Source organism: Onychomys torridus, chromosome 5 (assembly GCF_903995425.1).
Source record: "Onychomys torridus chromosome 5, mOncTor1.1, whole genome shotgun sequence".
Classification (NCBI taxonomy): Eukaryota; Metazoa; Chordata; class Mammalia; order Rodentia; family Cricetidae; genus Onychomys; species Onychomys torridus.
Window position 1 is genome coordinate 129,012,298 of NC_050447.1, and position 143,792 is coordinate 129,156,089.

Consider the following 143,792-nt stretch of genomic DNA (forward strand, 5'->3'; position numbering starts at 1 on the left):
TCTGCTGCAGTATCCTGTCTCTCTCCACTCAGGAGACTCAGAGCATGCAGACGATGGTGCTTATTCACTCGCTCTGCAGCCTCAGGCATGGTACTGAGAGCTCGCCTTCTCCTTGCGTGTCCTCATCTGTAAAATGGGATCCCAGCTTTCCAAGGCCAATGGAACGTATTATCCCAGAACAAATAAGAGCTAATTCAGAATTTGTCTTTCCTGCATTGAATCCTGGTTAGACCAGGTCTCTGCTCTATGGCCTACACCAATTGTTTTACCTCTCTGATCCGAATGCGTTACCCAGAAGACAGAGCAACAAGGAATGGCATGCAGACTTGTTAGGGGTTGTGGTGTTGTCTGAGGGCTCCTCTGTCTATACTGTGTTCACACAGGGCATCGTCATGTCCCTGTGCTGGTGATGTTGTTTCCAACCTAGGAATAGAGGTGGCAACTGAGTCCTATGGTAGGCTCTCAAAGGCCCTGCTGCCATGGTGACAGTGCTCAGTGGTGTGATGGTCAGGGAGGCAGAGGTGGGACACACTTCCTGCCAAGAGCACATGGAGACCTACCTGGGCAATCTTGCTATACTGAGGGCCACGGGTCCCTCTTTTGGATAAGAAAAGAAAGAGAGAAACAAACGAAACAAAAATATGAGGAGCCAGATACTGTGAAGCCAGCTGCAGGACCCGACCCTCCTGTCACATCGAGACCTCTGAAGAGCCTCCTGACACAAACATGTATACAATCACCAGGACAGGCTGCAAGTGGCCCAGCAAGGACAGTTCTCTGAGGCCAGGGCCCTGTCTTGTAAAATGGATCTACCCAGCTCATTGGCACATGAGCCAAGGCTCTCTACTGCCACAGTGCACGGTCCTTTCTGCAAGCATTCCCCGTCATCTCCCTGTTAGGGCTGTGCTCAAATCCTTTCCAAATCTGAGGCCAGATCAAGCAGAGGCACCAGAGGCTGGGAGATCCAGGCTGTAGCATGCAGTATGGCCAGAGGGGCTAGCCTCCACCACCAGACTGTGCTAAAGCTCGAGTGTCAGAACTGGGCTGGAGTGTCAGGAATGTCCTTAGGTATAAGCCTGAGGGAGTCCACATTCACCCAAGCTACCCTGGCATTCTCTGAGGCAGGCTCTATGCTCACTGCTTGGCCTTTGCATACTGACAGTGATTTATATAGCCCCATCATGCTCAGGCCCTTTGGACAAGGCATGGAGGATGTGTCATGTGCAGGGCCGTGTCTTTGTGGAGGGCAGAGTCTCCTTGCTTACTCAGTATTGTGTCCTCAGAGCCTACTACCAGGCATGGCCCACAGAAGTCAGGGACCGTGTGCACAGACATAGTTGAGAGTCCAGTGGAGCAGGCAGCTGCACAGGAAAGGGCCAGCTGTCTGGCAATCAGGTTGCTGCGGCCAGGGGGCATGTAGAGTGGACTGAGAAAAGACATCCTTCCAGAAGGGCAGCATTCCTGGAGGATGTAGGGCATGTCCAAGGAGTGAAGACACTCAGGGTTGAGCAGGACTATAAATAAGCAAAGGTTGTGGTATCCCTTGAAGAGTTGGTGCATGCAACAGGCTGGAGGAGCAAGACATGTGGCCCCTCTGGAGTCAGGTCAAGCACAGAGTGGTATGTCTGGAGAGATTTGGAGAGATATGGGGAAAGATCCAGCCCTTTTCCTTGGCAGGCCTCAGGTGAAGGCAGCTCCCTAATTCTATGGTCTCAGTTTATACAATTATAAAACAGACACTGAACCTATGTCTTGGGACCCTGTGAGGACTTCAGTGGCAGTGTGTGTACATGTGTGCTGTGTGCTGGAAGGGGCCCAGTAAGCATGATGGTTTGTGCACTGGAGAGACACTAGGAAGCAGAAGAGAGTTCCAGAGTTGGCCTTTGGAAAGTGATATCCCTTGGATGTGACACTAACGGAATCATCCATTTGGACTGGCCCATCATTAACTCCCAGAGCACTCTTAGGGACAGTGGGCAAACAGTACAAACACTTGAACTGAGTGGAAGTCTTTAAGTTCATACGGCACTTGTCCCTGTGGTGTTTCCTTTAGTGTATGCAACCAGAGGACTTCAAGGTGAGAGACCTTATAGCCAAGACCTCTGTGGGGCCTAATGAGGAGCTGCCCGGTTTCAACTATGCGAAGGGCCTGTCTTGGACCGTTTGACTGACAGCTCATTACCCTGCGGCCGTTTGGGGGTAGTGGAATTTAATCTCCCAGCTGAGAAGCAAATCAATTTGCCCATCTGCCACAGCTGAGCCTACTTTAACTCAACTCTAATTTATTCTCCTAAGCTCAGGAAGCCTTGTTGTCTCGAAGTGCAGCAATATTAACTTTCCCGGGCAGCTTGGACAGGGGTGCACAGGCAAATGTTCCTGAGTGTCTCATCTGGGGTCTGGCTGGGCAAGCCATGGTGGCCAGCTGGGGATGTGCCACCAGCGAGGGTCGGAAGGAAATGCATCTCTTGCCCGTTAGGCCTTTCTGGTGTGTTGGGAGTGTGTGTGGGGACAACGTATCATCTGATGGTGCTGAGATAAAAGTCACCAGCCCAAGGGCTCAGGGGAAGAGAGGACTCCTTCCTGCCAGCAAGGCACACTGGCTTTCTGCGAGTTCTAAGCCGAGGTATTCTGTACTGTAGTTAGTACTGTGGTTTCACGTGCTAGACACAAGATTTGGAGAGCGTCGTTCTGGTACTGTATGCTTTTCCCCTCACAGCACAGATGTAAACCTGAAGACAAGTAATGACTTTGAACCTCTGACACTGGGGCAGCTTCCTCTTTGCTCAGGAAGGCAATCAGGGGACCTCTTGGCTAGGACACATGGGACCTCCCGTGTATACACTAGAACATAGCCAGGTTGACATCAAATGCATGGAAGTCATCATAACGCATGACCGCTGTGGGCTGGAGATCCCAGCCGACTCTGTTTAGTCTCAGGAGACTTGTCTGAAATTCAAGGGATTCTGATGGCAACTCTGCAGACAGTTGTGGCCATTCACAGAGCAAAACAGGTCCAGGAGGGCACCTCAGAAATCGGAGCTGTTTGGTGGGAGGTTGTTCCCACTGCTGCTCCTCTTGTTCTCAAGATGGTTATGTGTATGTCCCTCAATTCTGTCCTTGATCAACCAGAAGGCTCCGGAACCTCCCATGTATGTATGTACACAAGTATGTGTAGGCATGTGTGTGTGTGTGTGTGTGTGTGCGCGCGCGCGCACGCGCGCGCATGCACATGCACACACATGAGCACAGGATGGAGATACTGAGTGCAGCAGAGGAGCAATGTCTTCTCTGGAGGGAAGCAGTGTTTCTCAAACAGTTCCTGAGTCTGACTGTATAGCCCCTGCTCGGTTGCTTTCCAGGGGTCAGGGAGAGGCCAGTCTATTTACATGCCTTTGCCAGGAGTGCAAGGGGTGTCGGGGCCTGGGATTAATGAGCAGTGTATTGCCTCACCTGTTGGGAGGGTCATGTGATATGATTTTGATATGAGGGGCCTCCAGAAGCAAACATGGCAGGTCAAGTTATACACAGAAGAAAAGCCCAAGAAAAGGTGGTCCCACCCCTTGCCATTGAACTGTCCCTTTCTTCTCATTGAGGAGGGGGTGCCAGGCTCCCCCCTGCCCCAGCACCCTCAGGCAGATCGTACCCTCCCTGCAAAGTGGCCCCAAGGCCAGCTTCTAAGATAAGGTTAGCCAGGGAAAATTAAACATCATGGTTGCTAATGAGGATATAGGCCAGGCTTTGCCTCCAGGACCCCAGGGTGACTGCCAAGCAGCCTGAATGGCAAACAAGGAATGGAGAAGCTTGCTGGGCCCCACCTTCTGAGGAAGGCTGAACAGACAGCCTAGGAGCCCTGGGACCAGGAGGTGTAGGCTCTGGGTGAAGCAGGGAGATTGGTACCCATGGTGCTGCTCTCCCCTGCCTCCACCCCCCACCCTTTAGTGGATAAGCTGATTTGTCTGTCAGGGCTGGCTGCAGCTGTGACCCAGCAGTCACCTGACCCGGAATGGAAAGGAATTTGCCAAATAAACGGAGACTAGGGTGCAGAGGTTGGCGAGGTGTGGCTACCATGTTGGGAATGGGCACAGGCCTGGGTCTTCAGCAGAGGGGCCCAGGGCGCCTCCTGCCTGGAGCTGAGGGAGCTGCCCATGTCCCACTTTGCTCTTGGCCAAGAGATTCCAAACTTTCCTACCAAGTCTAGGGCTAGGTTACATGGTCCAAGAAACTCTTTTGTGCCTCCCATATCAGAAAGCAAAGCTCACTTTTTCAAATCCATTGCTGGACAGAGGCACTGCCAGACTTGCCTGTGTGACAGGCCACCCAGCAGAGGCCTCTATCATAGAAAGTATTCAGTAAATCCATGTCAAGCAATAGCTTGCTTAAATACACATTTTAAAAGTTTACATGCATGTGTCTGTGAACCGTGTGTGCCTGGTACCCAGAGGCCAGAAGGGTGTTGGTATCCCTAGAACTAGAGTTATGGACAGTGGTGAGCTGCCATGTGGATGCTGGGGATGAAACCTAGGTCCTCTAGAAGAGCATCCAGTGTTCTTGACCACTGGGCATCTCTCCAGCTCCTTCAGTATACATTTTGACTCATCTTCCATGTAACAGGCTATTTATGGCCCCAAGGCTGACCACCCAGTTCCTCCCAGTGAAGAGACAAGAAGCCATGCCTAAGTGCAGAGCAAAATAATGGGCCGATACCAAAAGGGAGTCCACCTGGAGAAGCTCTGGTACAGTCAGGCAGAGCTGGGTTCAAATCTGAGTTCCCTTCATAGCCATGTGGTCTTTGGGAATATGCTTCCCCTCTATTTCCCTGTGCCTGTAGAGACCCTTATCATGCTCACAGGCATATGAGAAGCAGGATGTGTATGGAGGGACGTCCACTGCTGCTGTGGTTAGTTCAGTCCCAGCTGGAGCAGTGGGATCTATTAGACCCCCAGGGCCATTTGAGGGCTCGTGTAAGAGGCTGCTGAGAAAACCATGGGTTTTTCAGGGTGGCCTCCCACCACCAAGGGCAAGTGAGGGGCAAATTTATTTTCTGGGGCCACTTTGGAATATGAGTATATGACCCTGAAGTCTGGATGGAGATGGGGACTCTGTTCTGTGGCATTCCTGTCACTTAACTGAAGCTCTTGGCAGAAGGATGGCCTGGGCTGCAGGGCACGTCTAGTACCTGCACGTGTCCACTCACAGTAATTTATATGCACATTGCACTAACCCAAGCTTGATCTTCTGAGTGGAGGCAGATGTGTGTTTTAAGAGGTTCCTTGGAGATACATTTCTTGTATTTGTGGTTGTGAGCCTAGCCTTTAACAGCTGAGCCATCTATCCAGCCCCAATAGATGCATTTCTTAAAAGCAGCGAGTCTCCTCCTACCCCCACCTTCAAACAAGAGGCTGGTGGCAGAGAAGACATTTTGACCCAGTTTTAGAAACCAACTAGCTGGTTTACAGCTGATGGGAATCTCGGGTGGCCAACTAGACCTTCCTCTTTTCCCTGAAGTTTCTTTAGTGCACACAATCCCAGGAATCATTGTACATCGGATATCCAAAGTTTAGAACCATTTAGGTGATTTTGTTAATTCAGGCAAACCCTGCTAAATGCAATGGATTCTTTTGGGCTGTTACCATAAAGAACAGAAACTGTCTGCCCTTTTCTCTGGTCCTTCCCAATCCTTTGGGCGACACCTAGTGGAGGGTCTTCAAAAACTACACATGGCTTCGTTGGTATTGCTCCAAAGGTTAAGAAACCTAAGTCTCAAAGAAGGCATTTAAACCTTTGCTCCTTCTGGACATTTCAATAAGTGCCTGCCAGGTTTCATTCTCTGAGTCAGAGCTGCCACCAAGGCCAGGTGGACTGTCAGAGTGATCAGTGTCAGGGCCTGTGCACAGGAGGCATCTTGTCACTCAGCAGTGGCCTCCCAGGCCAGTCACTTACCCTCAGCCTGTGTTCCCAGCTGGGAAGTGGCCCCGCCTTTTGATGTGATAGCAAGCAGCATGTGCAATGTTGCCTATGAAGGACTCACGACAGTGCCTGGCACACAGCAAATGCCCAAACTATCAGCAAACAGTGTGTCTACTTGTGCCCCTGCAGCAGCTACATGTAGGACTGACGCTCTTAAGGATGGAGCGGCTTCTGGAAAGTCCAAGCTCCTGTTTTAAGATACATCCCCTTGGAAAATCAGTGCAAACCTAAGTCCCATTCTAATCAACAGACGAGACCATCTAAAACCAGCAACGATCTGGTTTAAAAAAGATTCTGAAGAGTAGAGTTGGGAAAGTATTGTTCAGGTTTGAGTTAGAAGTGGATGTGTCTATTGCTCAGACTGTCTGTGAGACTCCCCTTTTCTTGAGACATAGTCTATACAGCCCTAGCTAGCCTCTTATTCACAGCACTCTGCCAGCCCTTGCCTCCACACTGTGATTAAAGGCATGTGCCACCACACCTGGCAGAAGAGATCTTTGATGTACATCCACGCTCTGTAAGGTGCTTCATATTTCTTCATGGTTCTACCTGCTCTTCTGGACGAACACTTCCAAAAGAAATGTGAGACAGCATCTGTGCTTTTAGGCAAATTAAGATTAAGTCACAAGTGCCCATGAAGCAGAAAGTGTCTTGTGTTTCGTGGCATTTTAGACCCTTGAGTGGTGGGACGTCCTGGGACCTTGGTAGTGGCAGAATGTCTTTGGGGACCCTCTTGCCAGGGACCCTCCTTCAGGTGTGAACAAATGCAAACCAGCAGAGGGCTTGAGACTTCAGTTCTAACCGCAGAGCCCAGGCATAAGTCAGACAGACGGGCCAGAAGGGTAGTAGGGAGTTTGGCAGAGTCCCGAGGCCATGGGCTCTGTACCTGCCACTTACCGTGTCTGTGTGGCTTTGAGGATCCCCCCCCCCCCCGCTTCCTTCTCTGTGAAATAAGGCTGACACCTTGACCACACTCAGAAGATGTGAAGCTTTCCACCTGAGTACTCTACTCATCCCTCGGGCCAGCAGATGTCCAACCTACTGGCCAAGGTACAGGGACTAGCGAGAGCCTTCTGAGCTGTAGGCTGCCTGGGGAGACCCACATCCTAGGGAGACTGCCCTGGGGCTCACAGGCACAGTAATGTAAAGCATGCCAGTCACAACAGTTTAACATTTTACTAAATCAATTCACACAAATTTCAAATTTCAAATATAATTAAGGACAACAGATTCAATTCTGTTTTTAACAGTTTTCATTTTCAAATCTATCATTAAGACAAAAAGTAAACAAAAGTTAGGTCTGTTGCAAATTTTATGATTTTTCTTGAGGGGAAAAAAATGATAGTAAAAAGAACGCCACTGGGTATACAGTAAAGCACCACAACACACGTTACAAACAGGGCTGCCTGCTGCTGTGACGCAGGAGAAGGGCCGTCCTCCCCACCGCTGTGTTGATCAGGATTCATGAAAGTAAAACTATAAAATCCCCCAGGTTAACTAAGTCAGACTGGTCTGGAACGCAGTGCTTAACAAGGACAATGCCGACTATCAGTGCTAACAGAGAACATTTTAGAAAGCCAAACACAATCAGACTGGAAACCAAAACCTTATTTTCCCTAGATGAGCGAAACAAAATGAAAGGAGCCCCACCTCCCAGTAGAGCAAAGGGGATTTTCCTTCCAGTTGGAGGCAGGGGACAGGGTCGGTGCTGGCTCTGGGGTTGCTGGCCTAGTTGGCGTCCAGCTTGGCCATTTCCTGCACATAGATGCCTATACTCTCACTGTCAAAAAGCACAAAGTACACGGTTTTGATGGAGGAGGACATAGTGGACACGAAGTAATTGGAGATGGCCTTCAGAATGAGCTGGGCCGCTGTCTGCTTCGGGAACCCATTCCTGTAGGCGAGAAGATAGTGGTCAGCACTCAGAGCATCCGCAATGAGCCCACCTCAGGCTTCCCCTGCATCCTCGCTCTGGGATGGTGTTTGCTGAGCCCTGAGGTGTTCGTGCAGGAGTGTTAGGAAGTCCCTGCGGGACACGTTGGTTAGGGAACTGTCACGCTGCACTTGGGAGTAAACTCTTGACCAGTGTGTGACCTCCCTCGTCTCAGAGCATGGTCATCTCAAGTGTCGCCCTAGAATTCCTGTCCTGAGGAAGACTGGCTCTGACTGACGTAAGGAGAAAGAGCAAACAGCCCAGTGACATTAAACACAGAGACCTTGAGTGCAACCAGAAGCCAAACCATTTCTACCCGAGGTTACTGTTATCCCGTTACAAAAATGCCCGTGGTGGGAGTGAGATATCAGAAGGTCACCCATGGACACTGCTCAGAACTCTGGACTCAATGGGGAGCACAGCTAGGCTGTTCTGGTGGGGCTCCTCAGCAGATCACTGTCGACTCCTGTGGTATCTGTGCTGCTTGCTATGACCTTGGTTACACTTGCTTGCTCTGTTAGGCTTCTAGAGTAGGTTTCTGCTGGGTGTTACAAGCGCCTGCTTTGATGTTTGCTCTCTACTGCTGGCTGCGTCTTCTACTCCTGCTGGCGGCTGCATGCTTATCAAGCAACTCATCCAAACCAAAAGTATGGCTATTGTAGCTCATCATCCAGACAGAACCATCCACTCACAAGATAACAGGCAACAGCCAGGCATCCGTGGGCACAGGAAGAATGTGATCTTCACAGGGAGGCATGACCCAGAGAACATTCTAGAAGGTGGCCAGTAAGAAGTAGGAAACTGAATGTGCATGAAGTGGTCGAGGTGCATAAGCTTGTTTCTTTTTTCCATTGTCCCTGGAACCAGCATTAGAGTCCCACTGCTGAGTATCAGTGTCAGCCCATCATGGCAAGGGGGTCTCTGAGTAGCTCTGGCTTCCAGTTGTATGGCACTCTTATGGGGTGTCATGGCACCAAGGGCTGTTGGTCCAGAGACCATCTCCAAACTATCAGCTAATGTCATAGCAAAGGGCATGGCAGTCACTATCGTGCAGAGCAGAACTCTGGGCCAAGTAGCCTCTTGACTTCAGGATATCACTTTAGTCTCCAAGTCAGTATCCTGCCACTGACGTGTGGTTCTACTGAAAACGTCATGCAGAGCTTGGAACTTAAATGACTATGAACTCAGGACTTGGAAGCTCAGCACTGATGAGTCCACATGTGCCCAAGGCTGTCCTGGTCAATACTGCAATATGCACCTGTGGGAGTTGCAGTGTGCACGGGGTGTATGTGTTGTGTGTGTGTGTGTGTGTGTGTGTCCGTTCTGACCTGGTGGAAATGACCTAAGGCTGTCCTGGTCAATACTGCATATGCACCTGTGGGAGTTACAGTGCATGGGGGGTGGTGTGGAGGGGTGGTATGTGGCCTGACCTGGTGGAAATGACCTAATATTTTAGAGCAGCTTTCACGTCCATGCCTGTTGGCTGCAGTCTACTGGTCCTCTCTGGGTGGGGTGCCCTGCACACTTGAGATGGATGTGTTCGCAGCACTCCTGTCCTCCTGCACTGTGTGCCCCTGACAGCAAACCACCTGGAGAGCTGTTTGTGCTCAAGGTGTCACGTGGCCACAGGAAAAAGCTCTCTTGTGACCTGCTATCACCTAGGAGACCAGGGCAGTCGCACATACTTCAGGAATGCAGCTCATTCTCAGAGGGCAAAGTGTCACCCCAGGGTATCTTCCCAGCCTCTGGGAAATAGTGAGGTGTGACAGGGCTCAGGGACCCTCTACACAGCACAGCTCAGAGCTCCAGAGACAGTCAGTCTGGTTTCCTCCCAGAGTGACCCTGGTGGTCTAGCTAGGCTAGAGAATGGCAGGGACAGGACAGAAATAAGGACTACAGTGAGGCACGCAAGGCGGCTGGCTGCCTCAGATCTGAAGGTCAGCTGGGCACAGAGGGCATGCTGGGTGGGACTGCTGGAGGAGGCAAGTTTGACCTTCAGTTGTGGAGAGCCCGTTCCAACAGTGCAGGCCACGATTGACTCTCTGTGTCCCTGTTGTAGCCCGCACTCAGGCCCAGTGAACAGTTTGCTGGAACAGGCAGACCGCAGTGCATGGGCATAACCTGGATGGATGGGAACTGAGAGCTGGGGGGAGCTGTTCTCTGCATGTGAAGGCTGCCTGCCTATGTCTGTATACCTGCTCAGGTGAGCAGTGCTGGAGGCCTCGGAACTCTCTGCAACAATTCCCTAGCTAGGTCACAAGCTGACCTCCTGTGTGCTCAGCCAGCTGAGCTGGGTGCTTGGCTTCCAGCTCTAACCTTAGCTCCAGCTGGTGCATACCCTGTGAAAGTGCTGTGATGCAGACAGATGCTGAGGCCCAGGCTCTACCTGATTGCAAGGTCAGTCTCCTAGGTGCACTGCTGGCCCCTCCTCGATGGTTCAGTGTTTACCGACAGACCCTCAAGTGCTTTCTAGTTCTCTCCTGTGGCCCTTGAAAGGGGTATATAACTACTGCTATAGGAAGGGCCCTTCCTGTTCCTGTGTCCTATGTCTGAACCTGTGGCTGCCTCTGGCATCATGGACACATTCTCATGTACTCCTGGCTGGGCTCCATCTGGAGCTTGCCCTCCCTCAGGTCTGCGGCCACTCTTTGGGAAGCATGCTCTACATGCAGGGAGCAGGGCAGGACTCGAAGAGGTTTACACCAGCAGCACCTACCCCAGCATACCCTTCTGCTGCTTGGTGCATGTGAACCTGTGGGTCCTAGGAAGCCACGCCCTAGAGTAGCGGCCCTGCTGAGGCCATGGACAGACAGCAGGAAGCAGTAGCAAGGTAGGCAGGCCCCTCCCCTGTGCTGCCAGCACAGATGACAAAGTGGGTGTGTGAGATGCTGACATTCCACACACCATCCCTGCAAAAGGTGAGGGTAGCCGTAGCCACACAGTGCCTTGGCTAGCGCCTCCAACAGCACACAGGTGATCTGACTATACGCCCTGACCTCAGGGCAGAGGCAGGGCAGCTGAGAGCTGCAGACTTCTTGGCTGCACAATGATCCCTGTGTCTGTGACTTGCCCAGCCCTATGAAGGCAGAGGGCAGGACAAGATAATGTGTTATGCATCAGGGTGTGGCCCAGGCTCCCACTAGAGGTAACTGGTCTCCCAGGATCAGCCTGAAGGTTCCTGTGGTGAAAGACTACCCCAGACCCTCAGACAGCTATGAGCGGATGACTGCTGTTGGTATCATAGTCATTGCAAACACTGTAGACAATGCTGGCCTCAGCTTGCCAGAGAGGTGCCAACTAGTGTATGGTGCCCAGTTGTACTGGAGGGCTGTGTCTAGCTGTTGGCACAAACAGCATGGGCTTCTTGGTCCAAGTACTGCCTGAGTTCCCATTGGAATGGCCACTCCAAGTCTTGCCAGGTCTCTTCCTCCTCCTTTAACTCAGGCGAGCTGCACAGACTTGAGAGGGTTCACAGCTTCTGCTCTGGAGATAGATTCAGGCTTCGACTGCTCTTGAGTAGCAGGATGGGGCACTGGTTTCCTCAGGTGTGATGAAGATGAGGAGATGCCACCTGTGGTCCCCTCCCAGAATTCCCTGAGCTCACCTGTAGCTTGTGTTCATAGCACCTCATGTTCCTCATGCAGGGCTGACCCGTTTTACCCATCTTGAGCCTTGTCTGGCATACACTAGAGTCATGTGAGCTCCCTTGGGTCACTACTGCTGTGTCTGAAGCACCCTTTCTCCACATCTGGCCTCAGTCTCCCCAGGCTAGTGCCAGGCAGACATGGGATGCTTGTCCCAACTGGGTCCATATGAAGCTGGGTTCAGAAGGGCCATATCTGGGGGTGAGTTCCAGCTCCCCAGTCTGCTGTGAGCCTCACTAAGCCTCATTACCTCCAAGGGTGTAAGGGCCATTGTGAGGAGCAGATCAGTTGGAGACCCCCCAAAAATATGCCATCAGCTACATCTCAAAGACAGAGGAGACCAGACAGGTATCTTGGAGGAGGGCGAAGTGGGGAGCTCTGGGTAATGTGGGGACATGGCCACTACCTACATGACCATTTCTGCTAGGATTAGGTTTCTTGTGCCATGCTGCTGTCTCCAGGGCTTTACCATTTTCCCACATTCTCTGTGGCTTTTGAGTGGCTGCCTGACTGTGAAGGTGCCCCAGGCTACTTCTTACAGAGAAGCCAAGACCACTGTAATCCAAGATGTTCAGAGGATGGTAGCAGCTCCTTTATCACAGCTAGAGGCCAGCAGGGGACTAGCCTCTCCCTCCCAGGCTTCCAAACAGCTTGTTTGTAATCCCTGCAAGGCCAGAGAACTTCAAGGTGGGCTCTGGTTTTTCTTTCTAAAGCCATGCCTGCGTATTGGACACTGCTGTGCCTTGGCAGCCCAGGCAATACTGAGGTATGCCACACGTCCCAGAAAAATCTATACACAGTGGGCATGTGGGCAGGGGTCCTGGGCATGCAGAAGACATCGGCACGCAAGGGGTCCAGCCTGGCTGACACAAACTCTAGCTGTGCCAAGGATGAGCTGTGTGACCTTGGGTGCATGCTTTGACCTCTAAGTTCGCTCTTTGACCTGTGCATGGATTTAACAGTAGAGATAAAGCAGCTAACAGCGCCTGGGGCTCTGTGAATACCCACAAATGGTGTTTGAAAGGCACGAGCTTTCCTTCTATGCTCATAAACCTAAGGGAGGGGTAGTGCAGCCCCACCCCCAACTAGTGTGCTGCCCCAAGAGGGGTCCCTTCCAGGTGTCTAACAGCGCAAGGGGTGACCAAGACCTGCGTTACAAGAATGGGATCTCCACTAGCCCCAGCCAAAGCCCAGAAGGCAGCAGGAGCAGGCCAGCACCTCTGGGGGCTGTCACCAGCCTCTCCGGGAAAAGTTCTCCCCAGCACCTCACTGTGTTTGCATCCCACCTTGACTTCCATGCCAGAGACACTGGATGCCACAGACAAGCCACTTTATTTCCCCTCTTAACCCCCGTGATTTACTGGCTGGCCTGATATAATCCCATTCTTCCCATGAAAGCAAGGGGAGCTGTGTGATGGCTGTGGCCGAGGTCTGCCTGACAGATGTGGCCAGGGAAGCCGGCACATGTGCTGCCCTTGGCATTCCGCCCTTTAAAAGCTTCCCATTGATTATTTTTAAAAACTTTTACTCCATGAAAAATGTAAATAAGTTTGTAATAACAGATGTTCTTTTATGAGAATTACTTTTATGCTTCAATTAAGAATTTCCCAATAGCCATATGAAAGAGCGTGAAATTATTACCTCCAATAAAGGCTGCTATTGCCTTGCTCTTCAGAAGCACCTTTCATCAGGGAAGATCAAAGCGCGTCCGAAGCATTAATTAACTGAGCCTCAGAGCCATCTGTGAAGAAGGGTAGACCCCGTGGCCTTGCTTATTAAGGAAGGCCCAGAACAGAGAGATTGATTCATTTACCAGAGGTCACACAGCACAGTAACATTATGCCAAAGAACAGATACTCTATGGGAGGCAGAAGCAATAGTGTATGGCTGTTTAAGCTCTGATCCAGAAACACTTAAAAAAAAAAAATCTGTGACAAGTTCTGTGATGTGACTAGACACTTGCACAGCAAATGGAGTGGCCATGGGAAGGTTCAGCTCACTTGTGTTCCTGAGGGTAGGGCTCACTCTACAGCCAGGCTGGCCATGAACCTGCAGCGACCCTCCCATTCTAGTCCTCCAAGAGTGGGTATTACAGGCCGGCCATCACACTCAGCTTTCTGGGGCTGACTTAAAATGACATCTACGTATGGTGTCGACAGAAATTGGGGTGGAAATGTGCAGTCAAGGGACCCAGCCACCCACCGCACTTCCCAGGGACTTCCAGCCCTGTTGGGCTGAGCTCCTCTTTGGCGTGGCACCTGCAGAAGGTGCTGGCAGGTGTGAGCATGCTGCAGACACAGGTGTGAGTTTTCATTCTCTTCTGCTCAGGGGTCCTCCAAGCTCATCTACACTGTAGGTGCCTAGTTTTGGTCCTTCATCCAGAGGTCCAAGAAAGACTACCTGTGTGGACAACACTGAGAACTGAGGGACCTCGGTCAACACTGTAGGCTGGGGAGACAGAGAATCTGCCACAGCTCCTGGCCTGGGAGGGATGGCTGGGACGGGCTCCGTCTGCTATCACAGTGGGAGCACCAAAGGCTCCAGAGAAACAGGGTCAGCAACAGCCAGAGACTGACCATGGTGGAGTTTAAGGTGTGAGATCGATCTCAGTGCTACCCAAAAAGGGGAGCAGGGCCCTCTGCCCTCCACAGTTCTTGTGAGGGTGGAAGGGAATGTTTAGCAAGAGCTGCGTTTAACCTGCAGGGCAGAGGCTGCCTGGAAGGATGGCACAATGTAGGGCCCCGCCAGTCACTGACCTTATCCCATCCTGCCTCGGGTAGAGGAGGGACAGGAGCCTCAAACTGGGATGGGCTTCCATCCGGACACACTACTGGCCAGTACAGACCCAGCTGGGGCTTCGTGAGGTCTCAGCTCCCGGCAGCTAGAGCCTCTGAAGTGCCTTCCTAAGCTGGTAGCAGAGAGGATTCAATGTCTGAGGTTCTGAGGCAGCCCTGCCCCTCTCCTCAAGTGGAGTCTTGAGACTTTCTATGCCTACTTTTCAGAGTGAGGGTTTGTTTCTATGCCATTAGTTAGCTGGTGCATGGTGGAGCCAAGACTTGACTTCAGTTGAGGAGCGGTGTATAGCTTAGTCCGACCTCTGCACTCAGCTGCAGAAGGCCTGGACTGTCCCAGTACTGGTCCTCTGGTTTTGAGAGTGGGACTCATAAGTTCACCTGGGGTACATGATGAGCAGGAGCTGGGGCAGGGCCTAGCCCCAACTGCTTGTCTTTTAATATTTTCATTCAGCCCCACCTTGTATCTGCCTCTTCCCACAGCTAAGAGGCCAGGCATGTGTCAGGGGTATCCATGAACGGAGGCCTAGAGAGGCCATTGTGTGAAGCTGTAAAGGTGAAGCCTGGACTGCCTTTAGAGACCCCAGTGTGTTGGAGATGTCAGAGTTGTAGGATACCTGTCCAGGACAGCGGCTAACAGGGAGTAGAACCAGCCCAAGAGAAAGAAGTGTGTTGTGGAAAGAAGGCTAAAACGAGCTGGAGATCCGAAGAGCGATTTGACATCAGACACGGAGATGCAGAGTTTGGAGTGTGCCCTGCTGGTTTTTGGTTTTGCAATGGTTTAGTATTTCCTCACTATGGTCCCTTTCCTCCCCTGGGATGGTAATGTATATCCTGTGCCGTTACATGTCAAAAGTATGTGACCTGCTTTTTGATTTTGATTTTACAGAGGATTACAGTTAAGAGATTGCCATGAGGCTCAGAAGAGACTTTGGACTTTTAAACAGGGTTGAGACTGAAAGACTACATGGACTTTTGAAGTTGAACTAAATGCATTTCTGCATTATGATATGGTTACAAGCCTCTGGGGGCCAGGGAGTGGAAGGTGGAAGTTTGAAAATGGCCCCCACAGGCTCATAAAGAATGGCACTATTAGGTGTGGCCTTGTTAGAGGAGGTGTGTCACTGGGGATGGGCTTTGAGGTTTCAGATGCATGCTCAGGCCAGGCCCAGTGCTGCGCTCTCTCTTCCTGCTGCCTGTTTAGTCAGATGTAGAACTCTCAGCTACCTCTCCAGCACCTTGTCTGCCTGTATGCCACCATGCTTCCTACAATGATCACAAGGACTGAACCTCTGAAGTGTAAGCCAGCCCCAATGAAATGTTTCCTTTATGAGTTGCCATGATCAAGGTGTGTCTTTGCAACAGCAGAACATTTACTAAGAAAGGGCTTTGCCCAAAAGTCTGTATGGCATCCAAAGCTGAACTATCATATAGTTACAGGTTTCTGCTGGAGAGCTCCTCCCCCGCCCCCCCCTCACCTGCCACCCCCCCACATTCCCACTCCTGATTGAATCCACTAGAGTCTTAGTTTTAGATCTTTCTAAGTTTCATCAGCACACCACATTTTTAATGATTTTTTAAAATGTATGTGTATGTATATCTGTATATGCTGCCTGCATATAGGGGCCTGCAGAGGCCAAAAGCAGGTTACTCTGAAGCTTGAGTTACAGGCAGCTGTAAGCCACTGCAGGTGGATGCTGGGAACTGGTACCCTGCAAGAGCAGGAAGTGCTATAACAGCCAAGCAGACTCTCTAGCGCCAGCACACCACTGTTTACCTTGGCATTCTTTTGACTGTGCTTCAGGAGGAAGCAAGGCCTGAAGGCAGCCTCAGCAGACCTTGCCTCAGGTGACAGCTCTATGCTCAGGAGCCGTGATGGCAGAAAACACCATGACTGACAGGGTTGCACTCCTGTGCCCATACCTGCCACTGCCAATGGAGGGGAAGGCGATGGATTTCAGCTTCCTGTCGTCAGCTAGGGCCAAGCAGTTTTTCACTGTCTTTTCCAGAAGTTCTTCACACTTGTCTGCACCCCAGACTGGACTATTACAGTGAATCACAAACTTGGCAGGCAGGCCATGGCCTGCACTAACAGCAGCTGAAAGGGACAAGAAGAAGCACATGTCACAAGAGGCCAAAGCCACACCTGCTCTAGTGATCCCCTCGCTGCCTCTGCGGGCCTGTGTCCCAGGAAGACTGCAGCCACTTCCATTCTACAAGTCCTGGGAACACCAGCCCGAGCTGGGAATCCCAGCCCGAGCTGGGAACCCTCCTCAGGCACCTCCCCACTCGGACAGTGGCACCTGACTCATTACAGGTGCTGCAGAGGAATGTCAGGGAGTCCCTCCACCTCAGAAGCAAGGTGTGAGCTTTACTCATCAGTTCCGCGGCATGTCAGTGAGTAACTGTGTCGGTCCTCTAACCTCCTACACACGGGTCACACAGCCTGGGGTTGGAGGCTTTGAAGAAGCAGCAGCCTGGTTGTGTGACTTGATCCTGGCCCCAATGACAGAACAACACTGGCTCTTTAGGATGCAACTCTTCCCTTTCTCAAGGAGGGGCCAGTTTCCAGACACACATCTCCATGACTGTCTCCTCCCCTTTGTGACATCTAAGGGCACAGCCTCAAGGTTTTGCACATGCATGAGCTGTAAACAGCCTGCCTGTCTCCTGGGGTAGAGCTGGAGCCAGCGCACTTCAGGAGCTGCTCCAGGAAGACACTTGAGTTCGTTTGCTTGAGTGTCAAAACCTGTTTTGTTGAATCATCAGCACTGTCCCAGGGGCACCATTAAGGCCACTCTGCAGGGTCTCGTGGCGCCATTAACAGTTGTAGGGCTGTGCTCACTAGGTGTACGTGCTCTGGGCTAAAGTGCTGCCATGAGTCCTATGGTTAGGAGCATTTGAAGTTGGCACTAAACTGGGCAGGGGTAGGTTTCGCTCTCCTGACACTTTCCTAAGCCAGGTATAATCCCAGCACTTGAAAGGAGGGATAAAAACATCACTTGAGTCCAAGTTTGAGACCAGCTTGGGTAACAACAACAAAATCCTAACAGCTTAGAATCAAGACCACAGTCATAGCCCTGGCTGTGCCAGGTTGCCTCCCATCAGACCCTATCAAGGGCCAAGAGTCACTGGTGGGCCTGCAATGGGAGTACAGGAGGAACGGCTGTAGTCACCTTCGTCTGTGTCCACCTTGTTCAAGGCTGGCCTGAGGTGGGGCTGCCTACAGGAGCTTTTCACTGATGCTCTGCCCATCGTGCCCCTTATGGGACAACGAAAGAGGCATGGCACAATCAAAGTTCCTACTTCATTGCTACAGGAGCATGGCACTAGTCCAGGATGCATGTGACAGCTCATCACTGGGCGAGGCCGGCTGCCTCTCCTGAGAGGACTTCTGCAGACATTACATATGATGTCCACATTTAGTCAAGATTTACTTTTAAAACAGAAGGCCTTGACAAAATGGACACCCAGGATTGCAGAGTAAGAAATGAGGAGGAGGAGTGTCTGTCTTCATGCAGAGTAGGTGCCCCTCCCCTTTGACGGACCTAGGAAGCCCTGTTCTTCAAACCTGCTAACGCTCTAAGATCCCCATCCCCCATGGATGTCCCCAGCCTTTTTCTTCCCTCTCCAACCAAGAATGGCGGTCATGGCACATGAGCAATAGGTGTTTATGTTTCCCATTAAAAGCACAGCTGGCCGAAGAGGATGGCTCACTAGCAGCCTTGCAGGTGGCTCAGTCTCACCCTCCATTTTTCCCAGCTCTCAGATCTGTCAAATGTGGCTGCTGCAATTCCTTTGCGTTTGAGATGGAGACACCAGACAGGAGCTACTGAACAATTTTTAAATATGAAGGTGGTTTCCATGAGCCTTCGGCTGCTGACTATGCGCAGGCTGCGTTCTGAGTGGCCAAGCTCTCAGGTCTTCCACCTTGTAGACACAGTGGCACTACTATATACCCTCAACTCTCGGTGCCTCCCTCGAACTGTCCAAGTCACACTGGAGGAGCAAAGGGCTCTTATCCTTACCTCCAGCTACTTCCAAGGGCCCGTTCTTTTTCCGAAGTTCCAGAACAGCTTCTACAAACTCCTTGCCACCCTTCTTCTCCAGTGTGTTTCCTAGGCAAGGGCAGGGCAGGGTCAGAGTACCACCCCCTGTCTGTGGCACACAGACACTCAACAGGACACTTGATTACATACTTTAAGTGGTCTGAGCAGCTACACTTTCACAAAGCTGCAAAACAGGACCTATGCTTTGGCTGGTCAGAGTGTGAAAACCATAGAAAGGATTTGTGCGTGGACAGTGGCCACTAGGCACTACAGTTCTCTCTGGCTTCTTTTGCTGCCCCTCTCTTGGGGTGACTGAGGTGGGGACACCAGAGATATGAAGGTGGCATCTGTACTTGGCAAACATGCCTGGCCTACATGATTTCCATTGGCATGAGAAACCAGGTGGCACTGACTTCCAATGGGTCCGCTGAGGGGCTTGTGCCCCAAATAAGGCGGTCTGTGAAACAGTAGCGCATGCTCCTCCTATCAAGCAGCCAGGACTCCTGGGAGGAGGCCAAGGAGAAAGTGTTCCCATTGGGCCACCTTTGGGTCAGCACTACATGCTTAGTTCCTGTTTTGCAGCTTTGGTGACATATGTGAATTAAATAAATCGAAAAAAGAAAGAAAAAAATGGTCTCAGACAATATTTTCTTAATTACATTAATGATTCAGAATTGCTTGAGGGAAAGGAGGAAAACATCAGAAGCAGAGCTTAAAGACGAACTGGTACTGCACAACGCTTGGGAAAGGATGACTTGGCTGCTTAGGACCCAACTTTAAAAAGGCCTTTCTGAACCAGAACACTTGTGAGAGCCACGATGACCAGCACCTGTGACAACTTAGGCTCCACAGCTCACGTGGGCCGCCAGCAGCAACCTCAGCTGTGGCAACAGCAGCTTGTCAGGTTCGTCCTGAACAGAGTCCATTCTTCCTTAAGCTCTGGTTCCTCAGTTTTGTGCATTTTTAAAGTCCTTTTCCTTGAAGAGGATGAAATACTCCCCTTAAGATTCACCATTTATCTTGGAAAGCCTAAGTGCATCTGGGCTGGAAAGTACCAGCCCAGAACAGAACTAACTGTCTTAACAAAACCTGTCTTGTGTACGTGCATGTTCCTCGGATGTGAACTAACCCTAGGAAGTGTCTGGAAGCACTGTTGCAGGTGAAACAGACCAGGGCTACTGGCAGGGACTGAACCATCACTGTACTGCAGAAGTCCAAAGTGCATGCGTGAGAGTGGTGGACAGTCCACAGCCTACGAGTCCTCAGCTAAGACAGGACAGGGCTTGAGATTCTCGTGGTGAGACCCTGTGTCTGTCCTCAACAGCTCAGAATGCTCTCCTGCCTTTTCCTCCCTGAAAGCACCCTGAACTTTATGTGTCTCAAAGTCATTCCAAAGACTTTCACGTTTATAGTAAACTTCAGCACCAGAGTGGCAACTGAATGTGCCATGTGTCTCAGGGGACCACTACGGGCTTCATGTCCCCACTCTACCACTCAAAAATACGGCCCAGATGGGAGACCCCGATAGAGGGTCAGTTGAAATATCCATGTGGCTGAGGAAAAGGAGTGTGGGGTCCAAACCCATTAGTTTATTAGTCTAGTCTTCCTTTTAACCTGAGTTAAAGTGTGAAGTTCGAGTGTGAAGAGGGGATGGATACTCTGTTGTTACTGTCTAAGGCTCACAGTCCCTCACGTCTCCTCTGAGGTGAGGACTGAGCAAGTTGGAAAATAAAGTCAGTACTTCACTTAGGAAAATCACTGATTCCCTTTAAGATACAAAACATTTCCTAAGAAAATAGGCTGCTGATAATTAAAGGTGTTTTATCTTAGGAAGAGTGTTTACTTTAAAACTTTTACTTATGATTAAATATTGCTTTAATTAGAAGTGCAACTGCAAGCTGGAAATACACTTAATGCATTTCTCAAACTTAAAAATTGAACCCTAGGTCACAGGCAATCGACCCAGTCAGGACTTGACTCCTACACACACATATGTATGCACATGTTCATGTAGACACACGTGTACTTTTTAACAAGAAACAGGCCCATTTTCAACCATATTGTCAACACTCTCAATGTGAGGCTCTTGTTTTTAGGATCCACTTCAGGGTTAATCATAAAGCAATCGCTGATTTGCCCCCAAGCATAAACATGTGTTACTCCCAGGAGAACAAGAACATTATTTCATGCTTAGAAAGCAGGCATAAGTATCAGTGTTCAAAACAGCCTAAGCAAAAATTTAGGCTTGGACAAATGTCAGGCTCAGCCTGTGGTCTATTTCACTGTTAGAAAGAACTTTCGATGGGTAAAGTTAATCACAGGGCTAAGCATTCCTGCACTCGAATCCCGTCTTCCAGCAGTCTCAGGGCTCAGGAATTCACACCCAAAGTGCCAAGCGCAGCCATGACCTCCCAGCGTCTTCCTCTCTTCCCTTCTCTCACATCAAGGTGGGAGCTGGAACCAATTGAGGCCATGCATGAATCTGGATTATTATTGTTTTGGGATTGTACAAGGTCTCTGAGGTCAGTACTAGTTTGGACTGGATCTCTAGGCAGAAAACAGAGGTGGGTAGGCTTTGGAAGACTGGATTCCCATCTGGTAGTCTTTCCTCCTGCTGAGGTTTTCCTAGCTGTGACATGATGGTTCCATGACCTTGTTCAGCTTTCTGACGAGCCACAGAAGACAGCAATCTCTGTGTATGTTGGGTGGAGTGTCGAAACTGTCACTACCCAACAAGACCAGTCCCAGATGGGGAGGCCACAGCTCGCTCTACATGTTACTCCCTGTGGGCTGCAACCCTGTCTCCAAACTTCTATCTCATCTCCTATGGCCAGTTCTGCTGACCAGGAGTCAGCCATCCCTTGGGTCTGAGTGAGACACTCTGCCTGGGGTCTTCATAGTCCCCACTGAATCCAATACCCTGGATGACAGGATGAGCAGGCTTTAGGCATTCCCAGCTAATAAGACCAGACCTGTGCCATTCATTTACTGACTTTTCTCCAAATAAGTACTTCCTTCCCATCAAGTTTTTATTGAGTTGAGAAAGGAAACATCTTTCTTTAAGCTGCCTTCTTAGGAGGGGATTTAACTGCCTGCAGCCTGGTTTCATTCTGGCATGGCACACTTGCCAACTGCTCACTTTTCCATCCATGTCTGAAATCCAAAATTCCCAGGAGAATCATCAGTGCAAATTGCAATGTCTGAATCAAGTGTGAGAGCAGACCGTGCTGGAGACACCGGGCCAAGCTGGGCAGTGCAGTCCTAACCTCTCTGTACCTAGTGCCCAAGGACTCCGCAACCCACCCTCCATCAGCACAGGACTTGCTGCTGACTGGGAATGTTATCATTATCTTCGGAAGCAGCTTGGGGTCCACACTCAGAACAGTGCTTAGGCCCTGCACATCTCTGTTAGATCATCGATGCACATAACAGTGAGGCTACCAGCAAGCACAGTCCAGGAGCAAGACACCACGTAAGGTGCTCTTCCTATTCTTCACACAATAATCCTCATTACCAAGTAGAGAAAATGAGGCATGGAGACCTACATGACTTGGCCAGGTCTTAAAACTGGTAGAGACTGAAGCTAAGTGTCAAGTTCCTCTCCTGGGTAGGGAATGCCTCCTCACGACGTACCCTCAGGGCAGAGCCGAGTCCTGACCCCACACAGTCAATCTGTATCCCTCTAGCTCTCTCCTCAGCCACACTGAGGAACAGCTGCCAGCTTAGGGGAGACTCAAGTGCTTTCTGTGTCTAGCACAGTGCTTCTCAAGTGCTAACCAAGAACGGCTTCTTAAATCCACCTCCGATCTGAAACCCTCCATGTGGGAACACACTCGAAAGGGTGACCCCTCTGTGTGTCTGAGCTGTGAGGCCATTCATAAGAATAAACATGCTTCTGACATAAGAAAGCAGGGTGGGCACAGAGCCCTGTGCACAGGAGTTTGCGTGTCTATTCTGATGAGGGCACAGGAGTGCCCTACCTGCCTGTAACTGAAACCTCTGGGAACCCAGTCTCCAACAAAGCTGTACCTCGTGAGGTGAGGAAAGAAACGCTGCTGCCAAGCCAGTTTCCAAACCAGAAGTGCCTATGGGGGCAGCTGCGTGATGCGCTGGCTGGAGGCCAGCTGTATTTCTCCAGTTCACAACCCAGGGACGAAGGCCCCAGGAAGGTCAGGACGGCTGGAAGTGTGAAATGAATGCAGCCTGCGTAGCTGTCAAAGGATCAAGCTGTCTGCGCGGCCGACTGACCATGCACACACACACTCGGCAGCACCCAGCTCGGCATTACCTACTTCACCACCGATGTAGAAGTCAGTGTTTGTCGGGTGAACGACAGCATCACTGTCGATCGAGGCAATGTCAGCCTGAACAACTTGCAACTATAACAGGTAAACAAATGTAGATCAACTGTGTTGGACCGAGACCCACGCACAGGCACATTTACTAATGCCCCAATGGCAGGGCTGGCCTACCTGGTCGATTCCAACATATGAGCCCAAGGGGCAATCAGTCCACGCAGTGTGCGCACATGTGGATGGGAGTGAGGACAGGAGGAGGAATATCAAATGTGACATGTTTAAATTAAACATTTGAATGACAAGTCAAAAAAAAGAGAAACACACATGAGATCATTTCCAAAGATTAAAAGAAATAAAACAACGGATGCCCCACTTCACCCTGCAGAAGCCTGTCCAATGCTGGCACCCCACTGAGAAGACTACAGAAACATGGCATCTGCTTTGAAAAAAGGTGGACTGTCAGGCCAACCACAACAATGAGTTTCTCCATTGCTCTGTAGCAGTCAACTCGGAGGCTTTGATTTCTCCTCTGGCATTTACCATTTTTGCCTCCCTTCAAGTAACAGCAAGAAACCAGCCCAGATCCATGTACAAGGTTGCCTGTCCGTCCGTCCCCCCCCCCCAATGGGTGGAAGTATTTTTCCAGGCTCTTCTCTTTTCCCAGCGAATCCTTCCAGCATACTTTGGACAGACCATTAGCATTTACAGCTTCTGCTCTTTTGTTTTGCAGATGGCATCTGGCTAAAGCAGGCGGAGAACTAATCCCAACCCGGGTAGGAGTGGCCCTTGATGAGAGACCTGCCAGGTTAGGACAAAAGCAGCTGCAGCTGGGAGCAGAAGGCACAGAGAACAGCCTGTGGTCAGTGTTGGAGGGCACTGACCCCGGAGGCATCCACAAGCCTGTGTGCCCTGGCAAGACTGTACCTAGAAGGGTGCTGATCATGCCTTGAGCTGACAGTTCCTCTCATGAGTGAAACCACAGAGGGGGTGGGCATCTGAGGGAACCTTTCAGCTTCTGCTGAATGTCCGCTCTCCGTGCATGGGGACAAACTCAGTCTGCCCTTCTGAGTCATCTCCTCCAGTCACAGCGAATGCACATGGCAGGGGAGCAAAGGCTGAGTGAGGACAAGAGCTGACAGATTTGCTTCTGAATGAAGGACAGCTCCACGACAGAAAATCTAGCTTGCTTTCCTTCACACACTCTGAATGCCATTCTAGCCAAGCTGAAATGGAGAAACTATTGTTTTGTAGTTACCTGAGATTTTTTAGCTTAAAAATAAAATAAAATAAAAAGGAAAGAAAATGAACAACAACAAAAACAAACCAAAAAACACGTTTTAAAATCCCTCCCAAGAAACCAGCAGCCAGTCTGATCATTATGGAAGAGAATTTAGATGGCAATGTATTCGCAATCCAGGGGAAGCAGCCAATCACAACAGATGAGACATGAGACCATCTCCATTTGGAGTGGCCTAGAGTCAGTATTTAAGATCGACAACCAAATGCTAATCAAGGATTGGGGATTTGCCTTGACCATGCTTAAGTCTAGGCAATCAAATTAAAAGCCTAAATTCTGGGTTCCATAAATTCTCATCTGACAGCTGGTGGTGCCAAACCCCATCCCCAATTACCTAGGTCATCTTTAAGGTCAATGTCAGCATTGGTAGGATTGATTATGGCCTCCACCTCAAAGCCGGCTAAATTACTGATTTCACTGTGAATAAGGTTCAGCTGAAAAGAAAAGCATGAGGTGGGAAATAACAGGAGAGCCGGCAAGTTGCAGAGCAGTGAACCTGGACATGGGTGAGGCGGTGATGCTCACAGTGCACTGGGCACAGAGAGAAACAGGAGCCGTTGGTAATGTGGATCTACTTCAAACAGAAGACTCCAGTGCCACAGGGTGCTAGAAGCAAGCTAGGCAGGGCACTCAGAACCTGCAGATGTTGCTTAGGGTGAAAGGGAAGCACAAGCCACGTGGGCCTGGGAAAAAGCTGGCAGCTTTCCTGTAGAGGACCCAGACCCAGGGTGCTCAATGTGGGAGGAGGAGGGTCCTGTCCTTGGGCACTAAGGCAGCAGAGAGACCCTACCTGGCTGTGTATATGCCCACAAAGTGCCATTGTCTTGCAAGTGTTTATAGGTCTTTAAGGCTATCTCCACCACTGTAGCTGCTGGCTGTCCCTCCCTCCTTCCATCTTGCTCAGGAATAGCAAAGAGCAAGAATGGTCTGTTGCTCGGGGACATTTAATTTTATGCGCCCATTAGTCACACAATGTTGGAGTTCTGGGGACACCTGGCAAGAAACCCAGTAGTTCTCCAGAAAGACAATGTGTCTTTTTAAAAATAATTTCACCACACTGGTGAGGTTGCACTGAGGCCGATGGCTGGCTTACAAATACCTTGCATTGTGTCTGCCCCATCAACTGGGTCTTTCTGAAGGGCCACTGACCTTTCTCCCACTGCTGCTCTGTTGCCATGACAACCCTTGGTCACTAACTGAGAGCAGTAGGTGCTGGATTCTGCTGTCCTGGCCCTGCTCCTGCTTTTCGGTAGGTTCAGGTGTGGCTAAGCTTGCATGTCCACAATCTCTGTCTTGTCATCAAGTTGCTCCTTCTTCAGTGACGTCAATTGTAGCGTCAGCAGCCCACAGACCTGCCAAGACCTAGGCTTCGGGAGTGCCTGAGCCTGCAGGGGCAGCAGGACTGAAGCCCTGTCCTAAAGTTCACTATGGAGGGTATAGGTGGGGTACAAGCCAGGGTGGCTCCTGGCTACTGAGCCCCAAGGTGTTCAACTTCTGGGGCCAAATATTTTGTTTTAAAGAAAAAAATGTCGGTAAACTATAATGCAAGAGAAATATACCTCCAAATTTCTGATCCTTAAAAGCTGCTAGATTCTCAAAGCCTAAAAGTCCTCTGGGAGAAAGCAATGGTAGAAATGAATGTGGTTGTTCGGCCACAGAAAGACACAAAGACAGAAGGAGGGCCCAGTTTCTACACTGGGGCTTTCTCTTTTGGCACTGTATGGTGATTTGGGGGCTAGTCGCATCCCTAAAGCAGCAGAGGAAGCCATCAGGGTTCCTTATCGAGTTGCCTTTTAGGGGCTCTTGGTCCTGGTGGCTGATGCACTGAACCCTATAGGCCCTGGCTGCTCCTTCTTAATGGGAGGAAGGTAGGGTGGGCACAGATTCCAAGGAAATGCTACTCATGAAAACAAACTAAGCCAATATTCCATGCCACCACCAAACAAACAAACCACACCGTGAAAAGGCAAGTTGGTAAAGGATAAAATGGGAAAGGAATCCTTTGCTCAGTGTGGCATGAAGGCGCACACATCTAAGTATCTACTGGAAGATATGTTGAAAAGTCATGTAGGTTTAACCCTTGAAACTTTCTTTTCTAATTGTATGGTTATATCTGGGGTTATGTTCAGTGGAGAAGCAACTGTTTTCACAGGCTCTGATTTGACTAGCCAGGAGGCATCATTGTGAGACCATCAGTGGCTATCCCTTGACTGTTCTGGGAGCAACACTTCTGTCCAGGGGAATGGGCTCTCTGGGGAAACCTTTGCTGAAGGGAGGAAGCAGCTGCAAACAGAACTCAGCCCCTTGGAGAATTCCTGGGCCTTTCTGGCCTCATCACTGATGGAAAGCGTTCCTGAAAGTAAGGACCAGTGCACCTTAGGAGGCCTGTTGCTTAGTGCTGGTAATTTCCAGCTAATAGAGGGCGGGCAGGTCTCACTCACATCTAAGCATGAGGCTAATGTTGAGACTGTCCATCTGTGCTTATGTGTCAGGGCACAGCATGGGTGTTCAGACCATGGCACTGGGCTATAAGACTCTGCTGCTGTTATAGAATATACACAAGCACGAAAAGATTAAAAATCCTCTGGTCTGCAGCATGTGGCCGAGACTGGTAGGGAAAGAAGAATTGGCTCACTCTTTGTAAAGAAGTCCAGGTAATCAACTTGGCTTGGGCAGGCTGAACCAGTGGCAAAGGTCATTAGTGAGATGACCATCAACAGAGAAAAGGACTCTAGACAAGAGAAGAAAACCCTGAAACACAGTGCATATGGGCTATGTGTGCATAAGTCCCGAAAGGACCCCACAGTCTAGTTATCCACACTTGAACCACCACGTCCTGGGCTGAAACAAGAAATCAGTCAGGGTAGGTCTCCTCTCAGTCAAAGAGCATGTGACCACAGATCATATGGCAGAGGAGAGGGACTTGTATTACACATCAGACTGCCAGAAAATTGTGAAAATTCCCAATAGTCTGGTTTCCCAGGAAGGAGAAAGATCATTAGTGGTTCAGTGTCTGTATAAAGTGAAGATTAAACACTTGGTTTTACACCGTGGCGTGGGAACTTCAGTGCGTCTGTGCATCCTCGTGGCTGCTGCAGAGACAGAGCACTGGCTGCTGTCAGTAAGAGAGCAGGAGTGTGTCCTGTTGGCTACAGCTGGAACAAAGGGACTTAGCCTAGGAAACTGCAAGGTCCCTTCCCCCACTGTTGACTGACCGTCCTGCTCTCAACCCTGTGGTACCTCTCCCTGACATCTATACCCAGGCCTCTCCTAGGGTGGTTCTGTCCCATTTAGCAATGAACATCAAACACCGTCATATGTAACTCTTGGGGTGAAATGAACATCTCCTCTCCTGTAAGGTAGGACTAACGGAAATGCAGGCTCAGAAACTGGGCCCTTGGCCAGGCTTGCGCTCCAGCAGCTGGAAGCCCGTCTGGCTTCCCCTACGTGAGGAGGTTGGGAGAGTGTTGGTCAATGCCGGAGAAAAGCAAGCAGCCTGTTCCATACCCTGACCTGACCTAGCTGGCTGAAGGAAATGGTACAATCCCTTTAAAACTCGGATTGGAAATTCAATTTTAAGATGCGGGTGATTAGTACAGATCTTTTGAATGGTGTGCTGGGCCTCCCTGTAACTGCCAAACTTTGGTGTCGTTCACAACAACAAAGAGGGACGCCTGGGCCAGCCTCACTTTTCCTAACTTACATCTAGTACAATTATTTTCCTGCCCTCAGAGCCCACTTCCTGTGAAGGGGAATGGGAGGAGTTGTCTTCAATAGAACATCTTTCCCAGAGGCCACAGCAGGCCACTGTCTTCACATCTGTGCTGTCCCTTATCACCCATGTTTCTAGCCTGAACCTTCCCAGGGCCTTGGGCCTAGGGGCACTGTGTGGTGGGCATCTGGCCAAGCAGTACTCCAGAAAGACATGGGCATCCAGAAAGTGCCAGAGGCCAGGGTGGGCCATGCTGCATGATGCCGTCAGCATTCCCTGCTCTACTTCAGAGGCCAGGCGGTAGTCTGAATGGAGGGATGGAGAGAGAGAACTCCCTCTCTTGTCAACTTCCTACCCTCAGAAGAAGCAGCAAGGGTCAAAGGGGATTCCGGGACCTGCCGCCAGGGCCTCCAGCACTGTTACCATGAGTCTGACTCAGTCACACTCACCAGCCTAATTCCCAGCTGCCTCGAATACAGCTTCTAGCACCAACACCACCGCTGACAGAGACAGGGATGCATGCACTGCAAGTGGGTTTTGTTGCTGCTGTTGTCTGAAATAAACCATGAGGTCCTTAAGGGGCTAAAGAAAAGCCAGGTCTCAATGGCGCCACAGGCAAAACATTTGTGGATTCGGGATCACAGCACTGCTTTCTTAAAAAAAGAAAAAAAATTCAACAATGTGTGTGAACACGGAAATCACAGTCACAAGGGGGATTCTCCTGAGACTTTAGTATGTGAAATGCATCATTAACAACAATTAGAGCCCAGGCTCCTAAGCCCTGGACTGGTTCCTCCTGTGAGCAGCTTAGCAACCAGGCTCACAGGGCTGGGGTGGCACAGTGTCCCCTTTCTCTCCTGCTTGCTGTATTCAAGTGCGGCTCTCAGTGTCACAGATGGGACATGAGGTGCACAGAGCAGGGTTTCACAACTATCCTTCTAAAGAACACTTTCAGAAACTTTCTATGAAACCCAAACTAATGGCCGAGCCCGGCCCCAGTGTGCTTTGTGTGACACAGACTCCCATCCCATAACAGTACACACTAGCCTGCTACCTGACAGTCAAAGCCAGTAAGTGGCCTGGAAGTGCTGCTTTGGAGCGTGTCCTGGATTGCATTTACAATGCCTCGGGCTACAGGGTAGAGGGTTCTTGAAAGGATAGAGCACCCTAATTTCTCATGTGGGTGCCCAGGCTGACCTGAGATGATGCAGGTTACTCAGCTTCTGTTTGCAGAGATTCTGGGGACGTCGTCTGGGGAGCGTGGGTGTCAGCACATCCTGCTGTACATACATTCAGCAAGAAAGGCAGTTTCATGATCTCCAAAAGATGGAAGTGTTTCAGTGGCCAGGAAAATGGGTCGGCATTCAGTGCCTTTTCTTAGGGCTGACCATTCTACTCTGGGTTCGTTCTTTCTCAGAAGTCCAGATCTCAAATGGGCACACTAGCTTCATGATCTAGCCTGATGTCTTCATTCTACTCATCAGACTCTCTGCAAATTACTGGAGCACCCCTGCCAGCTCTGAGAGGGCAGTTAGTGTTAAAGAGATTTACAGTGTTTACCCTGAGGTACTCATTCTGCAATCAGACCAGAAGGATCCCAGAGAGCAGAGCTGCGGAGAGCTGCTACATACTGCCCTGCAGACACAAGCAAGGTATCTTTAGCGAGGCTCCAGGCAACAGCCCAGATGTGGACGTGATCTCATCTCTTTCTGAATCAACAGAGCAACAGAAGGAAGGGCGTCTGGGTTGGCACATGGGACTTACACGGCTTGGTACTTTCATACTGTTTGCAAGTGTGTCTTTTGCAGTGAGGAGAGTGTGAGTTCTGGCTGAGGCTGCCTCTGGGATGGCAGCAGAGGGGAGCAGAACCAGGAGAGGCCGGGGTGGAGGTGACTGAGAGCAGGATGGGTGAGGAAAGAGGTGGCTGTCCCCAGGGATTAAGCCATGTTCCCTGCTCACTAGGCCTTCAGGCCCTGGCTAATCATTCCTCAGGGAAGGAGAAGATAAGCGACTAAAAACAGCAGAGGGATTTCACATGTCAGCGGCAACTGAGGCAATGTGATGGGACCTGTTAAAGGTGTGGAAGTAGACCCAGGTGTTTGCTTTAGTGCTGAGGAGACGGTAAACTTTCAAAGCCCCAGACCTTAAGATGACAACTAGAGCTGCTGCTTTAGAAAAATGCACACAAAAACCAGATAATGGTTACACAACGTAAACAGCGATGGTTAGATTCCGGAACAGTCACCGCAGGAATTGCATCATGAGAGCCTGAGTGCAATTAGTGACAGAAGAGGGAAGGGCTGGGGACAACTGGCAATGAGTGAGCAAGAAAATGGTGTCATTGTGATGCAAAATACAACTGACAGTGAGGACCTAAAAATGATGCAGCTTCTAAACCATTTACACCACCTTTAAGCAAATGGACCTGCAAGGTCAAATTCAGTCCTTAAAGATTTTTTTTAACATATTAAAAAAAAACTGAGATAATTCCCACCCCTCTTTTAATCAACTCTCATCTTCAGGTCTTAAAAGCCTTTGCATCATTTTTATTTTCAATAAAAGTGAATCAACTTTTACAAAACCATGGCGTCCTGGCAAAGCTGCATCACTGGGACAGCTGAAAATATATTTATTGCCCATGGTTAAAACAAACAACTGGCTTGAGGCGTCGCCTGGTGGGTCAGTGAAGAAGCCCCTGGTATGAACCACCCAGCCCCCGGACCAGATCCGTGCCCACCAGAGCCTGCTGGATATGATTTCTCCCCTTGCACAACCCATGCTACCTGATGACCAGCCTACTCCACAGGAGCACCTCCTTACCTAGGCTAAGCCCAAGGGTCCTGCTCCCCAGTGGGAGCTTCTTGTTCTCCTACACTATCATCTCCCCTTCCTGGAACCTGCCAGAATCCCCTGACCCAGCTTGGTGATTCTATCGGAATTCACCCCTCCCTGGGGCTACTTCCAGAGCCACTCCCCCGAAAGTTGGTCTGTCCACCCTCTGAGCTGAGTGGCACCCAGGAATCTCAGCCTGTGCCCTCTCCCAGGGCCCTGGAGCAGACTGAGTGGTGTCTGCCTACCTTCTGGCCAAGGAAGAGGCTCTTGGTGGAGAGGACGGTGAAGCCATCGGCAGGCGTGCCCTCCGTCGTACTGTCTGCGCTGGCCGCCTTGCTGACTTCTCCCTGTTTCTTCTTGTACAAATCGGAGAGTTAGAACATGGACCATTGGGCAGGGGCCACACAATTCTGTCATTCCTACTAAGGAGGCAGTCCCAGGCTTCACCCATTACCAATTCAGAGGGCACAGGAAACAAAACCCCTGGCATGTCCCACAGTAGAGGTTATGGCTTATTTTGAGAGCCCTGAGTTTTATGAAAACATTTTAAATTGTATTTTATTACTTCTAGTCTTGAAAATAATCTTAAAAGCAAACCTAAATTTCCAATTGTTTAGAATAGAATCATTTCATAAATTCAGAATATCTCTTCACTAACGGTTTTTAGGTATCTCCCCTTTTTAGACATGTGCATGTGACTTATTGCTAGAGGCTCACCCTTGTAATCCAGTGCTCAGAAAGCTGAGGCAGGAGGAGTGCCGTTAGTTTAAGGCAACCTGGGCTACATAGTTGAGTCTTAGCAAGCTTTAACTACAGTGTGAGATGGTGCCTTAAACCAAAAAGAAGGAAGCAAACTGTTTCAGGTGACAGCAGTGGAGGCCCTTTCCCATTCTCCTCCCTAGAACTTGCTGTGGAGAACACCATGGGGGCCGCTGTGTCCCCACCCCCACAGCGCCAAACTTTAACTCACTCCCCAGCATCGTGCAGACTAAACTATGTGTGCCTGGAGAGCCTGAGGAACTTCCAAGAGGTACAGGGCCTTCCATTCTCAGCTTTCTAACCTACTGCCCTTTACCCTTGGCCCCCCTTAAACCCTCTCCTTTCACTGCCCAGTAACTGGTAAAAAGGACACATGGCTCCAGGGACACATACTTTAAGGTGAAGACTAACAAAATGGATATTTAGCTTGTATGTGGATTGTCAACATTCAGATATTTTATAAGATGAGGACAGTGGGAATGATGGGGACTTCTAATTAGACAGTTCATCTTTTTTCTTTTCCCTCCCCCAGATTATCAGAGTACAATCATCTTGAGAAAGGTTCAGTGGGAGAAAATCAAGAAGGTGTGTCTGAGGCATAGCTCAGTGACAGACACCCGCCTAGATGATGGAGAAGGATGATCTTGGACAGTAATCTCAGGGCAAGGCCCACACTGGTTAGTAGCAGCCTCCTGTGCATTAGAAAAACCATCTAATTTTGCCGATTGCTTTAGCAGTACAGACTGCTTTGGCAATGATATAGCTGACTTTCCATAAACTAAATAAACTAAACCTACAGCTCCAGGGTTTTGAGACTAGACAAAAGCACTTATCAAGAAAGAGAGCCAGCAGAGTTATATTCAGATTCTCACTGGTTCATTTTCCTAATACTTGGAATTTAACTGACCTGACTCATGGAAGAGAGCCAGGTAATCAAGAACCGCACCGGAAGCCGCAGCCTCTGGGGATAGACTTTTGGAGAGTGAGGAAAGGCTGACAAAGCATCCACAGGTCTGTTCCCCATGGTTTCAGCAAAACTAAAAGAGACCACTGAACAGCACCTGCAGTTTGTCAATGGCAATGTCCCAGTGTCAGCTGCGACTCAGTAGTGAGTGTGGCAGGCTAACAGCAGCAGGGAAACCTGGTGAGAGAGGGTGCTTAAGAAGGCCATGCTGTCTTGTAACTCACTTGTAAATTTGATGGGAGACTGCTAACCTGACCATTTGTACCAGGAAAAGAGGACAGAGCGACGCTGCTGTAACAAACCTCTTTGTTCTCATTTTATCATTCTAGGGAGCAAGATTTTTCAGAGTCTTTACAACTTGTGCTACAGAACAGGATGCTGACCTTCATCTCATCTTAGCAATTCATACATCTTAGGATCCTTGAACCAGCTGGGGAGGAATCATTCATCCTACGAGATGCTTTTCCAATAAAATTTCATTTTTTTCTCTAAAACCTGGAGTGCATTTATTGGTTTGATTAAATCTATATTATTGTTATCTTGGAAAATGTACATCACTTAGTATAAGATCACAAAAACAATTTCAAATGAATTGAAATATACAGTGTTCTGCTGCAAACGTCACTAAAACACCAAGTGTAAAGATACATCACAGGAGGCCAGAGAAATGGCTCAGCAGAGACAGGCATGAAGCACATAAGCCTGGAGACCCGAGCTTGAACCCAAGAGGTTGTCTTCTGACTTCATACTCAAATGGTGCCGTGCGTGTGCGCGCGCACACACACACACACACACACACACACACACACACACACACACACACACACAGAGAGAGAGAGAGAGAGCGCACACATACCAAAAATAACCTTAAATTTCTTATGAAGACTCTGTCAGACTTTAAATGTAAATGTATACAAAGCTTTTAGAAAATTCTCTTAGGAGGTATGTAAACAAAAAGCTTGAACACCACTATTCTAGTCAGCACAGCGTCACTCACAGGGGGATTGCTCAGTCTGTGGCCAGGAATGGGATGCAGGTGTCTCCCTGAGGGGTAAGCAGATAGAGAGAAGCACACTGCCTTCTAAGTGGTGAGAAGGCCTCGTGGACAGGTGCCAGAGATCCACTGTCAGGGTGTGTTTCTGTGGACAGGTGCCAGACATCCACACAGAGTGTGTTTCTGTAGACAGGTGTCAGACATCCACTGTGAGGGTGTGTTTCTGTGGACAGGTGTCAGACATCCACACAGAGTGTGTTTCTGTAGACAGGTGCCAGACATCCACTGTCAGGGTGTGTTTCTGTGGACAGGTGTCTGTGGACAGGTGTCAGACATCTACTGTCAGGGTGTGTTTCTGTGGACAGGTGCCAGAGATCCACTGTCAGGGTGTGTTTCTGTGGACAGGTGCCAGAGATCCACTGTCAGGGTGTGTTTCTGTGGACAGGTGCCAGAGATCCACTGTCAGGGTGTGTTTCTGTGGACAGGTGTCTGTGGACAGGTGTCAGACATCCACACAGAGTGTGTTTCTGTGGAGAGGCTTCCTAGTTCCCATGTACCATGCAAGCAGCCACTGGTGTGACCAGATTGAGTTGTGATGGTGCTTGTAGCTTTCAGCAGTGATTTGTTAAGACTGTGGAGGCCCGACTCACCCTGCAGTGGGTGGCTTTGCAGTCCTCTGCCATGAGAACAACAGGATTCCTGCCAAGAGGCTGGCCCATGATCACAGGATGCACTAGTGATAGTATTTGAACTTGTAATTTCTGCACTTGAACCCTGGCTCCACTAGCTGTGTGACCTGGGCAAACTGAAAACTGCTTGCCTTCTCTTAAGACTTCTCACTTGGAAAATGGAACTGAGGCTGGTGAACTCCTGACTGAATGAGAGAACCAGTAAGTGCTGCACAGAGAAGCATCCACTCTGCAGAAAACTTAGGCCTTTGTGAAGTAGCAGAAGCCCCAGGTTAGCCCAGCAGTCTGCATGCAAGAAGCCACCACATTGAAATCATAACCATGTGTAATTAAAGCCCTTTGCCTGCAATTATAGAAGAAAAATGCCTCTTCTCTCATAAAGTGGGGTACAAGAGAGTAGATTCTTCTCTGATCGAAGCTTGGGAGAAAATCTAAGCAATCCCATGTAACTCAAATGACTGTAAGATTTTCAGACTCTTATTTTTATATAAATGCAAAAGTGCTGTGTATTGGTCATATAGAAGGCTGTTCTGAAAAAGAATAGCAGGTCAGAGTCAGTCTGGAGTCACATTGACACTGCTGAACTCAATATTAAATAAGATGGAGGGAGACCTGCCAGACAATTCACCTATGCCTCATCTACTCTCCATCAGTCAAAGGTCAGTGAACTGTCAGGGTGGCAATTCCTCATGAGAATCAACTCTTTTTTGTTGATATCCCTTAACACCGTGGTTCTCAACCTTCTTAATGCTGTGACCCTTTAACACAGTTCCTCACGTTGTGGTGACCTGTAACCATAAAATTATTTCATTGCTACTTTATAACTGCAATTTTGCTACTGTTATGAATTGTAAGGTAAATATCTGATATGTGACTCCCAAAGGGGTCACAACCCACATGTTGAGAACCACTGCTGTAACAGACCATCAATCACTTAATTTGCACTTTATTCCTCAGAAAAAAGGCACTCACCAAAATCAGCCTGGCCTTTTGCCAGGCAGTGAGCAGTAAGCACACCTTCATCACCTGGGGGTGGAGTCTTCACATAGGAAAAGGGTGGATTTGAGAACGCAACAGGCTGAGAGAACTGGCCAGGTCAGGGCAGCTACAGCTCCCGCCGTGACACAGACTGTTTCGAGTGCTCTGCATGAATTCTCTTTTGAGCCCCCCCAGTTCCCTCTGTTGTAGCTTCACTTCACAGATGGGGAAACTGAGCATCATAAGGAACTTGCCAAGAACACACAAATGGCATAATTAGAATATAGCCAGGTCACAGACCCTAGGCCTTCCACTTTTGACACCACATTACATTGTCAAAACAGTGACTTAATGTTTTAACATCTAGGCTAATAGGGTTTCCCATACATATATGTTTTTATACACACAGACTTTCTAAAAAGTAAGTTAATAATTCATTATAGACAGTGATGGGAGCAAGACCTTTTTTTTTTTTCTGCCTCCAAACTTACACACATTACCTATACAAAAATATATTATGCAAAATCCCCAGAGTCACTGGCTTGTAGGCTGGAACAGACCCTGTCGTTTTATGGGCTAGGGCAGACCAAGGCAGAAAAGGGAACAGCCTTTCCTGAGGCCACCCAAGTAGGAAGAGCCTAGGGCATAGCCAGAGCTCTGGACTTGAGTTGTAGGGTTTTCTGTACCCTCTTGACTGTTCCCACTGTGGCTGCCTCAACTGTCACACTGGAGATTTTCAAAACCTTCCAATTATATAGAATTGAGGGAGGACATTATGATTTGGATGTCAAGTGTTGACACTTGACAAACACCAACTCTCCTTCAGTGCAAGTGTTTTAGCATGTCTCTGAGGTGAGGTGGGCTGCGCATGCCCCTGGAAAGGTGATTTTCAGGATGTTCCACAGCAACATGGAGATGCCAGGTCCTCCATCGTTGCTGGGAGCTGACACAATTTACATTAAACAAATGTTTTGAAAATTAGCTGTTCATGGTTCCAATTTCAGCCTCCCCCAGGGTTTAATGTCAGCCAAATACTGGTACAGTAAGCAGACAATGTGTTTTATTGTGTGGAAGAAAAACAGACCACCATCACAGGCTCCCTGCTTTTGTAATCAAAGGAGAAGTTGAGTGTTCAAGTGATTATTGACATATGGTTATTAGGAACATAGCTACTAGAGACTGGAACCCCCCCCACACACACACACACACTCATATTCACACACACATATATACACTCATACACATGCCACACACATACAAATCCACTCATACACAACACACACACAAAGTATATTCGCACCACACACACTTGAAAATACACACATTTACACAAATATACTCACATCACATACACACAAAAATACACTCATACACACACCACACACACAAATACATTCACACATATACACACATCACAGACACACACAAATATATGCATCACACAAATATATGCATCACACAAATCATACACACACACCAGACACTCAACCTATGACAGAAGGAGAGAGAGCAAGGCTTGATCAGGTTCGCTGTAGGCCCTGGCATCTCAAGATCTGTTCAGATGGTACAACTTGAGTGCATGAAAGAGGGTAAGGACCAAACTCAACACATGGTCCACCCTGCTGTGCCAGCACCTAATTCCAGGGCCTTGCTGTGGGCATCCAGGCCCCAGGGTCCATTTTTAAGGGAGAGGAGGCTTAGCTTCTCTGTGCTTCTTCTGACATCCCAAAGGGCCACCCTGGCACTTGTCCTGCTTCCTCTGCCCTGCCCTTCCTCCTGACTGCAAGCAGAAAGAGGGAAGGGAACCTCCAACCTGCTCACTTTACAGTTAGCAGAAATGAACAAGGCATTCTGTGAAGTCCTGCCCTGCCTGCCCCACCTCTTCCAGAACTCCTGAGCAAGGCAGAATGCAAGTATCTAGAAATACTAGCTGCTCAGGTTAGGGTTATCTTTCCAGGAACGTGGAACAATTCTGGGCCTTGGAAAGGTATTTATTTAGATTTTGATTTCATAGCAGTGTTGTTTATACCCACAATTGTGTGTGAGGAGACAGACAGCACCTTCTCCCCAACTAACACAAACTCCAAAACAACGTGAACAGATGAGGATTTTTTTGCTCTTTCCCATCAAAGTAACCCTAAGTCATGCTACTGAGAGGGTTTTCCTCTCCACAGATCAGCGTCTAGGACATTACTTTCCAGTGAAGCTAGGTCTGTGAGGAACTGCCTGAAGACTGTCTTGACTGAAGCAAGTGTTCCGAACGACAGCTGGTCTGGAGTGCTCCTGCTACAGCACACCCAAAGGAGGACATATCGCCATGGCAACACAAAGAGATTGTACAACTCAGCATCAAAGCCTGCAGGCAGATGGCCACTCTGAGGACTGTATGGTGGCTGATCTCTGGCACAAGGAAACCTTTCCAAAGGCTCTTGCATCTACGTGGGAGACCAGGTATAGAAGGTGTAGGGCTGGGCTACCACCCACCTCTATCTGCTCCCTGGATACCCACTACCCATCATCCCCAAGTCCCAAGGGGTTCAGTCCTCCAACTGTGGCCAGGTTCCGTAAGACACTCCTGGCTAGCCAGTGAGTAGGGCTCCCACATGTTCCTGTCATCAGTTTCCTGATGGCGATCAGCTCTGAAAAGGGCTGAGAGGTCCCCATGACCTCACTTATCCCATCCCACACATCCTGCCAGGTCCCATACCTTAGACTTCCGGGCCCCTTTTTTGCCTCCTGTTTTCTTAGCCACTGGCTTCTTCTGGGATGGAGACTTGGCCTTTTTGGCTGGTGGAGGCGTGATGATGGCTTCCAACTTTCCCTTGGATCCTCGCTTCTTTGCTAGCAACTCAGGATGGATATTCGGCAACACACCCCCACTGGCTATGGTGACTCCTTTTAGCAGCTTGCAGGAAAACCAAAGTCACAGGTAGTGAGCCACACCACCCTGCTCCAGGAGTGTCCTGCCTCATTCAAGAAGTCAGCCCTGCTCACACATATCACTCTCTGAGATGGTTCAGCTCCTACGTCTGTGGCAGCTACAAGCATAGAGACAGGACTCAGACTATACAAGGATAGAGTCCTTGAGTCCTCACTTGGTTTCAATTTACACTGTCATTTCTCCCAGGAGAGCTAGCACCCTGGTCATCTCCCGACCCCACTCCCAGGGAAACCCCAACAGACAAAAAGCTGCTCAAGGTCTTGTCAGCCACCGAGGCCTCTAAGGGTAGTCCGAGTACATGCCAGCATGCTTAGGGGCGGGCTGGAGAATAAGGGTAGTCTGAGTGTGTGCCGGCTTGCTTGGGGGCAGGCTGGAGAGCCCCATACCTGGTTCAGCTCCTCATCGTTGGCCACAGCTAACAGGATGTGCCGGGGAGTGACCCGTCCCTTCTTGTTGTCTCTTGCTGCATTGCCAGCCAGCTCCAGGATCTCAGCTGTAGGGCAGAGAAGGGCATGTGGTCACTTCAGGGCATGTGGAAACTCACGAATGGCCCCATACTCCAATCATAGCGCAGGAATGGGCACCAAGAATTGGCTGGTTCAGGAAGCAGCTAACAGAGGTAAGAAGCTACAGGTATGTTTTGTAAGCAGTACTTCTGGGAAAACCAGGAAAAGATTTAATAGAAAGGGTGGGTAGGCTAAAGATTCCACCTTTTGTTTTGAAAATGGAGAGGTTGGGGGGATGGGGACCAATGGAAGGCCACTGAGAAAGTTCATGGTGGGACTATGATATAAACTAGCTCTGGCTCCCACTTCCCAGAATGTGAGGGTGCTTGGAGTGGGCATGGCCAGAAGCACGCAATACCTGCATGACAGGTAATGCATCATCCACTTGTAAAATTCAAGGGGAGGGGGCTTGATACAGACAGCGCTTGAGAAATCTTTGATGCCTGAATCAAGGAAGAACACCTGCACATTTGCATTTGAAATCAGGAAGCTGTGACTAGACTCAAAAGGTCAATGTCACAGTAATATAAAACAAAAGGGTAGGGATACTGCAAACTGAAAAGAGCAGAGGCAGAACCAACTGCAATGTATTCCTTTGATGGGATCCTCTAAAGTCGTCATTCTGGAGGCAAGTGAAGAGGTCTGAACATGGCAGTCAGACCCTAGGAATTAGCTTTCCTAAACTGGACAGTAGCATGGCCAATCTAGAGGGAACAGACTTGTTCTTAAGGAATTTACGCTGTGGCTAGAGACAGCTCAACAGCTAGGAGCACTGGCTAGTCTTCCAAAGGACCTAGGTTCAGTTCCCAGCACCACAGGGCAGCTCAAAACCACTTGTAACTCCAGTTCCTGGAATCTGACATCATCTTCTGGCCTCTGCTTGTACTGCATGCACAATACACACATGCAGGCAAACACTCATACACATAAAATGAAAATAAACAAAAATAAAGAAGGAAATTCATGCTGGTATTTAGGAATGGGGCATCTTGATGTTGTCTTGAGAGCACAGAGAACATGGCAAAGTGTGGCAGCTGCTGTTACATCTGCATGTGGTCAGAGTCCCTCTTTCCAAGGACTCCTGTCCTTTGTAACATGTAGGGACCTGAACTTTACAGACCTCAGGTGACATGTCTAAGTGAAATAAGCCAGGCACAAAAAAAAAAAATAAATAAATAAATACTGTAAGAGCTTACTAAGATACCAGATCTAAAGAAGTTTAATTTAGAAGTCAAGGCTGGAGTGGGGTGCAATGAAGGGGAAAGGATGGTCAGAGGGTACTGAGATTCAGTTATATTTTAGGGAAGTCTTAATGCATACCCAGAACGGTGACCACAGTTGATAATACCATGAATTCCCTAATCACTAACATATATTTTAAATGTTCTCCAAACCTAAACACAGGAACATGAAGGACAAGTATGTTAACCAGGTTAACTACCTAGTCTACTAAATAGGCACGTTCCAAAGCAGCACTGTACCCTGTAGTATATAGATTGTTATTTATCTAGTAAGAATAATACAATAGTTTGTCCAGCATTTGTGTGTCTACAATTTCTCTGAAGAAAAAGTCATGATGAGGAGTGAAACAAGACGGGGCTGATTATAACCTGTGTCTGATGCTTTAAAGTCTTTTCCTGCCCTTGGAGGTGATCTCACTGGGTAAAAGACAGATCTTCCACCATTATCAGTGGCACTGGGAAGTGCCCTCTGTCAAGAGACCCCTCCCAACTCCCTGCTCAGCAATCCAGTTCCCTTGGTAACTTGCCCATCTCCTCCTGACTCCTCACTGTCTTCATGAAATGTGCAGACTGTTCCTGAATGTATCAACTGTTCTGTGGGTCTGTCTGTGATGCCCTTCTGCTGGCACTAAACAAGGTCTAATATTCCAGATATGCTGTATGTTCTAGATCACCCTGACAAAGCCAGTGTTTGAGCACATCTTAGAATAAGCAGATAAACTGGTAGCTGTGTGGAACTGTGCCTGAAACTTAGAATACTCAGGGTTGTCTATTGTGCTTGCTTTGAGATAGTCTTACTTTGGTCTCAGACTTAGTACGGAGCCAGGCTAGACTCAAATCTGTGACTCTCCTGCCTCAGTCTCTTGAGAGCTAGATGAGTGCATGCACCATCACACTTGAGATGGTGTGTATGTTTTTGAGATTAACAACTAAGCCCCACGCAAAAACTTGCTACCTATGTGTAAAGATGAGTGTGCTTGGCCCCTCATGAACACTTTCATAATGACAATGGGGTGGAGAAAGGGAATCAGTTACACTTGGAGCTGCAGGTCACCTTCCCTAACTCCAGGAAATCATTTTGCTCAGTCATCACAGAGACAAATAGCTGTGTTTGAGAAGGGACGCAAAGGGACTGAGGAAGGAGATCAACTCGAGCTGCACAGGCCAGAGCTCTAGAGAGTACAGATGCTGGGCAGGGAGACTGGCCAGTACCTGCCGACACTACCTGGAGAAAGGCTTACCTTTCCCACCTTAGCCTCACAGGCTGTTCTCCAACCTCAGTGCAGCACAGTTTCTCAGGATTTCGAGAACCATTCTCCCAAAAGTTTCCTATAACTGTTCACAGGCCCTCTCTTTCAAACGAAGAGGTGACCTGTAGTGCATCAGACACAGGGGTCACGGATGCAGAAATGCCTGCTTGTGATTCAGTAGGGCCTCAGACTCCTGTTCGTGTGGTGTAGGTAGCACATCCTACCCACACACAACTCAACAGTTGGCAAAGTAGGTGCCTGAGGCCCACAAGAGTAGACTCTGGAAGTAAAGGGGTGAGAGAAGAGCCTACCAGAGCAGTCCCAGGGCTGGAACTCAGCACTTAGGAAGGCTTAAGAGTGGCCTCTGGCATCATGGAGCCATGGAGCCATTTTTAAAAGCTTCCTAGTGCTAGCACACTCCCCTTTTAAGCCCTTCCCCCTTCTATGGGGCTGTAGGGAGGAGGAGCCTTTAGTCTTGGGAGCCAGGGCGTGCAGACAGCGGCTGGGAGGTTACAGTCTGCTGACCCTGACGTGCTAATAAAAGCCTTACCTGCTCATTATTAAAAACAGGGAACATCAGGTGTCTACAATGGTGGGCTGTTTTCCTAAATCCTTAAGCCCACCTCATGACAAGCAAATCATGTGGGAATAGTTTCTGGAGAAGAAGCCTGTTTCCTCTTCTTGCAGGGGTCCCAACAGAAGGCTTCCCCAGGCAGAGGTAGGGAGAAGGAGAGGTGTGGTCTCTCTGGGTTTTTGACTTTTTTTGTATTTTGTTTCCAAAACTGTCCTCAATTCTCTGGGCAGGGAAATGATAGAAATGAAGATGAAACCCTGAGTGGTGTGGGCTGCTGGCTTAGGTGGAAAAGGCGGTATGTGAGGAATGGAAAGAAAGCAGCTGAGTGCTTCAGAAGCAAGCACCAGAGGTGGGGGGGGGCACGCTGACCCCACAGACCCGAGAACACCAGCTTCCATTAGCCTGCCCATGTCTGATGTGTGGCTCCAGTGTCAATGGCTTTAGTTTTCCCTTGGAAAAGCCTGGCACACTGCCAACTCAGCTGGACTCGGGGCTGCCAGCCTGGAGTCCTGTGGGGATGGCTATGAGAGGTGAGGTGGGCGGCAGATCTGGGAATGGGACCTCCTGGGAAAGAGCAGGGTAAGGGTGTCACTCTTTTGCCTTGTGTACCCATCAGCTGAAGTCCAAGGCTTCCTTTCTGCAAAACCCAGCAATGTGCATAGGTCGAGATGAATGTCCAGCCCAGGTTCCTACCACCAAGGAGTGGGCCCTGCACTCTGCAGGGAGGAAGCAGGCGCTGTACCCATTGCAACAGAAAGGTGGGGCTCAGGGAGACTCCAGCACACTGGTAAGTACTGTAGCTTGTTTACTCTCGTGTTTTTCCAGATGGATAGTAACCATAGGAACACTATCATCAGGGGACATACAAGACAGAGTACCTCCAAGACACACCTTTTACAAGAAACATGGTCCACACCCGGACCTGCCTCCACACTGCACTGGGCAGAGGGCCTGGGCGTTTTACAACAGTGAGAACAAGGACACGTCCTGACTGCTAAGGAAGCAGGAACCACACTGTGCCACTGTGCGTTTGTCTGGCCCTTGCTGAGCAGCAGGATTCCCTCTGTGCTTCAGCCTAGCCCAGTTTTAGAAACAGTGATAAAGTAAGAGAGGGCTGCCTGCTGCATGGAGGAAGAGAGATACAGACCGTCAGCCACTCAACAAGACAGAGCGGTCCCTGCCTGCTCTTCAGGGGACACTGGCCTTATACAAGGGGAGAGAATAGCTGTTCTGAGACTGTGACAGGGCATCAACACCACAGGGAGAAGGCCTGAGGTCTGTTCTTCAATGTGACCCTCTCCTTGGTAAGTTACATAGAGGGCAGGACCATGGAGGCCCTGAGCCGTAGGGCAACTCCTGTGACTGCATCCCCATGGTTTCTGGGGCTCAGTCCCTACACCCTTCCTCCGAGTGCTAATTAGGAGCTACATCCTAGAGGCTACAACCAACAAAATAAAAGGGAACCTCTGAGAAACCATGGGAGGTTTGCAATGGGAGCCTTGGGAGGGAAGAAACAGAAGCCCTCTCCAGGCCTTCACCCCTGGAACATTCTTCCTGGCCAGATACAAGCTAACATTTATGGCTAATGACCAACACTGGCCTGGTTTGGGGCCCAGAGTGCATGAGGTCAGGTCCAGAGAGGATTATAAATATGGTAAAAGTTCTCCAGGCAGAACCGCTGTGTGAGGCTCGCTGCTGGGTACTTTGGTAGCTGTTCTTTTAATATTGTTTTAAGATCTGACTTGAAAGACACCCGAGCACCCCACTCTCGGCCAGGTCTAGCATTAAGACAACCAGAGAGCAACTGGCTTGTAGTGGCCAGGACTGGTGATGTGGCCTTTTCTCCTCAGAGCCCAAAGCTCCCAAGCCTCAGTGAACACAATGGTTTTAGGGCAACATGACAAGATTCCCACTGCCTTCGACAAGGCCGTGACTTGTCAGCCATTTCATCTCTGGGACAGCTGGCTGAGCAGGAATGCTTCTGACAGCCCCACCTCTCAATTTTACCCCGAGCCCAAAGGTTGAGAATCTGACTCTCCCCCTCCCCACCACACAGCATCTCGACTGAACCGACTCTGCTATATGGAAGCGTTTCGTCTACCTTACTTCAGGGAGATGAAGTCATGGCTTGTGGAATTAGATTCTAACAGCTAACAGGTGATGTAGTGAGGCTGAGCCAAACTCTAAACACAAACCTTGCAATAGGAAAGAATCTGGGGCTTTTACGGAGCTGTTTGAAGCATCTCGTCTAACAAAAGAAAGATTGAAAGTAACAATCAGAAATCAAAGAAAGCAAATATGCACATAATCCCAAGGAGAATACCGTTACCTGCTACAGAGCCAAAAACATGACAAGGAATCTGCTTACTGTACTTCTTTTGAGTCCTCAGCCCTCCACTGACTTCACTAAGTTCAGAATTGGGACACCATTCCAGAAGGCCTTAACCCAGTCAACCCCAACTGGAGGGTGACTGCAATGAGCTTCCTGTGCTCTGACCACACCATGGCCCTCTCCAATTCCCTCAGTGACCTGGAGTGTCTGCTGCCATGTCCGCCACATGTCCACTGCTTTCCAGGTGCATCATGGCTGCTGTCCTTCGCTGCAGGCCAACTGCAATGGTGGAAGTCAAGCTTCCATCTGCAAAGGTGAAGGAGGGGTTCCTGCTATTGGAGCTACTCAAGCACTGGCCTTGACAGGCGGGTCTCTTCTGTTAATATGCATGTCTTTTTAAAACATGCTTGTGACTCTGACATATGAAGAATGAGTGTCCAGTGGAACATACTTCAGAGACTCCCAAAGTAGACTACAGTTCTGCCTTACTGGTAGTCTTTGTGGGACTGGACCAGATGCCACCTGGTTCACAGAGCCGACAGCAGGGATGAGCTTGAGTGGGCCTTGTGGGAAGCAGTAGGTAGTTCACCTTAAAAAGTCGTTGTATCAACACAATCTACAATGCCTGCATAGCCCTTATTTCGTGTAATACCCAGTTCCTCTGAGAGCCTGGGGCCAGCTGAGGGCGGGCTCTGGGACAGGCCAACAACAGGGAGCGAAGGACAGCAGCCATGATGCACGGTGGCTGGCCAGGTCTGCCGTCAGGTGTGGAGATTTGAATCTTAGCTCCTGTGACTGCTGTCAGCCATGGCAAGACAACACCCAGCCTCAGTTTCCCACTCTATAGAACAGGATTGGGGTTACCTCAGAGGTCTGTAAGGGCTGAGGTACTAAGTAAAATGCTTAGCAGATGCTGTAAATGTAAGCTCTGTATACTAAGGCTACAATCTCATGAAGAAGAGGGGAGGAGAGGGAGGGATAAAGGAAGGGTGGTGGGTGGAGCAGTAAGGAAGGAGCTAGCAGTAAGGCAGCCTTGATTTCAAGGGCAAGAAACTAGACTTCCTTCTCCTGGTTTCTCCCATCTAAGTAACTAGGTGGACAGCCGTGTATGAAAAGCAAAAGCAGGAGAAAAGCAACAGAAAGCCTGGTGTTTTCTCCCCAGCAGTTTTACCCTTTGCTGTTACACTTAACAGTTTACATATGTTTGAAAAATGCACTTGAACTCTATTAACCTCTGTCCTGCCAGACCTGCCTTGATAGAACACAGCACCCCCAGGCAGCCATGCAGGCCGGCTCTGCCTTGGAATGGGGTCTGGGACTTTCATCTGACCCCAGCAGGGGGCACCATGGCAGGGCAGAAGCAGGGCCAGCTGCTGGGGCTACAGAGCTCCTGGGAGGAGGAGGGAAAGAAGGCGGTCTAAGTAAACCTGTTCTACCCCAGCCTTCACAGCACCAATCACTTACTTTCAAGGTCTCTAAATTAATTTACAAGGAAATGGTTAACGTGTATGTTTGTTTTAATATGGAAAACCACAGCCATTTGTTCTTAATTCAGCCCAAAGGGGTGAACAATCAGATGTCTGCTGAAATGAAATGATTTAGAGCATAATGTAAAGAGGAAGTTCATTTAAAAAGCCCCTACTTGGTACCACTTTCCAGATGGACTTCTAAAGGGAAAACCAGGCACAGAGCAGCAAACTGCGTTGCTGTGGGGCAACAGCTTCGATACACACTCACACGGGCAGCCTGGCTAATGAGGAACCAGAAGCAGAGACAAGTCGGGGAACATAGGAATCAAAACAAGGGCCAGGCAGTGGTGGCACACGCCTTTAATCCCAGCACTCGGGAGGCAGAGCCAGGCGGATCTCTGTGAGTTGGAGGCCAGCCTGGACTCAAAAGCTAGTTCCAGGAAAGGCGCAAAGCTACATAGAAAAACCAAAAAGAAAGAAAGAAATCAAAAGAGGAGTGAGTGCAGAGTGCCACTGCCCCATGCTGTCTCAGCATCTCAGCACCTTAGACTCCGCCTCCAGGTCTGCCGCAGTCTTCTCACAGCAGGGCTGCTAGCACAGGGAACTTCGGGTTGTTCTCCATGGCAGAGTGTTTCTAGAAGGGTGGCAGAAGCAGCAGAGTGCCACAAAAGGAAGGACCCCAAGAGGGCCTGTCTGGGGCCACCCTCAACTAGCACCAACTTCGTCCTGCCAGTGGATTTCTGAGGCTGAGGGTCACTGTCTAGGCACATCTGCATATGCTCTACATACACCCAGCACTCCATTCTCCCCTCTTTGAGGAGCCAAAGAAAGGACATGGGTCCAGAAGTCTCTTGCCCTCCAATGTGTCCCCAGCACCCCTGAGCAACACAACCTTGCACACCGACTGCGCAGGCCTTCCATCTGAGGCCTATGGGGCTCCTCCTGAGGCTCTTGGCTGTGCAGAAGCTCCCTAGCAACCTGCTTCTTCTGCAGCTGCCAGCATGGGCCAGGTCCTTCCTGAAAGCCCAGCACAGGTCACTCCAAGGACTACCTCCTCCTTGCTCCTTCCTACCATCTCCCACTCATGCTCTGGACTCCTCTCACCCTTGGCCTTGTACCTGTCATCCTCCAGTCTCTTCTTGCTGCAGGACCTCTGTTTCCTTGCCCCACATCAGGCCACAGAAGTGTCTCCCTCCCCTGGAGGTCCTTATGCACACTCTGACAGTTACATGTGACTACTCTAGAGCCTGCTCCCTCAGGCTCAGCCTTCACTGACAACGAAGACTGGACATACACTAGTCCTCCTGAGGTGATCGGGCTACTTGAAACAAGGAAGTACCAAGTGGACTAGTGGTCCTGGTGCCCAGTTCTCTTCACTGCTGAGGCTCAGCCCCAGAAAAGCCTGGAGAGCTGCTCTCTGGGGAGATGACTTACTGTGCTGAGCAGCTCTGGAGGAGCTTGGGGTGGCTTGTAGAGTCAGTGTGCTGCCCTGTGTAAAACATTTCACCGGTGCCTGGCACACAGTTACGAGCTCCACAAACATCAAAAGCACTTGCCTGACAGTCAGCGAAGTATCATGACAAAGCAGTCTCTGAATCTAGACTAGAGACAAGTGGGAGCCTGAGGGAAGGACAAGGGTGTAAGGAAAATGGTGCTGCCTTGGGCAAGCTGTCCTCATTTTCTCAGCGAAGGCAGGCCCTGACGTTCAGCAGTCAGCACACAGGTTTATAAAGACAACAGATCTGTGTTCACCAAAGTCTACTTCAGCTCCTAGTCACTACAAGTAAAATCAATCACAACATAGGAAGGGCAATCATTAGCTATCTGCAGAGGGCCTGGGTTTCCAAATGGCTGCCAGCTGAAAGGGAGCCCTATGAGGAGTCAGGCTTCTATGAAGATCCAGAGCAGCCCCCTACAGACAGACAAGTGTAAGATCACACCGTGAGAGGACACTGGACACCCAGGAAGCTGCTGAAGGGGGCAGCTCTGGGGACCTGGGAACACACACTTTCCAGCATCTAAATGGATGATGCAATTGTCTAATAAGGAAGTGGCTGGGGTCGGAAGAGAAGGTAGAAAGGGAGGGATGGAAGGTAGGAACTAGGGCCAGAGCAGCAGGGGTGGAGTGCTGGCAAATCCAAGGAGGGTTATGTCATCTTCTTGGCAAGCAAACCTGGCAGGGGCTGTGGGAAGAGATAAGACAGAAAGGGGGAGGGGGCTCGGTGTGATTAACACCGTTCTGTTGGTCTTGCTGCAACTCATTATAGCTCTGAGAAATTCTCTTTTGTTTTTATGGTATTTAATTCTGGGTTGACTAGACATAAGAACCAAGAGAGCAAGAGCACTGTAAATTTCTCTCATTGGTCACTGTCATTTCAGTGGGAAATCTTGGAAGAGATAATACATAATCCTTCCTTCCTTCCTTCTCCCCTCTATAAGTTTCCAGAAGCATTCCTGGTGGTGATGTGCAGACAGATCCTGGGGCCCTTTAGGGACACCAACTTTTAACCCACTAGAAGGCTCCTAGCCAGCAGCTTCCTGGGCTGTCCAGTGTCCTCTCACAGTGTGATCTTACACCTGTCTGTCTGTAGGGGGCTCCTGTCTGCTGCTCGTGGTGCAGCTGACAGACATTGGTGGCTTTTAGGAGCAACAGGAAAAAGCAGTCTGTGTGAGCCTTCTGAATTCCTCCTGTTTGCTGGCAGAGCTGCCCTGTCAAGTGCACCTCCTCACACAGGTGTGGTCCGCTGCTCTCAAGTTCACCCTAATTCTGCTTCATTTAAAACTCTAGGGTCCAGAGTAGCTCCCAAATTTCCCGGCATCACGAACCATCAGCACCCCGCTCCCTCCCTCATGAAGCTCACCACCTGACGATTCGACTCCTTCAATAAAGAACTATTCCTGTAATGCTTGCCAGGCCCTGTGCTAGGAGCTAAGTGTATTACCCAAGAGATGGGAGAGGGAGGCACAGCCACTGCACTGAAGTCACAGTGATGGCCTCCGATATGGTTGACACATGGGGCACTCCATACAAATCCTCTGACTCCAACACTTAGCTTGTGCATGTGGTCAGGGCTCAGTGAATCTTTCACAAGTAGGTCATTCCAGATGAATTACTGAATGAAAGGCCTGATCACTGGTGTGGTCAGGAAGTGTGAGAGGCGAACCTGCGGGCTGTTCTCCAAGGCCCTGGCCTGGTTTCGTATATTAGAACACAGGCTCTGGATATATAGTGTGGACGAGGACAGTGGGAACACAATTGTCATCCCAGAGGAAAGGCGGCCAGAAGTAAAGACTGAGCTTGGGTAAGGGGTTGAGGGGGACAGGGGCTGATTAAAGACCCTCAGATCCTCCCCACTAAATTAGCCTGTGTCTGATTTATGTCCACTATCCTCTTGGTGCACTAATTTTTTTTTTTCATTTCATTTTCTAGATTTATTCTAGAATCCCAAAGGAAAAGACTATCTTCACAAAGTCCATATACAAAAAGCAAGGGGAAAACTGTAGACAAAGACTGAGGAGAGGTGCTAGGCCTTATTGAATGTCCTTTGTCAGGTGAGTTTTACCAGGGAACTCTTACTTCCTGAAGAAAATAAACTGGACAAAAGACAAGGCAATGCATACTACTAGGTAGGAGAAACCACTATGAGGGGAAAGTATGGAACAACACAGACTAATAAAGCAGAAAAGGGGGTCCAGAAGGAGTCTTCTTATCCTAGGAAGTCTGTGTGATCGAGGCAGTACCTCTGATCAGGGGAAATATGGGGTCTTCAATTACTTGTGCTGGGGTAACCAGCTTTACCAAATGAAACAAAACTAAGGTTGATCTTTGTCTTACACCATACATCAGGATAAATTCAAATGCTTCAAAATAAGAATATGAAAAATGAAACCAATAAAAACAGCATTTCCCAATGGTGTGAATAACTACTCCCCGCCCATTCTCACACAGGTGACCCTAAAGTCTGGTGTGTAAATGACCACTCCCCGCCCATTCTCACACAGGTGACCCTAAAGTCTGGTGTGTAAATGACCACTCCCCGCCCATTCTCACACAGGTGACCCTAAGTCTGGTGTGTAAATGACCACTCCCCGCCCATTCTCACACAGGTGACCCTAAAGTCTGGTGTGTAAATGACCACTCCCCGCCCATTCTCACACAGGTGACCCTAAAGTCTGGTGTGTAAATGACCACTCCCCGTCCATTCTCACACAGGTGACCCTGATTAAAGTCAGTGGTGTGCAAACACAAAAAGCTTCATTAGAATCGGGAGAGGAATGAGAAAGTGTAATAGAAGTGAAAATGCATTATGTATACGTACAAATTGTCAAACAATACATATGGCTGGGGTAATGACTTAGCAGCTAAAGGCTCTTGCCACTGGGCTTGATAAAACCTGAGTTCAATCTTAGGAACCTAACTACCAAAAGTTGTTTCTGACTTCCACACATGTGCCAGGGAAGCACGCTCATGTACACACACACATACAATATAATAAGTACAAAGTGTGTGTGTGTGTGTGTGTGTGTGTGTGTGTGTGTGTGTGTGTCCTTCTGAACAGTGACTCAAAGTCCAGCAGAAATGGACTAATGAAGACATCATATCAGGATCTGGAGATTAGCTCAGAAGTTAGGAGTACTGCCTACTCTTGTAGAGGACCTGGGTTCAGTTCCCAGCACATACATGGAGGCTCACAACTATCTGTAACTTCAGTTCTAAAGGACCTGACCTCCACTGTACACACATAGTATACTTACATACATACAGGCAAAACACCCACACACATAAAATAAAAAGAAATAAATTTTTTAAAGATGTTATACAACTATTTAAAGAAAAGAAAATAACTAAGGTTTCTTAATATAATAACTGAAAGTTAAGTAAAAGTAAGAAATGATATTAAAATCAATAAATAAAGACAAGCTAACATTTTTAAGAGCTCCAGCAGAATGAGAAATTGGAGTATCACTGGTGAAATGTAAATGCTGTGGCTTGGCCTGGGGATGACTCTGTGGCAACAGCATTTCCCAGACTGATAACCCATGTTCAATCACAAGGTGATGTGCAAGATGTGGGGCAGAGACCCGAGGATCACCCAGAAGCTTCCAGACCTAGAGTACACAGGAAACAGCAGAAAGGAGACCCAGCCTCAAGAAGAGACAGTGAGAACTGACTCCCAGAAACTGTCCTCTGACCTCCATGCGCCCTGCAGCACTTGCACAACAGTATGCGCCTGCACACATGCTCGTATACACACACACACACACACACACACACACACACACACACACACACACCTTTACAACATGAAACTTACTGACAGAACCACAGATTACGTATCGTTGACGAAGAGAACTCATAAGCTGGAAGACTCGGGGCACTTACCCAGATCAGAAGTGCTTATCTAGAACGTTCAGTAAGAGATGGGGAACAAAATAAGACTAACAGAGTGGGATAAACACTAAAACATGTTAAATCTGTAATCTAAAAGAGAGACTGAGATACTGTCAAGTTCACAAACAACCTGAAGAGTATCTACCATCAAGAGATGCACATTCAGGTTGTGCCATGCTTTGTGAAACCATACTATAAGCTCCTCTTGGCCAAAGAAAAAGAGACCTTTAATGTAAAACTTGTCTGTTCTTCTGCAGACAATGGTGGTATAAATAAAAACGTCAGACTGCCACTTTAAGAGACATCATGGGGGGTGGGGGAAAACTGAAAGAAATGCCTGGAAAGGGGTCATTTCAGGGTCAGGTAGAAACTCCCTGGAATCTACAAGGATGACCCCAGCTAAGACTCTTAGAAATAATGGATACATAAACTGAACTGGCCATCTTCTGTGACCAGGCAAGACTTCCAGTGGACACCGACCCAGCCATATAACCTTCGACCTACATCTGTCCTGCCTATGAGATAGGCTGGGTAAAGGTGGCACAGAGATTGTGGGAGTGGCCAACCAATGACTGGTCCAGCCTGAAATCCATGCCACGAGAGTGAGCCAACCCCTGATACATCTGGAGTGCCAGGACCCAGAGGCTGGATGGCCCAGAGACCTAGGATAGAACCAAACATGACTAGAAAAAACAATGTCAATGTAATGATGCCTAATGACATTCTGTTATTCCCACAGATTGGTGACTACCCCAACTGTCATCAGAGAGGCTTTATTTAGATGTAGAGACCCATAGTCAAATATTAGGCCTAGCTTGGGGAATCCTGCTGAAGAGAGGGAGAAGAATTGTAGGAACCAGAGGGGTCAAAGATATCCCAAGAAAACCCACAGAATCAACCAACCTGGGCTCCTAGAAGCTCAGACTGAACTGAGAACCAGGGAGCCTGCAATGGGACTCACCTAGGCCTTCTGCATATATATGACAGTTGTGTAGCTTAGTCTTCTTGTGGGACTCCTAACAGTGGAAGCAGGGGCTGTCTGACTCTTTTTGGGGGACCCTCATACTGGGTTGGATTCTTCATACTGGGTTGCCTAGCCCAGCCTTAATACAAGGCAAAGTGCTTAGTCTTACTACAACTTGGTATGCCATGTTTAGTTGATATCCATGGGAGACCTGCCCTTTTCTGAATAGAAATGGAGGAGGAGCGGATGGGGGGATGGAGACAGAGGGGAGCTGGAGGGGAGAGACTGGAAGGAGAAGAGGAAGGGGAAACTTTGGTCAAGATGTAAAATAAATATTTTAAAAAGAGAGAGACAGAGACAGAGAGGACACAGAGAGCCTTCATGCTCACTGAAGTTTTTAGGCACTGTGGTTTACCTTCAATAAGGCAGAGATTTTCAACAAGTATACAAATATGTGTGAACATCTATATAAACAATTCACCTCAACATAGACGTCACACTCTTGGCCAAAAACAAAACAAAACAAAAAACAACAACAGGAAAGAAAAAAAAAACCTCAAAATAGAACACAGATCTATTCTCTACAGAGAATAAAAACCATGAAATTCCTAGCAGGTAACAGGAGAAAACCTAGGTGTCTTTGGGTTTGAGGAACCCTCGACAGGCCATCTGTGAAAGAAAGAACATCTGATAGGTTAGCCTTTGTTGAAACTCACTAACACTTGTGTCAAGGACTGGCAATGAAGCACAATGGCAAGGCATTGCCCGGAACCTGTGAGGTCCCAGGGTCAATCCCCAGAACCACATGAACAAAGAAAAAAAGAAGAGATGCTGTCAGGAGGACCAGTGAGGTGAGTGTGGTGGTATTCGCCTACAATCTCAGCACTTGGGATGCTGAAGCAGGAGGATTCTGAGTTTAAGCTCACCCTAGCCCTTACTGACATAGATACATAGTGATTTCTAGGCCAGCCTGGACTACAGCCTTCAAACCTGGAGGGGAGTGAGGGGGGGGCAATGCAGAGTGTGGTGGCACATGCATGCCTTTAATCCCAGCACCTGAGAGGCAGATCTCTGCGAGTTCCAGGCCAACTCATTTACACAATGAGTTCCAGGCAAGCCAGGGCTGCACAATGAGACCCTATCTCAAAACAACAAAGTAAACATACAAATAAGCCTAAGCACTATGTTATAATATAAATAAAGTCTGATACACATGTGTGATCCAACCCTGGGCCCTGGAAGAGAATGGGGATCTGGGACAACTACTTCAGAGTGCCCACCCAGGTCCCATCTGCTCCTGGACAAGTTCACGGACTTTTTAGGAAAGCCTGATTAGCTGGTGTAATCCCTAACAACAACTATGTATGTCTTTATACCCACAGGTCAGTGTAATCTTCACCCCTCATCAAAGAAATTTCCCTTTGCAACAGAGAAACCACAGGCAATCAAAATGCAGAGCTGTGGAGTCCAGACTGAATGGATACATCTACAAAGCATTCTTGCACCTAAGGCTCTGGAAACACTGCAAAAAAGAGGACAAAAAAAACCAAACCAAAACAAAACAAAAAACTGTAGTAAGAGCCAAAGAATGGGGAACTCGTTTTGTCTCCTAGTAATGTCAGAAGCTACTCCCATAGTCTCACCATGACTGCCCAGACGAGAGCTGAGCAAGGATGGCACCAATGGACACACCAAGGTGGAGAGGGGAAAACCCACAAGGCTTGGGAGCAGGACAGGCAGTCTTCACCAGGGAAGAAGAGCACATCAACCATTGGTCCAGTACCAAATGGTCAGCTCTGAAAACATACATGCAAGTAACACATGAACTGAGCAGGTTATTATTGGTGAAATTATTAAGGCCACTCCACGTAGTTAAAAGGGAGGTTTATTTTGTGGGGTAACTTACAAATGAAGGGAAAGGTTGCAGGGTCTGGGAAAGGTATGGCGCAGTCTGGCGGTGTTGTCTGGAGAACTCTGTTCTGTCTACCTCCAGTGTCCAGGGTCCCAGAACCAAGAGAGACCTCTCCTCTCACTCCTGGGTCTTCAGCTTCCTCCCTCAGCCCTGCCTTGTGGGCGTGACCATTACTGAAGCCTCAGTGGGGGTTGGAACTTCCAGGCCAATGCTGGGATGGCTACCCACTACATCTCCCCCTTTTGTCTAAATAAGAAGGTTCTAACCTAATACAAGACTATATACAAAGAAATGGTTATCAAATATTGTCCAGGAGTAATGAGGGATAATGACCTAGATAAGTTGGAATTACAATAAATGCAAACAATATCAAGCAAAAAACACATACTAAAATCCAGGGAAGTCTAGAGCGTGGGTAGGTGGCATGTTACAAAGATCATTCCAAAAGGTGTCCTATCCTAAGGAACCTGAGTCTAATACTTAATATATTCTATCTAAGATATTATAAATGTATATATACTAAGTTGTAACTATAACTGCTAGTCTTCAACCTCATCAAAGACCTGAGAAGGAATATAATAATACCTGAGAAATGGGAGAAGGACGCAAGCAACTTTCAGGAGTCATGCAAGAGTAGACAGAGCTGGCAGCCTGGACAGTCACCTAATGTTTCTCAGCATCGTTGGTGCATTCAAATTGGCTACAGGCCTAGAGTGTCTGACAGACTATTTTCAGAAGCAGGAATTCTAAAAGACCAACTTACCCTGTCTTGGCAAAGTATAGTGGTCACTTTCCTTGTGTCCTGCTTGTCCACAAAGGACAGCATTTGTACTGTCAGCAGTTGAGGCAAGGGCAAGTATTTGCCCAGTAGGCCATTTTGTGCCAAGAAGACAAACTTCCAAATAGAAATGTCTTAGAAGCCCAACATTCTCTCAGGATCAAATTGGTGCTGCCAGGAGCAATTGTGTCTCCCAGTCAGGGAACCATCCCGGCTAGCTCAGTCGGTAGAGCATGAGACTCTTAATCTCAGGGTCGTGGGTTCATGCCCCATGTTGGGCGCCAGATATTGGTGAAATTATTAAGGCCACTCCACATAGTTAAAAGGGAGGTTTATTTTGTGGGGTAACTTACAAATGAAGGGATAGATTGTAGGGTCTGGCAAAAGTATGGCGCAGTCCAGCGGTGTTGTCTGGAGAACTCTGCTCTGTCCAGTGTCCAGGGTCCCAGAACCAAGAGAGACCTCTCCTCTCACTCCTGGGTCTTCAGCTTCCTCCCTCAGCCCTGCCTTGTGGGCGTGACCGTTACTGAAGCCTCAATGGGGGTTGGAACTTCCAGGCCAATGCTGGGATGGCTATCCACTACAGGTTATAGTTAGGAATATATATGTAAATAACATATATGTATTTGCATGCAGTAACAATGAAAGAAGAGGCCATGGATTTGAAGGAGTGTGGGGAAGGTTTGGGGGGGTAGAAGGGAAGGGAAAAGTAATTGTATTATCTCAAAAATCAAAAGTAAAAGGAAGGAAGGAAGAAGGAAGAAACAAACTAAAGCAGTATGGAGGGCTCTAAGAACTCAGTCTGGGAGCTCTACAGAGCATATGCAATGGAGGAAGCCCTGCTGCACCTCCACATCTTGGGCAGGCCTACCCTTGGCTCCCAGGCTGTTCCCTCTAGCCTAAAGCATACCCCAAGGGAATCCGTTAACTGCTGACAGCACTCAGTTAAGGAAACAGTGCTGAACCATTCTTGTCCAAGGGTCCCCTGGAGCCATCCATCCCCTCAGGAGATGAAGGGCTGAGGTGGCAGGTGGCATAGCTCCTTCATTTCCTTAGTCACTTGACAGTCCACTTTGTAAGACTGTGCACCAATTCTGTAATTTGTTAGCAAAAAAGAACACTGATAGTTCATGTTAGTGACAACCAGACTAAAACTGTTCACTCCTGCTCAGAAGCTGCAGCGCCAGCTGCTCCCTCTGGTTGCTGGGATTACAGGTGCGTTTCAGTTTCCTAAACTTTCAAACACAAAATACTCACAAAGCCAGACAAGGAAACAGATCTGAATGCCCTCTGCACAGCGACCTTTAAATTTCAGTAGCCACCTTTCTTTTTGTTGCAACCCTGACTTCTTAAAAATGTTGGCTTCTCATTTCCGTTTTGTTTTAATTTAAAGACAATGAGGTTAGTATTGGCCTTTCAGGAATAGTGTCATGCACACAAAGGATGCAGGCATTCCAAGGGCTGCGGAGCACCACAGAGCTCAGCCTGAATAGATTCCTCTTTCACTGTATTTTTAGCTGTGTTAGTTCAGGACACACTGGGGTGTCCCAGAAAGGAAAGCATAAAAGAGATTTGGGCCTCATTTTAAGGAAAGTGACAGATGAACTAACCGCAGGCCATGCCTAAGGCAACCTTCAGTCTGTACGACCTTTTCTTTTTCTCCTCAGAAGTGGCAAGTGTGACAGTTGCTAGTTGCAAGGCACATCTGTGTAACAAGGTATGTTGCTGCTAGAGAGATTCCCTCTCCCCTTTCCCTAAGAGATGGGGTAGGAATGAGCTGTGGCATATGCGACATTTAGCTGGAGTTAGAGACCAGAAGTCACATGGTGCATGGGTAAGGACCACCATTTTGTTGGCAGACCACGGGTTGGCAAGAAAACATCTTGCAGTCCTGCCTTGTTCGTGGGTTGTAGTACAGGCAGGCCCAAGACCCGAACCTCATTCAGGCTGAATAGTGGCCATCAGATCACCCGGTGGGGGGACTGCTTTCCAAGTTAGGAGCTAGTCCTGAAACTTCACAACCATTAGTTAGTGCTGACCTGCAGCATTGACCATGAGAGGACATGGGAAGGCTCTGGCCAGGGATGAGATGGGAGAAGGAAGACCAAAATTAGAAACATGGAGGGTGGGGCTTGGGAAATGGAATGAAAAAGTAGGGATGAGCAATATGCAAATGCTGTCTTCATTATTCTATTCTATACATTTATAGATTTGACAGAAAAGCCACAGGCCACCACCTTGTCCTCCTACAAGATGCAAATAACATGACACTAGGTTTTTAAACAGCCCGGCTTTGACTCCCATCAATGGTCCTGAGGGATGGTCTATTTTGGTAGCTGGTAGTCAGTATTTCCCAGTCTGCTTAACTACGTGACACCCTTTGCTAGTGGACTTCCTTTTGGTACACAGGCTTAAGTCTCTAGAAAGTTAAATACAGAATAAGGTGTGTGATGAGATCACCTAACAGGGTGTCTGGACAAAACAGTAAAGTGGTCTGATCACCAAGAACAAGGCCTGTTCTCTCTCAGGACTTGGGCTGAGAGCCACAAAGGTTCTTCCTTCCAGGGCAAGCTTCTTGAAGGCAGAGCTCTTATCTCTAGTCCCAGGGCAACGGTGACTCACATAGCATGAGCACACTGCTTCCCAAGGAAACTAACTTAGATAGTTCAGCACTATCTACATTACGGGTTCTCTGTGGAGGAGACCTAGGTGTTCCTAGGTCCAGCTTGGAGAGTCAATGCCAAGCCAGAACAAATAAGGTGACACTCTGTGTCTCCTAACTTAGCTCTCCTCAGATGCCACCTTTTCTGGGCTTGGTGTCCCTGACTGTGTCATAGCAAAGCTTTCCTATAGGTATTTCTTATTTTACTCTCTTTCTTTCTTTCTTTTTTTTTTTTCTTTTCTTTTTTTTTTTTTTTTTTTTTTTTTTTTTGCTAGAGCTGAGGACCAAACCCAGGGCCTTGCGCTTGCTAGGCAAGTGCTCTACCACTGAGCTAAATCCCCAACCCCTTATTTTACTTACTTACTTACTTACTTTCTTTTCTTCTCTCTCTCTCTCTCTCTCTCTCTCTCTCTCTCTCTCTCTCTCTTTCTCTCTCAAGGAAATATGGATCTGGTCATCCCCTGATTTTAGCCACAGACACTATAACATCACTTAAATGTCATCCCACACCAAGGAACTCCCAGGGGAGCAAGAGTAATGTCCCATGTCTTTTCTAATTTTTTTTTTAGATTTATTTATTTTATATGTATGAGTGTTTTGCCTGTATATATGAGCACCACCTTGAAGACACCAGATTCCTGACACTGGAGTTACAGACAGTTCAGTTGTGAGCTGCCACGTGGGTGCTGAGAATTGAACTCAGGTCCTCTGGAAAAGCAGTCTGTGCTCTTAACCTCTGAGCCATCTCTCCAGCCCCCAAGTCCCATTTCTTACACCATACTTCCCACTGTCGACACTGTGCTGAGCTCAGGGAGAGGCTCTATGGTTTTCTGGGACTGCAGCAAGAGCCAAATTTCCTTCAAATAAAGTTCATCATAAAGTCCCTCGGGGAGCTGCAAAGGCAGTGCAGTTAAGAGTGGTTGCTGCCCTTGCAGAGGACCAGTTCGGTTCCCAGCATCTATGTCAAGCAGCTCACAATTGCCCATGACTCCAGTTCCAGGGGATCCTATGCCCCCTTGTGGCCTCCGCAGGCACCTGCACTCACATTCACATACTCTCCCCACACCCTACACACATACATATATACATGATTCAAAAGAAAATAAATCTTTTTTTAAGATCCCCAATACTATGAGATCAAACTTGATGGCTGGGTAGAATCTGCCCTTGACTGCCTCACAGTTCCCCATGTTAACACACCTGTCTTGTTCTGTTGCTGATTGTGTAATATGAAATACAAGCTATGTGTTTTAGAAGCCGCATCAGTATACACAGTACTCTCAAGAGGTAGGGCTGCTCTGATCTCTTGGCTGGGAGACCAAGAGCCAGGAGGCTATATAGCAAAGCTGAGGCATTCCAGGGACAAGCAGACAACTGGGTCTGGGAAAGGGTTGGGCCAGGCTTTGACCACAGTGCAGGGGTTTGGGAAAGAAGGCTGTTAGACCCAGGCTTCTTCCAGATGGTGCCGCTCACTCCTTTTAGCCTCAGCAGATATCTGACCGGGCTCCTCACCCAAGAGTCAGAATCAACGCCAGCTTCAAGTTTCAGAGCAATATGCACTACCACCTCCTCACATCCCTCCATCCTTAAGAGGAATAGGAAAGACAAGTTGCATGGCTGATCCTGAAAATACAATTTCCACAGGGTGTAACCATGCTCCTAGCCTCTGATTCAAAGGGCAACACCAGCTCAATACCTTCCCAGGCTTGTTTGGCCTCAGCTCTGGCATAATTGGCCAAGAGCTGGGCCCTCTCAGCTCCTCCATAGCCTGGAAAATCCTTCACATTTCCAAGAATGTTTCAGAACTCAAGACACAGGGGACCTTTAGCACCAGAAGAAAGAGTTTGCCAAGGATGTGTCTTGAAGTGTCCAATGATGGAGACTTTCAGAAGAGTCCAGCAACAGTTCTAAGACATCCTGTGGGTGCCTAGGGAGACCAGGTCCATGGATCAGTGGGAGAGATAAGTCACAGTGGGCAAGGACAGCTCCCCTTACCATCCTTTAAGTGTCAACCCAGACACCTCAGAATAGAACTTGTGGAGACTGCCTACCTCTCTATGTTTTCCTTTGGCACATGGAATACACCATCACGAGGACTCTGCAGCTGCTTCTTCCTCTGCCTTAGAGCTCACTGGGGCAGGGCTGGGTTGCTCATCTTACAAACAGTAAAGCAGCCCTAGGTCAGAGTGACAGTTAATACTGTCAGCTTGGCAGGACCTAGAATCACCCAGGAGACACACCAGGGCATGTATATAAGAGAGTTTCTAATTGGGTTAATTAAGGCAGGAAAGCCTACCCTAAATACAGGCAGTAGCATCCTATGTGCTGGTATCCTAGACAGAGTGAAGAGGAGATAGCAAGCTCAACCAGCATCCATGTTTCCTGACTGGCCAGTGTGAGCAGCCATCATCTCCTGCCACTGTCTCCTGCTATGGGCGACTCTACCTTCAAACTGTGAGCCAGAATCAAGTCATTAAGTCAGGGTTCTTGTCCCAGAAACAAGACTAACACAGCTGGTCACTGAGGGACTCTCCTGTGTCTCCAGCAGCCCTTCCAAAGGTAGGAGGCCAGCTCATCTTTCAAATGGACATCCCCAATGCCATGTCTGCCATGGTTTAACTTCTCCCAAGTCTGGGCCATGCAGAGAAGAAGGCAATCTCTCTGCAGGGTGCAGGGAACTAGACATACAGAGCAGTTTTAACAACATCCTCAGGAGATAGTTTCGGACACCTGCTCACTGTCCCACTTCTGCCACCCAGCACAGGTGGTCCTATCTCAGCATTGCCTGTCACTTTCCTGTACCTGTTCTGGAACGAAGTTCTCTGGGGTGGGATGGGCCTGGCGTCTGTAGCAAACGTATCACAGCCCACAGTGAGGATCTGCAGGTGAATGAGACTTCCCTGCAGCACCCGCCTTGTATCACAGCACAGTATCCAATGCTCATCTTGACTAGACTCCAAGATGATGGAAGGCTGATCTCTGCTTTCTTTGCATACCTTCCTAATGCCTGTGTGTGGGACTAGCACCCGGCAGGTGTGGAGCGCAGGAGAACTGACCATAGAAACCTCCCCAGCTCTTGCAGTACAGCCTGACACCAAGGCCCTCCCCAGGCCTATGGGGGCATCTCCTCCCGACCCCCTAAAGTTTTCCCTGACGGTGAATCTCCAGCCCAGGGTTGATCAGGCACCCCTTTGCTCTGCTCATGCCCACTCTGCACACAGCACTTACTCTGGATGGAGCTCCACAGGGCAGCGCTTGTTCTGCCCTGTCACTGTGTTCTCATGCAGGGCACAGCACAGTACCTGGCAAACAGTAGGTACTCAATAAGTGTGCAAGATGAGTGAGAAAGGGTCTTCAATAAAACGAAAGCAACGGCAGAACAGGAAGTGGAGTCAGTCCCCCTCTCCTTTCACTAAGGACCCCAAAGCAAGACTGAGAGCAGGGAGACACCTAGAACTTCCAGCTACCCCTGCCTGTCCCATTCTGACCCACAGACGGAGTGCTGGGACCCTCTGAGAGCAGTCCCAGTGCATGCAGCAGTGTTCTGAGGGCTCGCTGGACACAGCCTCTGTGCTCCCCTGATGCCTCTCCATCAAGACACAGGATACAGGGACCTCACAGGTGACAGTGCAGCGCTGACCACTCTGGGTATGTTCCTGAGTTACATGGGCCAGGCATGTGATGGGCAGTGTCGGGGATGTTCATGCCAAGGACTGAAGCCGTGTACAGGCAGATACAGTGTGTATTCCGTTAGCAACAGCCCTACTGGAAAAGCTTTACAGAATAAAACATCTCACACTTCACTGCGCTGCTTCCCCAGTCATGGGCTGCCCCTGCTGACCTTCTCCATTATGAGCACCACCACGCACGACCATAGCAGGAGGGACCAGGGTAGGTGCAACATGATCAAGGTCTCCAGAGCCATGCAAAAGGGTCTTTACCTCAGACTCCTCAGTAGTGGGCTCAGATCCGTAAGGAAATAGGCACAGACAAGACACTTGTACAGACACCCGTGGGGCAATAGGGAACAGCTGCCTGAGATGTGGGAGCAACGGTACTGTCCCCTCACACCTCACTAACCAAACAAAAGTAGCTCTGGGGAAGAAATGAAACTTATACTGCATTGAACCTACTAAGAGTGTCTGTGGCAGCAGGGGCATCATGGTGTGTGGAGGCCAAGACAATGGCTTTCCCATCTTGCTCTAAAAAAGCTGCAATGGTACCCAGAGAGCAAGGATATCTGTCTCCATCTGAGCTGTAAGCAAAGCGGGCCCAGAAAGGTGAAGTGACTTAGCTTGGCCACAATGTGTGCAGAACTACGGAGTCCTCTGCTTTCTCTCCAGTCACCCTCCCGTCCCTCTGGCTGTCGATGCTGCCCATCATGTCCCCACACAGTCAGCTTCAGTTATCAACCTGATACACCTGGGAAGAGGGAGCCTCAACCAAGGAACTGACTCCAACAGACTGGCCTGTGGGTATGTCTGTGGGGCATTTTCTTGATTGCTAATTGATGCAGGAGGACCCACCGACTGTGGGCAGTGCCATCGTGGGCAGGTGGGCCTGGGCTGTGTGAGAAAAGGAGCTGAGCACAAAGCTGGGAGCAGGCCAGTAGGCCGTACCCCATAGGCTCTCTTTTCAGTTCCCATCCCAAGTTTCTGACTTGGCTTCGCCTGATGAAGAATCGTAACCTGGAAGCTAAATAAACTCTCTCCTTCCACCAAATGACTCTTCATCATTGTTTTACCACAGGAACCAAGAAACAACCAGAACACTGGGTACTCCACCTCAATTCTAGGCTGTTTCCTCACCTACAGAGTGAGAACCATGCCCAGCCCACACTAACAGGTTTGTCACCTGTGAGCACATTTCCCAAGCAGAAAGTCAAAAGTCTCAAAATATGTGTAAATGCCTCATGACTCCAACAAAATGACTACTTTTCAAAGCTTCAGAATCACGAGAATGTCACCTTCCTCACGACTGTGTCTGCTCCAGGGAGGCCTGAGACTTGCTGTGGGGAGAGGTGTGGGCAATCCTGGAGCAGTCCAGCAACTCCGCTACTAGCTCTGCCAGTTTAGAAGAGGTGCCCCGTCTTGCTCAACCTCTTCTCTTAGAGGAGAGGCGGCCACAAGAACCAGGGAGCTACTTCCTAGTACCCAGGAAGCTCACCCCATTAATAAGTGCCATTACAAAAGACAGCAGCATCTGGGTCTTCTGGGCCCCTTAAAGGGTGTGTGCAGACTAGGCGAGTCCTCTTACACTCTGAGGCCTTGTTTTCTCTTCACTAAAACCAGGGACAAATCTGTCCTTGCCCGGCTGGTCTCCCACAATGGGGCCACAATGTGAGATCAGACCTGTGCGAACGAAGGACCACAGGCCTGAGAAAGACCAGGCAAGAAGAGTTCAAGGTGAGACTTAAGGCACCCCACTGAGCTCAAGAGCAAGAAAACCCACAGGAAGCAATGAGGATGTGGAACAGGAGCATAAGAACCAGCTTTTCTTCCACCCAGGGCCAGTTTGAGCACTAAGAAGGGAAGGGGAGGGGTGCAGAACGTCTGAAGGACAGAAGAAAGCCACCTAGGATGTACAGAAGGAGAGAAATGACAGAAAATCTCTATTTTATAACCACCATAGATTTCAAGGTCATCCTCAGCTCTGTAGAGTTGGCTGGGCTACATGAGACTTTGTCTCAATAAACACATAAATAATAGTCCAAACCCCAACTCTTATTCAACATACCCACCACAGTCTAAGGGCTCTTGAGGGTTAAGATCATCTTGGGAGACTAAAGACACTGGCTGAGGGATGGCTGCGGTAAGAGATGTGCAGAAAGCTGGTATCTGCCACTTCAGATGAATGAGGAATGGGACAAGCCCACACCAGGTGCAGAGAGTCAGAGTCAACACCACCCCTGCTTCGCCTGCAAAGCAAGGCCGAAATCTCCTATCACGAGAGCAGCCCAGACTGAAGAACATTCGACAAGATAAGTGGCATGGATGCTTTAAAATGTCAGTGCAGGGCTGGAGAGATGGCTCAGAGGTTAAGAGCACTGCTTACTCTTCCAAAGGTCCTGAGTTCAATTCCCGGAAACCACATGGTGGCTCACAACCATCTGTAATGAGATCTGGCACCCTCTTCTGGCCTGCAGGAATATGTGCACTGTATACATAATAAATAAATAAATTTTAAAAAAATGTCACTGCAACGAGAGACTAAGCCTGGAGCCCTTCAAAATGACACAGGACTAGGCAAACCTGATGGATACGTGCAATCCAAGATACTGAAATGGATCCTGAATCAAGAAAGAAATCCAAAGTCAAAGATGACAGTATTAGGGTAACTCTGAAAACATAAATATGAGGTACCTAACTGCCAAAAATAAATACAGAAGAGTCAGTGCACAAAAATGTGGGGGAGCCAAGTAATCGAGGTAAAATGTTAGCAACTTGTGGTGGTATTGTGTTCCCCAAAATATTGTGCACACTACTAAACTTACCTGGGGTCAGAGAACAGGACGGCCACAATATTAAACATAGAGGTTAGGCAGTAGTGGCGCACACCTTTAATCCCAGCACTCGGGAGGCAGAGCCAGGCAGATCCCTGTGAGTTCAAGGTCACACTGGAAATAGCCAGGCATGGTGACTCACACTTTTAATCCCAGAAAGTGAGCCTTTAATCCCAGGGAGTGATGGCAGAAAACAGATATATAAGGCGTGAAGACCAGAAACTAAAAAAACATTTGGCTGGTTAAGCTTTCAGGCTTTTGAGCAGTAGTTCAGCTGAGATCCATTCTGGATGAGGACTCAAAGCTTCCAGTCTGCGGAAACAGGATCAGCTGAGGAAGTGGCAGGTGAGGTAGCTGTGGCTTGTTCTGTCTCTCTGATCTTCCAGCAATTACCCCAATAACTGGCCTTGGGTTTGATTTTATTAATAAGAACTTTCAAGATTCCTGCTACAGCAACTGGCAGATCCAGGTAAAAATGATTCTTGTTCCTAGTCTGTGACTTTTTCAGGAATTTAAAGAAGCTTCTTTAAGTAGGAAAAGATCCTGTAAGTCCTTGGTAAGCTCACAGACCCACCACATCCACCCCACAGTGCCACAGCTGGCTTGGGAACTAACCTGTCAGGTATTCCAGGACGGCAGCCATGTATACAGGAGCCCCCACGCCGATCCGATATTTAGGGTGGCCTTTCTTGATGTACCGCAGCATCCGTCCCACAGGGAATATGACTCCTGCCTTGGCTGACCGGGAGGTCTTAGTCGATTTCTTCTTCCCTCCACGGCTCGACATGGCGGTGGCCCCAGAAGCAGATCAGCAAGTTCACTTCGAAGGTAAGAAGCACACAGTCAGGGACACTGGGGACAGCTCACTACCCATTTTCCAGGTACACTGTGGTCTCTTGATTGGAACAGAGGACAGACACAGCAGGCAGCTGCTGAGCCCACTTAGCCTGCCAAGTCATTTATGTGCTTGGAAAGAGTTGTCTGAGCCTCGCAAAGAGAATATACAGTTTTGTATATTTCATCCTGTGACTTCAATTTTATTGATCACTTCCATTTAAATGTTATATTGACAATGACTGCTCTTAAGTGTCTTGCCTTTATGCCTCATGGTGTAAAAACATAATAAAAATAATGGGATTTCCTATTATGTTCTACACCTCTTTAACAACTGTATTTTTATGTACTTGAGACTGGAATAATAAATCTGCAGTAAAAAGGAAAGAAAACCAGGGTCTTCACCTAGAACAAGGACATAAAACTAAGAGGCTGGAATCTGTAATGAAAATTGTGTTATCTCTCCTAGGACCCTGGCCTATGACAGGCAAGAGCAGTGAGGAAAAGCCAGATGCCACCACAGGTGGCAGTTGAAAGAGGCCTTCTGAGCACATGCAGTCCACTGGGCTGCCTTGGAGAAGAGGCGTCTCTGGCTTTGCTTCATCTACTCCCACCACACAGCCCTTGCCCAGAGGATGCTCTTCAGCACCTGCCATGACTGGACTTGACTCATCCAACGTTAACCAGGTGGTCACAGGGATCTGCAAAGTTCTTCCCTCCTCCTCCTCTCTACCCTGCAGGCCAGGCAATCTTGTCACACACACATCTGAATGTGTCCCAGCCCTGACCTAAAAGCTTACTAGGACCACCTCAAATCCCAAGATAAGAAAAATCATGATCTTTAGCCACCACTTGCAATGCCATAGAAATCCAGGCCCGCAACACAAATCTAACTTGGCTTCACATCACTGTGAGTTAAACTCCGACACAGAGATTCGTGGGGTACCCCACAAAGGTCCTCCTGCTTTTCAAAAACTCTTCACACATCTGCACTGACTCTCCCCCTCATCAGACCTTCTTTGGCCCCTTTCTCTATGCTGTCAGTCATCCCTGACCTGCTGCTGTCCAGAATCTCAGCTCCATGAGCTTCAGGCCACAGCAGTGATGGCCCTGATTCCAGCTTCTCCAACAGACTGCAAGTGGATGGCAGCCCAACCTGAATGCACTTGTAGGGTGGCAAAGGCTTACATGAAGTGTACACTACTGAAACTTCGCTGGGCAAAGGTGGTCCCTGCCCTCCCAAGGAGGCGGCAAGAGAAATGGTTAATAATAACTCAAGAGTCACTTAAATTATAAGTGAACAAATGTAAAACTGGAGTGTGAAGCCAGTGTGGGTGCTGAAGGATACCTGTGAGGGATACTGGGTGATTCTGGAGTCTCCCTGATGCAATCCTATTGCTCACTGAACCAAATGAACAGGTCTCCCAGATGCTAAGACTCTGAGGTCAGGCTCCATGATATGTGGGCCTTCCAGTTCTAAAGACTGTGCCTGTGAGCACAAAGGCTCCAGGGCTAGAAGTTCTTGTTATTCTGACATTCTTTATCTTGGGTGCTGCGGTCCACACCAACATCTGCCTGCTAGAGACACAGCTGTGAGGGCCACAGACAACAAAATTCCTGGGCATGCTGGGGCAGCCACATTGCAGCAGAGGTAAGGCAGCTCCAGCTACTGCCAGGAACCCTGCACTGTGCCAGATCCAAGGTCTTAAGGTCTTGGGACGATTAAAGCGGGTCAGAAGCAATGAGCTGACCTCTGTGGCCACACTGTTCCAGGACACACCATGCACAGGTACCTGGGCTCACTGAGCATGCAGTGTGGGTGGCACATATGTACCTGTTTGCAGAGAGTTGTCACTGATTCCTACAATCTTTGGCTTAGCAAATGCATATCACAGACCAACAACCCGAGATCTTCAGAGCTTTTATTGCCAGTGTCTCTCCCCTCTTTCTGCAGGAGCAGCCTGTGGTCAGGGATGATTGCCAGCAGCTCAGCACCTTTATGACATATGCACAGACCAGCTGTTCCCCCAGAAGACCTACAGGTCTGTCTGGGCTGCCTCTTGTGGACACCTGTGGTCACTGGAGGCTGTAAGTACCAGGATCTGCCAAGTCCTACACATGCTCACTCTTTAAGAGTGATATTCCTTTTGTTTCCTTCTCTGACAGTAGCCAAGAGTCTTTATACAAAAAAGCTAAGGATACTCTGTCCCTATGTCAGTGTATAGCTGGCTACCAGACTCCTATGGCAAAGGCCCACGTATCAGTCCTACAGGCACCTTAAGGTTCTCGGGGTCTCTAGGCCTCATCAGTGGCAATACTGTACACCATACAACCCAAGCAGGAGTAAGTGTGGCCCCTATTTCCTGCTAGCCTCCACAGCCCCCAAGTAATAACAAAGTTTTGCCCAAGCCATCTGCAGAACTTCCCCACCCCCTCACCTGCTTTACATTTTAACCTCTCATTGTAGTTAACAGCAGGCTTTCTCCAGACCAGAGCCACTTCTGCCTCCTCCCCATCTCCCTGAGGTCCAAGAAAGCATCTTTATCTATTTCTGCAGCACTGTTTCCTGGTATCCTTGCTGGCTCAGGAGCCCCGGGCCATCTCTGACATCCTGTGCCCATCATCACCCTGTTTCTCCCACATGGAATGGCCTCTGTTCACACACACCACCCTTCTCGACCCTGGCCATAGCCAGAAAGACCACTGTTCCACGTGTGCATAGCCTTGTATCAGCTTGTGTATGTGCCTGCACAATTCAACTGAAATGCCAGTGACTGCATGCCAACCACTGCAGCCTTGATCCCCAAAGCCACTGTGCTGGTAAGGAACATCCCCACATCTCATCATGGTGTCCGAGGCTTCACTAATGCAGTAGCCCATTGGTTCTGCCATGGCAGGTGGGTGGCTGTGGTTCTGTTACACTCGGGTGTTCTTTCTGGACTTCTATCTATAGTTCCCCAAGCTATGAAAGAATTCTATGGCCTGAGCCTCCTCACCTCCAGCAGCGCATGTGGGTTTTAAGCATCCTTTGCCCAATTACTTCCTACCTGCAGTCTCCAGAGAAGCCTGTGTGCGTGCCAGGTCCTGCCTGCTCTGAGGTCTCTGGTGTATGGGCAGCTCAGCTCTCCTGTATGGAAAGTGGCCATGGGAGAAGAGGCTATAGATCAGGCATCGTGATCTATAGTGAGTTCCACACCTGACCTGCTTTATGGCTCTACTAGTGGGCATGTGGCCTTGTTCAAGTGACTTAACCCCTCTGAATCTTTTGTCTTCATGTGTCAGTTAGAGATGATGGCAGAAAGGACCTTGAAGTATTGGTGGGAAAATTGGTTGAGTGTGTAAGGGGGCTGACACTCTGAGCCACAGCTCAACTGTTAACCAAGACACAGTACATGTAAGACAAGAAACAGCAACTCCTTGTATGGCAGGCCTTAGACACTTGTCCTGATCAGGGCACTATTGCTAAGCTGCCATTAAATAAGTCTCTACAACTTATTTCTCACTCATAAAAATCCCTGCTATGCTTTAGACATGATGACCCCCAAAGGAATCACGTGTTAGATTAGTCTCCATTTTGGGAGATAAGGAGTATTGACTTTAAGAAAGGGGGCTAGTGGGATTCTAGTACTGGCTCATCCAGACTCCTCTGCTTCTTATCATATAATCATGATATGATATGACATGACATGATATAGGATGATATAGGAAGATATATGATATGATATATATGATATGATCATGCTCACCCCACCCCAAAAGGCAGTGTAATGTGTGTCAGGAGGGTCTCATCTAAGTGAAGCTGAGGCTGGCACCACACCCACGAACCTGCAAAACTGTGCACTAAGCAAATTTCTTTGTAAAGTAACCTAGCCTCAGATAGTTCATGAGAGTATCAGAGAAGCAAATACAGGTCCAGAGAAGGTTTCAACGACTGGCAGTCACCTCTTTATGACTCCTAGATCCAGACCCCCATCTCTGACTCTGCCATCTTTAATGCCTCATTCCCAAGGCTGCACAGAAGGGGGGACATCATGGAGGGTAACACATGGATTTTTAGGGGTCAGGTCTCAAAATGGGTACACCACCACTAATCATGATCCACCAGTCAGAACTTGGTTACACATCTATATATAACTACAAGAGGGGTTGTGATAGGCATGACAAACCAGTTTGAAAGCTAACTTTGAAGCCATGGTCTGAGTAGCAAGTATAACCTGTGTCCTACATAGAGCCTGACCTGAGGGAAGGAAAGTCCTACACCATGGACAAGATGACTTTCCAAGCACTCAGCCTCTTCTTAGGACACCACTGCTCCTGGCCAGAGAAGTACCTCTCTCCTTGCTGTGCTCACCATCCAGGAGGGCACCCTATTCAGTCATCCAAAAGGACCCCTCCATTGAAGGTCCCAAACACTCTGAAGACACTAAGAATGCATCCAGTTACCACTACATAATAGCCACTCCTCTGCTGTCACCAGCCCAGGACATGAAGATCCTGCCACCCATCCTAGGAGACTCTGGTTTACATCCCTGTACTCTGGGTTATTTGTGGTTTCAGTAGCTCTGAGGTTTCCTATAGCTCTGGGTATTCAGAAAATAGAAATTTAATCTGGCAGTATGTTTAGGGGTGGTGCCTTTGGGAAATGATTAGGATTAGGCAAGGTCAATAGACAGAGTCCCCATGACTGAACCTTGGTGCCTTTAAAGGGGGAAAAGAGTTTAACACACACACACACACACACACACACACACACACACACACACCCCTTCAACACTTGCTACACTGCATCAATACCTGTTTTCTTAGCTGTCATGGGGCTCCAAACCAATTTCCTCTCCTCACCACTGTAGTCCTGCTTGCTATCTGGTCTGTGGCTGTTTACTTGACATTATAGTGAATGTTCTCCCATCAATAGAGAACAGGGCAGCATGTCCAAAGGCCAAGGACGCAGAGCCATGGCTAGTGGGACATCAGGAGCCTTCTCTGGGGGTTATTCCATATAAGCATTTGTCAAGTCACTGTGAAAGCTGAACCCTTCAAAAGTCAGGGAGTTTGCACCACCTTGGGAGTTCGTGGAAGGAATCATGCCTTGATAGCTGAGACACAAGACACAAAGGGTTATGACCATGGCAATCTTTAACCCTGTTTGCCTTTCTTCTCACACTATTCTGAATGCTTCTGGCCAGAGGAAACTGTTCCTCTTCCTCACAACTGTAAGACACTGACCCACTGATGCTATAGCAGAGGCAGCCTTTACCACGGGTGACCGACATCTTTACTAGTACAACATTAAGATGGTATCAACAAAGAGCCAGACCACACTCACGCTGCCCTAGGATGCATACAGCCTGCAGGATGTAGGCTGTATAAGTAACCAATCAACCAATCAGTGCACTCAACTCACGGGAATGATCAATTCTAAAGACAGTGACTCTGAATAAGTTATTGGTTAGAACTACTAGGGAGATGTGTCAGAGAACCTGAGTCCCAGTCCCAGGCCTGGAGGGGCTACAGGTGCTGAAGACACTATCAATGAGGCCGCCTGCTACAGTCCCCATTCGGGCCTGCATCCACATGCAGGTCACCTTCCTGCCAATGTTGGTCACGAAGGCAAAGCAGAGTCACTCCATTCTGAAGGGCAGGATGGCAAGCCTGTCTGTGGCACTCTCCTGTTTACTCCTTTCCTGCCAGAATATTAACAGTAGCACTGTTGTTCTGTCCCCAGAGACACGTGGCTGCTACACCACCCAAGTTGCACTGCGATTGGTTCAGAACAGAGACCAGTCTTTGTACTCATCAATCAGGAAAAATCTCTCTCCGTTCGCCAAACACTAAATGAACCATCGGCAACCAAAGGAGGGACTACAGACAGAAGAGGTCCCAGCACACGCATGCTGCTCATGTGTCCGGCTTCCAGTGGTGGAGGAAAGCAAACACAAGTGTCATTCACAAGCAGGAAGTGGCTTGTAGCTGGGACCTGAATCTTCACCTTTGAATGTACACCAAGGTGTGCCTCCTGCACTACATGGAGGGACCAGCCCCGCACTCTAAGGGCAACACTACCACTTGCGTTCTCTCCCCCATAAAGGTTGCACTAAATTCCAAGGCAGCTCCTCCAAAAAGCCATTAGAAGAAAACGTGACCTTAAGAAGGCAGGAACCCAGTCAGTCCAGTGTCTGGAAACTTCTGGGTATTTGCTAAGCAGGTGTCCTAGCTAAGAATGAGAGACTGACCACTGCTCTCCTCTCTTGCTCAGAGCCCTTGGAGGCTGCTGACTGCTCTTAGGCTCAACTATGGTTCTGATGAGGATTCCTTGTGATTCTGCCTGCCTGTCCCCTATCCTGAACCTTGGGCTGGACCTCACAGGTCCTCTGCACATGTGATTTCTCAGGCATAAACACTTGCCCCCATCTGTTCTCCCTTGTCTAGCAAACTTCCCCTTGATCTTTCCAGGAAAGATAGAGCTCAATCCCACTAACACAACTGCCCCTCACTCACCTGTTTGCATCTCCTACAGTCCGGTCTCCAGGGCAAGGTCTGGGCATTTCTTGCTCATGACTATATTCCCATTACCTAACCCAGAACAGATTCTTGGGACTAGTGAGTACAAGACACCAACCAGGCAGGGGTGCTGTCAGCAACAAGTCACTGCCTCAGCTCTTCTGAATGTGTGCACCTGAATGGATCAACTCTTAGGTCCAAAGAGGCCAATAAACATACAGATTGAGGGAGGGGCTCAGGATAGGTAAGGGTCCCACTCACCCTCACCCTTTCCCATTTCAAGAATGGGCTCTGAAAAACCCATCAAGAACAAAGGCTACTGCAAATCTCTGTACATCACACAGAGACTATCTCGGTTTTCTAGTTTATTTATTTAAATAAATCTTTAATCAACCTGGGGCGTCATCGGCTCCAAGCTTGTCACTGGGGAAGGAAGGAATGGCTCTTTCTAGGACTCAAGGAAATGGCAGACAGACCTGGACCACTCCCTGACATTGGCCCATTTGGTAAAAAGCCAGCGAGGTGACCACAAGTGAATTTCCAGACAATTCTCAGTGTATTATAATGTGAGCTCTCCCTGCCTCATCGTAAGTTAGCACCTGCTAAAAACAATGTCCTCCCCCTCCCCCACGCCTTACCTAGAGATCAACATTAACAGCAACAAGTGAAAACGAGGGCCCTCAGTTCCAGCAAACTGAGAAAGGGAGAAAAGTCTAAAGTCTCAGGAGTTTCATTATCCTTAAGGGAAAAACCCACAAACTAAAAAAGCTTATCTACTCAGAAGGGTGTGTGAGTCGAGTCGCTGCTGCTCACTTGCTGAATTGTGTTCAGGGTGTATTAGTCCCAGTAGCAGGCACCAAGTGTCCATTTCAGAGCTAATGGCAACTTTGACTGGACATCAGGAACCTAAAGGTGACGGGAGGGGTAGTAGAGTTAGCCCTAGTTTGTCTTCCGCTCCAGCATAAAACTGCTCCAAAGTGGGACTCCCTGCAGCAAAGTCTAGAAACAAAACACTTCCTCTCTTTTAACAGTAAAACCTCAAACCACAGAGGTGTCAGCAAGGAAGAAGGCAAACGGGAAAAACCCTCTAATTGTCTATTCTTCTAAGCTGTTTATTGGATCATTAAAACCTTACAAAGACTTCATAATGATTGTAATTGTAGGAGCCAAGGTCTGTCTTAACTGCTTGTTCAAAAGTCACTCACTTTCAAACTCAGAGAACATGTCCCCTACAATTCTTCTAAAAGACTCAAGCGATCTTCTGCGCAGCAATCAGAGTTATCAGCGGTCTCTACGGGCGTGGGGACAGGGCTCAACATCTTGCACACCTGTTGTCAGGTGACCCAGCCAGCAGCATCTCGTGCCTTCCATCTCCACTCACCCCACCCCCAGAGACTCTTCTCAGCTGTCCCTCTGCGCGCGGGGCGCCTACGGCCTTCCGGAGTCACCTTAAAATAACACCTCCCCACCACAAAGCAAACAAAAGGCGAGCGAAAGCAGCGGGGCTTCCATGGCTCCTCTCCAGCCTGCCCTGGCCTGGGATTCGGATCGCGAGTGGTCCCCAGGCCTCCCCTGCTCAAGACCTCGCGGTGGGCCCCCTCCAACCGGCCACACAACGGCCCAAGGCTCGCGCCCCACTTATTGTGCCCGGGAGGACACGCGCGGGCTGGCGGCGCGCGACCAAGTACAACTCCGAGCACAGACGCTCCGGGCCCGGGCGATTCGGCCGGTCAGGGCCGCGGGGCCTCGGTGTCCTCGGGCCGTATCACCTCTGGCTCTACCGCCGAAGGAGAGACTCGATCAGCCCCGTTCCCACAAAGCGCCCCGGCGGGGGCAGGGGTGCGTCTCCAAGAGAAGTTGGTTTCCGGGTTTGCTTTCCGAACAAAACCACCCGGACCCGCGCGCTGCCCGGGTAGGGCCTTGGCGGGCTCCGGGCAACCCGAGGACCCGGGGCAAGCACCCAAGCTCTCCCGGACGCCAGGCAGGGACGCTGCGCACGGCGGCGGGAGGGCGCGCGGGGCCCAGACGGTGCGGACCGGCAGCCTGCGATTCTGAGGCCCGCGCAGCACTTACCGGGCGGCTGCAAGGTGTGGGGCCCGAACCCTGTCGGCCGCTCGCGCCGCTCCGCTCCGCACTCCTGCCGGCCCGCCCACGCCTCCTCGCTTCCCGCCCGCGCGTCCCGCGCTCGCGCCCTCCGCCCGGCTCCGCTGGAACCAGTGAACTGGAACCACTCGCGGCGGCCCCGGGATTCCCACAATGCACAGCGCTCTGCTCGTCACATCCCTTCCCGGCCTCGCGCGTCCGGCCACCCCTCCCCGCGCTACCCGGCGCCCCGGCCTTGACCCCGGCCTGCGCCGGAGCCCTGGACGTCAACGACTCCAGCCTCGGGTGCACCCAAACCTGGCGGCACGCCCTATCCCCAGGCATCGGTCTGCGCGCGGGAGCTGCAGGAGTCAGGCCTCGGGAAGATGCTTGTCCAGAGCGCGTCTCAGCCCGTGTCTTCAGTGAGCACCTACTGTGTGACTTGCGCCTCCCCAAGCCCAGTAACGTCGTCCACAAAGACGGAGGATAGTACGATTGCTGTTATTAGGGAACTTCTCCCCAATCAGTGCTAACTCCCTAAAGCCTCAAGCCCGCCTGCTGTCTTTAAATACAAGCAGCATCTGCCTGCCCCAAGATCAGCGGCTGCATCTGGACTCCCTGGATCAGTGGGGTTCTTCATAGCTGGCCTCAAAGTCTGGGCTTGCTTTGTTCATGGAATCGGCTAGCTACCTCCACTAAGCAAACGTTTGTTGACTATTGGCTCTAAGTGGGGATTTGCTGGTGTAAGCAGTGACACTTTAATTACACTTTTATTAAGGAGGGGGAGCAGACAGCCAGAAAAAGGACAGCAAAATCCATCTACAGATCTAAAGACTGTCCCCCATCCCCACCCCCGGGCCCAGGCTGCACTAGAATAGCAGCAAGTATTTGGATTGTGACCCTTACTTTAACAGCTGAACCAGCTCTCCACCTTTACGCATTATTTTAAAGCCACACAAAGCACTAATACCTATCATCCACACATTCATTTCAAGTAAATACCCAGGATGTACTTTGCACCATGCATAAATTTGGGTGGTGGATATAAAATGGTGAACAAAACAAGCAAAAAACAAAAACAAAAACAAAAACAACTCTGCCTTCCTAGGGTTTGCAGTCTGATGGGGAAAGGAAGACAAGAGACAAAGAAATCATGTATTATAGGGTGTAAATTCTGGGAGGAAATGGGGTGGGAAATTAATAGCAAAGGTGAGACAGCGATGTGTTTAAGAGGCCGTCTTGGGGCTGGAGAGACGACAGTGTTTAACAGTACCTTATGCGCTTGCAGAGGACCAGGGTTCTGTTCCCAGCACTCATGCTGCCCCATAACTCCATTCAGGGGATCTGGTGCTCTCTTCTGACATCCATGGGTACCAGGCACCATGTGGTGCACATACACACATGCAGGCAAAACACTGAAACACATAGAATCCAATAAGTAAAGCAATAGCTCAGTAAGAAAGAAACTTTTAAGGAAAGGCCTGAAGGAATAGAGGGAGCAAGCAAAACATGTAGATCTTGGAGGAGCATGTTCCAAGCGTGAGGCTCTGAGGCAGGAACACGTCTGAAACTGTTATGGACCAGAGTGTGAAAATGGAGTTCAGAAAATGAAGGGGAAACATATTAGTTAGACTTTCTGTCACTGTAACAAATACTTGAAAGGAACAATTTAAAGAAGAAATTATTTATTAATTTTTAACTAAATTTCAGAGGTTTCAACCCATAGTCCATGGCTCTAATGATTAGGGCATATAGTGAAACAGGACATCAAAGTGGCAGAGTGCATGACAGAAGCCACTCATGGCAAACAGGAAGCAGAGAGGGGCCAGGACAAGATATACTGCGGTCCTGAGCCCCTTGTACCCTAATTCCTCTCACCAGAACTCAGATCCTAACGTTTCCTAAGCTTCCTCAAATAGTGTGACCAGCTAAAGACCGTGCTTTCAGCAGTGAACTTGTTGTAAGGATGGACATTTCATATTCGAGCCCGTAACATCTGTCCCTGGGTACTAAAGGTTCCGGGTCATCTCATAATGCAAAAGGCAAGAGTCTCCATGGTCTTAATATTCCAATGTTGTTCAAAAGTTCAAGCCTAAAATCTCAAGACTTGAGGCAAATTCTGAACTGTGAGCTGTATAGCAGTGGTTCTCAACCTTCTGAGTGCCCAGGCAGCTAAAACCAGTCCAACATGGTTCTAGGTGCCTTTGTGAACAGGGAACATCTGAGCACACTCCTGTCTAGGGGAAGTCTTCCAAATGAGTTTATAAACTTTATACCCTTGTGCCTACAAGCCTGGGGTCTGGCCAGTATCCGAGATGCCTTCAGGAAACTTTTCTGTTGTCCTAATACAAAGCTGTTGCTTCTCCTTACTAGACCTGGTTTATTCAGAAATTGTCTCTTTATCAATCTTTGTTTGACACTGACTTTTCTCAAACCTTTCTTGTTTGGTATTTTCTCCCAATCCTCACTGTAAACCTGGTTAAAGGCATTGAGTAAGACCCATGCCACACTTCAGTGCTGTCTTTCATCCTCCTCCATTAGATAATTTATTGTTTAAACTCAGTCTCCTATGTCTCAGGATACAGACAAAATGTAGACCCAGCTATTTGCCAAAATGCGATAAACATGGACCTCAGTTTCCAATGAAGTCCTTGTTGTCATCTGAAAGCTCACAAGCACCATTTTTATTGTCCACATTAATATCCATTCTGGTCTTCTGAGCTCCTACCAGGACCTTCTATTAAATTCTGCTTACAGAGGTCTAGGGTTGTCTAGCACACATCTTCAAACTGTATAATTCCTCCCACGATCCAGCTCTAAAGACATCTGAACCACATAGTTGGAATACTTCTCATCTATCACATTTCTGTGTTGGTCATACTGTGACCAAATACCTGCAAGAAGCAACTTAGGGAGGATTTATCCTGACTCACAATTTCAGAACGTCAAGGCAGAGAGTGTGTGATGGAGCAGCTCACATCACTGGACCCACGAAGCAGACAGAACTCCTGCTGGCATTGGCCCTCTCCTCCTTTCTTTATTCCATCTGCACTCCCAGTCTGGGGTAAGGTGCCACCCAGATTCATTAGTTATTACTAATTATTCCTTCCAAAGATATACTTTACTAATCTAGATGCTCCTTAATCTACTCCAGGGCATCAGGATATAGTCAAGACTGGCCATCGTGGAAAGTGATAGGAGAGAAGCTGAGGAAATGAAGAGGCATCAGATTCCAAACAAAACATTCAAGATGCCCAGGGAGCAGCCATAAGGGAAGCCAGAGGGCTACCCCCTTTCCTTGATTCCTCTCGGAATCCTTGGGCAGCCACCCTCAGTTCTGCAGAGGCCACCAGGTTGAGTTAGAGCCTGCACTTCTCAAGAGGCCATCTTGTGCCACCTGCACCCCTGTCCCCAGTGGGCTGTCTGTGCAGCAAGCCTTTCCTTCCACCTCTCCCTTCACCTTGGGCCCCACCCTCTATGTCAGTGATTTGCCCCTTCTCAGTCTGGCTCAGGGAGACACACAGCTGCCTCTCTTAATTTTTAAAGACTTTGGGGGTTTTTCCCAGTTGCAAGATAAATGTGTGTTCATCATGGAAACTAGAAAATAAAAGTGCTCAAAAGATAAATATCACTGTAAGCACACACTGGGAAAGAATGTTCCCCCTTTGAGCAAGGAGCAGTTTGCTGAGTTACATGGGTTTGCGAAATCTGCTTCATATTAAATGTGTACAGTTTTCCACTCCAGTGCTCAGCACCTGCTTTTAAACTTAATGGTCCTTCGTGAGCATTTTACCAGAGAGTTTTCCTATAACCACAGCTCTCAAGCTACTTGGATTCAGAACCCCTTGACACTCTTAAAAATTGCTGAAGACCCTGAAGAGTTCTTAGTTATGTGGAGATATATGCATACATACATACATACATACATACATGCATACATACATTCTCTACTAAGATCTAAGGATGTAGCCCAGTGATAGAGTTCTTACTTAGCAAGTTTATGGCTATACATTCAAGACCTTTCACTACCAAAAAAAAAAGTACCATTAGAAACTAAATTAAAACTAAGAAAAAATAAATGTTCAGCAAAATGTTCATTTAAAAATATTAGCATATGTATAACACAATAATGCACTGTTACAAAAAAAATTGTTTTAACCAAAAAGCTAGCAAGAAGAGTGACATTGTGTTATAATTTTCAACTCCTCTTGGAAGCCTGATTTAATAGAACTAGATTCTGGTGTCTTCTGTGTTCAATTAGTTGCTATATGCAGTTTTGATGAATCAGCTTTGTGCATATAGATGTATATTTGGAATAGAGGGTTTAAATAGTCTTTCCAGATACTTTTTCGATACTATATTCAAATTCAATAATATTTTGAGGATTTATTTGTTATTTTATGTGTGTATCTGTGCCTGAGTATGTGAGTGTACACCACATAGAGATCAGAAGAGGGCATTGGGGCCCCTAGAACTGGAGTTACAGGCAGTTATGAACTGCCTAATGTGGGTGCTGAGAATTGAACCTGGGTTATTTGGAAGAGCAGCAAGTGCTCTTAACCAATAAGCCATCTCTAACTCTAAAAAGTAATAGTTTCTTAAAGGTTATTGCAATATAGAATCTAGAACCAGTGAGTCAACTTTTGATGTTAGGTACACTACAATGCACTGGTCTTATATCTGGAAGAGACCATTTAGGATTGGATCACTTGGAAAATGCAAGCTCCTTGAATTATGCAGTGTTGGCATTCTGACTTCCTGTAAACAGTTCACTGCACATACTGGTACTGTATCTGTTCATGCCATACTCACCATAGCTGGTTTTCTTTCTGTTGCTCTGGGAAATACCATAACCAAAGCAACTTGGGAAGGAAAGTGTTTATTTAAAGGCTCATACATCTATGTTACAGCCCATCATTGCTGGGAGTCAGAGCAGGAATTAAAGCAGGCTCCCAGGCTCCTTTTAGTAACCTTTTTATACAACCCAGGACCACCTTGCCCAAGGTGCCGATGGGCCCTCCTTCATCATTTAGCAATAAGAAAATGCCCCACAGATGTGCCCCAAACCGAGGCAATTCTTCAACTGAGGTTCCTTCTTCCCGGGTGACTCTCCTGGTAAAGTTGGCAGAAACCTGCATGCATCTCATCTGAGGGTTTTTTCAGTACTGGGAAGTTGTCAGGTTCATGATGGCAAACAAATGTTTCAAATTCGTATTTTTTGCCTGAAAGCTCAACCAGATTGTTGGAAACAGTAAAGTTACAAATAACCGTTTGTTCCTTCTTTTTAAAAAACTTCATCAAAAAAAAAAAAAAAAAAAATCCACTCAGGAGGCAGAAGCAGTTAGATCGCTGTTAGTTCAAGGCCAGCCTGGTCTACATAGGAAGTTTCAGGCTGTAACAGTATGTCTGTCTTTTCACCAATGCAATTTGTTTTTGTTTTGAGAGGATCTCACTATGAACCCCTAGCTAGAATCCTCTCTCAAAACATAAACAAACTTCATTGGTAAAAAGGTAGATACACTGTTATAGCCCATGGACACTTCCTAGATACACTGTTACAGTCTGTGGACACTTCTTAGATACACTATTACTGCCCCTGGACACTTCCTCTGGGGAATACGTACATGGAGAGGGCCGTGTCTGGATGCTAAGCCCCCTGAAGAATAATGCTGAGGCCTGTGGTCTTGGTAGACCTACAAAAATATGATAATTTCTTTTAAAATCAGAAGAAAATGAAGGTCAGGTCCTTTTTTAATTGAAGAAAGCAACATATAATAATAATACATTTGTTGTCATGACAGCAAGATCACAAAATACAATTTCTTCTTTCTTTTCCCAAAGGATGAGGTTCACAAAGGTACAAGTGTCTATGTCCCAAGAAAGCACTACAGAGTCCTGCATCATTGTGCCAATTTGAAATATGTAGTGATTGACATAAGTGCTTTTTCTTGGGGTGATCATCCAAGTTTGTCCGACAGCAAAAGCACCTCATATCTGTTTCTCATCAGTCACATAGAATGTCTTTTTTAAAAATTGTCTCCAAGGGTCAAGATTTAGTAAACTTCATACTTTTTGCTGTGACATCAAGAGCACGTGGACATAGGCTCTTTCCTTTGTGAAGACGGGGAAATAGTGAATCATCTTTGTTCAGACTATGACTTGGGTTTACACCACGGTTTTGCTACATTGTACAAAGATCAACAACGAAAAGCCAAGTCATGTCTCAGTACTGTTGTGAGAACAGTGTTGACTCTTCAGTCTTTAGTCTCTTACCCAGCAACATCCCTCTGACACCCTCCCTGGTTTGCTAAGACTCCACTCCTTATGTTTGTTAAGCAATGAATTCCCAGTTAGGGGAGGAGAGACTGAATATCTACCCTTAGTGAAGAGTAACAAAGAAGCCAGGAGGCCGCCTGGGGTCTACCGGAAGGAGGACCGACAGTGTTGCCATTTCTTTTGTTGCTTATGGAGCTGGGCTGCAAACAGTTTGAAAGATTCTGCATCAGAACAGCAGTATTTAGAATGTGGTCCACAGAGCACTCTGGGGCCCCTTCATGAAGTTTGTTCCTCAAAATTGCTGTTATATTGATAAGAAAGCCTCACTTGCCTTTTTCTTTCTTTCTTTCTTTTTTTTTTTAAAGCCTGTTTTGCAGTTTACAGTGAGAGACAAAGACCTCTTGAGTAAACCTGGCTCTTAGCACAAAGCAATCTGAATTAATGCCTGAGGCTTCTTCACTTCCTCTCTCTGTCCTCTCTCTACCTCCTTCCCTTACACACACACACACACACACACACACACACACACACACACACACACACACACGAGTCAAAAAGTCTGTAATCATACACATTTAGAAAAGTTTAAAACGTCTGTCTTCTAACATGAACTTTGTGTCTTCCCAAAGTGTAAAATTGTTCGGACATGGACATGACAGTTAACAGCTGATATGTGCTGTGTATCGATTTCCTCATAGATAAAGCCTTCCACCTTGGAGGGAAGTTACTCATTAAGACACAGGATATTCTAGAACACTGGTTCTCAACCCTCCTAATGCTGCAACCCTTGAATACAGTTCCTCATGTTGTGGTGACCCCCAACCACAAAATTATTTTCTTATTTTCTTTTTTTTCCAGAGCTGAGGACTGAACCCAGGGCCTTGTGCTTGCTAGGCAAGCGCTCTACCAGTGAGCTAAATCCCAACCCCCACAAAATTATTTTCATTGCTACTTCACAACTGTGATTTTGCTATGTTGTGGATCATTAAGTAAATATCTGTTTTCTGATGGTCTGAGGTGACTCCTGTGAAAGGGTCCTTCAAGCTCAAGGGGTCAGAAGCCACAGGCTGTTCTAAAGACAGGTGAGACACTTCCATCCTACCGGGAAGCTCTTCCATGTAACTGGATTTTCTTGTCAGACCTTCTTGACCCACCAACCCCCAAATAATGACATGGAGACTTATTATTAATTATGAAAACTTGGCCTTTAGCTTAGGCTTGTTCCCAACTAGTTCTTATAACTCACATTAACCTGTTTCTGTTAATCTACATTCTGCTATGTGGCCTTTACCTCTCTCACATTCTGTGTGTCCAACTTATTCCGAGTCTCTTATCTCTCCCTAGAAGTCCCGCCTATTCTATCCTGCTGGGCTATTGGCCACTTAGCTTTTTATTAAACCAATCACAACAACACATCTCCACACAGTGTAAACAAGTATCCTACAACACTTCCACTCAACAAGTAAACCAATCAAAGGTTTCAGGAAGTCCCTGAAATAGACCAGATGTACTAGGCCTCTCCCTCCTCAAACACATATAAGCAGTAAGGGCTGCTGAGAGACACTTTCAGGCAAGCTGAACTGCTGAAAGAGATACTCTCCAACCTGTTGAGCTGCCTGTCAGTTGTACAGTGAAATTCAGGTGTCCCCCTTTCATGAACCCTACCTATGGTAGGAATTGGAACAGAGGCAGCTTTGGTGATGCAGCTGCTTTGGAGTAATTTCTGCTTCTCTAAGGAATCCCTCACCCACTCCTGTAAGTAACCCAAATAAAACTCATTGGTTTCACCAAGTCGGACTCTGGACTGTCACTGGTTTCCTATTTGAGGTGAGTAGACATTTGTTTGTTTCCTTAAGAATAGTGTCACCCAGCAGAATGACTTCTTGATGACAATAAGGTCAACTAACATTTTAAATATCTGCATAACTTCTCCAAATTATGACTGTATGATGTCACAAAATTATATGTAGGTGAGAAGATCCATTCAAAGTGCCAGATACTTCAGTGGGTTTAATATCATAAAGTATGTGATGTTAATTACCTGTTTTTAGATTCTACAGGATCTAAGAACTCAACATTCTACAGAGTGTTAAGAACTGTCCATTTGTCAAATTTGGGTATAGAGTCAGACAATGTGCACAATTATCTGAAAAGATTATCGTAACACTCCCCTTTTGATCTTATTAAAAACAAAACCAAAGGCTTTAGATGGGGGGGAGGTAAAAAATCAAATGAGTGGACTTCTGGGTGAGACAATGAATGAGAAGCTTCAAGAGACCTGGTACAGAAAGTCAAAACTACAGAACGTGAACCCTTCCAAAGAAAGGGGGAAGGAGCTTCTGGAATTCACAAAAGGAACAATGGCAGGTCACTGGGAAAGAAAAACAAAATGACAAGTAACCTGGCAGAACCCTTTCTCCCCTGGTCTGGAAAGTGAAGCAGAAGCCTAATCCAGAAGGTGAGCCAGATGCCCCGGTGAAAACAGACTAGCAGTCCTGGCCTGAGGACACGTGCACAGCCTGACAGGCCTCAAATACAAGTTCAGGTTTCCGTGAGACAGTGGTTCCTCTGGAGATCTGCCACAGAATCCCGTGTCTTTATTCCGAGTGACTCAGTGTGGTGGCCAGAAACCACCTTGGGAGTGAATCTACTATTTTAAACTGAGATAGCCTAAGGGCATGAGAGCAAGGAATCACCACAAGTCAGGGAGCCTGAACTTAACCTGCCACAGCCCCAAGATGAGAGATAGCATTTGGGGGCAGCTGTGAAGAGTGAGGAGGTGCTCACAAACCACAGGGCACACGTGACAGGAGGTTTGGCTCAGGCCAAGAAGTGTGTAAAGACTAGCCCACGCCCAATGCATCCTTCCACACCCAATGCATCCCTCCATCTGGACAGTTGACGCTTAGGAGGATTTGAGTATGAAGGCCGTCCTCCGCTGGCTCAGATCTCAATGCCATTTGCTTCCAACACTCAGGATACGATTGGGGCTTTAGCTACTCCAAGAGTATGAAAGGAGTCCCAAGGGGAGGAGAGAACCCAAGTCCACCAACTGCAAAGCTAAGTGTGTCCAGCAGAGGCCCCTGGTACACAAAGGGAAGCCACTAGTGTGAAAGGCAAGAATCCACCAGTGCGGCTCTTCCCGCCCCACAGAACATAACTAGCAGTCTCTAACTCTCTAGAAAAACGAAATATCACCGTATTTCCTTACTAAGACCTTGCTCTCCCCAGCCCCTTCCCTACACTTTTACTGTATTTTTTACTTTATCATATTTTAACTGTTTTTATTTTTTTAATCCTCCTTCATATACTCATATGATTTTTACTTACACAAATTTTTCATTACTGAGAAATATATCCCTTCTCTTTTCATTTTACTGTTGTGGGCAAGCACACGTGTGGAGGTCAGAGGACAACTCTGTGAAGTCGGTCCTCCACTTCCACTTTCATGTGGGCCTCAGGCGTTTGAGTTGTCAGGCTTGAGCAAGAACTTTGCCCACTGAGCCATCTTGCTTCTCCCCTTTATTTTGTTCCATCCCATGCTCCTTCCCTTTTCTCTCTCTACTGTAGTAGTATTTTAATTTACCTTATTTTTTAAATTATTATGTTTTGAATTTTTAGTCCCACCCATCTCATACCTATCTAATTTGTGTGTGCATGAACATGTGTGTGTGTGTGTGTGTGTGTGTGTGTGTGTGTGTGTGCATGTGGAGACCAAAGGTCAGTGCAAGCCGTCTTCCCCAGTCAATCTCTGCCTTGGTTTTTAAGACAGGGTCTCCCATTGAACTGGGGCTCACTGATTCGCTAGATTGACTCACCAGTGAGCCCCAGGGATCTGCCTGTCCTCACATCCCCCTAGTGCTGGGGTTACAGAGGTGCATTGTCCCTCCTGGCCTCTACATGAGTGCCAGGGATTTGAACTGAGGTCCTCATGCTTTTGCGGCAAGTGCTTTGCTGACAGAGCCATGTCCTTGGCCCCGAGGTTTGTTTGGTAGTTTTCTCATAAAATAGGAATTATTTTGAACTTCTTTCTTTGTTTTCATATTTGTATTTTCTAATCTCTTACTCTTTTCTCTCCCTCTCCATATCTTCTTTCCTTAGTCCCTTTCCTCTCTTTTTCTCCTTTCTGTGTTATTCCATTCATTTACTATTTCCACACATATCTTAAATAATCACTAACTTTGTAGACTATTTTGTATCAGTTTTGCAGTTTGGAGTTTTGTGGTTATAAGTGCTTTAATTGATACTTTGTATTCCTGTATGTCATATGGTTTGGTGATGTCTCTATTACAGCCTCCCCTATTATCAACCCTCACCAAAGCCATCATGAGTTACAAATGGCAAGCCATTCTGACATGTGGTGGTCACACAGAGACTATGGTTTACCATAGTGTTACATACTGCCTGGGTTTGTACAAAGGTCTAGTGGATGGGGCACCGCTTCCACGGTGGCTTCGTGCAAGTGATTTTACTGCCTCTGTCCATTTACCCTTCCCACTTCTACTCCATGATGACTGGCAACCACTGAGTTTTTTTAACTGTCTGGTGCGGGAGAGGGGGTCCACTTTTCCAGAACGTTGCCCACTGAATTCACACAAAAGGTAACCCTTTATATTTTTAAGATTTTAAAATGTTATGTGTGTGAGTGTTTTGCCTCTAAGTATGTATCTGTACCATGTGCGAGCAAGGACAGAAGAGGGCACTGGATTCCCCTGGAACTGGAGTTATAGGTGGCTGTGGGCCACCATGTGGGTGCTGGAAACTGAACCTAGGTTCTTTACAAGATCAGTAAGTGCTCATAACCTCTGAGCCATCTCTCCAGCCCTCAGATAAATTCATTCTAATGAAATCTACCTTATAAGTTACTTCTTCTATAGATTGTGTTGGATGGTCACCAAGGCCAGGTCACTGAGGCTTTCTTCTATAATATCATGCAGGGATGTTATGGTTTTGTTTTCCAGTTCGATTCTGTGATTTGTGATCATCTGGTGTAAAGGGTCCAAAGTCTGTATATACATTACTGGGTTATTATCTTGCATGTGTGTCCAGTTGCTCCAACACTGTATGTTGAAAACCTTCTCTGTATTAAATACCGTAGGCCTGCAGCAAAGACCAGTAATCCACATTCATGTGGATCTGTTCCTGGGCTGTCTGTCTGTTCTTCACACTCAGCCACATGTCACTCTGTCTCTAACACCAGCTTCTCGTGGGCTTAGGATCCTAGTTTCTTGACCAAAGCAACTTAAGAAAGGAAGAGCCTGTGTGGCTTCTTTACCTGAAGCCTTGGACTTGCATTGGTCCTTACCTGTGCTCTTCCTCATCCTGTGCTGACCGTTCTGGGGCTTTCACTTCTCCACATAAACTTTAGAATCAGTTTGTTGATGCCCTCAAAATTACTTGCTGAAAACAGAATTTGGATGATTATTCTCTTCTTTTTATGTTTCTTGGAAGATTTTATATTGGATCAGTAGTACTGGATTCGTTCCCTGTATATAAACTTGATGGAAATTAGTAGAGCTGTCTGAAGTTTCTCTTGGTGGGAGGTTTGAATTACAAGGTTTATTTTTTAAGTATTATTTAAATGATCTATTCATATGTCAGCTTGTCCCAGGATTAATTCATTTCAATTGACTTTTCAGTTACCCAAATTAAATTACTGAGATTACATGCTTTCCTATTTTAATCCAGTACATTTCTCAGTTTTGATTTATTTTTCTTTTCTCCTTCTGGAAATAGAGTTTCTCTAGCCTAGGCTGCCCTTGAGCTGGAGTCACAGTTGGTTGTGAGCAGCCATGCAGTTGCTGGAAATTGAACTTGGGTCTTCTGTAAGAGCAGCGAGTGCTTTTAACTGCTTTCTAGCTCCCAACTCTCAGTTACTTGTAAAGTATATATTTGACATTTGGGCATGTCAGGATTTTGACGCTTACTTCTGGCTCACTTCTGTTATATGCAGAGACTAATCAACAGACATTATGAGCATTGAAAATTGTTGAGATTCTTTTTGATTCAGCATATGGCTCTCTTCTATTAAACATTTCATATGCACTTGGCAATAATTTGAATTTTATTATCACTGGAGATATATTTTATGGATCAATTAAGTTAGGTTTATTAATTTTCTTTTTTTTTTTTTACAGAACATTTTTTATTTTTCACTAAGACTTTCCCAGAGGACATAACTAAGCTCGTCACCATCCCTCCCCCCACAAAGGGTTAGTGCACTGTCACTGCTGTAAAGCAGACACAAACAGTTTCAAGGACTGGAACCAAACTTAACTGGCAAAGAACATTTTCTCTGAATTATCATAAAAATGTTGAAGTAAAAAAGAGAAAGGAAAGGAGCAAAGGGGCAGTGGTGGTTTCAGAGTGGAAAGATCATTCACTGCCGTGTCATCCATTCAATCTTGGCTCTAGTAACAAAATGGAAACAGGATTACTATCATACAAAATGTTCACTACAGCACGCTGTATGCCAAGCCCACCCTCAGCCCCAAACGCTTCCAACTCAACTACTTCCCAGCCTGTTGGGCCTGTCGATGAAGGAGCACATAGATCTTCTTTCGATCCAGCCTTTGTTATAAGGCTGGTACGTCTGTGTATCAGCTCGGTAAACAAGGCAGCTGAGATCTGCCAGATCGTCGATAAAGTCAAACAACTGACTGATACCGTATGTGATGGAGGGGCTGTTGGGATTCATTCTCTTCAGATGCTCTTCATACATTTTACAAACAGCTTCCATGCACTCATTCACAGACTCATAGTCCGTGTAAGTCCTGCTTTCTGGGCTCTTGGTAGGCTGCACCAGCAAAACGGTGTGAGACATCACACCAACCGCTTTGCTGCAGCCTCCGCTAACACCGCGGCCGCCGCACACTAGCTCAACCGCAACACCGCCAATAGCCAATCTTATTTTTCAGATCAGCATTGTCCTGGCTGATTTCTTGTCTTTTTTTTTTTTTAAACCAGATATTGAGTGAGGTATGTAGTTATTGATTTGTCTATCTCTTTTAGTTCTGTCCATTGTGATTGTGGATTTAGATACATTAGCACTATATATCTGTGCATGCTTTTTATATATAACATGCTTTGCATATTAGTGTTATATTATTAGTTATGTGCAGGCTAGGACGTCATAATGAATTGTTTCACATCATTATGAAACTTTCACTTTTTTTCTTAATAATACATCTTAAAATCTATTTGGTCTAATACTAGAATTTTTACATCTCGTTTATTTAAACTTTGTATTGAATTTCCCCTCTCAAACTTCTGCATTGCTAAAGAGATTCTGGGACAACATGGAAAACAGGACTGTTAGCTCTGGGGAGTCAGTGTTTCCCAAAAGGAATCACCAGTAATTACCTCCAGCCTCCAGGCCTGGGAGAGACTGTTCAGAGACACAGCCCTCCTCATGCATGTTCTCTCTTCTCTTCCTTGTTTCCTTTCTCTGTGTAGTTCCTGATAAGTCTTTGCACCCTGAAGACCTCTCCGCTGACGCAGCAATCCAAATTAAACCGAATCAGACTGAATTGGAAAAGCCCAGGTTTAATGGGTAAAGCATTCCCAGGCCTCAGAGCGGAGACCAGGATGAGAGACCCTGTGTCTGTTTTCCGGGATGTAGCTTATACACCCTGTGGGAGTGGTCTTGAGCCTCTCTGGGGGAGGAGCTGTGTTTGGTGGGCTTTGAAGGGGTGGGTTTGGTAAAAGGGATGGGGGAGGAGAGTTGAGGTGGATCTTCCACCAGAATATTCCAGACTCTTGGGGTATAGGGATGCCAGGGTGCCAGGGGGTGAGGTGGAGCCCCCACCCAAACAGTTCTCTTGAGGTCATGTCTCCTGGACTCATGTCAAAGCTTCTGCCTTGGGCTACCTTTAGGAAATCTGCCCTAAAATCCTCTTGGAGCCACAGAGACCCCAACTGAAAACCCGAGCTACTTATTAAATACTCTCCTGGTTGGGGTGTCTTGGACCCTGATCCAGTGAGTGCTTGTCAAAGGCTCTGCTTAGCAGCGGGGATATGTACTGAACTCTGAATTCTCCATCTGAAAGGTCCGGTATTGGCACAAGACACCTCAAGACCAAGTTCTCAGCACAAAGGAGATTTGACCCAAAGGACAAAGAGCAGGGAAGCAGAGATGAAGTCAGAAGAGAGAGGTCAGGAAAGGAACAAGGCAAAGGGGGAAGCGGTATTTGTCCTAGAGGTACAAAGGACTGCCTTTGGATAGAGAGGAGACAGATGTAGCACATGGACAAATAGCAGTTTATAAAGGTAAAAGGGGGAAACCGTGTTAGAATGAGGTGTTTAATTTTGGTTATTAATTAGGGCAGATAAAAGGAGGCTTTTGATTTCTGAACTTTAATACTTTGATAGCTGGACCTTAGTAGTCATCCTCAGGGGGAGGAAGTGGCCAAATAAAGGAATACACCTTGATGGTTAGCTTTAGGAGTGTAATCTAACGGTTTTTAGCAAGGCAGAGGAAATAGGGGAAAGGCAAGGCCTTCCAGAGCGGTGTTTGCCATGCTGGGACCTGCTAGAGCCCTTCACCATTTCTCCTCCAGCTTGCTCTACAAACTTTCAGTTGCTCTTTGCTGCTGTTAAACAGGCCGGACTTTTCTAGGTATTTTTAGCGAGGGCTCATTACGGGGAAGGGGGGGTGAGGGGAAGCAAGCTCCCATTCCAGGAAGAACTCACAGCCCTTGGTTTTACTGGAAACCACAGGGTGATGTGGAAGAAACTGTTGTCTTGCAGACTCTTGCAGGCCCCAGGCTCTGCCCCACATGCATGTCCCCCTACGGGGCATTTACCCACCAACTCCACAGTTCCGCAGAGTTTTCTTTGAGTGTGAGCAGCAAGAAATATTAGATAGAAGGATTTAGATTGTGGAGATAAACAGATAGAAAATAAAGGATAGCCCCGAGAGAGGGCCTGGAACCTATTCCAACAAGCCCTGACTGTCTCTGCCCCAGGGTATTTGTAGAGCTGCTAAGGGGTGGAGCAAAAGATCTCCCCCCAGCACAGCCAAGTGCAGACCATCTCAGACACCTGCACTATGCCATGGTCCTAATCATCCTCTCTATGTGGACCTGCTGGGTAAAGCCACAAGGAACCTGAAAATGGACTCCCATATCTGCCCCCAGACCGTGTTTTCATTTTCCAACAGTTATGTGTTTAGATGTCTCATCAGCAGGTGGCTTCAGCATAGTTGTTCCTTACCTCCTGCAGCTAAATCTTCCAGCTGCTGAGTTTTCATACCTGCAGGAAAAAATACAGGCAGGAAGGAGGAGCTCTTTGAATAATGACAAAGGAGGGAGAAGTGAGCTATCCTCTTCCCATTACCCAAGGACCACGTCGCCATTCCACCGGCTTCCTGCCAGTGGAGTCTCTCCAGTTCTTGCACATCAGCTACGGTCTGCCTTTGCTGTTATATAGTATTGCCCCCTGGCGGTTCAGGACTGTCAAACCCCATAGTAAGTGAGTCCAGAATGCGGCTGGTCTGAGTTCTCTGTCAGTGATGGGGAAGACAGGAGAATTTTTTTAAGATGCAAAGAATAAAGGACAGGATATTTTCTGCTCTTCATGTGTTGTGACAGCGAATTTTCCCTCTGCAGTCACAGCTCTGGTGACCTGAGAGCCAGACAATAACTCAATCTTGGTAGTTTTTTGTTTGTTTGTTTGTTTGTTTGTTTGTTTGTTTTTGTTATTTGGTTTGGTTTGGTTTGGTTTTTGTTTTGCTTGAAAAGTCTGGGGCAGAGAAATGGCTCAGTGGTTAAGAACACATGCTGCTCTTGATGAAGACCTGGATTTGGTTCTCATCCACTTAAGGCAGCTTCTATAACCCCAATTCCTGGCTATATAAAACCATCCTCTAGCCTCTGAGGACACCAGGCACACATACAGTCAAAACCTACATACACATAAGAAATAAAGATAAATACATCTTTTTTTTTTTTTTTTAAATTCAATAAATGACAGGTTAAGAAGTCACCTTATTTCCTTGGAGACTGAAAAATATTTTGGGGGCTGCCTCCAAATAGAAATGATGCAAACAGCTTAGAGAATAGGATGTGCCTAGTAAGGAAATAGCCCTTGTATGATTCAGGAGGCTTTATCACTGTGCACCTCACACAGTGTATTTCTTGTTTGTACAAGTGTCTCATTGTAGGTTTTCCTGGTCATATTATTCCCCTGTATGGCTCTCCTCCTTATGGCCTCTTGGGAGCCCAGGCTCTTTCCATTTTGTGTCTCTATGCTCCTCTAGCACCTCAAAGAAGTTTCCCAGTAGGTTAGAAAAGGTAACCGATGTTGTACAAGACAGTGATACGAGCCAGACTTAGAATTCACATTGATCACTTGTACCCAAGCATTCTATTGGCCAGGATCCACTGTATGGCCTGCAAGGGAGGCTGGGAAATGTAGTTTAGTTGGTTACTCTTGAAGAAGAGGTAAACAGTTTGTATCTAGCCGGATCTCTCCCCACTCCCACCTCTCTCTCTCTCTCTGTCTCTTTCTGTCTCTCTCTCTGTCTCTGTCTCTCTCTCTCTCACACACACATACACACACAGAGACAGATACAGAGACAGAAATCCTGCATTCTAAAGGGAGGAAAAGTCGTGACTTCTGCCGAGGTTCCTGAGATGTTTTTTGCCTCTTGCTGTGTTTAATTAAGCTGAGTTGGTAGCTGGATTGGGTAGAGTTGATTTTCAGCTTCTTTATCTAGAAAGAAGAGAGTTTTCAAACACAATGCGGATTAGTTTCCTGGTCCTGGGATCAGTCCAGCAGACAATATGGCTTTTCAGTACATTTTAAAATGGAAACTTGAAATGATATAGAAACATAGAAATGTAAGTATTGAGCTCAGAGAATTTTCACTGTGTTAATATACTCAGCTCAAGAAATGGACCATTATCCAGTTTCATAAGCTGTCCACAGATGTGGAGGAATTGCTAGTGGTGAACACGTGCATGTGTGTGTGTGTGTGTGTGTGTGTGTGTGTGTGTGTGTGTGTGTGTGTGTTTTGTGACAGATAGAACTGTTGGCACATCATTGGTACCTTTCTCTGACTCATTAAAATTTTTCATACACTATGTTTTTATCATGTTTCCCCTCCCCCAACTCCTCCCTGACCCTCCCTACCTTCCTATATACCCAACTTTATGATTCCTCCTCTCAAAAAACAAAAAAACATAAACATAAAAACAAACAGAAAGCCAATAGGACAAAATTAAACAAACAGCACACAAAAAACCATGGAGTTCATTTGGTGTTGGCTAACTACTCCTGGGCATGGGCCTGCCCCAGAGTGTGCCTTGTAGACACAGGGCGACTCCACTGGGAAAGCCAATGTTCCATTTGCTAGCAGGTATTGATTGCAGAAATCTTCTTGGTAGGGGGTGGGATTCTCAGTGAAGGAACCCCATCTGACTTGAACCTGAGCAGGTCATGTGTGTGCCACCACAGTGCCTGTGAGTTCATGTGTGCATTAGTCCTGCGGTGTCTGAAGGACACTGTTTTCCAGAATCCCCTTCACCTCTGGCTCTTACAGGGTTCCTGCCTTCTCTTCTGCATAAATCTGTGAGCCCTGAGGGGAAGGCTCTCAGGAAGACACCCCACTTCTGAGTGTTCAGAAGTCCCTTGTGCTCGGCGCATTGTCCAGCTTTGTGTTCATTTCCATCCACGGCTACTCTGATGAGGCTGAGTGAGCCCTGCTTCCTCTGTCTACACTAGCACTGAAGATGACGAGAATGGCAAGGCCTGGTCTAGGCCCTCCTGTGACAGTTGTCTGCACAAATGCACAGGGCTGGACTCACAAAGATTCTTAATTTGGAGCAGTGTGGTTCTAGGAGCTGTCCCAGGCCTACCTAGCAAGATAGGTGTGAAGGGCAGGGCTTCATGATGGGCCTGGCAGGAATCACTGGTTTAGAGAGATGTTCTGGTCTCATGTGGCTCCCAGGCCTGCTGGAACCAGCTCGCTCAAGTGCTCCAGAGCCCACCTCACTGCCTTGCTGTAGTCATTTCCACCCCTTTGAGGACCAGCTGTTTGAATGGGTCTAACTCTTCAGGTACTGTGAGAAGCTTCTAGAACTTAAATGGTCAGGGAGGTATATAAATGGCCAGGAGTTAAGAATTTCAGAATGTAATCTGAGATTGACTTGGATACCAGCTCTGGCTTTACCATAGGCAGGCAGTGTGACCTTGTGCAAGTCCTTTGACCTGAGATTCAATATCATTGCTTATGAAATTCAAAGGAGACTACTGCCTCTTTAATACATTATGTAGATGAAATGAACTAATCTGTGTGACAGACTAGGCACAGAACCTAGCTTCCAAATGTCCGTGAGAGTTAGTTATAAGTATTCCACTGTGGTCATCCTCTGAGAATGGCTTGGGGGCACCTAGGTGAAAACAGATTTGATCTGAAGCTTGATCCATGCCAATTACATTGATTTTTGTTTTTCTCACTATGTCTGTCTTCATCCCATCTCCACTAATATGGTAACAATCAACTTTCACAACCAAGAAGCATTGTCTGTGTGAAATCCAGAATGATCTTGTGGCAGCTAAATCTGAGTTCCAATAAGAACCCAATTGGTGTAATTGTAGATAGAAAGAATACTTAGAATTCATAGAGTACTTTTTCTTTTAATTCCCCAGAAAGCAGAGGATAAGGTCAGACTTCAGAATTCCTTAGCCTAGGCTCAAGTACTGGCTTACCTACATGATCTTGAACAAATGATTTAACCTCAGCTGAAAAGCATAGATGAAGACAGTCTTATCCTCAATCCATGCCGCTTTCCTGGAAAGCTTCCTGGACTCTCTTGCAGCTAGGGTTCCCAGGTAGAAATAAATTCCTCTTAGTGATCTTTCTTGTGGTATTTTTGGAAGATAGGATGCAGATAGTAAGTCTTCTTTCTTCTAAAGAGTTTGGTTGTAATCAAGCCAAGCCAAGATGACTACCAGCTTCAAGCGTGACAGAATTGGTTGTGGCAGTAGTTATGGTGCCAGTTACAACAGCTTCTTGCTGTCCTCAGTTGAGATATATAATCCACATCCTTGAATATAAGGATGTGTGACATTTCCTCATATTCCAAATATAACTGTCATCTCTATGTATATTCTTCTCTAGCCCTTACCACAACTTATTAGCCGTTGATTCCTTCTGTAAAAATTTTTTGTAGGAAATACTCAAATGGCTTCTGGGTTTTCATACTGGATATGAATGACACAGGATGATAATACTATAAAGATTTGTTAAGCTTTTAAATATAAAACTATCTTTTGCAGAAGAGCATTCAGTCAGTGGCTGTCACTAACAGTTACAATAAGGCTATCTGTGCATCTTGCTGTCCACTAGTATTAGCAGGACTTCCCCCACCTTGGTTTCTGCAGGCAATCAGCAGGTATCTAAAACAAGAAGAAAATTAGCCTTTGGTTTTCTCCTTATGTTCTTGCCAACAATTCGTGTTGCCTTAAAAGATTAGGTCTTTTTATGGTTTTCCTATTGCCCTGCTGTCTGCAGGGAAGTTATGTCCTGACTGGCTTGGCATGTCCTGCTTGATGGAGACCAGGCCTGCTGTAGGGCTGAGAGCAAGAGGGTTATTTGATCTGTCAACTATGGCTCTTACAAGTCCCATGGAGAGAGTTCTCACCCACAGAGCCCAGCTCTGCTGGGCTCCTTGTCCCAGTGCAGCCAAATACCAGCAATTATACCAGAGCCAGGAGGGTTTCTCTGGTTGCATTTGGCAGTTGACAGAGGGCAGCCTCCACAGGGGCTCCAGGATTAGCTCTGGATGCCACTGAACATATCTCAGACAGCAACTGGGCAGCAACTTCTTGGCCAGGCTGATGGAAATTCCTAAGGGGCATCCCCATGCTTCCAAACATCCTGCACTACAAGAAAGGTCTTCCGACTTGAGTGTCTGTCAAGATGGACCCAGAGCCTGGTACTTTGGTCACTGAGTCCTGGCCTATAGACACTAGTGGTTGGGAAGCAGGGAGACCCTTTGTATTTACTAGTTCATGCATTTTTTGTTTTACTTTTGTTATATGAAGATGCTGCCTGGCACTTTCCCCACTGCCTTCTCATCTCATCTTTCTCCCCAAAAGAAGTTATGCTACAGAAGCCAACTCATAAACTCCTAGATCCTGGAGAGGTTCAGACCCATTCCTTTCCACAGACAAAGGCATAATGAGGGATCCCTGGCTGCAGGCTGCTGCAGCTCCATCACCAAGCACTGTCAGTTCATGTAAGATGTAAGCCTGACTGTGCAGATGGCTCACATCAAACTCTTAAGTGTCATGTGCTCTTGAGGAAGCACTAGAAGCCAGTGCTTTGTTTTATTTGAGAACAGGAAACTCATTATTCAAAGAGTATCAGGACCCCTCATCTAAACTGAAATCCAGTCCTTTTCACTCTTTACAAAAATCAATCAAAAACGGACCAAAGACCTGAAGATCTGAAACTGGCACTTCAAGAAGGGAAACACTGCAAGACTCTGGCACAGGCAGGAATCTCTGGAGAGGACCCAAAGAGCAAAGGGAACCAAGGCTGCCATTGCTAAGTGGATCCCATTGGACTTTGGCAAAGAAGACACTGAACAGGGTAACAAGAGGAGTACAGAATGGGAGGAGGTGTTTGCCAGCTATCCAACTGACAGATAACAGACACCCAGAGTACATGAAGAACTCGATCTTTTTTTAAGACAGGGTATCAATTTCTCTAGTTAAAATGACTATTACCACAAAAAAAAAAAAAAAAAAAAAGGAAAAAAATCCTGGAGAGGATGTGGAGAAAAAGGAACTCATGAATGCTCTTGGTGAGAATCAATCAGTGTGGTCACTATGGAGAATAAGTATGGAGGTTTCTACCACATGATGTAGTGACATACCAGCTTGTGGCCCAAGGAAATGGAACCTACATGCCCATGCATGCCCAGTCCCTACTGATAGCCAAGGTATGGACGCAGCTTAGGTAGCCAAAAGCAGACAAATGGGAAAGCAGATGTAAGGCTTGCATCTAAACGATGGAGTGTCACCGACCAGAAAGAGGAATGGAATCCTGAACCCCGTAATTAGCAAAGCAGGGATAGAACTGTACTAACCATGGAATATTTTTAAAGTGCATATAATTTTTACATATGAGAACATCACTAAAGCTAGAAAACACACACACACACACACACACACACACACACACACACACACACACACACACACACACACCATGCACTAGAAAGAAGTGAGAAGGATTGGCAGGTGACATGGCTCAGTGGTTCAGAGCCCTTACTGCTCTTGCAGAGGACCTGAGCTCAGTTCTTGGCACACATGACAGGCAGCTCACAACCATCTTTAATTCCAGATCCAGGAGACCTCACACCTTCTTCTGGCTTCTGCAGGCATCTGCATACATGTACACATGCACATACCCATACATAAATATTAAAAACGATTTTTTTTAAAGTGGGAAGGAAATTCACTAAAACATTTAAGGAATTAACACCAGATGGTGAGATGAGTGACATATTTTTAGGTTTCTACTTTAAAACAAAATAAGACCCACATTTTCTTAACTAGGATGAATTTTACATATTTATTTATTTGTATATATAATGCTTTGGACCTGACAACTTTATGAAAATGGTATTTAATATGACATGCATATGGGAAAGTAAGCAAATTGTGAGTGTACGGCTCGGTGGATTTTCACTAAGTGAACATAGCAGTAAAAATAAGTCAGTCATTACTGCACACCCACCTCCAATAGCAAACCCCTACTCAACAACCAGTGGCCAGCAACCCCTACTCAACAGCCAGTAGCCTCCAATAGCAACCCCCTACTCAATAGCCAGTGGCCTCCAATAGCAACCCCCTACTCAATAGCCAGTGGCCTCCAATAGCAACCCCCTACTCAATAGCCAGTGGCCTCCAATAGCAACCCCCTACTCAACAGCCAGTGGCCTCCAATAGCAACCCCCTACTCAATAGCCAGGGGCAAGGAGGGCCCTTTCCTGATTTATTGTGTTTTTTAATCTTTGTCCAGGATTTTTTTTTTTTTTTCTGAGATAATGTTTCTCTGTGTAGCTTTGGAGCCTGTCCTGGAATTTGCTCTGCAGACCAGGCTGGCCTCAAACTCACAGAGATCCACCTACCTCTGCCTCTTCAGTGATGGGATTAAAGGTGTGTGCCACCACCACCCAGTGTTTTATTATTTTTAAAAGATTTATTTATTTTTATGTGTGTGTGTGAGCCTTCATGAGTATATGTGTACCACATGCATGCAGGAGCTCACAGAGGCCAGGAGAGGGTGTCCTGGATCAGGTGCTACAGGCGGTAATGAGCCACTTCACGGGTGTTGAGAACCAGAACCAAGTCTTCTGCAAGAGCAGTACAAGTTCTGCAGCACCAAGCCATCTCTCCAGCTCCCCTTCTCCTGATTAATGTACCAAACCTGATTTGTCCCAGATAATCTTCATAGGAACTATTTTGTGTCTGGCTTGTGCTTGGTGTTTCCAGGGAAAGCCACCTGTATGACTACTTCTGTGGAGGGGAGAGTTTGCTGTGCTTTACTCTGAGTTCAGACCCCTAGTGATATGGCACATCACAGCCAGGACATGACAGGTGGTTCTTATGTATGATCCCAGCACTGAAGGGGTGCAAACAATGGGATCCTGGGGCCTCATTGGGCTCAAGAATAGGCCCTGGGTCCTTAGCCTGGATGTGGCCTCTTAGGGCCACTCCCTGTCCTTCCCATGTCTCTGCCTCCTGTGATAGCCTCAGCCTGGTACCTTGCTCTCTATCAGTGCAATCAGCCAAGGCATTCTTCAGACAAAGTTTGTGTGATCATAAAATGGGCAGCATGACATTTCTTCCTGCTCATTCCAAGCCCCACCTCCACTAGCCTGCAGGGATCTCTGGAAAAAATGTTCTGGAAAAAAATGGAGGCATTTTTACGACTCTCTCCTCACCTAAACCTGCTGGGCTAGGACAGAGCACAGACCCTCAGGCTCTGACCATTATCCTCCAGTTTGGACCCTGGCTGCCCTGGCTTTGATGTTGTCTACTAAATGTCCCCAGGTCACCAGTGAGCTCTGATCTCTCCAGCACCTAATAATTCAAACAGCCCTTGCAGCTGCAGCATGGAGCTGACAAGAAAGGCATCACTTTCATTCTGAGGCGCTTGCCCGACAGCCTGATGACCCAAGGCAGATACCGCTCTCCTCTGGCCATGGGGTGAGGTTGATTCCTACAAGAACCGGGGTGGAGAGCTGCCTGGCTATGGCCACTGGTTGCAAGGTTTGAAACATGGTTGTCCTGGCTGGGCCATCAGGTGAGAATTAAATTTTAATTTACAAAGTCCTGTCTCTGCAGCCCTGGTGGCCGTTGTCTGGGTGATTGACTGGCTGGTTTCTTTCACCTTTGCATGCCTCGGGTTTTTACTGGCAGCGGAAATGAAGGCTGAACCAGGGCAGGAAATTCCATGTACACAGGTGTTTCTGATTAGCCCTGTGCACCTCGGCCTGGGGCACAACCAGGGGCGGGGATCTCTGTGTGAACCTAGAGCCCCTCTCTAGCCCGGCAGCTGTGGCTGCTCTGTATTTGGGGAAGGTTGGGCAGAACACTTGGGCTGCTGTGGGCATAGGTGCCAACAAATAGTGTTCTGCCTGACCCCAGGAGCCCGGAGACCACCTGCCATTGATACAGAAGCACACAGCCTCTGCTCCTGCAGTGGGTAGCCAGGCCCCAGAGCCTGACCTGGGAGATTAGCATCCCCAAGGTGTGTTTACACATTTAGCTTGCTCTTCATGTGGCTGACCTGCCCCCATTTTCACATCTTCCAAGGGGCTTAGAGATCCTAAAGTACCCCCTTCACTTGAAAGGGCATCTTCAGAGGGGTCAGGAAGGGCAACCTTCCTTGGGCATGATCTGGGATGGCCATCTGCAGAGGTGGTTTCAGAGGTCAAAGTAGCAGCTTCCTCATCCCATCATGCCTCTGCGCTGCTGTTGGGACTATTTCTATTAGTCTTTTGTTATCATGAACAAAGGCACTCAGGATTCTGATGCAATCCAGACTAGACCTTGAGCGCAGAGGAACCTGAGAAATAGCCCACAGACACGGGTTACTGAGCAAATGCCCCCGCCACACCCACCTCACTGTTTTCCCATCTGTAAAAGTGGCATCACAAGGGCACTCTGAGCTAGACTGGCATGTGGGCTAATGACATAACTTTCTGTCAACTCTCAGGTACATGCCTGGGATTAGAGCTGAGAGAATACATTGCATACCTCTCACTTGGTCATATGGCCCCTGGAACAGACCCAAGGGAATTTCTCCAAAGGTACATTTTATAGATGCATTGGATTATAACTTCAAACATAGCCCAAGATATTACAAACATTTCAAGGCCTGTCAAATGGTTAAACAAAGTAACCAGTTAGATGGGTGTGATAAGATGGACTGAGTGAGATACAGGGCCGAGAAAACAAGCCTTTCTACTTTGAGGAAAACTGAATGATGGTGTAGACAATTGCTTATTTACTAGTTTTAAGCCACCTAATAGGTTAATGCACGACAACAACAGGGATGGAGATGAATGTGTATAAGATGCTGACTTCTCAGTCAGCTGAAGCCCTGCCACATCAGCAGAGGACAAGACTAGTGTGACCTCAGATGTGGCAGGGGAGAGCTTGAGAAGGCTGTTGCCCCATGGGGGATGTGGAAGCAGGCCATTTGCATGAATATGATGGCTACAGATTGGGGTTCTTTTTTCTTTTTTATTATTTTATAATTTAATTTAATTTTACATATCAGCCATGGGTTCCCCTGTCCTCCCTCCTCCCGCCCCCACCTTCCCTCCAGCCCACCCCCCATTCCCATCTCCTCCAGGGCAAAGACTCCCCTGGGGATTCATTTAAACCTGGTGGATTCAGTACAGGCAGGTCCAGTCCCCTCCTTCCAGACTGAGCAAAGTGTCCCTGCATAAGCCCCAGGTTCCAAACAGCCAGCTCATGCACTAAGGACAGGTCTGGGTCCCACTGCCTGGGTGTCTCCCAAACAGTTCAAGCTGATTAACTGTCTCACTTATCCAGAGGGCCTGATCCAGTTGGGGGCTCCTCAGCTTTTGGTTCATAGTTCATGTGTTTCCACTAGTTTGGCTATTTGTCCCTGTGCTTTTTCCAATCTTGGTCTCAACAATTCTCGCTCATACAATCCCTCCTCTTTCTCGCCAATTGGACCCCTGGAGCTCCACCTGGGGCCTGGCCGTGACTCTCTGCATCCACTTCCATCAGTCATTGGATGAGAGTTCTAGCACGACTGTTAGGGTGTTTGGCCATCTGATCACCACCAGACTAGGTCAGTTCAGGCTTTCTCTCGACCCTTGCCAGTAGTTTACAAAGGAGGTATCATTGTGGATTTCTGGGGACGTCTCTAGCACTTTGCTTCTTCCTGTTCTCATGTGGTCTTCATTTGTCATGGTCTGTTATTCCTTGTTCTCCCACTCTGTTTTTGATTCAGCGCCCCTAAGCTCTCTTTCCCTCGAACCTTGCCCTTCAGTACCCCCATTCACGTCCAGGTTGTTCATGTAGATCTCATCCATTTCTCTGTCACTGGGTGATCCCTGTGTCTTTCTTCGGTTTCTGTTTTCTAGGTAGCCTCCCTGGAGTGGTGTAGCAGTCTAGTCATCTTTGTTTTACATATAGTATCCTCCTATGAGTGAGTACATACTATGTTTGGAAATCAATATGGTGCTCTTAGAAAATTGGGACTCCATGTCCCCCAGCTGTGGCACTCTTGGGCATATATCCAAGGAATGCTCAATCATACCACAAGGGCATTTGCTTAGCGATGTTCATATCAGCATTGTTTGTAATAGCCAGAACCTGGAAACAACCTAGATGCCCTTCAACTGAAGAGTGGATAAAGAAAATGTGGTACATATACACAATGGAGTACTACTCAGCAGAGAAAACAATGACATCATTAGGTTTGCAGGCAAATGGATGGATCTAGAAAAAATCATCCTGAGTGAGGTGTCCCAGATTCAGAAAGACAAACAGATTGAGGTTCTTGGCATGAGGCACATACTGGGGGATGTAAGACCAAGCCAGCACCACAGTCAGCAGTGTGTGTGTGTGTGTGTGTGTGTGTGTGTGGTGTGTGTGTGTGATGTGGTTTGTGTGTGTGTGTGGTGTGTATGTGTGGTTTATGTGTGTGGTGTGTGTATGTGTGTGTGATGTGGTGTGTGTGTGTGGTGTGTATATGTGGTGTATGTGTGTGTGTATGGTGTGTGTGTGTATGTGTGGTGTGTGTGATGTGGTTTGTGTGTGTGTGTGTGTGTGTGTGTGTGTGTGTGGTGTGTATGTGTGGTTTATGTGTGTGGTGTGTGTATGTGTGTGTGATGTGGTGTGTGTGTGTGGTGTGTGGTGTATGTGTGTGGTGTGTGTGTGTGGTGTGTATGTGTGGTGTGTGTGTATGTGTGGTGTGTGTGTGTGTGTGTGGTGTGTATGTGTGGTGTGTGTGTGATGTGGTGTGTGTGTGGTGTGTATGTGTGGTGTATGTGTGTATGTGTGGTGTATGTGTGTGGTGTGTGTGTGTGGTGTGTGTGTATGTGTGGTGTATGTGTGTGGTGTGTGTGTATGTGTGTGGTGTGTGTGTATGTGTTGTGTGTGTGTATGTGGTGTGTGTGTGTGTGTGTGTGTGTGTGTGTGTGTGTAGGTGTGCTTGCCTTGCTTGTGCAGGTTGATATGTGTCTTTCTCTATCACTCTCCATCTCTATTCTAATTCAATTCCATTCTATTCTCTGTTTGAGACAGGGTTTCCTCACTGAGCCCAGATCTTGCCATTCAGCCAGATTGGTCAGCCAGTGAGCTCCAGGGACCTGCCTGTCTCCACACTTCCAGCATTGGGTATATGTGTAGCTGCCATGACAGCTTTTTACATGAACGCTGGGAATCCAAAGTCAGGTCTTCATGCTTGAATGACAAGCACTTTACCCAATGAGCCATCCCCAGCCCATGGGCAGTCTTCTTTAATAACATAGGGCCTTGTACCCCTAGATTCTGTAGGGGTGGAGGGGGCGGGAAAAGAGAGCCCTACCTTACAATGGGGCTGAGAGAGAAGATTCTTTTTCTCTGCCCCTACACCTCAGGACATCTGACCTTTAGTCTAGGAGCAGAGGGTTTGTGCTGAGCTGTAGGCATCCTTGCTGCTGAGATTCAAAGGGACTTCAGATGTCTTGAAATCTTGTCACTTGAAATCTCCCACACTCTGTGAGATGAGAGCCCCAAGTCTGTCTGTGTGCAGAGTCCTTTGGTGGTGAGCTGTGAGCTGTGTCATGGCTGAGCCCTAACCAGCCCCTCTGAGGACCTCTGGCTCTCAGTGAAGCCCCAATGAATGGCTGCAGGTGGGCTGTGCAGGGTGAGTGGTGACTGAGATCTCTAAGAGCACCATAGAGAGTTCTCTCTCTCTCTCTCTCTCTCTCTCTCTCTCTCTCTCTCTCTCTCTCTCTCTCTCTCTTTCCCCTCTCCTCTCTTTCCTCTCTGCTTTTCATCCAAGCACAGATTCTTCTCGAAATCTTTTCTGACTGGTTTTAGCTTGAGCTGAGAGTCCTGCTAGAAACCACATAGCGATTGTTCCTCCCCACAGGCTAGGAGCTTTGCCTTGCCCGTCATCAGCTGCCCACCACCACACTCTGTCACCTCAGGCTCTCAGAGGCAGGCCTTAGAATGTTCGTACTGAACATGCTGGGGACTCAGGACTGTTGGAGCAACAGTGGCTCACAACTCTCAGTTCCTCATCTGGAGTTTCTTGGTATTTCTTCAGCCTCCCCCACACCTCTTCCTCCCCCGGAACATTATGTGAAGTGTAATTCATCACTCTTCCTTCGTGTCTCCCATTCCTGAGGCCATCAGTGCATTCCTTCAGGGAGAAACTCGGCTCTGATCCAACTTCCAGCCTCCCAGACCCGAGCAAGTGCTATCAGACAGGGTAAGGTGAAAAAAATAACCACCTACCATTAGTGCTAAAGTACTGGTCCCCCATTGTGCTGGGTACCCCACATGTCATCCTGTCTTCCTTGGCATCCATGAGATGAGAGATACTTAGTAACACACAAAAAAACAAATGGGGGGGGGCAGGAGGGAGTAGAGAAGTGTCTCAGAAATTAAGAATGTTGGCTGTTCTTTCAGCGGTTTGATTCCCAGCACTCACATGGTGGCTCACAACCTTCTGTAACTTCTGGCCTCTGTGAGCACTGCATTCACACAGTGTACAGACATACATGCAAGCCAAACACCCATACACATAAACACACACACACACACACACACACACACACACACACACACACACACACCTCAGAAAGGGGGTAGTGTGGAAGGGAGAAATAAAAAACAAAGAAGACTGGGTACAGTTGTTCTTGGCTAAGGTAACAGAGCTAGGAAGGAGTAGAACCTGGGTCTTGACTTCAGTTACCTGATGCCAAAGTCTAGGCTTTTCTTTCTTTAAATCCCTCCACTTGCCTGGTCTGCTTTCTGCAGAATTCTAGGAACTGTTGGCTCTGTTTCATCAGCAGGACCTGATGCAAAGTCTCTGGGTATTTCCTTGTTGTCCCTGAGGCAAACCTTGGGTGTGCAGACCATTGTATTAATATCCAAAATGTCTAGAACAAGCTGGCCCCATGCCCTGGACATGGAAATGCTGTTTGCAGTCGGCACTGCAGTTGGAGTGGTGTCTTTGGTGTAGTGAGTCAAGAGACCACATGGAAACACTTTAGCCTCTCTGGCCCTGGAGAGTTCCTGGCTGGAAGCCATGAATGGCGGCAGGTCCAATAATTTGGAGAGGCAGGTATAGCTGTGCCAAGAAGTGAGGGGAGTTGTTTGGAGCCTGACCAGGCACTCCTGCTCATGGGAAAAGCCATCAAGAGATGGGCCCCAGCCCTTTGAGTGGAACACTTTAGTGATGAGATGCTCTAAGCTGTTAGGCTGTACTAGACAGTGACCATAGCCACTGAGGTCATGGGTGAGTTTTTTCTCCAATGACCTGCCAATGTCCAAAGACCCCACTATCTAAGAGATGTAACAGAGACAAGGGACAAAGGCATTTGGCCTGTCTAGGAAGACAATTCAGACTATAACAGCTGGCTGTAGAAAAAGACCATGGTGGCACAAACCTGTGAAGGTGGGATATGCTGCATACGTTCAGCGGGCTCTTTGAGTACATGGATAATCCATCCTGCCTTCCTTCTCAGCCTGACCACACAGGCTGCAAAGTGCAGGCCCTCCCTAGGGCCTCGAGGGAAGATGGCCTCCCCCAGCATCATCTGCAAACCTCATCTCCAGGCTCAGGGCTTCCTCCCAGGTGGGGCTGCCCCTTCTCGGAGCTCAATTTCCCCATCAGCCCCAGGCCATATATCTTGCCTTGCTTTCTCCTGATGCTTTATAGCTTGCTGGAAACACTGTTCCTTAGCACTTCGAAAGGTACCACTTGAAAGTATCTCAAGCTAACCAATGTGATTCTTTTTTAATTTGAGGGGGCTTATTTCTCCGAATGGCTTTCCTGACCTTAGGAGGGCATGCTCCCCAATATTAAACTTTTTTCTTTAAAAAGAGCACAAAAAATGACTCACATCTGTTTGATATTTAATTCAAATTGAATGGCAGGATAGGAACAAAATTGCACTGCAAACAGCCATAAAGCGTGATGTTTAAGAGAGCCAAGCGTGCTAGACCTGCAGAAAATGGAGAGAGAGAGAGAGATGGGGGGGGGGAATGAAGCCTGGGCAAAACGGGGCATCTCCTGCCCAGAGAGTGAAGCAGTAATGGCACCGAGAGAGGAGGAGGTGGGAGAAGGAGACAGTGTACACTGGAGGCTGTGGAGGGCGGCTTTCCAGACACAACAGGGTCCAGGAACCCAGCACTGGCAGCTGCAGGGAGGTGGTGTCATGGGGCCCTGCAAGGGCTGCTGGGTAGCTCTACACAGACGGCATGGGTGACCAACCAGGTGCTGCCCTGTTCTTAGTGTTCCTCCTTCCTGCTGACCCATTTTCCAGAAACATCAACATCCTGTGTTCCAGAGGTTCTCAGAGAACCCTGTTCCCACCAACTTTGTGTGTGGTCTTTAGGTGCCACACAACCTGTCACTGACTCTAAGCTCTGAGAGGCAGAGAGAGAGAGAGAGAGAGAGAGAGAGAGAGAGAGAGAGAGAGAGAGAGAGAGAGACCCTAGGAAAGACATGATTATGGCCTTTTTATCTCTACCAAGCTGTATTAAAATACAGTAATGGCTTCTTGCATCCGCTCCCAGTGTGAAAAACGACAGGTCACCCTTGCTAGGCAGACCTCAGCCATGAGGCTCCATCAGCCAAGCTCAGAACTAGCCATGGGCTTCCCTTTATCACAGCTGGAGGAATGGGAAGTGAGCAAAGTCTGAGGGCAAGGCAGTTGCTAATACCACCACTGACCAGCTCAGCTGGTGGGGCTCACTCTGTTCTCTGACCCTTCACTTCCTCTTCTAGAACATGCAATGGCTTAGTCTTCTCCTGAGGCTACTTCCGATCTCTGTGGTGATTAAAAAAATAATAGTTTGCTTTTGAATGGTAAAATCATTTCATTTTTAAAGACATTTTCACTCCTCTTGTTTTCTTGCTCCAACCAGCACCTGAGTAGAGGGGACCAGAATGCTTTTCGTGTAGGAGGGTGCTGAGGCTCTCTCATAAGTGTTGGTTGTTAAAGATTATGAGATGACAGCCTAGAGAGATGGCTCAGCCATCAGGAGCACTTCCTGTCCTTACAGAGGACCAAGTTCAGTTCCCAGCACCTGCATGGTGGCTCATACCATTCATAATGTCAGTTTCAGGGGATCATAAGGCATGCATGTACTTCATGCACTGACACACATGCGAATCACACATTTATATATATATATATATATATATATATATATATATATATGTGTATATATATGTATATATGTATATATATAAAGTTATTATATGTATAATAACTTTTTTAAAAGATCATGAGACATCTAAATAGAATCAAACCATTTAATTTAATAATAAACTATATTTGGAGGCTGGAGAGATAGTTAAGAGCAATGATTTCTCTTCCAGAGATCCTGAGTTCAATCCCCAACCCTTATTCTTTGGTTTTTTGTTGGTTTGTTTTTCAAGACTGAGTTTCTCTGTGTAGCCTTGAATTTCCTGGAACCCTCTCCCTAGACTTTGAACTCACAGAGATCTACCTGTCTCTGCCTCCTGAGTGCTGGGATTAAAGGCGTGCGCCACCACTGCTTGGCTGTATCTATGTTCTATAAATTTATTTTTATTTATATGCATGTGTGTGCCTGCTTGTTTGATGTGCACTATGTGTCTGCAGTGCTCACAAGACTGGAGGAGGTATCAGATCCCTGCAACTGTAGGAATAGGCCTTGTGAGCCAGCTGACATTGGTGCTGAGAATCCAAATGGGTTTTTGCAATAATAGCAAGTGCTTTTGACTACTGAGCCGCCTCTCTAGCCCTAGTCTATGTTCTTGAGAGTGTGGAGGGGATGGAGCCTGAGCAACGGGGCATCTCCTGCCCAGAGACTGAAGGAGGTGGGAGAAGGAGACAGTGTACACTGGAAGCTGTGGAGGGCAGCTTTCCAGACACAACAGGGTCCAGGAACCCAGCACTGGCAGCTGCAGGGAGGTGGTGTCATGGGGCCCTGCAAGGGCTGCTTGGTAGCCCTACACAGACGGCATGGGTGCCCAACCAGGTGCTGCCCTGTTGTTGGAGTTCAGGAGGCTGAGTGCTGCATCTGTGTGGTGAAAACGAGTACAGAACGGTGTGTACGCCTGTGTACCTTTCTCCTTCCATTCAACAAGGTCACCTTGTAGCGTGTCTCTCAAAACTGACCACAGTGAGAAGAATCACACCATAGCAATCGACATATGCTGCCGTGGGGGCTTTGCAGCAGAGAGCCAGTTGTTGCTGCTCACTGGCACTGCCCAACTGTAGAGGTTGACAAGTGAGGTGCATGGAGTCTGGGGGGGACCCTTCCTCCAGTGCATCTGTCATCAGGAGGAACTTGTGGCCTAGGCTTTCCCTTATCACAATGCTGACTCCTCTGAAAGCTCACCTCACCCCACCCCTGCTCCCCTCACAGCATCTCCCCTCACCTTAAGCCCTGGTTTGGAAGGCATGCTGAGATGCTAAGGTGGAAATACTTTTTTTTTTGTTTAGCAGAGGAGAGAAACTCATAATTGCCCTGTGGTTTCCTGTTACCTAGGTGTTTAGGCAGGGGTTGTGCAGAGGGCCGGAGTGGGGAAGAAGTCTGAACATATGAAGCTCTGAGGTGTTTCCACCCCAAATCTACATGGTCACTACAGAACCTACAGGCCCAGGAGAAGTAGAAAGGCAGCCTTCCTTACTAGCTTCCTGCCTAGGCCTCCAGTGAGCGTGCATGGGGGCCGTGTGGTTCTCAGTAATGAGGCCCAGTGCTGGTTCTGAGCCGCCAGCCTCCAGTCAGCCGTCAGTCCTCCTGAGGCAGATCTCAGAGTTCAGGAGCTGCGTGCCTGTTTCTGAGTGGCCTGTCTGGAAACAGCCCTGCCTGCAGACCCAGGGATTGTGATGTGAGGCTCTGCTGGGGGCTGCTGAGTTCAGTGACTGCTTGGGGGGGGGGCATTTTCATTCTCCTCAGCCTGGCTCTTCCAAGTCTGTTTTAACTGCTCTTGTAACAGCTTTATCAAGGCTTCGCCGAGGGTCTGCTCATCCTTGTGCTTTGAAGTCTGCTCCTACCCCACCCAAATCTTCCTCCTAGCTTACCCTCCTGCCTTCAGGCCCTTACTAGAGTCCTACTGGGAGCTATAGACATGTCTGAAAGTGTTTCTGCCACATATAGGGTTCTTCTGGTGGGAAATTCTAGCAAGCAGACATCTAAAATGGGGTACTGACTCCTGTGGAGATGAGTACTTCTGCTCACAGTCCCCTTTGAGTGCTCCGGCAGCAATGAGCTGGCCAGTAAAGGGCTCTTCTCAGCAGGAGCAGCCAGGGATCTTTCTGGAAGGATCTGTAGCTAATTTGATGGCTGGCACTTAGTGCACGGTCCATGTACTAAGTTGTTTTTACATATTGGGGTTTTCCATCTTCATAGAGGTGAGGTAGGGACTCACAGTATTCTCATTTTAGATGAGGAAATGGTAGCATGTGTAATAATAAAGTTTCTAGAATAGTAGGAAACAGTGAGGGTTTGGGTATTGGTCTTCTTTGGACACCTCTCTCTGCTCTGTGCCCTGACACCTAGGAAGGGGGACCAAGGCAGGGCAGTATGGCATGCTGGTAAGGATGCTAAAGACCACATCTGACTCTTCCGTGTGTATCACTCTGCTGTACCCACCCTCTTTCCTCAGATGCTTAGGTTAGAGAGGTTGGCAACAGAGCTCCTGGGCAGTGGTGTCCTCTGTACTATGAATCCCTCTCTCCCAACATCACACTCTACTTAGTGGCCACCCTAGGGCCCAGACAAGGCTAAGGGACACTGGCACAGAGCACAAGGAGCTTGCATTGGAGTTTGGCTGCCCACATATCCACCACACTCTTCCATATGCTGCCTTGTCCTACAAGGTCCCAGGGCCCTTCAGGCCAGCAGTCAGTCTCAGTGTCCTTTGCCAGCTGCTCTTGCCAAAGGGAAGTGTACTGGGAGGTGGTGGGTCATGAAGAGGAGGCACACCCCACCATCGCTGCCTCTTTCCAACAACTCATGAGCCACCTGTGGTCCCAGCTGGCCATGGCAGTTGAGGATAGGGCCCACTCTGGTGTCACTTACACCCCTCCAGTTACAGGGCTGCAGCCAGCAGTGGTAATCATGTCCTTGCATGCCAGTCTCTGAATTCCACTTCCTCTTTAGCTGCTTGGCAATTCTCCCACTTGTGTCTCCAATTCCCCAAATTACATTTTTATTTTTTAATACTTAAGACTGTCTTTGTTTGCCTGAATTGATTCTGGATGATTAAAATCCTCTAAACAAGGATACTTATTAGCGTCCCTGTTCCTAACCCATCTGAGTCAGGCTCTCTGGAAGAATAGCATCACGACATCTGACTTTGCAGAGAAGCAACCCCAGAAATGTCAGGTCTGATTGTCTGGCTGAGCGCTGGCTTCTTGGGCCAGCCTCCGCTTTACTGAAGACTTCTCCAGCCCCTCACTCCATAGCTTTAAAAGAAAGCAGAGCAGACACCCTGGGCAGGCTTCCTTCCAGGAGTTGGAAAGCTGGACCCCAAGCCTTCTCTGTGTTGATAGTATACAGAGGGATTAGGAAAACAGCGGGAGGGAATCCCGTTTCTCCTAGAGTCAGGTCCACATGGTGTGTCCTTCATTCCTGCATGGATGTGATCCTGACAGATCTGCCCTTTCTTTGGCTCCTTCTTGTTCCCAAATGTTTTGTGCCCTTCGCAGCAAGCACCCCCCTCTAAGATGCAGGTGTCGTCATGGGGGATGGAGGCCATTTTTCTCCTGGAAATAAACACCAGAAGAACCAGGGAGAGGCTGGGATTTGGGCGGGTGAGTTGCGTCCTCTCTGGAGGATGGAACAAGCTCCCTTGCCAAACAGCTCTTTAATGCCCTTTCAGTTCACATGCTTAAAGAAAATAATTACACTCCTCTGCCGGGGCTCACCTGGCTCTCCATTGCTCACTTGGGATGCTTCGTTCCCACTGGAGCATGTGATTGGAAAACAAAGGTAAATGGGTAAATGGGAACATTTTTTTACTCCGTCACTCCCCTACACACACACACACACACACACACACACACACACACACACACACACACACAGGATTAATATCTGAGCCATAAAGCGTTTACAAACTTTAAAGGAAGATAATAACTTTCCTTCTCATGGCCCAGTCACGAGGAGGTAATGCATGTTTCCAATAAGCTAAAAATGTAACTCAAATAGTAGGTTTTATTTCACTTTAATCCGCCTGTGAGTTCACGTTAAAGGTAAGAGGAATCAGAGCCTTGCAATGTGAACCAAGTTCATTAAAGTCAGCATCTCCTCCTGGGGCTTAACTCCTCCCCCAGGTCTTGGCTAGATGGAAGGGCTGGGCAGCACAGGGTGACTGCAACCCAGAGGCCTTTGGCTGGAAGCAGAGGAAACTGGAACCGAGAGATGGAGAAGGAAGCAGGTGTCCCAGCTCCCACTAGTTTCTGGGCAGCAGAGGTAGTGAAGGACCTTCTACACTCAGTGAGGCTTGCTTGATTCTGACACCTTGTGACTGGTGGCAGCCTGGTGGGGGTGCAGTGGGTCGCTACAGAAATGATTCTCTGTCCAGGTCCTCAGCTTTACCAATCAGTCAGTGCGGGGCCTGAAACTGGACCCTTCAACTAAGGCTCCCTTTAAACGTTTATGGAGTGGTGCCCAGCTAGTGCTCCCTTGGTGCCCTGCTGGTGCTCTCTCAATGCCCCGCTGGTGCTCCCTCTGTGCCCCACTGGCAGAACTGACTGCTGCTCCTTTGTCTACCAACAAGTATTCTTTCAGGTTAAGAACTGTCCTGTCCAGGCCTCCAGCAGGGTGGCCTCCTGGTACCCTAGGCCTCAAGCAGTACTGGTGTGTAGGTGGCAGGCTGGCACAGCAAGGTGAGTCTGCTGGTGTGTGCCTGGGGGTGTGGACAGAGTGAGGAAATTTGGAGGGTGACTGATCTGGACTCAGTCTAGCCAGCTGACTCCTGGCGGCCATTCATTGCTCAGAGCCCTTCTTGGGGTCTCCTGGGAGAGCCTGCCTCCTTGCACCTCTATTGGAGGCCGAAGTGCCGGTGAGGGGGAGCTCTCTCCTTCACCGTGATTGTCACCAGCCACCATGCAAAATCCCCAAACCCAGGTTCCGCTTGAATCAGGGTATGAAGGCTTGAGGAGGGAGAGAAAGGAAACGCTGCCTGTGCTCTGTTTGAGGCAGGAGAGGGAGCGGCAACTATGTCTTGCCCTCCAGACTCTCTGGTCTTCTTGACCTCACTGGCTGCTTAGCTTCTGCCACTGTGGGCCTCTGACTGAGGATGTCTGCTTATGAGGTTTGCCTCGGACCTTTATCACTCACTGCTGGCCTCACATCCTGTCCAGCCCCATTCTGGCCACTGCGGCGTCCAATAGTCTCGAGCAGATAGAGAGAGTCAGCTTTGGAAGACTCACATCGACGGTGAGGCACAGGCTTGTGAGAATTAAAGAGCTTCAACAGGCAGGGCAGGGAATGACTTCCGAATTTCTTCCAGACACGGTCTCCGAGACGGCAGTGCCTGAGGCCCATCTGATCATAAGGGATTTACCTACTTATGGGGGTGTGTTTGCAGCATACATGTACTTGCAATTGAGCCCACGGGACCATGTATGCTCAACTTGTTCCATGAACTGGCCAATGCTAACTGACCCTCCTGAACACCTACTGTGTGCCACAGACAAATTTACATTCAGTGTCCATTTTACTTCTACAGTGAGCCTCACGTAGGAGTCACAGGTCCAAAGACCATGGGATGGTAAGTGAGTAGCATGAATTATAGCCCAGACAGCTTGAAACTACCTGTGTTGTATGCATATGGGTGTTTGTGTGTCTGTATGTTCTGTAAGCTTCCATGTGCTCATCCTCCTGGTCACACAGGCTGCCCTGCTGGGAGGGTGGAGCTTAGAACATCCATAAGAGATGGTTAGAAGGGACTCTGGGTAGGCAAGAGAAGAGACAGTGACGGCAAATCCACAAGCAGGGTCTTGAAGTTAACCTACAGATTCCAAGTGGTAGGAGAGTGGGGTGGGGCCATGAATCTAATAGTTCCAGTTTTTTCCCAAGGGAAGGGAAGTCTAGCAGTTTGCTGTCTTGAATATCTGGAACAAGCCAGGTGTGGATGGTGTACACTTGTGACTGAGCACTCGGGATAGGCAGATTCGGAATAGTGAATGCAAGGCTGCTTTGAGACTCACAGTGAGACTTTGTCTAAAAAAACCAATAAAACTAAAAAGAGAAGAAGAAGAAGAGAAAGAGGAGGAGGAAGAAATGCTTCCGAGGAGACTTTGTGAAACAAGCCAGATGTTTCCTGGCTCTTCCCCTTCCTGCGTCTGGCCTGTCATCCTCTAGTCTACTTTTCAGTGTGAGGACCTCACAGACACTTCACCCAAAATACACCAACCACACAGTCCCCCATGGAGGAAGTGTGCTGCTCTATCTCATGGACCCTTAGCAGAGGTGGGTTTGCGCCTTCCGGGAGGGGAGAGGATGGAGAGAGAGGATGGAGACAGGCACTCGGCAGCTGCAGCCTGTTCCCAAAGTTCTTCAGAGGTGCAAGGGGCTGCACCCAGAGACCCTGGAGCCTCCAGCCTTGGGTGGCCATGCAGCCTCTAGGTGTGCTTCTCAAGCTTTATCTGTGGGCAGCTGCTCTGTAATCACAGACTGGACAGCGCTCAAATCTTCAGGGACCTGTGCCTCCTTTAGAGTTGGGGATTCCAAAGCAATTCTGAGCAGTGGACTACATCAGCCTGAAGGTACTAGAGGTAGTTCCTCCTCTCCAGTGCCAGTAGTATCTCTTGTTTTACGAACCTAGATCTTCTGATACAAAAGCAGCTTAACACCTCCTCCATCCTCCACAGAACACTGGAAGCTCTTGAGCTCTGGAGCTAGGTCACTGGGGTTCAAGTCACCCCAAGTTCCATGTTTGTGATGAGCTTCAGGATTTGTATATTTTAGCTTCCCTGTCTTTGGCCCTGGGCTGGCTGGCCTTTCTTGAGTGCCTTCTGCAGGCCACTAAGCATTTTCCATGTCCTGCCTCCTAAGATCCTCTCAACTGTTCTGGCAGCTAGGTATGCTTATCTTCATGGCTTTCCAGAGTGAGAAAAAGAGGGCAAGACAGGCTACGTCACGTGCCCAAGGTCACCCAGTTGACAAATGACATGGCCCTGGCTAGACAGGTAACCTTCCGAGTCTTACCTTCCTTATCTGTGAACTGTGCTTGAGATCAGTGTCTATCTGGGGAACTGTGAGGATTGAATGGTAGTGACCCCTGGCTCCAGTGCTCGAGGGCTTACTACACCGTGACTTGTTTAGTAGAGGGATGAACATATAGGAAGTATCAACTTCAAATCTACCTAATGACAGGGAAAAATCTCAAACCCAACGAGAGGAGGGAGAAGATATAATCCCAACAGCTGTGATAAAAGAATTAAGTCATTTGTTCCTGAATGCTTATCTCTCCTGGGGCTGAGCAAGCTTCAGAAAGGCAGATTTTATTGACTTTGTTTATTCCTGGATTCTGAGACTTGATATACATTTGGCATGAGGTGGGTGTTTGGTACAAGTTCATCTAAATGAGGGAGGAACTTTGGGAGTCTTGGGGGCCATTCACCACATGGCCAGCATCCTATTAGGTAGACCATGCTCTCCTCTGTCTTGCCTCTGTGATCTAAGGGTACTCGGTTCATATTCTGTTGGAGAAGGACTTCCCAAGCATAGGTGTGAGTAGGTCTTGTCCAGTGTTATTTTCCATAGGGGAAGACATTCGGGCTGGGAAGCAGCCCTGAGCCCCCTATAGTCTGCCTTGGGCACAAAAGGGTAGAGAATGGTGCATGACAGAGGTGTCACAGATGTGAGGTTATGAGTCGGTTTGTGGGCAGCACTGTGCCTTCAGTATTTGGGGTGCCCTTATGCAGAGTCTGGGCTTATGGTAGTTACCTGAGTTTGTAGGGTTCTCCTGCCCTTACTTGAGTAAACATTATTTCTGAAGGGCAAGCAGCTGTTAGCCCTCTGCTCCCTTCTCACTGAGAAAATTCTGCCATCCTTGCCTGCCTGGCTCCTTAACAACCCCACCTGCATGTCTGATCAGGGAAGATAAGCCCTGGCAGGCATCTGACTTACTCTAAGTGGGATAACTCGGTTGACTTCTGACACAACCTTGCTCTCTAACCATGGAATTAGTTCTGAAAGAGCCTACTTCTGAAGGAAATGGTCTTTTCCTGAAGACATTTGCCCTCTGGTCAGCCAGGGCCTTGGTCCAGAAGTGACAGAGAATGGGAGAAGAGAGGAGGGAGAAAAGGAAGAAGAGGGGGAAACGGAGGGAGGGAGAAGAAATATCCAAGCAGTCCTAGTCTCTAGCTCCCTCCCGGAAACCTAGAGCTCTGCCATGCAGCCTTCCTAGAAATGAAAACTCCTACCTTCCTTCCCAATTTCCTCTCACACCTCTCCCATGTTTCCCGCTCCCAGCTCCACATGACAACATGGTGGACATGTGGCCCATTTGGGGCTCAGGGAATCCTACTGGGTATGCCAGCTTAATGAAATACTTTCAGTTTATTAAACACAGGCTTTCCTAAGCCCTGAGTGCCTGTGGGCATTTGAAAGCTGAAGTTAACCCTGAGCTACCACAAATGTCATTTCTCCATGCGTCCTTGCATTCCGCCGCAACCCTATGCTTCTGCTCTTAAGCAGCCTGTGAAATGAGCAACATAAAGTGACTCCTAGCCAGACAAAGGAGGAAATGGGGGGGTGATGCTGGGAGAGGCTCCCCAGAACCTCTCAGGGCCTCTAAAAGTATATGAAGTTCCCATAGTTCCCATTACCCAGAGCCATGGAGGGCACTTCTCCACCCCTGGGCCGCTCAAAGTTTACAGAATCAGTTCCATGCGAGTGGGGTGGCCAGCAGGCCTTGCATGTCAACTTTGTGTGTCAACCTCACATGATGTAGTTCAAATATTTCAAACCCTGTTTTAGCAAGACTTGCTCTCAGCTAGCAGGGCTGGCAGGGTGCAGTGTCTGGGGGTTCCCTCTGGAATTTTATTTCTGTTGCTCCTCCAGAGCTTGGCTGGGAACAGCTGTCTGAGTCCAGGAGGAGCCCTGAGGAGACCCCAAGAGATCATGAGTTGCCTCCCCACTAACAGGAGGAGTCTCCTTAAGAACGTTTTCCCATTCATCCGTCTCCTGGGCCTTGGGTCTGTAAATCAGGGGTGACGAGCTGAAATGGAAGTAGCAGACAAAGGCTTCAAGGGAGGTGCCCCCGTCTCTGTGGACTACCATCTGGATGCCAGAGAAGGAGATTCTATTGACAGCATTGAGGGGGACCTGCTCCAGGTACCTCAGTGGCAGCCCATTGACCCACACACAGCTCTTGCGAGACAACACCTTAAGGCAGAAGGCTAACAGATTGCTGCCTTTCTCCAGGTAGGGCTCCAAGGACAGATGGTGTCTGGACAGCTGGGGCAGCTGCAGCTGGATGTGGGTGTCCTGCCCACGTCCCACCAGCAGCCGACTGGTATCATGCTGCAGCCGCAGTGGGACTTTGGCAAAGACGACCAGGCCTGGTGTGGGGTGGTACAGGCTCACTTGCAGGACTGTGAGGGCCCTCTCCATAGATGAGATCCTGGAGAAAATGTAACAAAGATATACGCACTTCTGGGGTTTTCTAAGCCTAGATAGGCTACTCACTTCAGGGGCCCTGGGGCTGCATCTTGTCAATGAGGACCGTGCCAAGATGGACACAGTTGCTCTGCCCAAGCCAGGATGGAGTGGAGGTTGACATTAGTACTGGAACTCCATCTCTTCACACTCTGACAGGACATGTTGCCCATCCTCTCTGAGCTGTAATATTTTGTAATAAAGGTGTGCCCATTCTTCTAGGCAAGGGATAAATCTTACCAGCTTACAGGGTGGAGCCTGATAGTCTGCAGGCCATTTGGAGACAGTTTGCCTCTGCTTTACAGGAACAGAAAAGCAGTCGAGAGGCTTGCTTGTATCTGGCAGGCACGAACAAAAAAACCTTGCAGAGCCCTCCTCTGAGCCAGGTGTCAATCCAGGTGCTGTGGTGAAGCAGAAGACAGGCCTTGACTTTTGGGGGTACCCCTCTTGAGGGGGAAAATATGGTGCTTTCAGATGTAGAGGTATAGGGCAAATAAAAAGGTCCTGAACATAGCAGACACCTTCTCAGTGCTTCCCATGTCTCCTGAACATCTGCCAGAAGGCAGATCCTGGTGGAGACAGTGGGCAGTGGGAAAAGCTAGCTCACCAGAGAACCATCAGGGGCCCCAGGAACAGCACATAAGCTCCCACAGCTCTTCATCCTTCAGTGTCTGATGGACACACATGAGAAGGCCCATCCTATGGTGTGCTTTGTTCCTGCCTGGCTCTGAAGAACACTCTGTCACATCTATACACCCCACATGACCCTGGATTTGCCACTAATGTCAGCAGGAACCAAGGGCTGAGTGGGGCTCAATAGTAATTTTATACTTTCCCTAGCACCTGGCTATATATATAATTTTTTTTTCTTTTGCTAAGAATGTTTGTTCCATCCTAGACTGTGTGAAAACATTGCTCATCTCTCAAGGCCCAGTTCAAATGCTTCCTTCTCTGGGGAAGGTGACCTTCTCTATGTTCTCTAACATCAACTATAAGGGTACTTGGCCAACCCCTACTCCCCCACATTTGCATCTCCACCCCCAAAGTTCTGCAGGCTCTTGTCTTCCTCAAGCTCCTGTCTTGTCTCCCAAGGTCTCCCAGTGGCAGAATGTGACCTACCATGTAGTCCAAATAGCACTTGGCCACAGCAAATGTCTAGGGGCACATCTGCCAGGAAACAGGTAAGGAGACATCACAAATAATGGATGATACCCGGTCAGCTGTAAATGGGAGCTTGGTTCTTAAAGTCTGTGGGATAGGGAGCCTGTGCTAGATTGCCAACCTCTAGCCCTGTTGCTTTTGGAATGCAGTATGTCAGTGGGGGATCTGGTTGACAATGAGGCCTAGGCCCCCGAGGATACTCTTTCCTTAGCTGATAGACAGACACACATCTGGCCACTGCCTTTTGGCCCCAAAGAACACCTCTTCCTGAGGCAGGGTGTAGGTAGGCTGAGCCCAGGATCGAGGGCTGGGTACTGGCACTCTCAGGCTTGGTGAGAGTACATGCCCATCCCTTAGAAACCAATGCCATGGCCCAAGGATATTGCAAGTAAGCATGGCTCTCTGAGATTTCTGTCTGTGCTACTGAGCAGAAGCTTGTTCTCTGCCACAGTGGCATGTCTACAGAGGCTGACCTGTTTGTCTCAGATCCCTGTGGACCTTGGAGAACAGAAACCTAGACCTGTTAATGCCTACCATGACTGACACCCAGAAAAGGCTGGCTCTGGCCAGGAGTCCTTCTCTTAGCCCCACCAGGCCTCCCTGTGGGTCCCAGTCCCTCTGACCTCCACCTACCTTACAGCCGAGGTACATCTCTGCAGCTGTGTGCTCTCTCTGCAGGGAAGGACCTGGGTGAGCACACATCAGTTCTACTGCTCTTCCTTTTCCCTCTAGGAAAGAAATGAAAACGTCATTTTCCATTGCAGAAGTGGAACCCACTGCCAGAGTTGTGAAACTGGTAGCCCTCTGGGAGGGGCCTCTTGACAGCAGGGTTTCCTGGGTCTCAGTGCGCCTAGCCTCTATTATTCCAGCCCTGGAGACCACAGTGTTGAACATCTTCCTCTTCCCTCTGAAGGCAGAGGGCTGCTGGGCAGGGAGCTCCTAGATTATGAGGTTCCTTTCAAAGGTTAGGGGTTGGTTAAGGAAGTTGTAGGTAATAGTGAATCTCCAGGGTATCTCAGGTCAGAGCGAGACATGGAGAAGAGAGCGCATGGCCTCTTATGGGACTAGGCCTCTTTCAGCACAAGAAGGCCATCAGTTCATTTTGTTCTGTTTCTCCCCTTAAAATAACATCTAAAACGCTGTACTTCTTAATAGACTTGCTTGGTGTAGGACACAATGTGTGCAAGACCTCCTGAGCCCACTTTCCCCCTTCTTTATGTCCCGATCCCCTGGTCCTTTCTCTTAGGACCCTGCCACTGAAGAATGACTTGCTGGTTCAGGTCAATGAAACAATAATGATGACATTTTTAAATGGTTTCATTATATATGTTCTATATAGTTAAACTATGTACATTTTTATGTATATATTATTAAAGTCTGGATAGGTGGGAGAGTTACATATAATTACAGTGTTCCAAATTCCTCTCAACTGTCCAGGATACAGAGACATGAACTGAACATAGACATAATAATCTATGGAAGCATGGTCTAATTTCCTATATAAACAGTAATAGAAGAAGAATGTCCCCATGGCAAGCTAATAGATGGAGAATGGAATGAAAAGATACAATGAAGACTTGCATGAGTTTGGAAAGGCCGGAAGAGTAAGAGGACATCTACACAGGAGGGACCAGGACAGCTCAATCCTGGCTTGCACTTGGGTAGGGAGACTGGGAGAGGGCTGACATGCATCGCTCTCCCTGAGCAGAGACTCACTCATTCCAAGAAGACATGCTTTGGATCCCCCTGTACAGTGCCTCAGAGGTTTGCTCAAGGAAGCTCTGGGGAACTCCATGGCTACTCCTGAGTCTTTCTTGCCTATCCCTAGAGTTGGTGCTGAAATAACTGACTCCAAGGGCTCAGAGTTGACTTCCAGGACCACACAGTGAATCTGCAGCACAGCCAGGTGAGGACCCAGGGGGACTGATCCCCAGGCTCTAAGACCTGGCCATAGTGCAGTCTCTTGCTTGCTGGGCCATAGAATCCCTCTAGGTCATGCTCTGGGATCAATCTTTGGGGGTCTGGAAAGAGTGGGGCTCCTGCTCTGTCATCAGTGGATCAGGATAGGTGGGAAGGAACCAGGCTGCCTCTCCGAGCCACCGGATGGCTGGAAACAGGGTGTTTTGACAGGTGTTAAGCTCAGTGAATGTAGCTTTAGTACCTTCAGCTGCCCTTTCTTCAGCCCTCCCCAACTTCCTGTGCCCTAGGTTCTCCTGGTATTGAAAAAAAGGAAGTAAAACACTATGTCACTGCGAAAACTCTCTCCTGACAATTCTTGGTGACTGTCCGGCTGTCTCTTCAGGGAACTTAGGGTGGTAATAGTAACCCAAGAGTGGCTCTGAGGCTGTGGCAGGCGTGCTAATTGACTGGGGAGGGTGAGAAGCCATGTGTAGGTTGGAAAACTAGATTGGACCTCAGGCTTATTGCCAGGTCTGTGTCCCATTCAGTGAAAACAGCCAGTCTCTGGTGGATGGATAGATGACCAGAAGCTCAATAGCCATGGGAAGGTGCTTCAAAGGCTGCACATGCACAGCAGGGTGAGTCTGCTGGGCTACAGCTCACATGCTGCAGTCTTTGCCTACATAGAGAAGCAAGCCTCTCTTTTTGTGTGAAAGAGCCTCCTCCTCAGAGTTCTCCATGTCTACTGGCCCTCTAGTTTACATGATACCCCAATGATGCACAGATACACCTCTCCATCTGCAGACCAGGGCATGGGTCTTTGCCAACTTCTGAGCTTCTTCTCTGGAGATGGACACACCCTGCTACAGTCATGCCTGGAAAAGTGTGTGGGCATGAGACAGTCCTACGGGGTAGAAACTGGGGTTAAGAACACTTCCCATTAAGAAAGGGAAGTGAAACTCTCAGGTCATTCATCTGGCAAGAGGAAGTTCTGCCCAGGTTCCATCTTCTGGACATAACGGGAACTCTCTGGATTTCTGGGGCTGGTGTGGAGAGAACACTTAAACTGTCAGCTTCTTAGGTGGAAGGTGGGAGCCAAAGTGAGCAAGAAAAGAGAGCCAGGAAATGGAGGCACATCCTCCTGGCCTTGCTAAGAAGGTTCCCTTTGATTGGCCTTGCCTTACCTACAATGCCTCTGACTGGCTGTTGGGCATCTGGCATTGGACTCTAAGGAGCATTGTTTCAGTGCGATGTGTCCCCATCACAAGCCAGTTGGAGAACCCAGAAACAAAGTAACCACTTCCTTTGGCCTTCCCCTCAGGCTCCCATGACCAGGCATGCTCATTCATGTAACAGTGTGTGACCTCAAGTCGGGTACCCTGTCTGAACCTCAGTTTTCTGTTCTCTCAGTCGTGGGTAATTGGCTGCAGTTGGGAGAGCTAAATGTGTGCAAAGTACCAGGCCCAGTGAGATTTGCTGACTCAGCCTTAGCGGAACCTTTGGCTGAAGACCCAGAATACACCCTGAGAAGAGGGCTATTAGGAAAGACTGACACATGCAAACCTTACATTCTCAAAAAACCCCACTTTGTGATTAAAACAAGATAAGAGTTAAATACCCACCATGTGGGAACTTTACATGAGTTCCATTTTAATCACAATGAGGTAAAAGCAGCATGCCAGAAAGTCTCTGCCTCCTTGCTGGAAAATGGGTCCCTGCAACCCATCTTACAGATGCAGAAGCTGAGGCAAAAGCAGTCAGGTGACTTGCTCATGGTCATACACCTGGGTGGCATCAGACCACACTAAAGCTTGGTCTCTGAGGCTCCTGGACCTTTTCAAGCTGCTTCCTGCATTCAGGTGTTCCCTGGAATTCAGCTGCTGGCCAGCTAGTCACTCAGCTAAGGATGCCTGCTTCCAGCTCCCCGGCCCTCTTGGATGCCCTTGATGTGTTTTGTCTTGAGCACCTTTAACCAGTGACCTGCTTTTCGAAGCTGAAAAGGAGAACAGACAAAAAGCTTAGGAAAGCCATCTATCTGATGGCGAATGTCCTCATCTGGCTTCTGTTGCTGTGGTGAGAAAGAAAGGGGGTGGAAATGTTTTTTCTTAGCTTACTTTTCCAGGTAACAGCCCATCCCGGAGGGAAGTCAGGGGAGGAACTCAAGGCAGGAACTGAAGCATGGACAATGGAGGAACACCACTGACTGGCTTGCTCTCCATGGCAACCTAGGACCACCTGCCCAGGAGTGGCACTGCCCAGTAGGCTGGGCCTCTCCCACATCAATCATTAGTAAAGAAAATGCCCCCACATGCCGTGGGATATCTGCACACTGTGTGCAAATGTACTGCTGTGATTGGTGTAATAAAAAGCTGAATGGCCAATAGCTAGGCAGGAGGTGTAGGTGGCAGAGAGAACTCTGGGAAGAGAAAGGCACAGTCACCAGACAGACACAGATGGAGAGCAGGACGTGCAGTATGAGGATGAGGCAATGAGCATGTGACAGAATGTAGATTTAAAACATATGGGTTAAGTTATAAAGAACTAGTTAGGGAAAAGCCTAAGCTAAGGCCATGCTTCATTATTAATAATAAGTCCATGTTGTTGTTCGTGAGCCAGCGACCTGAAAAGAAAGTCAAACTGCACCCACAGACTTGCCTACAGGCCAATCTAATGGGAGGCAATTCTTCAGTTGAGGGTCTCTCTTTCCAGGTGACTCTAGTTTCTGCCAAGTTGACCAAAAAATAATCAACACAGGGAGGGAGCCTGGTTTCTTTGACTCCAGGTGTCAAGGGGGATCCCACTCAGACTGAGGTGAGCACAAAGATAAAGCAGGGCCCAGAGTAGCAGGCCCTGTGGAGCAGTGGTCAGAGATGGGGGAGGGAACAGGGAACAGGAATAGTTGGGTAACAATGGAGTAAGATGACCTGGGGGAAGCTGCAGCCAGGACTTGGCCCTGGCCACCCCCACCCCCCACTCCCCACCCCTCACTCACCGTGGGGCTGAGCATGGTTGCTCTAGGGTTAAGACCACACTCCCTGCCCCTGCCAGCTCTCAGGAAAGGTCTGAGTGCTTGTGACTCACGGAGGTCAAATACATGAAAGGGGATGGGATGAGAGGAAAGTCTGTTTCAGTGGTTTTGTTAAATTTCAGCCTGTGGTCATCTGGCTCCATTGCTTTTAGGTCTGGGACAAGGCAGAATCATCAGGACCATGATGGAAGGGTGTGGGAGAAAGGGGAGGTGGGGGAGGGAGGAAGGAAGAGCTAAGGATAAGATATGCTCTTCAAAGGCATGCCTACTACCTACCACTTCCTCCAGCTAGGCCCTGCTTTCTGATAGCCCAGTCGGATTAACCCATTGATGAGGTTACACCCTCATGGTCCAGTCACCTGTCACTGCTGCCATCATGTAGGGATCAGATGACTGGTGAGCCTGTGGGAGACTCTTCATATTTAAAGGAAGGTGTCCTGGAGGAGATGTGCCTGTGCCTGTGGTAATGAGGAGTTGGTGCATTTCTGGGTGTCGGGTGGGGCCTGGTAGAAAGACAGTGAGAGGCAGGCTCCTGTTCTGTCACTGACTCTGCTTTGCCCTGTCCTCTGCCCTTACCTAATAATTATCATGGCATATTTGAATTTTACTAAAACACATGATTCCTTACTAACTACCATGTCTCGGCTCAATCCTCCCAGCAGAGGCGGGTCCCACAGTTTACTCATCTTTGTTACAAATGAGAAACTGAGGCACAGCTAAGGAAGGAGGCGTCTTACTCTGGGTTTTCTACATGTTACACAGCAGAGCTGTCTCTCAAATCCAGATCTAATCTCCAAATCTTTACCCTCAACTCCAGTACTCTATGTCAACCCAAGCTGCAAGTGCTCGCTGACTGGGTGGGGCTCAGGCAAGTTGGAACAGCTCTGTGCAGGTGGGAGGAAGAGGGAATGGCTGCTATCCTGGTTCACACTTCTTCCCCTGTTCCAGGATTCATTATTAAACACAGCTTCATTGCCCTTCCCCATTCTTAATTTACACAAATTCTACTTAATACCGAATTCAACAGTGCCTGGAACCATAACAATGCCTGGGGAAGGGACCAGGTCGTACATACCCTTAGAGCATCATTAACTGACATGCTTGACGCCCTTTGTCCACAGGATGCATGGGTTGTCTCTCTGGCTGCCTGAGGAGGGATTGGAAGGAGGAGGAGGCTTCCCAATACCCTGGCTCACATGCCATCTCCTTTGCCTTTACTCACAGTATCCTGATGAACAAGGGACCATGGAGCAAGAAGGGAACCTACATGGGGTTTCATAGGCTAAGTAATGGATAATGAATGGAAAAGAATTCAGCTCATGGTTCAGGAGACTTGAAGTCTAGTAGCCTGATGTAGACATCTGGTAGGAGATTTATGATTTATCCTCACATGGGTGGGCAGGTGAGTGTACCAGACCCAGGATGAGGGCCTTACTTCATCCTTTTATCAAAAATGACTCCTGAGATATCTGACCCATGCTCTGGTAACCATTCATCCATTCAGGACGACAGCCTTACATTTGACCATGAGTGCCTTCCCCACCAAGCCGTGTGCTCAGCCCCCAATCGCCTCTCACAGGTCTCCTTTCTTGTATCACCACAGCGGCAGTTGCCCTTCACACACCGCTGCCTGGGAAGCCAGGCTCTGCTCTGCCATTGCTGCCTTCCCTTTCCTGTCAAGAAGTGAGCAAACTGCTCTTCACCCCAGAGAGGGCATCCACGACAGACCGAAGAACAGCTCCAGCTAAGCCTGGCATGGTGGGCCAATGCATTCATTAGGTCTACTTACTTACAGGGGTGGGGGTGATTCCCAAATTTCCCACCCAGTACGGGCGATGGCTTCCCCAAATCTGCACCCCCCCCCCCAACTGAACCTTCCATTTCCAGTCTACTCAGTGCCTCCAAAACCTCAGCAGCTGCTGGGTCAGCTGGGCAAGATCCTATGGAGCTGGGGGTTGGAGCTGTGTGTGTGTGTGTGTGTGTGTGTGTGTGTGTGTGTGTACTGCAACCCCAGACACATGGAGATGTTAACAAGCCCCTCTAGTGAGGATCAATTGTGGGTAAACACAGCCGCTCTGCTTTCAGGATGGTGAGGACCATGCCATGCCTGGAGGACAGAGCACCACCACCACTGTGGACTTGGCTCCTCAGGGTCTTAGTTTCCTCAACTTTAGAATAGAAATAAATTGCTCCTGCACAGCCTTCCTTACCCCACATCCCCAGCATTTTCATTAGTTCTTTTGGCCTAATGGAGTAGGAAGGAGTCTCTTTCTTTTCAGTTAAAAATTCCATATTAGAAGGTTAGGGAGATAGCTCAATTGATAAAGTGCTTGCTGCAAAAGCCTGAGGTCCTGAGTTCAATCCCAGCAACCACATAAAAAAAAGCTGGACTTAGTGGCACGTGCTTGTAATCCCAGCACTGGGGAGGCAGAGATGGTTGGATTCCTGGGGCTTGATGGCCAACCATGGCAGCCTACTTGGTGAACTCCAGGCCAATGAGAGAACTTGTTTCCAAAAAAATAAAAAATAAAAGGAGAGCAGCACCTGGGGAGAGACAGCCAAGGTTGCACAGGCACGCCCACACACACCCCTCCACCCCCCTCTCTTAAAAGCATGGGTCTCTTTAAGGGCTGAAGCTTTCCAGAAAAGATGACCTCACAATGTGATATGTGGTCACACGTGAACTTTCTGTTTTCATTGTGAGATGAAAGCCCAGCATAAATGTCATAATTTATGATAAACTGTATTTATGTGAGAATAAAGAGGATCTGAAAATTGCATGACTTCAAAGGCAAATTTTTAATGTGCCATAAAACAAACACACAAACAAACAAAACCCTTTCCATGGAAATGTAGCTGTTTCCCACTGCTTAAAGCACAGTATTGGTCTAAAAGCAGGAAGAAAGAAAAACCAGCCTCTTGTATATATTGCAAATTATCCACACATACGGTGATCTTAACCATCTTGAAGTGGTATTGCCCACTTTTGTGTGATAAAACACCCTGACAACAGGGGCCTCGGAGAAGAAGGTCTTATTTTAGCTCACAGTACCAAGTTACTGTTTATCACAAGAGGGAAGCCAGGGCAGCAACTCAAAGCAACCAGTCCCAGCACATCCAGTGACCAGGAGAGAGAAGAGAATGCATGCATGCAGAACACGTTTCCTCTGCGCCTGCACAGTCAGGGACCCAAACTCTGGACTGGAGCTGCCCACAGTGGGCTGGATCTTCTCACACCAATTAACATAAGCTAGACTCCCTCACTGAGATTCTCTCCCCTGCTGATCCTTGATTGTGTTAAGATGACAATTAAAACCAACCAGCGCAGTTACTAAGTATGCTTAAGCTGTTGTATTTACTGTCTCCAGAATTTTTTCCAAACTTGTTAAACAAAATTTCCCATTTCTTTCTCCTTCTATCTCTATGAGCCTGACTACTCTAGATGACTTCAAAGAACTGGAATCTTGCAGATTCAGCTTTCTGTGATTGGCTTATTTCACTTGACATAATGTCCTTAACGTGTATCCATATTGTAGCCTGTATCAGAATTTCATTCTTTTTTATGGTTGACTAATATTCCCTTGTATGTATTATCAATTTTGTTCATCCATCCACCTGCCAATGAATGTGTGGGTTGCTTCCATCTTGGCTATTGTGGCTCCATGCTGACATGAACATGGTGGAGCAGGGAAATTCATATATGTTTGAGTCCTTGTCTTTAATTATTTGGGTATGCATCTGTTATTGCTTGACAATGAAGTGTCTCCCCCCCACCCTGCCCTGCCACTGGCTCATGTTTCTTTTAACACCTGGCCTCCAGATGATTAGAAGGGAGCAGGTCACTGGGGATATCTTGGCCTGACTCTGCTGTTACACTCACACGCTTCCACTACTATGATGGTCCACCAGAGTACACAGGTCAAACAACCATGGACCAGTCCTTCCAAAACCACAGCCAACACATATCCTGAGCCTCCAAGTTGTTCTCTGAGGTCAGTTGGTCACTGGAACAGTAAAAGTGACACATGCATATGAAGAAGTGGAATCTGTAGCTCACATTTGGTTCTTAAGTTCCTTAGGAATTGCTGTGTTGTTCTCAGTCCTGAACCAACTCACTTCTCGTTACCAGACTGCATCATGAGACTGGGGTCTCTCTACAGCCTCACTGATAACTGGTATTTTCTATTTTTGATAGCTAAGGGGTGATATGCATTGTGCTTTTGATTTGTGTTTCTCTAGTGATGAGTAATGCTCATCATCTTTTTATGCATGCATGCACTTTTGTAAACATCTCTGGAGAAACAGCAACTCAAAGTCCTTTGTTAGGTTTTAGTTTTTGCTTCTATCACAGTGGCTGGCTTGCAGGAGCTCTTTACATAGCCTTTGGTCCTGGTACTTTATCAGCACTTTACAAATATGTTCTCTATTCTGCAGGTTGCCTTTTCATTGTTATGTTCTTCTGGACACAAAAGATTTTTAATTTTTGTGTGAGTGTGTGCCTGTGGGTGTTCATGTATTTGTGCGCTCCTGTGGTTGGAGGCCAGAAGTTGATGTTAGAAGTCTCTCTCTCTCTCTCTCTCTCTCTCTCTCTCTCTCTCTCTCAGATTTATTTATTAGTGTTCTGTCTGCATGTATGCCTGCACGCCAGAAGAGGGCACCAAATCTCATTACAGATGGTTGTGAGCCACCATGTAGTTACTGGGAATTGAACTCAGGACCTCTGGAAGAGCAGCTGGTGCTCTTAACCTTTGAGCCATCTCTCCAGCTTAGATGTCTTTCTTCATCATCCTCCACTTTGTTCTTTGAGACAGGGTCTCTCTATGAATTGGTTGGCACAACATGTTCACCTTCGCTCCGTTCCTTTTCCTCCCCAGCTGTCTTATTATGGATCTTACATCTTAGGGTGTAGCCAGGACCTACCACCAAGAATGTGCTGGTTCAGAGGCCTGTGGTGTGTAGAAACACCACACCCAGTCCTTTTTTTTTTTTAAAGATTTATTTCTGGGGTTGGGGATTTAGCTCAGTGGTAGAGCGCTTGCCTAGCAAGTGCAAGGCCCTGGGTTCGATGCTCAGCTCAAAAAAAAAAATTATTTCTTTGATATGTATGGGTGTTTTGCTAGCATATGTGTCTGCACCACATGAATGCATTGCGCATGGATGTCATAAGAGGGCATCTGATCCTCTGAAACGAGTTAAATATGGCTGTGAGCTGCCATATGGATGCTGGGAATTGAACCCAGATCCTCTGGAAGAGCAACCAGTTCTCTTAAGAGCTGAACCACCTCTTCAGCACCACAGTTCACAACGTCTGAAAAGGAAAACCAAGAGAGAATAGTGTCCCTCAGACCTGTTCTAGCTGCAGGAATGCTATCACATGCAGCCAGCCATCCAGAGGCTCAGCCACAGCCATGCAGACATGGCTCCCTGTGCTGGTCCCCCTCCTCAGCCCTTGACATTGTCCTGACTTGGTGATTGTCCTCAAGAGCAGCAGTTCTCATTCCCCGGTGGGGCTCTCATCCCTCATGTTTTGCTTTCTTTCACTGTCTATTTCAGAAGACTAGCCCAGGCCATGACAGCAAACGTCTCCCAGCCTTCAACATGACTCTTCACGTGTGCTTTATGAATGTGCACCTTCGCTCTGAACTCAGTGTCAGGCAAATATGTCTTTTCCACATGGCCACTAACATAATACAAAAAGTGTTTTCCTCCTCCCTGGGCCCCGGGGGAGAGCTAGATCACTGAAATGAGGACATGATGAGAAAATGAGAAATCCTGCCTGCTGAGCCAGCTCTCCAAGTGGTTTTCCAGAAGCTCTGTGGGACCACGGACCTCCTGAGCTGTAAATCACCAACCCATCCCGGTGAAGTTGTCACCCAGTGGCTCATCCAGTGACATGGCTGATTTCTTTTGGTTTCTGTTGACCCCAAGTGCCCCTGATGCGACAGTGCTAAAGGCTTACTTGAGAACCAGCAACTGCTGCTGGCTTTTCTCTGCCTTCCTCTGTCCTGCTGTTGGCCACTGGGGCCAGACCACACAAAGTCTGCTGTGGGTCTCTCTGCAGTACACACTCATCCTGGAGAGCTGCAGTGGTTCTAGGCCAGGCCCAGGGCATCGGGTGACTCAGCATCCTGGAAGCGACCTTCCTGTTGTCATGCTTGCCCAGACTATGGAGTGCTCCCAACACCTTTAACTACAGACCTGGGCTGTCTACTCCTGTCAGGCCTCTACATGCATTTAGTGCAAGCCACTGGCCCGCCTGGAAACGTGGAGACCCTAGCTAAAATACCAACACTAAGACTTGGCGAATGTTACCCTTCATTTGGCCTTCCTTCCTGTCACCTGTGTGCCTCTCACCCCAACACAGCCACACATATTATGGACAAGTGTATCTTAGAGAATCAAGTTTCCCTCTAATCTCTGAATCTTGCACTCAGTTAGGTGTTGTTCAGTAGTGTGTATTGTGTGGATATTGGAGGGTACTGGAGCAAACTGAGACCTGACTTCACTAGATAATGAAACTTCATAGGACCACCAGCATACATGTGGTCCATCTGTTATTGAAATGTTGATCTATGATATATGGCTGTGTTTATCAAGAAGGGGGGGTCCACTTTAACACAGGAAAGCATATAATTTTGAGTGCTAGGGACAGCTTTTGTGTTCTCAGAGATATTTGCTTATAGTTTTTAAGGCAAGAGGCTGAACAGGGAAGGCTTCTATACTCCCAGAAAGTTCTGGAGTCCCAGCTAAGTCCCTCCCACTGCTGAACCAGGACCTCCCGCATATATTTCAGTTCTCCAGAGTCCACACTGCCTCCTGGTGCCATCAACTCTGAGCTTCAGGTGGGGCGACACCTAAGACACATCAGTGAGGCTGGGTCTTCCTAGTCTTCCATCTTTACCTGACAACTGCCAGCACGTAATGATTCTTTAGATGCAACATGATTCTTTCTTCCTCAGTGCCGGCTTCTGTGAAATCTCCTGTTTTATGCAGGAGGAAACAAGAGTACAGGGCATTCCCTCATTTGCAGGAAGTCAGCTTGTCAGGGGTGGAGCCAGCTGTGAAGTAGCACAGACAGGTGCCCTCCCTCTGGCCTCCATTCTCTTCCCAGAGCTTGGGGCTGTTCCTTGGCCCTCAGTTTCTCCCTCTTTGTCCTGTATAAGTCACCGAGCCTGGGAACATTGTCACCCAGTGGTGGCTGTTGGCCCAAAGTGTGCCCACAGGGTAAGTGCTGGAGACTTAGTTCTAGAGCCAGTCCCCAGTGGCCCCTGCAGACTCTCTCCCCACCTCTGATGCCTGCCAGCCTTCAGCCTCTGACCTCATTCTGACCTCATCGTTAGATCCTCCATGGAGTCCAAATCTACCACCACAGTCATTTGCTGGACTGAGCTAGCCACTTTTTTTTTTTTTTTAAATCTATTTCCCTGTCTAATCCCATCAGAGTCTCTATTTCAGATCAAGCCATTAGATGCCTCTGTATCCCTGATTGTAAGACCCCTCTTGCTTTTGAATCTGTTTAGCTGCATGTAGAGTGGAACACATTTCTCTTACTTAATATTTGACTTTTTTTCTGTCCTGTTTCTCTTCTGCTATTTTTCTTTAGATGCAATCCCCTCATTCAATAACCCAGCATGTACTCAGTGAGGGCCTACTGTGTGCTTAACACAGTGTGTGACTCTGTGGATTCAGTGGTAAACTAGTGGATAAATGTGTTAGCTTCTAATGTCAGCTGTTACAAACTACAACCTAAATCACAGTCAGCATCTCCAGGCAGAAATCAAGGGGTCAGTGGAGTTATATGCCCTTTAGACATTCTGGGGAAATACCCAGCTTTTGTCTCTTTCCCTTTCTAGAGGTTTCTGGCATTTCTTGGCTCATGGACCATTGCAATCTTCCAGGCTTCCAGCATCTTCAAATCTCTGCTGCTTCTTCACATGGTCTTTTCCATGCATATGAAATATCTTTCCAAATTCCTATCTCAATAATATCTATGAATGCTCTTAGTTTCTCAGCAGATAATCTGTGGTAATATTTTATTTGTGCACCCCAATAAAGCTTATCTGAGGATCAGAGGGAAAAGCCAGCCACTACAGTAAACATAGAAGTCAGGCAATGGTAGCACACGACTTTAATCCTAGCATTCGGGAGGCAGAGATCCATCTAGATCTCAGTGAGTTCAAGGCCACACTGGGAACAGAGCCAGACGTGGTGGCACATACCTTATATTTTAACACCAGTTAACCATAAAGGTCTGGAGGTCTGTACAGACAGACAGGAAGTGACAGAGCTGAGCAGGAAGAGGAAGTGATGTAGCTGGATGGAGAGAGGAGGAGAGATGGCAGAACAGAAAGGCATATAGGCATGGGTAGACAGGACATAGGGCTCTCTTGGGCTGAGGGCTGGTGAGGTGAGGTTGGCTGTGGCTTGTCCTATCCCTCCAAGCTCTCAGTTTTCACCCCAATATCTGGCTGCAGGTTTTTTATTAATAAGACCGTTTAGCAATTCATCTTATAGCAATCCAAGACAACCTCCACTTCTCATGGCCCTTGGTTTGAACACATCTTTTGCCATGGGTGGCAGGTCTTAGTTCCTGGATGAGGATGTGTCTTTGGGGCCATCAGTCCATCTGCTACAGTCAAGAAGTCATCCTTCCAGATGCCTGCTGTCTTAGAGTTTCTATCCCAATACCAGGATCAAAAGCAACTAGTGGAGAAAAGAGTATTTCAGCTTACAGCTCTCAGGCCACGCTCCACCAGCGAGGGAAGTCAGGACAGGAACTCTGAGACCTCCGATGGAGTTGGACCTTAGTTCGGAGGGTAGAGGCCGGAGAGGTGAAGACACCACTGCTGGCTGGTGCAGTAGTGCAGGCTCCACACCACTTTGGCGTGATCTAAGGCCCCACACTGGGCACTGGATACTGAGACTTCTTGTATTGTTTTGTTAAAAAAATAAGGCTCAGGAGTTAAATATTAGGCAATAAACCTGAGAGATCCACAGAGTGACAGAGAAATGATCACCTGCTCTCGCCTCCACCTTCCCTGATGGAAAAGGCCTGGGGCATCTCTCTCTGCCCCTCCTTATTCCTCCTGTGTGTCCGAGTGTCCCTCTATCTTCCTTGGAGTCCACCAGAAAACTCTACGGTCTGCTAAGGTCAGGTGAATGTGTCACTCTGTGTAGGTGGACTTTCTGTCCCACCAACCAGTTCCCAAATAACCACACACTTATTATTAATTATAAATGCTCGGCCAATACTCAAACCTGTTTTTGGCTCTTATAACTTAAATTAACCCATTTCTATTAATCCATGTGCTGCCCCAAGGCTCATTTACCTCAGGTAGGTACTTCCCATCCTGCTCACTCTTCATCTCAAGGTGTCTCCTCAGGATTCTGAGACTCCTCCCTTCCTCTCTTTCACGTTCTCTTTTTTTCTACAAGTCCCACCTCACCTCTACCTGCCCAGCTATTGGCTGGTCAGCTTCTTTATTAAACCAACCACAATGGCATACATCCACACAGTGTAAAGGAATATTCCATAACACAATATCCAACATAAAGGATATTGTATTCCCCAAAATATTGTGTACCCTAATAAATTTATCTGGGGTCAGAGAACAGAACAGCCACTAGATATAGAGGCCAGAAAATGGTGGCACACACACCTTTAATCCTAGCCTTCTGGAGGCAGAAATCTGTCTGGATCCCTGTGAGTTCAAAGTCACACTAGAAACAGCTAGGTGTGGTAACAAGAGCCTTTATTCCCAGGAAATGATGACAGGAAGCAGAAAGGTATATAAGGCGTGAGGATGAGGAACTAGGCCTGGTTAAGCTTTTAGGTTTTTGAGCAACAGTTCAGCTGAGATCCATTTGGATGAGGACTCAGAGGCTTCCAGTCTGAGGAAAAGATCAGCTAATTGCTGAGGAATTAGCAAGGTGAGGTGGCTGTGGCTTGTTCTGCTTCTCTGATCTTCTAACATTCACCCCAATACCTGGGTCCAGGTTTGTTTTTATTAATAAGACCTTTTAAGATTCATGCTACACACAACTCTGAGACTGCTAATGGAGTTGGACCTTAGTATGGAGGGCTGACTGAACACAACAGAACTCAAGGCAGGAACCTAGAGGCAGGAACTGAAGCAGAGACCATGGAGGAGTGCTGCTTACTGGCTTGCTCAGTCTGATTTCTAATACCACTCAGAACCACCTGTGATGGAGTGGCATCACCCACCATGGGCTGGGCTCTCCCATATCAATCACTAATAAAGAAAATGCCCAGCAGGCATGGCTATGGGCTGATCTTGTGAAGAGTTTTCTCAGTTGTGATTCTCTCCTCCCTCCTGACTCTAGCTTACATCAAGTTGACAAAAAAAAAACAAAACAAAACAAAAAAAACCAATAACCAACTAGGACATCTGCATTCTAGAGCCAGGACGGGTGAGGAAACAAGAGAATGTGAACCAGTAGCTGTGGCCTGGAAAGCAGTATATGTCAAATGCCTTCAGGGAGCTTCTGCTCACATAGTGGCCAATGATGTGTGGCAGCAAGTGCAGATGCCTGTAAGTACAAGTGCCTGAGCAGCAGTCCCAGGGCATCAGGGGACTGCCTACCAGCCAAGGGACAGCAGCGACCAAAGACTAGAAAGCCAAATGAAGACTGAAAAGCCTTGTTTGACCATGTGGGCTACACTGGAGACTTTGGATCCTACCCCCACAATAGAGACTGCTGGAGCTTGGGGTAATGAGCGGGGGCTCTGGAGGGTTGTAGTTGAGCTGTGGAGGGCTAACAGAAGTCCTTTTCTCAGAACCCTCCTGGAGAAGTCAGTGTGATGGGGCGGGAGCCTCTTCTTGCACCATAGCCTGGACACTGGCTTTGTGGCCCTGTTTGTTCCTTAAATGGAACACTTCCCCATTCTACAGCCATGCTACTGAGCACCCAATATCCACATTTGTGACTGTGACCTTGGATTTTAGGTAGCAAGAAGATTCTGGGGCAGTGCTCTTACTGAGTTTTAAGAAGTCAAGTACCTGGGTTCAAATCTGTATGCAGATATCTGCTATGTGGACTTAGAGGGGTCCGTGACTTTCCTAATTTTTCCCTTTTCTAGACAGTGTTGTTATTGTGAAGATTCAAAGGTTTAAAATGGGAAAAAGGCTTCAAGTAAGATCTCAGACAAGAAAATATGAAGTAAAATACTGCCATTTGATTGTAGTTTCTGTTGGAGACATCTTTGAAAGCATGGCTGGTCTCTGATCTTTCAAAAAAGGTTTGATAGGACACTGTTGCTGAAAACACTACTCACTCTATATTCAGGACAGAGAGAAATAAACCTTGACTGCTCAGGAAAGTGGTGGTTAATAATATAGTGCCAGAAGGGGCTGTGCAGGGTGCTGTGGTAGCCTCTATACTACAACACTGACCTCCGATGAGATGTGCCCACTGGGACAACAGTGGCAACACCGTTATGGGGGTAACCAAACACTTGGTAGTTTGGTTTACAGCCTGCTCCACAGTAAGGATTTCATGCAAAAGTTAATGGCTCAGTAGGTCATGGGCGCTAAGTGGGAACTTACTACTATTGTCTTGCCAAATTAACTTGTCAAATCTTCTTCTAAATATATCTGTTTATGCACATAGATTACTGATGCCTTGAAGCTTGGTCAGAGAAGCTTCTCTGCATTGTCCAGCAGAAAATGCAGAGACTCATGATGGGCATCCTAGGACTGTGAACTCTACTTATGCCCACAAGCTGATTAGGGGACCCATCAGGCTCTTTTCTGCCCCCTCTTATTTCAGTCAGACCTGGTCCTCTGTGTGTATTTGGGGTGTTGGTGTTGCCAGTATTGGGGGTGAACAGTTCTGGAGCAGGGGGCCCAAGGAATCTTGTTAGAGATGGCAAGAGGGCTGAGTAAAGGAGAGGGAACCATGAGTCAGGAGTCATCGGGAGAGGACAGCAGGATCGGAGAGCTGGGATAACAACTGGCAGACCAGGGATGTTGCATGAATCCTGAATGGTCTTATACTAAAAACCTGGAGCCAGTTAATCAGGATGAAAACTGAAAGACCAGAGAAGCAGAGCACGCCCACAGCCACTACCTCTTACCTCATCAGCTCCTCAGCCTGAAAGAGACAGTTCCTGTCTCCTCCCACCTTACATTCCTTTCTCTGCCCAGCCATATCACTTCCTCTCTCAACCTTCCTAGTGCTGGGATTAAAGGTGTGTGCCTCCACTGCCCGACTTCTATGTTTAATCTATTGGCTTGTTCTGTCCTCTGACCTTCAGGCAAATTTTATTTGCACAGGGACGATCTGGACTGGGGCTGGAGGAAAGGAGTTGATCCTGGATGGGTAAATGGAAGCTGGCTCTCATGCTGTGTAAGTGCCAAAAGACAGTGGCTGTGCTGTCATTCTTGTACATTAGGAACTATTATGGGCTTGCTTTACAGATTGGGAAGCCAAAGCTAAGAGATGGGAAAACATTTGTCCTGGGTCACACAGGTAGTCAGTGGCAGGGCTGTAATTGGTGCCAGGTCTGTCTGCCCCCAATGCCTGCCTGCAATAGTGCTGTAGTAACTGCCAGGGTCTTGGAATACTTCCTCAGATCTCCCAAGATCATCTCCTGGAGTGGGGAGTAGAAAAGAAGCCCTTTCCTGCATGTCCTTGATACATCATATCTCTTTTCCCAAGGAAAAGAACAACATTTGTTGGTGGTTTCTAGGCAGTGCATGGGAGTGGCAGGGGTGTGGATTCCATGGAGCACCTGACTCAGTGGTTCTCAACTTTCTTAATGCTGCCATTGGGTTAATACAGTTCCTTTTGTTGAGGTGACCGTCAACCATAAGATTATTTCTGTCAATACTTCATAACTGTAATTTTGCTACTGTAATGAATCATAATGTAAACATCTGATATACTATTTCATGGGGTTGCAACCCATAGGTTGAGAACCTTTAGTGATATGATTGACCTCACAATGGGCCCCAATCCGCAGCTAGGCAAATCCTTTCCTGCTGGTCCACAAAATTGCCAGTAGATGGCGCGCTGACCTCGTCCCCTGGCTGATGCTCCTCCCCTGGCTGATGCTCCTCCTGCTCTGCTCTCACAGAAGCCCCTCATTGAACAGATTCATGTGCTGAGTACCAGGGCTAGGTGTGAGCTTCTCTTCAGCATGCCCAGGCTAATGCAGAAGATGGACCAGGCCATGGCTACTCAGAAAGCTAATGAGAGCCCAGTGTGGTGTTCACACTTATAATCCCACACTCAGGAGGCATAGCAGGCTGTATGAGTTCAGGACCAGCCTGGTCTACACTGAGTTCCAGGCCAGCCAAGACTACACAGGGAGCCCCTGTATCCAAAAACAAAAACAAAGAAGTTAATGAGGGATTCCTGGAGAGCAGACATCATTGGTCATGGCTAGGGTCTGCAGCAGGCAACAGTGGAACCCAGACGGACAGAGAGAGGAAATGGATATCCTTGGCTGCAGTACCTATAAGCTGGCTTGCACTTCACTGGGTACTGTGTGTCTGGATGGCCCTCACATCAGCTCTCTCAGGAGATGGTATTTTCCCCATTGGACAGGCAGGAGATGGGGGTTCCATCATGATGGAGTGACAGGCCAAGAGAAGCTTGCTGTTGGCACAGGAGCTTAGGAGCTGAAGGGACACTAGACCAGACCCAGTGCTATAGAAGGGACATGCCGTGGGCCCTTTGGGGACCTTAGACTCAGAAGACTTCTATGGTGAGTCAGGACAGCGCCTGGCTGCAGGCCCCTCCATCCCCAAGGCCGCTGGGTCAGGCCTCCAGACCAGCTCTGAGGCCTGGCTGCTAAGGCTCATGGCCTTTGGGATGAAGGGTTAGAGTGCCGGTGTTAGGGTGGGGTGGAGAGGCACCTAGGCCTGCAGCTCTTTCTGTCCTCACTCACAGACTGTCTGCTAGCTGCTGTGGAAGGCTCCCAGGTTCATTTGCCTGGCCTTGGCATCTGGCTGAAGAACTACATGCAGCTTGAGTTTGAATCTAAATCACCCTGTAGGGCCTATAACCCACTGCACCCACTAAGTCCCTCTCCAAGGCAGCCCCTCATAAAACAAGCCCCTAGCTGGGTGTGGTGCCTGTCATTCTTGCATTTGGGAACTTGAGACAGGAAGGAGGAATACCACACAAGTCTAGGGCTATCTTGGGCTACAGATTGAGTTGTAGGCCAGCCTGGGTTACAGAGTAAGACACTGGCTTAAATGTTTTAAACAAACAAACAAAAACCACACAAAACAAAACGAAAACAGCTACCCCACAAAAACTCCTCTAGCCATGCCTGATCATCTACCCCCCCTTCCCTCCTCCTCCCTTCTTCTCTCGCCCTTCCTTCCCTTCCTTCAAATAGTTCATTATTTTGCACAGAGACCTTGCTTTTCTTTGATTTTTTCCCTGCATATAATCTAGAAAGGGCTCCCATTATTTCAGAATATATTTTGGGCCCTATTCTGTGCTCAATTACACACCTTCTATAGTTGATTTTCATGAAATTTAAATAACAAAGAAGGGCGCTTATGTCATTTCTTCCTTATAAAAACATGCCCTTTAAGTCCGTTTTTGTGGAAAGCGGCAGCAGTGGGCAGTTCAGCAGCTTGCGTGTGTGGTGTCTGTGTTGCCTCATTAGAAGTGCATGAAGAGTGAGGTGTGTCCTGGAGACAAGTACCACACTTGCACACACTGTTCCCCAGCTGAAAACAGCCCGCCCTGAGCGCCAAACTGTCCATCAGGACTCCGAGGCATCTGCCTCTCCCTGGAAATGTGGCAGGAGGGAGGGGCCGGTTGGGGCAGGGTCGTGGTGGGGAGGGAGGCCTGGCAGGGAAGTCGGGGCTCTGCCCTGTGGGCCCTGGATCCCGAGAAGGCATCTACCTGGCATATACCCAGGGAGGTGGGGCACAAATGGACTGACCGCAAGGCATTCAGCGTGTGCTGGCCTTGCCTTTGTGAGCCCTTGATGGCAGTTAGCCACCTGGAGGCTGCTTACCTCACAGCCCAGGAAAGAAAGAGTCCGTGTTCTCCAGAGTTTGCCTAAAGTCCTGGGAGCCAGGGCAGTGCAAAAATAAAGAAATAAAAGCAAGGTGCTTCATGGGACCCTGTGATGGGGCTGTTCTTTAAACTCTGAGGTGATGATATGTGACATCCATCTTTAAATTTTCCCTAGTACAGACAGGCATGGTGGTGTACATCTTTAATTACAGAACTTGGAAGTTGGAGACAGGAGAATCAGGTGTCCAAGGTTATATCCTTAACTATATAGTGAGTTTGGGGTGAGCCTGGGCTATGTTAGACCCTCTCCTAAAAACAAACAAACAAAATCAATCTTTGGATAGCATTCCTCATGTAGATTCTGACAGAGGGGACCCGAGCATGTCTTGAAAGAGGCTATTGACTTCTGGCAGCAGAAGTTTCTGGACCTGAGAGAGTTATTCCAGACCCCAGCCTCTGATTCCCAGATTCCAATGTTCACTGCCTTTCACCCTCCACGATAGCTCCCTCGTGGCAAACTGAGGTTGGTGGCTCTATACCATGACCCCAGGAATCTTCTGGGTCTTGTCCCTCAGCAGCTGCTTACCTAGAAGAGTCAGCTCTATGCAGGATCCATAAGAGCCACCGGCATCTAGGTCTTCTGAAACAGAGGTAAAGACACGCATAGTCACACAAGTCCAAAGATGCTGGTCTGGGGGAAATATTACTGAGGACAAGATTAGACCATCTAGAGAAATCCAACTATGGACTGAACACTTGTTAGCCTCAGATGTCCCCATTTTGATCATTGTACTTGGGCTATGCTAGAGATTGTCCTCCTAGGGACATGCACTGGAGTACTCAGGGCTGAGGATTGGCCAATGTGCAGTTTACTCTCCAGTGGTCTCACTTTGTAACAGCTGATGTCTGGCTAGCAGACAAAATGGCAAAACAGCAGTGCAGATGCAGGGGAATGTTGATTACTGCATTTGAGCGTTTGTGGATACTTTTGAAACTTTTTTCTCTGAGTTTGAAAGTATATTAAAATTAAAAGTTTCATAAAGAAAAAAATAAAAGAACCCATAAAAACAAAAACATAAGCAGTTGGAGTGTGTTAAATAAATATAAGTGAAACTGGTATTTTGTTACAAGTTGGTAAGGGGGAACTTATTCTGATTTATCATGTCTACTCTGGGTTGTAGTTACTTACAATGAAGGGGCGAGTCTCCCTTTGCCCTACTTTTGACAACGGGGTCTGTTGGTGACATTGGCGGTACTAGGCCCAATGCACACATCTCCACTCCTTCCACTGATGGGTACTAGGTCCAATGCACACATCTCCACTCCTTCCACTGATGGGTACTAGGCCCAATGCACACATCTCCACTCCTTCCACTGATGGGTACTAGGCCCAATGCACACATCTCCGCTCCTTCCACTGATGGGTACTAGGTTCAATGCACACATTTCCACTCCTTCCAAAGGCATCAGACCTGAATCATGGATGTCTTTGCACAGACTACAGTCTCCATGCTTCTTCCTCTGCAGATGCTCTGGGCTGACCAGAGGGTGACTATATTTTGAGTCAGACCTCAGAAACCGATAGCTATATGGTAGAAGTGGGTTTAAAGGTGACAATTACCCTCCATGCCTTAGAGGGCAGGGCAGACAGCTGGTGTCAAAAGGCTAACTCTTGAGATAGGCTTCACCTCCTGCTAGCTCTGAGAACAAGCCAGCCCTGGCCTTTCAGATTCCTTGTCTGTCTTAGCAGACACGCCAGTGAGCCAGGTCCCAACTCAACAAGGACAGTGGCTTCAACTTGCCAGCCCATCTGTGGACCTATCCAGTTCACAGTTCCCTCTGCTTCTGGCAGAGCAACTTAGGACTCTCAGGACTCCCTAAGCCCCTGGGTCTCAAACGGTGTCCCAAGGACAACTGTTTGACTTGGAGACTCCCTATGGTATCTGCAGACCCCACTTTTCTGTCTACACCTCTGTGTGGCATCGCATTGTCACATACTTCGCCTCACCCCAGAGCAGTCTGAACTACATGCTTCACTTTACCTGACAGCTAGAAACCACTAAGTTAAAGAGACTTGGAAAAACACAACGTCGTGTCACTCCTTACTCATGTACTGCCTTGAAAATCATTGATATGTCTTATAAAAATGTTAGACGCTTTAATCCTGGCACTGGAGAGACAGAGGCAGTGGATCTCTGTGAGTTCGAGGCCAGCCTGGTCTACAAAGCAAGTTCCAGGACAGCCAAGGCTGTCACACAGAGAAACTCTTATCTCAAAAACAAACAAACAAAAATGCTGGATGTTTACATATAATGGGGTTATCATTGTCCCCCCCCCCCCAAGGTCTGATCATTACCTGTCATTTTGTTTTGTTTTTGTTTTTTGAGATGGGATTCCTTGTGTAGCCCTGGCTGTCCTGGAACTAGCTGGTAGACCAGGTTGGCCTTAAACTCTCAGAGATCCACCTGCCTCTTCCTCCTGAGTGATGGGATTAAAGGTGTGCACCAATATAGCCCTGACACCTGTCACTCTTAAAGACTTATATTTGACCAGACTCCAGAGTAACTCTCAGGGAGGAAGACCTACCTATGTCTCTTGACAATCTGTTCCTGGTGTTTTTCTTTGGCTTCCTTTATTCTCTTGGACAACGAAAATTTGACATAGTCTGCAGCTTCCTCTTTGTTTTTCTTAGCGTACTGTTTCTTCAGAGCAGAATGTCAGTGTTTATGTTGCAAGGACACATGAATCTTGGGAGCTTTGGTCCTGGACCTCTCACCCTCTCTGTTATGGGCTTTCTGACATCATATTGGTGAACACCATCTTCTGTAGAGAGATTGAAATGCTCTCAGACTCTGCTAGCTCTTTTGGGTCCCAACCGCCAAAGCATAGTAGTATCTGTCAGTCCAGGAGCATCCCTTTGTCCTATTTATTTGTTTGTTTATTACAATGACCAAGTTGCAAACATTTAGATTGGCATTCCCAAACAGACTTGCACTTGCTTCTCCAGTTCTTCTCGGTCTTCAACAGAAACTCCCCTTACTCGGCAGCAGCAGCAGCAGCAGGAGCACTCTACAGCAGGTCAAGACACCTTGCTTCCTGGGAAAACCTTGTTATGTGGTTCAGATGACATAACCCTTCCACTCTTCACCCAGAACATCAGCAGAAACTTCTGTGGCCGTGTGCTGCTTATAGAAAGGACAATGCTTGTGGGCATCACACACTTTAGTGACTTTCTGACAGCTGGTAAATAGGAAGGAGAGATTTAGCTTCATCTTGATACAGCCAACTGCCTATGAGGCACCATGAAAAAGCCATTATTTTTGTTTGTGTGTTTTTGTTTGATTTCAGGGAGTTTAAATTAATTTTTACTATCTTATTTTATGTATATGAGTGTTTTGTCTGCATGTATGTTGATGTACCAAGTGCATACCTGGTGCCCACAGAGGCCAGAAAAGGACACTCAATCTCCTAGAACTGGAATTACAGATAATTGTAAGCTTCCCTGTAGATACTGGTAATCAAATCTAGGTCCTCTGGAAGAACAGCCTGTATCCTTAATCACTGAGTCATCTTTCCAGCTGTTTTTATTTTTTAACTAATATTTTATGTGTCTAGGTGTTTTGCTTGTATGTATGTTTGTGCCGTATTCACTCAGTGTTCAAGGAGGTCAGAAGAAGGCATCAGACCCTCTGGGACTGGACTTACAGACAGTTGTAAACTGCTCTGCATGTGCTGGGAATTGAATCCAGGTCCTCTGGAAGAGCAACCAATGCTCTTTCTGACAGACTTATCTGTGGAGCAGGATTTTTTGAAGGGCTGTCCTACCTTGTCTTAACCAAGTTCAGCAGTCCTTCCTTTTGTGTCCTGCTTGTCTCATTTGGACAGCATACTGTCAGCAGTCAAGGCAAGGGCATCTTCTTGCCCAGTGGTTAACTTTTGCCACAAAGAAAATAAACTCAATCTGGGGTTTATTCAGTGCCCATTATCTTCTCTGCCATAGATTGGTGTTGCCAGGAGCAGACATGTCTCATTAAAAAAAAAAAAAAAAAAGGACCTATGTTATTAAAACATCTTAAATGCTGTATTCTGTAGATCTCTGAAAAGTTTGAAGTTTTAAACTAATTCCCCCCATTAAGACATCCCAGTTGTTTCACCAAATCTGCTGCCACCAATGACAATTCAGATGTGAGGCTGACCGCTTCTGTGTAGCACAGCAGATGCCCAAGCAGGTTTCAAGGCAGCTATGGTAACTTTCCTGAGGAGGGGGTACAGGGAGAGCCCATAATCCACTGGGAGAGAAGAAGCAAAAGAGCCAGCTGTCTACTTGGGCAATGTGTGAAAGTGGCTAACTCCTGTGGTTTTTGGAGCCCAAAAGCCTATGGAGTTTGCTGCAGATAGACTGCCACAGAAACTTAGCTGGTGGGGTAGTGACTCTGGCCACATGCAGCTCCAGCCTGTGCCAGTGGCTGAAAAGCCACAGGCAAGCAACATTTTTGGGGATTCGTGCCCCACATTGGGCACCAGATGTACTCTGATCTTTCATCTTTCACCTTATATCTGACTCTGGGTTTTTATTATTAAGACCAATTAGGATTCATGCTACACCTCTTAACCACTGAGCCATCTCTCCGATTTCATCACTGCTATTGTTTAAAAGATAGGAATGTTTTTCTTTTGACTTTTAAAACTGCAAATATTGATAAAGGTAATCCACATACAGAACTTTCCAAGTTCTTAGTAACTTGTTATGGTGATATATTGTGTATCAAATAAAGCTTGCTTGAGGATCAGAGGACAAAGCAAGCCACTAGATTAAACACAGAGGTCAGACAGTGATGGCACACACCTTTAATACTAGCACTCAGGAGACAGAGATCCATCTGGATCTCAGTGAGTTCAAAGCCACCCTGAACTACATGAGATTGACTCAGTCTAGGAGAGAAACAGAGCCAGACAGTGGTGGCACACACCTTTAATCCCAGTACTTGGGAGTCATACACCTTTAATCTCAGCACTAGAAGAAAGTGATATGGCTGGGTGGAGAAAGGTGTATAAGGTGTGAGGAGACAGGAACTAAGGCTTTTCAGCTGAGGAGTCCTTTTTGGCTGAGGACTCAGAGGCTCTGTGGAGATAGGATTTCGCCTTCCATTTGGCCTAAGGATTTGATAGTGGTGAGAAGTTTCTCTGGTGGCTTGTTCCTTTGTCTCTCTGATCTTTCAGCATTTACCCCAATATCTGTCTCTGTTTGTTTTTTTTAATTTTTTTTGTTGTTGTTTATTATACAACCATTTAGGATTCAAGCAATATTTGGCACCCAATGTGGGGGCATGAATTCATGAAAGAGCCGATTGCTTTTCAGCCACTGGCTCAGGCCAGAGCTGCACGCAGCCTGAGTGCCCACCCCCACTGGGCTGGAGTCTTTTTTGTTGCAGCCTCTCTAAGTTTTTGTGGCAGCATATCTGCAGCAAACTCCATAGACTTTTGAGCTCCAAAAACCTCAGAAGTTAGCCACGTTAGCAGACAATCCCCTTAGCATGCTTTCATACACATAAGCTGACTGACTGCATGATGAAAAAAATTTTTTTTAAGACAGGTTTTCACTATGCTAGTCTCATTATGCAATCCTGGCTATCCTAGAACTCACTGTGTATATTAAGCTGGCCTCAAGTTCACAGAGATCTGCCTGTCTCAGCCCCTGCCTCTGCCCCCTGCCCCTGCCCCCCTGCCCCTGCCTCTGCCCCTGCCTCTCTGCCTCTGGAGTGCTGGGAGTAAAGATATGTGCCACTATATCTAGCATGATAGACTTTTTTAGCTACAAAGAAAAATGAAATCTTGATATTGGCAGGATGTGTCTGTCTGTCTGTCTATATCTGTTTATCTCTATATATGAAGCCATGGAAGCAGAGAGGAGCCTCCTGAGTACCATGAGAGCTGAGGAAGAGATCTTAAATGTAGGAGGGAGTATTGCAATACATGTGACATGAGAGCAAAGGAGTGGACCCCTTGAAAAGAGAAAGAATACCATCCAAAGGGAAGCAAGGGAGACAAGAAGGGAGATAAATAAGGACACAGTAAAATGATAAATGTGAATAAAATATACCATAATAAAATCAATTACTTTGTATGCTGACTTTTAAAAATTAATAATAAAGATGGGCTGGCTAAGTGACTCTAAGTACCCCAGATGTTGATGGCTGGTGTTTACACATTGTTTTCTTGCTCCTATGGCATGTCCACTGTGGTTGGTAGAGAGCTGAATTTACTCAGGAGCTGGGCTGAATGAAGAGCCAATCTTCTGAGCATTGTGGGACACCATGAAAGAAGAAAGGGGCTAGGGGATAGAGGGCCTCACGCCAGCAATGAGATGGACGAGATGAACAGACTAATTTAACTCATAGTCCATTGGCCTCTACTGGTTCCTAGGCTGTGCGTAGCTCAGGGAGCCAAGAAACATGACTCTCAGGTCCTTGGGTTTTCCTAGACAGTGGAAGTGGCTGAGGACCCGGAGTCTCTGCTGCTCACTGCTTTCTGTTTCCTCGTCTCTTGGCATCCACATGAGGTATTTGCTGATTGTGTGGCTGACAACCAGAAGTCTCTGCCACTCACTGATGTGTATTTCCTCATTTCTTGGCATCATTGCCTGAATCACATGAGGTATTTGTTTGCTGACTGAGCAAAGTATGAAAGTAAGTGGCCTGGCCTGACCTGGCTTGTCTTACTTTGTTCTCCGCTCTTGATTCAAGTACGGCTCATAGCATGAACTCAAATAATATAAGCATGGTTGCAAGGCATGGTGGTGCACTCCTTCAAGAGTTCAAGGCCAGACTGGTCTACATAGTAAATAGTAAATTGCAGGATAGCCAGGGATAAGCAGAGAGACACTGAAAGGGGTGGGGGCATGGGTGCATGCCTTCTGGTCTGTCTGGGTGTCTAAATTTTCAAATAAGGGCTATACTTAAAAGTAGCCCCCAAGCCCTAAGATACAGACTATACATTGGCTAAGCCTGCCTATGGGATTATTCTATTCAAGTACCATGAACACATGTCTATATGTTGGTAATGGGCAACAGTGAATTTGCTCATGCAGTCTGTGCCTAGGGGTGGAACCTGGGTCTAGCTAGGCAGGAAAGGACTTACACAATGAGAACATGGATTGTTGTGGAATATTAGTTGAAGATGTGTTACATTTGTTTAGGCTGTGGAATATCTGTTTAATGATGCAAAGATGTGTTGCATTCTTTTATGTTGCAGTTGTTTAAGTCTGTAAAGTTCTGTTACTTTGTCTGCCTAAAACACATGATTGGTTTAATAAAGAGCTGAATGGCCAATAGCTAGGCAGGAGAGAGAAATAGGTGGGGCTGGTGGACAGAAAGAATAAATACAAGGAGAAATCTAGGCTCGAGATTAGGAAGAGTGAGGAGCAAGGAAAGGAGAAGGAGAGGAGGATGCCAGGGGCCAGCCAGCCAGCCACACAGCCAGCCACGGAGTTAGAAGGAAAGAAAGATATATAGAACAAAGGAAGATTTAAAAAAAACCAGAGCAAAACATAGTTAAAGAGAAACAGGATAATTTAAGTTATATAAGCTAGCTAGAAACAAGCCAAGCTAAGGCTGGGCATTCATAAGTAAGAATAAGTCTCCATGTATTTATTTGGTAGCAGAGTGGTTGGTTCCTAAAAAGTGAAGAAAAAAAAAAAAAAAAACAACCAACTACAATGGGCTATATCCCATTTGTGGGGGGTGGAATGTAATGGGCAGGTCACAGTCCCTTTTTTGTAGCCAGTCCCAGCTGTTGGCCAAGACTGGATGCTGCTTCTGTGAGGTTTAATCAAAACCAGTCCTAGAGATTTTTGTAGCAATGGGCTCATACACATGGCCTGTACAAGGCCTGCTGGCCTGCTGGCCTCTGTAATATGTTAGTCTCATCAGCCAATACCATTGGATCAGGATGTCTGGTAATGGTCAGTTGAGAGCACCACTGCTCAGAGAGAACTTAGCCTGGTAGGAGAGCAGGTGAAATTGGTAACTAGGAGAGGGCATGGCAGTCAGCTCACAACAGAGGCCCAGGTGTGGCTTGCTCAACTTATCCCAAGATGCTCAGAGGTAGCATTTATGTGTGGGGTTTTCACGATCTTCCTGAGAGGCACTCTTAGACTTGAGGGAGACCCCCAAGAGCGACCAGTGCTTTTGCCTCTCTCAGGCCCTGGCCTTCCTTTGCTCTGAGGTACACACAGCTTTCTCTTCTATACCCCAGCCTAATCCTGACTCCAGAGTTTTGTTCCATTCCCAGGACAAGAAAGGTAGTTTAGATGAGGCAATGGAGGCTCAGAGAGATAACACAACCTGACATGGTGCTGGGAATCCAGTCAGGTCTGGATTTGAAGGGTGAGGGTTGTAGTGAGTCTTTCCTTGTCTTACCATGACATGACACGGAGACTTATTATTAATTATGAAAGCTTGGCCGATAGCCTTGACTTGTTTTTAGCCAGCTCTTATAACATAATTAGCTCATTTATATTAATCTATGTGCTGCTTCATCCACTAACTGTCCATCCTATTCTCCTGCTTCCTCATGTCTGACCATCAACTCCACCCTTCTTCCCAGCAACCTCTGTGCCTGGAAACCCTGTCTCACTATTGGCTGCTCAGCTTTCTATTAAACCAACCAGAATGACACATCTTCACAATGTACAGAAAGGTTATTCCACAACAGGGGCAGCTACCACTTTCTAAAGGGCCTCTGTCATCACAGGTGCCAAGCACAGACGATCCATTTGGGCTTTGATTGATCACGTGGCACTGGGGGCTGACTTACTAAGACACTCCCAAACCTTGGAACTTTGACCAATGAGACTGGAAAAACTTAAGTCCAAGTGTCTGCTGCTTTGCTTAAACATGAACTAAGAATCATGAAAACACCAGCAAGAAGAAAGCAGCTTGGTCATCAGACTCCCCTTAGACTGACTGTGGGACAGCAAGTCAGGAGTGAGCAAGCCTTAAGGCAGACTCAACCAGCCAATGGAATGTGAGCCACAAACCAGCCTCAGTAACGGTCCAGGTTCACGGAAGGCCCAGGGCTCAGAACACACTCAGTGGAATAAAAACACAAGCTGAGTCCAAGAAGCAAGCATCCATTTCCTAGGACTGGTAGACATTGTCATCAATATTATCTTTAAAAGTCAC

The 143,792-nt window shown here is 47.8% G+C and overlaps 2 protein-coding genes and 1 pseudogene across 5 annotated transcripts; all 3 read right to left on the reverse strand.

The window, feature by feature from the left end:
* Positions 1 to 7,128: 7,128 nt before the first annotated feature.
* On the reverse strand, positions 7,129 to 73,039 carry LOC118584240 (core histone macro-H2A.1). Of its 4 annotated transcripts, none has more exons than XM_036188348.1 (9): positions 72,840 to 73,039; positions 64,047 to 64,251; positions 38,236 to 38,342; positions 37,616 to 37,813; positions 30,770 to 30,877; positions 22,674 to 22,764; positions 18,365 to 18,454; positions 16,260 to 16,434; positions 7,129 to 7,861 (listed from the first exon to the last, which is right to left on the reverse strand). In XM_036188348.1, exons 2-9 carry the CDS (start codon positions 64,216 to 64,218, stop codon positions 7,696 to 7,698), a joined length of 1,107 nt encoding a protein of 368 aa, XP_036044241.1. In that variant the 5' UTR covers positions 64,219 to 64,251; positions 72,840 to 73,039; the 3' UTR covers positions 7,129 to 7,695. The 4 variants fall into 4 exon arrangements, with proteins under 4 accessions (XP_036044241.1, XP_036044239.1, XP_036044240.1 ...); XM_036188346.1 differs by lacking the exon at positions 22,674 to 22,764 and adding an exon at positions 24,315 to 24,414; XM_036188347.1 differs by having other exon boundaries at positions 30,770 to 30,880.
* A 12,594-nt stretch (positions 73,040 to 85,633) lies between these two features.
* Positions 85,634 to 85,947, reverse strand: LOC118583477 (annotated as a pseudogene).
* Positions 85,948 to 108,053: 22,106 nt separating this feature from the next.
* Positions 108,054 to 115,482, reverse strand: Tifab (TIFA inhibitor). The gene is made up of 3 exons (XM_036189051.1): positions 115,311 to 115,482; positions 113,757 to 113,917; positions 108,054 to 113,481 (listed from the first exon to the last, which is right to left on the reverse strand). Exon 3 carries the CDS (start codon positions 113,469 to 113,471, stop codon positions 112,899 to 112,901), a length of 573 nt encoding a protein of 190 aa, XP_036044944.1. The 5' UTR covers positions 113,472 to 113,481; positions 113,757 to 113,917; positions 115,311 to 115,482; the 3' UTR covers positions 108,054 to 112,898.
* Between the last annotated feature and the right edge of the window lie 28,310 nt (positions 115,483 to 143,792).

What these genes read in the sequence shown, in the direction of transcription:
- LOC118584240 (XM_036188345.1), bottom strand. Translation starts at nt 64,218, where the DNA reads ATGTCGAGCCGTGGAGGGAAGAAGAAATCGACTAAGACCTCCCGGTCA. An exon ending in TGACCTTAAAGATGACCTAG is followed by an intron (nt 18,455 to 24,314) that starts GTAATTGGGGAT and finishes GCCCTTGCCTAG; the next exon opens with GAAACACACTGGAGAAGAAG. An exon ending in CCCTCCATTGGCAGTGGCAG is followed by an intron (nt 7,862 to 16,259) that starts GTATGGGCACAG and finishes TCTCGCCTACAG; the next exon opens with GAATGGGTTCCCGAAGCAGA.
- Tifab (XM_036189051.1), bottom strand. Translation starts at nt 113,471, where the DNA reads ATGGAGAGGGCCCTCACAGTCCTGCAAGTGAGCCTGTACCACCCCACA.